Source organism: Amaranthus tricolor, chromosome 1 (assembly GCF_026212465.1).
Source record: "Amaranthus tricolor cultivar Red isolate AtriRed21 chromosome 1, ASM2621246v1, whole genome shotgun sequence".
Taxonomy (NCBI): domain Eukaryota; kingdom Viridiplantae; phylum Streptophyta; class Magnoliopsida; order Caryophyllales; family Amaranthaceae; genus Amaranthus; species Amaranthus tricolor.
In genome coordinates this window covers 4,185,056-4,329,234 of record NC_080047.1, presented here as the reverse complement: position 1 = coordinate 4,329,234, position 144,179 = coordinate 4,185,056, and the positions used below count along the sequence as shown (strand labels likewise).

The 144,179-nt window shown below is 33.2% G+C and overlaps 12 protein-coding genes, 1 non-coding gene and 2 pseudogenes across 21 annotated transcripts in view; 9 read left to right on the top strand and 6 right to left on the bottom strand.

The window, feature by feature from the left end:
• Positions 1-3,730, bottom strand: part of LOC130821046 (transcription factor bHLH68-like) — a 13,303-nt gene extending 9,573 nt beyond the window's left edge. The window contains exons 1-4 of one of the 2 annotated variants that reach the window (XM_057686648.1): positions 3,126-3,730; positions 1,641-2,046; positions 1,464-1,547; positions 545-610 (exon numbers count right to left, since the gene is read on the bottom strand). In XM_057686648.1, coding sequence (XP_057542631.1) covers positions 545-610; positions 1,464-1,547; positions 1,641-2,046; positions 3,126-3,394 — 825 coding nt within the window. In that variant the 5' untranslated portion in view covers positions 3,395-3,730. The remainder of the gene's footprint in view (positions 1-544; positions 611-1,463; positions 1,548-1,640; positions 2,047-3,125) is intronic. The other variant, XM_057686656.1, reaches the window with a different exon arrangement.
• Positions 3,731-15,774: 12,044 nt separating this feature from the next.
• LOC130800778 (peroxisome biogenesis protein 2) lies at positions 15,775-33,440 on the bottom strand. 2 transcript variants are annotated; one of them, XM_057664447.1, is made up of 8 exons: positions 33,186-33,440; positions 24,547-24,657; positions 24,276-24,429; positions 22,090-22,226; positions 21,877-21,977; positions 21,478-21,595; positions 20,868-21,034; positions 15,775-16,274 (listed from the first exon to the last, which is right to left on the bottom strand). In XM_057664447.1, exons 1-8 carry the CDS (start codon positions 33,312-33,314, stop codon positions 16,145-16,147), a joined length of 1,047 nt encoding a protein of 348 aa, XP_057520430.1. In that variant the 5' UTR covers positions 33,315-33,440; the 3' UTR covers positions 15,775-16,144. The 2 variants fall into 2 exon arrangements, with proteins under 2 accessions (XP_057520430.1, XP_057520437.1); XM_057664454.1 differs by having other exon boundaries at positions 24,547-24,614; positions 33,186-33,416.
• A 1,811-nt stretch (positions 33,441-35,251) lies between these two features.
• Positions 35,252-35,333, bottom strand: TRNAS-CGA (transfer RNA serine (anticodon CGA)). Its single transcript has one exon. It is a non-coding gene; the product is annotated as a tRNA-Ser (tRNA).
• Positions 35,334-40,109: 4,776 nt separating this feature from the next.
• On the top strand, positions 40,110-40,867 carry LOC130821674 (uncharacterized). Its single transcript, XM_057687465.1, has one exon. It carries the CDS (start codon positions 40,347-40,349, stop codon positions 40,791-40,793), a length of 447 nt encoding a protein of 148 aa, XP_057543448.1. The 5' UTR covers positions 40,110-40,346; the 3' UTR covers positions 40,794-40,867.
• A 14,053-nt stretch (positions 40,868-54,920) lies between these two features.
• On the top strand, positions 54,921-59,733 carry LOC130819305 (auxin-responsive protein IAA27-like). Its single transcript, XM_057685311.1, has 5 exons — positions 54,921-55,812; positions 56,839-57,068; positions 58,072-58,210; positions 59,277-59,338; positions 59,422-59,733. Exons 1-5 carry the CDS (start codon positions 55,289-55,291, stop codon positions 59,457-59,459), a joined length of 993 nt encoding a protein of 330 aa, XP_057541294.1. The 5' UTR covers positions 54,921-55,288; the 3' UTR covers positions 59,460-59,733.
• Positions 59,734-60,132: 399 nt separating this feature from the next.
• On the bottom strand, positions 60,133-64,102 carry LOC130819289 (uncharacterized). The gene is made up of 4 exons (XM_057685309.1): positions 63,629-64,102; positions 61,323-61,767; positions 61,100-61,215; positions 60,133-60,771 (listed from the first exon to the last, which is right to left on the bottom strand). The coding sequence occupies exons 1-4, from the start codon at positions 63,954-63,956 to the stop codon at positions 60,350-60,352; spliced, it is 1,311 nt and encodes a 436-aa protein (XP_057541292.1). The 5' UTR covers positions 63,957-64,102; the 3' UTR covers positions 60,133-60,349.
• A 4,266-nt stretch (positions 64,103-68,368) lies between these two features.
• Positions 68,369-69,654, top strand: LOC130799920 (uncharacterized; annotated as a pseudogene).
• A 7,783-nt stretch (positions 69,655-77,437) lies between these two features.
• LOC130799901 (N-(5'-phosphoribosyl)anthranilate isomerase 1, chloroplastic-like) lies at positions 77,438-85,010 on the top strand. 3 transcript variants are annotated; one of them, XM_057663209.1, is made up of 6 exons: positions 77,460-77,634; positions 80,113-80,174; positions 80,919-81,283; positions 81,364-81,527; positions 84,203-84,450; positions 84,542-85,010. In XM_057663209.1, the coding sequence occupies exons 2-5, from the start codon at positions 80,120-80,122 to the stop codon at positions 84,426-84,428; spliced, it is 810 nt and encodes a 269-aa protein (XP_057519192.1). In that variant the 5' UTR covers positions 77,460-77,634; positions 80,113-80,119; the 3' UTR covers positions 84,429-84,450; positions 84,542-85,010. The 3 variants fall into 3 exon arrangements, with proteins under 3 accessions (XP_057519184.1, XP_057519192.1, XP_057519176.1); XM_057663193.1 differs by having other exon boundaries at positions 84,535-85,010; XM_057663201.1 differs by having other exon boundaries at positions 77,438-77,634; positions 84,203-85,010.
• A 6,799-nt stretch (positions 85,011-91,809) lies between these two features.
• Positions 91,810-94,963, top strand: LOC130799881 (aquaporin TIP2-1). The gene is made up of 3 exons (XM_057663161.1): positions 91,810-92,034; positions 92,808-93,058; positions 94,416-94,963. Exons 1-3 carry the CDS (start codon positions 91,911-91,913, stop codon positions 94,782-94,784), a joined length of 744 nt encoding a protein of 247 aa, XP_057519144.1. The 5' UTR covers positions 91,810-91,910; the 3' UTR covers positions 94,785-94,963.
• Positions 94,964-96,096: 1,133 nt separating this feature from the next.
• On the bottom strand, positions 96,097-99,541 carry LOC130799890 (photosynthetic NDH subunit of subcomplex B 3, chloroplastic). Of its 2 annotated transcripts, XM_057663172.1 has the most exons (6): positions 99,073-99,541; positions 98,421-98,531; positions 98,158-98,214; positions 97,825-97,887; positions 96,383-96,445; positions 96,097-96,258 (listed from the first exon to the last, which is right to left on the bottom strand). In XM_057663172.1, exons 1-6 carry the CDS (start codon positions 99,316-99,318, stop codon positions 96,181-96,183), a joined length of 618 nt encoding a protein of 205 aa, XP_057519155.1. In that variant the 5' UTR covers positions 99,319-99,541; the 3' UTR covers positions 96,097-96,180. The 2 variants fall into 2 exon arrangements, with proteins under 2 accessions (XP_057519155.1, XP_057519165.1); XM_057663182.1 differs by lacking the exons at positions 96,097-96,258; positions 96,383-96,445 and adding an exon at positions 96,478-97,449.
• A 3,689-nt stretch (positions 99,542-103,230) lies between these two features.
• Positions 103,231-108,217, top strand: LOC130816053 (subtilisin-like protease SBT1.5; annotated as a pseudogene).
• A 1,709-nt stretch (positions 108,218-109,926) lies between these two features.
• LOC130799847 (tRNase Z TRZ3, mitochondrial) lies at positions 109,927-118,628 on the top strand. The gene is made up of 12 exons (XM_057663112.1): positions 109,927-110,552; positions 112,959-113,048; positions 114,013-114,057; positions 114,230-114,284; positions 114,388-114,431; positions 114,755-115,177; positions 115,250-115,518; positions 115,638-115,785; positions 115,884-115,922; positions 116,167-116,564; positions 116,655-117,291; positions 117,513-118,628. Exons 1-12 carry the CDS (start codon positions 110,184-110,186, stop codon positions 117,831-117,833), a joined length of 2,838 nt encoding a protein of 945 aa, XP_057519095.1. The 5' UTR covers positions 109,927-110,183; the 3' UTR covers positions 117,834-118,628.
• On the bottom strand, positions 118,169-125,206 carry LOC130799857 (uncharacterized). 4 transcript variants are annotated; one of them, XM_057663133.1, is made up of 9 exons: positions 125,087-125,206; positions 124,790-124,936; positions 123,970-124,121; positions 123,255-123,340; positions 123,034-123,158; positions 122,833-122,929; positions 121,478-121,587; positions 119,698-119,772; positions 118,169-118,615 (listed from the first exon to the last, which is right to left on the bottom strand). In XM_057663133.1, the coding sequence occupies exons 4-9, from the start codon at positions 123,322-123,324 to the stop codon at positions 118,565-118,567; spliced, it is 528 nt and encodes a 175-aa protein (XP_057519116.1). In that variant the 5' UTR covers positions 123,325-123,340; positions 123,970-124,121; positions 124,790-124,936; positions 125,087-125,206; the 3' UTR covers positions 118,169-118,564. The 4 variants fall into 4 exon arrangements, with proteins under 4 accessions (XP_057519116.1, XP_057519132.1, XP_057519107.1 ...); XM_057663149.1 differs by having other exon boundaries at positions 123,995-124,121; XM_057663124.1 differs by having other exon boundaries at positions 124,056-124,121.
• A 904-nt stretch (positions 125,207-126,110) lies between these two features.
• Positions 126,111-131,995, top strand: LOC130799842 (protein MODIFIED TRANSPORT TO THE VACUOLE 1-like). The gene is made up of 5 exons (XM_057663100.1): positions 126,111-126,815; positions 127,774-128,520; positions 129,038-129,193; positions 129,971-130,915; positions 131,644-131,995. The coding sequence occupies exons 1-5, from the start codon at positions 126,609-126,611 to the stop codon at positions 131,683-131,685; spliced, it is 2,097 nt and encodes a 698-aa protein (XP_057519083.1). The 5' UTR covers positions 126,111-126,608; the 3' UTR covers positions 131,686-131,995.
• A 4,156-nt stretch (positions 131,996-136,151) lies between these two features.
• LOC130799832 (protein CutA, chloroplastic) overlaps positions 136,152-144,179 on the top strand; it is an 11,866-nt gene continuing 3,838 nt past the window's right edge. Inside the window, exons 1-3 of the mRNA XM_057663088.1 lie at positions 136,152-136,461; positions 136,584-136,693; positions 137,801-137,863. Of these exons, the coding sequence (XP_057519071.1) occupies positions 136,265-136,461; positions 136,584-136,693; positions 137,801-137,863 (370 nt within the window). The 5' untranslated portion in view covers positions 136,152-136,264. The remainder of the gene's footprint in view (positions 136,462-136,583; positions 136,694-137,800; positions 137,864-144,179) is intronic.

The following is a 144,179-nucleotide window of genomic DNA, read 5'->3' as shown; positions in this document are numbered from 1 at the left end:
GGTTATGCGCTTTATATACTCCCTTTGTTGCTTAAAGAAGTTTTCATTTGCCATTTTGCGGTTTTTCATTTATTATTTCTATAAAGAATCTTTTCATTTATATCGTAAATTTTTTTAAAAATAACCTTATTCATACTTACTTTAATATTTTTATAATGTTTATGGACCCCACATATCTTCCATTAACTTCAATTTAACATTTTAATATTTCTTATGGTCCCCACATGTTTCCCACTAACTTTATAAAACTATTTTTTTATTAGTTGTGGTCTCATATTTTTTCACTGACTTTCTTTTAATATTTTTTTAATGCTTATAGTCCCTATTTATCTCCAATCAAATTTATTATTAAATTATATAATATATTTATTATCTAAAATATTTTATTATTCTTAATTCCTGTGAAAATTTCTTTTGAAAACTTCATTAGGAAACAGAGGGAGTATATTTTAAAAAGAAAAGAATTTTTAAAATTTTATAGGAGTATGTATGAATGTATCTATAATAGAAAAACTAAGATGATCTTATAAATATTAAGTATTACCTTTCCAAATGGAGAAACAAGTTGGTGAAGGGCAGTTATTCTATCTCCTAGTTTCTCCTTCCTCACCTGTTGCACACAATAACATCATTTTTTAACCAAAATAAACTTGATCAGATTGGGTTCTCTTACATGCATTTGTTAAATGTAGCGCAAAGTCATATGAAGGGAGTGTAGTATTATTTTATTTAAAAAGGATCTGTAAGTTCTTACACTTTATTGAAGGCTAAAGTTAATATAAGACTGATCAAGGTGAAAATTTACTGGCCAATAACAAGCAAAAAAAAAAAAAAAAAAAAAAAAAAGGATAAAGTAAATAAGGGTAGGAATTATTGTGGCTTGAACAGGTTCAAATCTAATAATGATGCTCTTCTCAAATTGTTGCGGTAGATAATATATATAATAAGGCTTTAAATTGAAAGTTTAAGTTTATAACAGAGGCTTTAGGATATGTTTTACACTTTAACATAAAATATTATCTTTTTTTTCGAATTTGCTCCTCTAATTAGGTGCATAAACAAACTCTCTGACATCATAGGAGAAAACTTTTGGGCTATAAGTGTGAACACAACATTACATTCCTTGTACTTGAAAATTAATATGACGCTTTGATCGAGTTAAATTCTTGACATGATATATCCAAAGTCAACATGATAAAAAAAATCATAATAAATTCGAATTTTATACCTCGTATAAAATTTGAGATGTGTATTTTCACTTGGGTTGGTTTCTAGCTCATTCATCCCTCATTCTAAATATAAGCTTATGGTTGAGTCAGTTTCTTATACGATGAGATTCAAACTTTAATTTAACTACTAAAGTGTTTTTTTTTTTTTTTTTTTTTTTGACCTAAAATTTACTATTATTATTGAGTAGTCATGACAAGAGAAAGAGAAATAAGGTAGAGTATGTAGCGAATTACCTTCAAAGGAGGTGTAGAAGAGGATTGGACTCTAGGCTTCTTAGGTAGTGGTACACCTCCATTAGTTGTACTACTACTATTACACTGCCAATTACACCATTAAACACCATAACTTCCATATAAAACATCATAAAATTATTTTACAAAACAAAAAAATATATAAAAATATATATGTACCTCAGAATTAACGGTATGGTCTGCATGTTGATGATTCTGAGCTTGTAATGACCGTTTATTAGTAGAAAAGTCCAACATATTACTATTATTGGTATTATTATTATTAGTTGTATTATTATTATTAGTAGTATTTAAGGTGGTTATACAAGATTTAGGGGATGAAACTGGGATGATTTGTGTCCAATTAGCAGAAGCAGCCCTATTATTAGTATTACTAACACCTACTTGATGATCTTGCTGCTCCTCATTATTAAATTGATTTCCATACAATTCTAAGTTGTTGTTATTTTGATTACTAACTTCTTGCTTAATATCAAGTTGTACACCTTCATTTAACACCCTTCTTCCTTCATATTCATTTATTGGATCACTATACCTTTCTTCTTCTTCACTTCCCATTCCTCCCCTGCAACAATCACCAAATATAATCCAATTTTTATTTTCAAAATTATTGAAATTGTTATTACAAACTGTTTTTAGTCAATAATCATGTAAATATTTTATACAAGATTCCATTCAATTCTGCCTAAATGTCTTATTTGTTTATGAACATTTATCAATGTTCTAATTCAATTCTTTATAACTCGGCATCTGCGTGATTAATGATTTTAGAAGACTAATATTAATAAAATTTACATTGAAATGAATTATATAAGTTTGTACTGTCTCCATATTAAAAAGTAATTGATGAATATTTAAAAAAATAGAACATTTGGATTAAAATAGAGACAGTAATTAAAACTGTTTTAAGACAAAAAAATTTATAAGCCTTACCAAGATGTTTCCTTATGTAGTGTTTGGGAACAAATATTTCATTTTAAATTATAAATTTTAATTGTGAAATTATAAATGAAGAATTTGAGAATGACAAGGTTTGGATAGTCATTTTTAAATCCTCAATTTTAACTACTTTGAAAACAATGATTGAATTTGATTCAAATTCAAATTTGAAAATTTTTAATTTGTCAAATAATAGATTTGAGCCAATTCTAAATTTTTAAATGAAATCATTATTTCTAAACATAGCATTAAGGAACTCCTGAAACTAGCTAGTAGACAAATTAAAGCACAAACTCCTAAAAACAAGGGATGGAATTAATCCTTATTTTTAGTGTCTTGAGATGATTGAGAAATTATTTGAGTATTATGATATAGTGCCAATTAACACCAATAATGATGTTCGTTATCATGATATACGGTATATCCTTTTTATAAAAGTTATATTAGGGTTCAGAGAGGTTTGAATGACCACATGCAGACTATATACATATCAAAAGATATAAGGAGGTTGAAATTATGTCAGAATTTAATTTATAGGAAAATTTGAATAACGCCAGACCATACCCTTATCAAAAGAGATAAGGAGGTTACAGCCCATGAGACTATCAACTCGAGAATGACATACAAATGAAAATAGAAGACCCAAACACCATTATTATAGATTATATTAGTTTAAAAAATAAAAGGCTAATATTAATTACTTACATAAGAAGTTGGCTCCATGAATGAGGAAAATGATCTTGAGTATGGGGTTCAGCTGATGAAAGAAAAGGAAGCAAAGAAGATGAAGAAGAAGATCCACCATGTAAAAACTGAAGAGGGGGCAAGAGAGAATTATTAAGATGTGTTTGGGAGATTAACAAATTAATTGTAGGATTAACTTCTGTCTCATGTTGTTGATGATCACTTGTTGAAGATGACCTTATGTTATTATGCTGCATATTCCACCAATTATTAGGGTTTCTAGCCATCATTCTTTGCCCTTAATTCCTTAGCTTAACTTAATTCTCCAAACAAACACAACTTAATTATGCATAACCTTCAAAAACTAATTAAGCTTTAATAATAATAATAATAAAAGAAAAACTTTTTTATTCCCTTTTTTTCACCCTTTTTAGAAGGAGTTTTCTCTTCCTAGTTAATCTCCTTGTTTTAGTTTCCTCTTGGCTTTCCTTGAATAAAGAGAAATCCTTTGCACTCAAACTGTTTTGTAGCTTTCTTTCTTTCAAATATAGTTTTAGAAGAAACCCAAGTTATATACTCCCACTATCCCATTTTAAATTTTAATAAAAAAATGACACTAGAAGAGTAGAAAAAGAAAAATATTTGAACTTTGTAATTGATATAAATAAAAGAGAAAGAAATAGAGAATCGTGGACTAGTCTGATGTTTAACGTCTTTTTCTTTTATTTTTGTGATGGAAAAATTTTAATTTTACTGTGATAGTTCGTCACATGATTATCCTATAGGCTCACTTGTGTGGACACACCCACAAGGCACCTGTAGGCTCGGACCCACAAATCCATGAGTAATAAGCGTTAGCTTGCATACAACACTAACGATTTTCACTCTTTCTCAAAATCATATGGTACTATGAGGATTTTTTCATCAATCATTATATACATGTACTACAAACTACTATTTTAGCGATATAAAATCTTTTTCACACATAAATTATTTCCAACATACTGCTTATATAAATAATTAATTCTTAAGTATGAAAATTTAAAAGGATTGAGTGAATAATTTCTATTAAAAAACTAATTAATTTTATGATGAAAGGGGTTGTTATTTGTGTTTGTGGGGCTAAGGAAAGGAAGCTACTTTTGTATTTTTACTTGCTATCTTTCTTTCTCTATCTCTCCTTTTATTTAGTTTATCTATTTGCCTAAGTCTTTTATTCTTACTTTTGCTTTATGAAAAAAAAAAGAAAGTGGGGGCAAGAAAAGGTGGTGGTCTGAGCTTTAAGACAAAAAACTAGTGGTGCTTTGGGACTACTCAATAATCCTAATTTAATCCAAGGGTTTGTGATTGATTAAGTTTTTGATTAGGAGAGTTAATCAAGTTATAATACTACAATTAGGGTTACACATGGTATTTTGTGCCTCACTCTATGTGTACTCTATAGTATACACTCAATAATTCAGTGTAAACAAACAAAAGTAGAGAATCCAAGTAATCTAACAACTTTGATGTGAAATGTTAATTTTTTATGATTTTTTAAAATTAATTTTCAAATTATTCATTTGGAGAATATTACATGATAGTAGTTTCTATAGTCTATCCTTCTATTTATTTTGCAACATTTTTAGTTAATTTTTTGAAATATTTCTTATCAGCATCTTTATAATATTTTTTTTAATTTTTAAATAGTTTTTTTTTTATATGTTTTTCTCTATGTATGTTGTCTATTTGATGTTTTAGCTACAAGTGCTATGTTTGACAAATGATTGATATTTTTTGTTTCTCGTTTTGCTTAACTGGTTTAATTAACTAATTTTAGCGCGCTATTAATCATTTGGTTGTGTATATTAAAATATTTGGTAGTTTGACTTATTTTCACTTATAAATATATAAATGTATTCACCCTAAATACAAACACCGATCATAAATAGCTTTGTTTTCAAAGGCTAACTAAGGATATATTTATCATACCAGTAGAATAAGTTTTTTTTGGAAAGAAATACTAGTACATTAATTAAGCAACTAGAAGTTTCAAACTTAAAAATGTGACGCTCCCTAATTTTAGGTGTATAAATATTTTACTTTTAAAGACAAACCTACATAGTTTCAGGACAACTATAAATTCTATTTTTATAATACTTTTAATTACTCCCACTCCCTAAAATTGCATTATATATGACTTAAAATTAAAAAGCTATTATATATTTAAGCTACATAATTTTTGTCATGGAGATAGATAAAGTATAAAAGAAAATATATATTGATCTAAATTTTTAAAAAGAGGTGTTTAAAATAGATCCAACGATTTAATATTTATCTTAATCTTGTAACCGAACCCGATTTGAACTAACTGACTTCAAAAAGAATTTAAAATTATATAAAATCAATATGAATACAAAAGCTGGTTTTAAACTAACCTAAAACACCGAATCTAAAATCGACCTGATGAACCGAATAAACACCTCTGCTTTTCAAGAAGAAGGCAGTGGAAGTGGCACTCCTAGCAATATGACACAATTACTTTCGTCACGCCAATTATAAATATCATACGTTTTAAGAAAAAGTTCAAATTGGATTAAAGTGAATTGTTTGGTATATGAGTATATGACAAAGTCCTACTTAGTGGACTCTACAATTATTAATCAATCAAGTACTCTATTAAATAAAATTTGATGCAATGACTAATAAGATTTTCTGTATACTTAATTATATATGTTATTAGAAGGAAAAAGCGAAAATCATTGGTTGAATTAAAATTGGATGAGAAGAGAATGTATAACAAATCTAATGATGACCAAGTTTAGTGAATGTTTTAGACGTTACTTTTGTGTGATATTGGTCGTCTATCTTTTGAAATGCATATTATTTACGGTTTTTACAAATAAATGGTGTCATATACATTATTTTTTTTGCGTAGTTTGCTACTTTAAGGGTTCTTCAAGCTAAAGTGTTGTTCAATCTAGCTGTGATTTGCTGTTGAGTGGTTGGTTTGATTTTAATTGAATTAGTTGTTCTCTTAAATGAAGATCTTTTTTTGAATTATTTTTTTTTTTGGGGATTCGCCCATTTCTTGAACGACAAAGAAATAAATAGTTCCTACTCATTGGATCAGTTAGCAAATACTTTTACCTAGTCTCCAAATTATCGTCGATTCATGTTTATTCTCGATAAATTGAACAATTGTAACCTACTTGCTCCAAAATGAAAGGTTATTGTGAAAATTTGAAACCATTAAGCGAAAAAATTAAAAAAAAAAAGAACAAATAATCTAACTTTTAAAAATACTCCAAAAGTAAGCGTGAAAATTCCAAATTTGAGGTTTGGAGCTGTTCGCAGTTACTAACTACGAACAGACCTGCTGCACAAAAACACGCATCAGTTTCTTTTTTTCCCATTTTTTCCCATTTCTCAATACCCTACCTTCACACTCAACATTCTCCCTCTAAAACCATTGATTCAATCCATCAATTCTTGCATTTCTCTTTCAATTTGGCACTTTAAAATTAGTGTGGGATACTTTAGCTTGCTCAAAGGTAAACTTGTTTGTGTTTTTTTGGTGTATATGTAGTTTCTTAGGGTTATAATCAAATTTGCTTATTTTTTCAAATGTAGGTTACAAGTTGTTAAATCAAGACTATTCTTAATCATTTATAAGTATTGAAGGTAATTTTTAATTGTTTTTATAGCTTTATGTTGTTTTTTGAAGTAATGTTGTTGAATTCAATGTTGATAATATTATTAGAAATGACGTAATATTATTAGTAATAATTTTTAGACCAAAAAAGATTATAATTAAATGAATATAATGTACTTGTATGGGCATGAAGTTGATGATGATGTTGATTTTCTTTGTATTAATGTAGAAAATGGCATCATTTCGCGTGACTATAGTATGTTATTGGAATGGTTGTATTCGAGAAAGTAGTGGCAAAGTTCATTATGTTGGGGGAAGATGTAAGTTGTTTGCTTGCAATTCGAACATGGATTTTAACCACTTTAAACGTTTTATATGTTCAAAGATTGGATTGGACCCTATTAGAAGTACCGTAAATATAAGCTTTAAATATGACATGAGTGGAGAATTGCTTGCCTTTCCTGTTGAGGATGATGAGGCTATAGATGCTATGTGGGAGCATTCAAAGTCCACCTAAATTCCCTCTTGGAGTTATACATAGAAGAAGTACCATTAGGAAATGTAGTTGCTTCTAATCCTACTCCTACCCCTATGCCTATATTAACTCAGGAAACTGTAAATCCCGTTGTTTCTTCCGCATCTTGTACTTTTTCTCAACCCCCTACGAATCAAGTTCCAATTGATTCAATGGTTAACTTAGGAGAAACTGCTGAGATGGGACCTTGGGATGATGGAAATGAGAGTAATGAGCTCATTGACAATCCTTCTGAGGACGATGTGAATGTCGATGAGGATGTGCTAGCAAATGACATGACCCTATACAACATTCCTATAATCATTCCGCCTACACCTTATGCCCTCTGTCCACCTTTAGACGAGTATGAGGAGGACAACTCATGGAGGACTTGGGCTTGTGATACCACATACACCAAAGATGGAGAGTTTGAGAAGGGTATGGTGTTTGATAGTAAGGAATCGTTGTTGGAAGCTATTAGAGTGTATCATATTTGCAGAAATGTAGAGTACATAACGGAGACCTCGAACCAAACAGTCCTTACATTGAAGTGCAAGCGGGGTTGTTCGTGGAGACTTTTGCTACGTTTGATTCTTATTTATCTTCATAGCATATTGTTACCTATAAGGGTAAGCATGGTTCTTGTGTATTGGGTAGTGACACTGTTTCGGCTGGACGCATCCACCTGACATCTTCTGTCATTAACAATGTCATTAGAAATTGTGTTGCTAAAGACCCATCCATTAAGGTATCTGTCGTACGGCAGATGGTTAAAGATGGTTTTGGTGTGGATGTAAATTATAAGCGAGCGTGGTGTGCAAAGTAACAAGCCTTGTTGTCCATTTACGAGATCTGGGAAGGTTCTTACTCACTCCTTCCACGCTTTTTAGAAGCTTTGCAACATTCCAACCCGGGGTTAGTACACTTGAGTGGTATTTTAAGGAGGACAATGACACGGGTGTATATGTAAGACCTAATATTAGGACCTTCCTACATGTCTTTTGGGCCTTTAAATCTTGCATTGAAGGCTTCAATTATTGTAAACCTCTTATCGCCATTGACGACACACACTTGTATGGTAAATATCGTCATACCTTATTGACTGCCATTGGTAGAGAAGGAGAATATAAGTGCATGGTCGTGGTTTATGGCTTGTATTCGTAAGCATGTCATTGAGAGGATGGGTTTGTCCGTTATTTCTGATAGATATGCTGGTATTTTAGCAACCGTGGAAGAGTCGGAGTGGCAACCACCTAATGCTTATCATAGGTTTTGCTTACGCCATTTGCTTAGCAACTTCAATCGTGCTATGGGTAATGTTCAGTTGAAGAATTTTTTTGGTAAAACAGTTGAGCAAAGACAACAAGTAAAGGTAATGAATGATTTAAAGGCAATTGCGACTGCAAAACGAGAGGCAATTTTCTGGATTGATGACGTGGGTGATATGTCTAAGTGGTCATTGTGTCATGATGGAGGTCATAGGTATGGCGTTACTAACACGAACTTAGCTGAAGTTTTCAACTATGCGATGAAGGGTGTACGTTTCTTACCTTTGACAACACTTGTTGAATTCACCTTCTATCGGGTAAACGACTACTTTGTTCAAAGACGTGAACGTGCTAGCGCATAGTTACTTGGAGGACACATGTACACAGCGCATGCCACTAGGATTATCTATAGAAATACTGAGAAGGAAAATTTCCATGACATAATCGCATTTGATTATAGAAGTGGTGTATTCGAAGTTAAGACTGGGAGGGGAACTAGAGCATCGTCCAAGGGGGGTAAGATTCAACATGTAGACTTGAATCAAATGAAGTGCACATGTAACAAACTTGAGATATACCATCTTCTTTGTTCACATATACTTGCTGTTTGCATCAAACGACACCTTTTATATGAGAGGTTCATGGATCCGTGCTATACATCTCAAAGTTATGCAAATACATATGAACATTACTTTATGCCAATGATCGATAAGAGGTCATGGCCACAATACACGGGCTTTGAACTTAGACATGATCCCGATCAAATTCGGGGTAAAGGGAGGCCTAAGTCTAGGAGAATTGCCAACGAAATGGATGAGGGTAGAAAGAAACGATCTAATTGTCGTCGTTGTGGGAGTGAAGGTCACAACACTAGAACCTGTAACTCAAGGTAATATGTTATATATATTATACTAGCATGATAATCTGTAACTCAAGGTAATATGTTATATATATTATACATAATTACATAATTGTAATATTAACTAAAGCTACTGCGAACAAAGCAGTAGAGGAGATGGATCCAGCAGCTCCAGGACCCCTAGATCCTAGTGTCTTAACTATGCAGCATGAGCACAGGAGTACTCCTCTTTGGGATGCCCAGGTTAGGTGTACGATATTTGTGATTTGCATTTTACTGATGCTAACATACAAGTAACTTATTTATATATCAATATTCATAGGTGTCCGATGCAGAAACGCTAGGTACCACGCATCTAGATTCTGTTCCATGGGTGATCGATGATAGAATCATCCCGTACTTAGAGCTAGCGAGGTTATACGACTTTCACCTCGTTGCATATGGCATAGTTGACCGTGCCATTATCACAGCATTGGTCGAGAGATGGCGTCAGGAGACGCATACATTTCATCTACCTCTAGTTGAGGCTACCATCATATTGCTTGATGTAGCCTTACTAACGCGGCTTCCCATCGAGGGACGTGCCGTGTGTACAGCCGAACGCCAGCTATCAGGCTGGCGTGACATGGTGCATCGCAAATTGGGAGAGCGCCCTCCATCGGAAGTGATCAGGGGGAGCGGTTTGCGCTGCACGTGGTTAGTTTAGACTTTCTCGCATCTCCTCAAAGATGCTGATGAAGGCACCATTTTGAGGTACGCCAAGGCGTACCTCTTATACTTGATAGGAGCTGTGTTGTTTGCCGATAAAACAAACAACCAAATACAACTCCTTTATTTAACTTTACTTGATGACCCGTGGGAGCGCATCGCCGAGTAAAGCTGGGGCTCCGCAGCCCTTGGATATCTATATAGGAGGCTATGTGGCGCTGCTCAAAAGAACTTCAAGGAGATTGCGGGGCCAATATTCATATTACAAGTGATAAAATTAACATTTAACTCTAACTCTAATAAAATTAACATTTCCAATGTTCAGCTGTGGGCGTGGAAGCATATTCTTATCGACCAACCTTACAGAACCGTTGGTCGTGGTGATACTGCTCCTCCACCACAACCCGCACCAGATTGCGTACGGTTCAAGGTGGAATTTCGCACGCCGGACGCGCAAGCACACCGGCACCGGTCTTGGATTCTACCGAGATCAGTTAGACCTGCTACGACCCAACCAGGTAAATATTTCAGTACTCATTAAGATTAGTACAATTTAATTAACATATCACTTACATTTTCATGACATGTATTTTAGTTTTTGTGGGACCCATACCCTGCGGAAGCCTACGCAACTGTACCCAAACACTCGGGGATTCATTCAGGTGCGTGGAGGGCTTCTGTACCACTCATATGCTTCGACATTGTCGAAGTACATCCAAAGCGCGTACTGCGCCAATATGAGTTGCTACAGGGAATTCCACCGCCTTGTGACACTGAACCCAGCTGCACCAGATTTCGCGTAAAAGTCAGGGTGCGGCATATTGGATGGACATCAACTGGCATCACATCGCTCGTTGGGATGGTAGACTGGAGCTGCTAGCACAAGGTGCGCCGATCGATGTTCATGGCGTACCTACTACACCCGACTACAAGCCGTGGTTCCTCTCCATCACGCGCCGATAGACGACACGACGTGTCATCTTCGCAGCAGCACATTACGCACCTGCTGCGCCTACGATGACCCAATTTGTAAGTCTTCATTTGCATTTATATGATTAAGTTGCCGATTAAATAATATAATGTTACATTAACTAAATATTAATTGCAGGCACAAGGTGCGGCAACAGTGATGCGGTACAGCCACGAGGAGCCGGTGAGGGGGATTGTGCATGGCATGCTCGTCGGTTCGCAGTTCCAGCTCTTCATACCGAAAGTCGCTGCAGAGTCCTCACTGGCTACCGCCCATACGCACGTCTCATCTCCTGCTTATGACTATCATTTGGAAGAGATGGACCATTCATACCCCGTTGACATTGCAGGGACCTCGCAGGCTGGGCCATCACAGTACCAGTCCCCTCCACTGCCAGAGCGACACCCGAACGCCTCTTACTATCGTAGGAGGCGTAGGAGACCAACTCAGTTGGATAGAATAGATGAGGGTCGTGATCGTTAACGTTTAACTTTTGTGTATTTGGATCGACTATATATATATATATATATATATATATATATATATATATATATATATATATATATATATATATATATATATATATATATATATATATATATATATATATATATATTTTATTAAGTTGTATATTTCAAACATTTATATATATTGTATTGTATATATATGTTTAATTACTTTATCATAGCCTTCAAGCTTTCACTTACAAATGATCGGAGTTTTGGTGATGAATCATGCCGCTTGAAACATTTGTTTATATTTTATTATTATTATTATTATTATTATTATTATTATTATTATTATTATATATATATATATATATATATATAATCGTTTTCTTTTGGCACATTGTCTTAAAGACTAGTTAAGTTTTAAGTATACTTATGTACTCCTTTTGTTTTCTAAAGTTTGTCCACATTACTAATATAAGTAATTTCAATTTAGAATAATTTGCGAACTACAGTGTAAAAGTTTAACACTTTTACGAATTATTGTTTCAATATTTATTTTTTGCGAATTACAGCCACCAAAACATCAAAGTTTATATGTTTAAGCCAAAATACAGAATTTTTACAATTTTAGTGGTTGGATTTTAAGTTAAGTGGTTGAAATTATGTATTCAAGCCAAATCATATTTTCTTTGCAATTAATGGTTTATCGTAATTCACTAGAATAATGATTGCATTTATGTTTTCTACAATTAAAAATATCCACTAAAATAAAATATTCTTTTCTCTATGTTTTACCACATTTTTACCTTATAGAAAAACATTTAGAAATTCGTATAAAATGAAAGACGATAAATTCCACCATGTAGCAATATGATTGGAAATTAAAAGTACTACTCCCAAAACTCACACTCTCACCTTATATCATCAAAAACATAGATTGATTTTAAGGAATGCGTAGTACATTCCATCAAAAACACACAGCACACTTTATGTCATCGACAATTCTAGTAAATTCCACATGTAGCATGAGTTTGGAGGATATAGAATACATTTCATACTCATACCCTCTTCAAAGAGAAAGCATATAAAGGTGAAAAAAAACCGCTAAAATAGTACGCTTCACATTAATCATCTTGATTAAGCTCTCAAGATTATAAATCCAATTGAATATAGTACATAACCTAGCTAGTAGCTACAATCGTAGGCATTGACGGAGTTAAGAACTTCAAAGTAAAAATAGCATATAAAAAGAAAAATATGACAATTTCAAAGAAACAGAATATCAATCAATTGTCCCTAACAGATTTACAAGAGGAAGAAAGTGAGAGTGGTCCTCACCTCATATACTCCATTTTTCACCCCAAAAAGAATGAAAGAAGAATCAAATGGTGTATGTAGTATCCTTAAAAAGATGGTAAAATAAAAAGAAAAAAATGACACAAAACTCAAGGAAAATTACAAACATATTTTAAATGGGACATCAAATAGGGACATGAAACGCAGCAGAAACGCATAAAGTTTATAGCAATTGAAATATACATAGGGATCATTAAACAAAAAAATAAAATAAAAAATAAAGTAGCATATCCACAAAATCCATTTTTTAAAGATTTGACAAAAGCAATGATAAAGAATTGATCGATCAAGCATGATTGCTTCCACTTATTGATCTTTTTCAACCATGTGTTCTTTTCTAAATTGACTCAACCCAATTTACAAGAAAAAACTATTTTGGTATCATTTGATGGCTGTGTGCATGTTGTTTATAAGCAATCTTCTAGTACTTTCAAACACATCATCATCATTAACGCACTATCCCGCCCGAAAATATGGTATGAATAGAAATGGTGACAAACAATTCATACATATAATCCATTTAAAGAGAGGACTAGAGGAATGTAATAAATTACTTTCAAATACTATACATCTAAAAAAAAAAAATTTAAAAAACATGACGTGGAGTTGATTTTTGTTGGTAACTTTTCTAACACGCACATGGTATAACTCATCGCATTCGACATTTTTTATAGGTTTCTCTATTTTTAAGGTCTTTTTTATCACACTTCTAATTCCCTCTTTTCTAAGGGATATAGATATGACTTGTCTGTCATCTACCCTGTACCCTATCAATTTACTATGCATAATGGTATAATATGTGGAATTGGCAATGTTATGTTCCTATAACAACTTTTCATGCCACAACTCTTTATAATTATCTCCATGCGCACGCACACACTCTTAGAGATGGAATTTTGTTCACAATAAATGAAAGAATTTGAGGACACACTCACAACAGCCTACAATTGGTTTCTCTTTCTATTTTATTCCTTAATGTCATTTTTCTATTGAATTATTTTCCTAAACTAGCCATGGAAAAATGACTCACCACACGTCTCCTAACATTCCCATTCAATTTCCTTTATTAAATAAAGTGATTTTAAAACTCCACACTAGAATAGAATCATGTCTCATTTGAAGCAAGTAACACTCTCCGTCTTCAGTTGGATTCTCACTCCTCTTCTTTCGGTCCTCCCTCTAATCCAAAAATGCACATCAAAAATTTCTACATTTTTTTAGATTTATACAAAGTCAGAAAATACTTATTTGTTGTAAAATTGATTAACCAAGCTCCTACCTTGATAGTTAATACTACCCGAATTTCATTATCTTAGTTTTCAAGTGAATAATTTTCGGCAACTAGATCTTTCTTTGATGGCTTTCATAATTGGCCTTATAACCCTTTTGTTCTGTTTTATCAACTACTACTATATATAAGAGGCACATTTTCTTCGAAATAAGTGATATCAGATAATCCCATCCACCGAATGAATATATATATACAAAGTAATGTCAAAGTTTTGATTCTAGAAGATTAAGGTCAGCTACAAGAATTGAGAGATCATTTCTAATGGTGGTTCTCGTGATTCTTCTCCATTTAATTCAAATTTCTACCATCTCAACATGTAAATCCAAATCTGTCATATCCCTTTTCGCTCATATCCTTCAGATCATTTTCAATCTTTTTCTCCTTTTATAAGTCTTTTGAAGTCTAATGTTCTATCTTACTAACCGGTTTACTAATATCACGTGCCTTTGCACATGTCCAAGCCGTCTTAAACCCTTTCGTATATCTTCATTTCACCTATCTTTTAAGGTATGTCTATTAATCCATCAAATATGCATTTCCACTAGAACGGATGAAAGTAATGTTTCACAAAGAGTCCAAATGTAACAAAAAAAATTAAGTAAAAATTGCGCAGAATAATCCAACTTTTGTCTGATTTCCCCACAATAATCCCAAGTATTGATTAATCATGAATAATCTCATCTATTGATACTTGTTTTCAGCGGCATCCAAGCAGGTTAAAAAACCAGTTGCCGCAAGTCATTTGTTGACTGTTACTTTGCAATCTTCCCTTCAGTTGAAGAAGAAGATACAAATGAAGAGAAGATTGCAAAGCAATGATCAACAAATGACCTGTTGCAGCCGGTTTTTTAACCTGCTTGGATGCCATTGAAAACAAATATCAATAGACGGGATTATTCATGATTAATTAATACTTGGGATTATTGTAGAGAAATCAGATAAAAATTGGATTATTCTGAGCAATTTTTCCAAAAATGAAATCAAATATATAAAAATAAAAGATAAAAATAAAACTTTAAGCAAGCCGCCAACACTCTAGCAGCTTTGGATGCCCCCTATATAGAGATATACCTTTTCAAGATAGAAACTAAACAACTAAATATTTCTATGATCACTGTTCCATGATAGAAACTAGACAACTTAATATTATCCAAATAAAACCGAGGTGGAATAAAACAATCCCAGCTTATTGACCCAGCGTATCACCATGTACAGCGTAACAATTAAGTAAAGGCAAATAATATTAATTACTTGACCTAATCAATAATCACAATCAAACATAATCCTAAGTCAAAAATTAGGACACATAAATCAACATCAGTCAATTACAATCATCATTTTAGTCTATGACGTGTAAACGGTAGCTTGTATACTAAATTCAACTTTGGTTTTAACTCCCTGTCCCTACATTCAAGACCTTACACATTATTGGACAAGGGAGGAGTTTCTTTAACCTCTTGAATCTGACAAGAATATACCATACTTGCGGACGGGGTCCAAAAATACAAACATGATGCATGAGTTTTTTTGTTGATGTAGAATGGGTGGATAAAATAAACATAGACCAAATTAAAAAAAAAAAAAAAAACAAATGCAAGTCACGAACTAATACAATAGATGAAAACCGCCACTGAATTTTGTAATCCGATTTTATAAAGTAGGAAAGTTTAAGACTTTCTTTCAATGTGAACTTGAATCTTATTTCTAATTTGCGTATTTTTTTCAATTTTATCAATTAAGTATTTCTAGTATTACACCCCCGGTTTGAAAATTATAGGTCGGCCACCGATATACAACAAGAGGACAATTAATCTGCCAAGAATAAGATGTGAAAATGCTGCCAAATAATGAGATAGTATACAGTTGATCAAATTCACAGAAAAACTTGCCTCCTGGCGTATATAATATACATGGGGTGCTCCGATTGCCAATTTCTGGAATGCTGATGTCCAATATTCTTTAGTTTCCGTTCTTTGAAATTTAACATGCTACTTTTTGGAAGACTTCTCATTTACAGAGCTGCCAAGCCGTTGCATAGCTGTAACTGGCTCGCTGCACCGCACACATCTGAAAGATGGAGTAGCAGAACACCGTGTTCTAAGGCAGTAATAACAGTATCTGCAAGAGAAATTCAGATCAGACTATGGTTTATAAAGCATACACTTGCCTATAACAGTTTCTAAACTTCATGCAAGGGAAAAAAATCTATTTGATCAACTTCAAAATTCAAGTACAGTTACTGGATGGGACGGGAATGGAGACAGGAAAATGAGGATAATAATGGGTTGAAAATAGAGTCAATAAAATAAACTTTTGAGGGAAGGTTAAAATAAGGAACTTGCATAATTGAAGTCAAGGATCACAGATAAGAGTTCACAAAATCTTCGTGAGATGGTGGTTTGCCTAGCAAGTAGGTCGAGGTGATGTCTAGCAATTGTGAGGGAACGGAAGGTAAATATTGATCTTGAGATTCATATCACACAACTCATAAGAACAATAAGCATAAATCAACTAAAAAAGGAGGTATGAAGATAAAACTATTCATATACAAAGTTTCCCAGAAAGAGTGATGGGAAAGACAAAAAATAATTGAAATCGAGTTTTAATCAGGAATTGTCTATTGATTTAAGGCGCTATAGACGATGCAGCAACGCCATGACCCATACTTTTTTTCAGCTGCAAAGATGGGCCTGGAATGCGCTAGCGGAGTCATGATTCCAGCAGTGAGCATTTCTAATGAGTCTCTATGTCTAATCCTTCTGTGATCGGGGGTGGTAATAGGGATGCACATTCACGGTACACTACCCTCTTTGAAATTCATGCAATGTGCCTTACGCCATTTGTTAGAGGTAATCCTCAAGACATATCAAACACTGAGAGAATATCTCGCAAGAAATCAAGGGTCTTTCTACTCTTCTCTGTCCAAGGGCCCTTGTCTTCTACCCTCACTTCTGTTGAGCTTCACCAATACACCACCACTTTTAGTCCTCCTCTTCATGGCCTTATGTGGCATCAAAAATCTCTTAAGTGACGAGTCTCCCCTCAATTGTACGCTTGCACCTGAATTCTAAAATAACATAGGTTTGAGCTTTCCATTTTATCATCACTGCCCCAATTTTCTCAAGCTATTGAATTCCTAGTATAACATTTGTTTACTCTATTCAAGTGAGAAAAATTCCAAATGTTAAGACGATGCACTAAAGTCAATATACCTCAGCATTCCCCTACCCCTTGAACAGTTTATCCAGTGCCCAAGGCCCAAGGGAACCTCTAATGCTTTGGAGTTAAAACCGGGCAAGTTAAGTTTTAGGACACTGAAGTAGATAGAAACTTATGGGTGGCTCCCAAATCTACCATGATCAACCACTTCTTGCCCTGTGATCTACCCCTTTATTTTCATGGTTTTAAGGTTTCTAATACCTAAACTGAGTATTGCAATGTCTCTGCCATATTTTCGTGTAAATCTCACCCCATTTCTTCTAAGTCCAACATTCCATGCCCACCACTCCATTGCCCTTTGATTTCCCCTCCATTTCTATGGGTTACGGAGTTGTAATTTCCCTCAAAGTATAATGAAATCTCTGCCATTTTCACCAGAGAAAATCACACATTTTCCTTTAAGGCTGGCATTCAGAATTTCAATCTTTGCTTCCACTTTCTGTCTTCAACTTGTGATGGAAATTAATAAAGTACATGGTTAGTTCCAACGTCAATGGCCCAAAAACACACTCTGCTCCTCCATATACCTCCTCTGTTAACCTGTTAATGTAATTTCCCATCATTAATGCTCTGAAATTCCATCCATTTGAACCATCAAATCGATGAAACTCCTCATCCCACTTTGTGATAGGCCAACCGCTGCTAATAGATAGAACCACTGAACAAAAACCCTGAACAAGTCTCCATTTCGTAGCCCTTCACCATCAAAGAGATCCCTGACCAACCCTTCACCACTGATCAACAACCCTGAAAAATATCCAATTACACCAAATTCTCAATTGCTGATTTTCCTCTTATTCCCACTTCTCCAATAGGTGATGAGTACATGAGGCCTAGCTCTATGCATCATATATTCTTAGGGAGGAACATACCAAAAAAGAGATCTCTTGAGCAAGAGCATCTTGATCCATAAAAAGAGATCTCTATGCATCACAAAAGAAAAGTGATTCGAGGCCAATTAGAAATATGCAAAGTAAAACTATTTAATCACCCAAGCTTTAATTAAATAAAATATGGTACATGAAAAGACTTCTGAGATGTGACCACGATTTCCAAATAAACCTGGTAATTCCAATGGAATTCTTCCCCCCAAAATGACTGTCATGACGTGTTAAAATAGTACAGAAGATAAAACCTTTATCCACATGGTTATTGTCAATTTCTATAACTAAGAAATATAATTTACTTCCCAACAAAAAAAGGGAAACACTAACTAATAAACCTTTGAAATCGAAATTGCAACTTGTTAGCAAATTACATGTTATCGTATTGGTTCATTGGATTTTACGCTTGTTTTGTTGTTTTGGTATTTTATTTCATTTCAGGATCTAATCATCAACACAGAGCATAAACTAGCCCCTTTGGTTGCATACATTGCTCACCTAAACACCGAGGGCTCAAAGAAGTGAAACATCATGAGCCAAGCCACAAAAAGAAGCGAAAATAGATCCACTCAACCAGAATAAGCACGAGCCAAGGTGGCTCGAGCCAGAAGCTGAGTATTACATATCTGAAGCTCACTCGCCGGTCGAGCAAAGTTGGCTCGGATCGAGCGAAGTGCATTCAAACTTCCAGAGCTTCTGACCATCAGCAAGATTTAATCCAGGTTACAGTACATCCGCTCGACTGGTCGAGCAAGATGGCTCGGATCAAGCGGAGCTAAATTTCACATTCTGTCCAATTTTTGAAGTTTCTAATGTTGGACCTGATGGTGGCTCAACTGGTCGAGCGGGATTCGCTCGAGTCGAGCAAAATGGGCGGCAGCAGCATGTGCAATCTTTTTAAAGCATCATCCGAGGTCCAATTTTGCTTCTAAATTGCTGCTGCCAAGACTGCCAGCCACCCTATCCTATCCACTAGGGGTGGCACCCCCCTCCTACAACCTAGGAGGGAGCTACCATCTGAGTTTTCACCTTTCATTTTGAGTATTTTTCATAGCTTTGCTTTCATTTCAATTAAGAATTAATGTTAGCATAATTTCCCTTTCAATTCAATTAAGTATTTTCACTTTCCAAATACAATCTTAACTTCATCCTTTATTGTACTATTTTGCAACTTGGAATTCTTCAACCATTGATGTACTATTATTGAAGCTTTTGGAAGGTATTACTTTGAATCATCAATTCATCTTGTTCATCCTTAGATTGAGCTTAAAAGAGTAACTTCTATACTTGCTTATGTTGTTTTCAATTCATGTCACTTAGTTATCTTTGATTGTTTGCCTTTAGTTTCATATATTCATGCTTGTAGTTCTTCAACTTATATTGCACTCATCTCTTTAGGATACTCTAGCTTAATTTATTCATCTATGATTCTTGGCTTGTTTGCAATCTACAATTTCAATATGAGTATGAGTGAGTAGTTTGTTTTGGCTTAGGCTAGGCATCATCACCATGTATGTAGTTTGAATTGCTTGCTTTACCTTTGGCTTGGTTGTGTTGTTTATGGTTTAAGATGGATTTTGCAATCATGTTGTAGTGTCGTTGAATTGAGGGCGAGAGTCAATTTTTAACGATAATCTATGCTTAAAAGTTAAGACATCTCCATGAGAATAGGTAGATGCTTTGATTGGAAATGTTGAATGTGTGCTTCATGTCTTGAATTATGTTTAGCTCCATGAGAATAGGTAGTTGAGTATGTTTAAGAAGCTTTTGTTGCTCGAGAGAGAACATTAGTACTTATGATACGTTCTTCCCCATAAAATATCCATGACCTTAGGTTAATGTTTAGTAAAGACTACTTTGGTGAGAAAGCCTAGCCTATGCCTCTTAGTTTATTGATCATTTTATCCTTACTTTTAGTTCATTGTATCCTTATTTACTTTTATGATTTATTTTCATTAAGTACTTTTAATTGCTTGTTTTAATTATGTCTATCTCCAAACATCATATTATACGTTTTCGAACACACTAATCGATCGAAAAACTATTAACTTAACCCCCACTCCTTGTGGATTCGACCCGTACTTGCCGACGTACTACGCTTCGCGGTGCACTTGCAGTATTACTATTGAAGGACGTAAAGTCCCGATCACAACTCAGAAATCTTTTCACCTCTAGAAGTAAGTCTATAGTCCAGACATATACATTAATTAGTAACCAAGACATTTTAATTGCACTCATCAACTATACTTTCATCAACCAATACTCAACACCTCCAAGCTCTTAAGAGCAACAAACTGTTTCCCCATTCCCCGCTCTTAGGCAAATGCATTCTTCCTTTTCTCATTCTTTTGGAGAAGGTAAATCATCTACTAACGAAGTACAAAAAAGCTAATATTTTGCATTGTTAAGGATTAAACCACAGCATTGGAATCATGATGGTCGACTACTCCAGAATTATCAAGTGAATTTTTAAAGCAAAGTTCTAGTTTGTATATAATAAGCCATTCACCTGTCCCCTCCATATAATTTCTTGATAACTAAAGTACAAGTAACCAAATCATTAAATTTAAACCGTAATCTGAAGGGTACAAAAAGTGCAGGAACTAACCTGTGTCTACAAGGTAATGCAATAAATGGAATGCTTGGGCTACCTCGACAAATGGGACAGGAATTTTCATCTGCTGTAGAATCAGAGGATTTATCCTTGGAGAAAGAACGAAATAAGTTCTTAAATGATGAAGAGTTCAAAAGTGGAAGAAGCAACAATAGCATCTCCTGCATGAAGATGGAAAATAGATCAATATCACATAAGGAGGTAAATTTCGAACATATAAATGAATAAAATGAAAAAAAAAGGTCATCATATTTCAAAAGACGCTTTGACTAAGAATCTAAGTGACATCTTCAAATTCAGCATTGACCCAAGAATAGCATGTTTTATAATAAATCCAAATATAGCATGAACACAAGGAGTTTCCAATGTGACATCTCAAAATGGCACCCTGTGCAAGCAGCAAAATACACTTTGTTCAGAGTAATATTCCAGTGAAACAATGAAAGCTATGCTTCCCCTGGTCATAAACGTCGCAATAGTACTGAACCGTAAGGTGACCATTTCTAGCAATATTACTGCCAAGACCGACAAATAGTAATTTCCATCTAAAGATCAATCATCAAATGAAAGACCTCAAAAATAGAAAAGCACTGCAAAAATTTACCGAGAACTCATTCCACACCAACTGTCGATTCATGTACTCAAAGCTAACAGAGCGATTCATATTAGGGCTTCCATACACAAGCCTAGCTCTCAGAACTCTCTCAATCAGATTCCGATACCTGTAGCATGACATAAAGTAGTAATTTTATTAACACTCAACCAAAACTAAATGCAATACTAAATTAAGTATTTACCTCACCCAAAAATCCAAAAAGTCCAACACAACTTTTAAAATAAATATATAATTGCAATTGCATCGTGTGTCTCTCCCATCTACTATTTCTAGGCATGACCACCCCTTTTGCAGGTGAGATGCAAGATATATATCCAAAATTTAATTTTAACTAGAATACGAGAGCTAACTAAAGAGAGCATGTATAAATTGGAGCATAAAACTTACTTTCCAACAAAGAGAAATACAAGCAGGTTACTAAAAGATGCAGCTTTATAGAATCCTTCTATATGCTGCAAAAAAAGCCATGCACGTTGCCCCAATGTCCTCTGGGATGAAAAAAATACAAACATCAATCAATATCCATAAAAACATCATGCAAGACAGAAGTCAAAATCAACTACAATTAACAATGAAAATGTGGCAGTTTAGAACAAATACTTGCTCCGAGTCTCCCCATCTACGAAAAGCAGAAAAAGATTGTAAGCGTGTCCAGATGTACTGACCCCCTACAGTAGCAATACAGTACCACAACTTTTGGGCTGCCGTAAGCCCAGGACCCTCCAAGCCCGTTCTCACTGCAGGTACACATACTAGTATAAGACATGACTTCGATAGTGTTTTAAAATTCATTCAAAGGGTTATCCCATTTGAGTGGCAGATGAATCAAAATAAGAACATATAGTTAAAACCGTGTCATGGCCGTCATGCAAAATGCAAATACATTAATTTCACACTGCATAATTTGGAGACTAAATAACTGGTAGTTTCAATGAAGGCTACTTGGTTGCAGGCTTCAGAAAAATTTAAACTATCCATATTCCTAAAAGATATTGTAGCTCCGCATCTTCATTTCAAAGGTGAAGACTACAAAGGCCAAAAGGTTAAATTTTCACAAATTCTTAATATCATCACACCGTATGAAACAGGGAAATGTTTAATCGAATACAGAATTATACACATAAAAGAAAAAATAAAGAAATTTGATAGCAGACGTACTGCTTCCAACACCAATCTACTATATTTGCATATTATAATGGCTGATTCGGTGGTAAAGTTAATGTTTTGGAGAAGGAAAAATTATGTAGACAGCTAATAGGACTGGTTTATTGGTTCATATTGCCGACCTTAATCTTTTGGGATGAAGGATTTGCATCGTTATTGTTGATTTGCAAATTTAACACTAAAATAAAATCATGTACCATCTGGACAGCAATTATGTAACCAATACTCGAGCCATGAGCCAACCCACAGACAACTGCAATAATGTTCAAGGCAGAAACAATATATTCTAACTGCTATGACCAGGTAATAATACCAAAAATGTTTTAAAATGAATCACCATAAGGTCTAATATTCATCGTCAAGAACCAAACAAGTTGCCTAATAATTTCCCAAACTAATGGATAAAAGTAAAACTTATAAGGAACATGGAACTATGGAAGTTTGAAAATTGCTTCATGCTATACTAGTTCTTAAATGTGAAGCAACTTCTACTCCAGTCTCAAGCACTCCTACAGAGATCACTGATCACGTAAATGTCATCATTCATAGCATGTTTTGACCAAGAAATTTGTAAAGAGCGAAGGTAAAGGAGAATGAGATATATTTTTTCCCAAGTTTGTTTATAATTGCTAGTATGGACTATGAAGAGAGAAGAAGGAAAGAAATTGGAAGTATCTTTTTTGCCTTAACTTCAAATAAATCAAACATTTCCTCTATTGAAAGTAACATTCAAATCCACGCTTCCCTCTCATCAACTACCCCCTCCCCCCCCCCCCCCAATCCCCACCCTCCACATTGTTTTCTTTCCTTCCTCCTCCATTGCCTCCGTGATATATAAACAAATACATATTTGCGGGTTATGACAATGATCGTTGTCTTGATGAGACTCATCACCAATATTCATCTAAGGGAGGGTCTGGTTAGGAGTATGAAAGAAAGAGAGAAAATTGAGGACCTTCAATTCCTCTAAAAGTGTGTGTTTCATCACAATTAAATCCACTTTGCCAGAATCAAATTACCCCATATACCTTCTTGGTGATTATCTCACCATTTCCACCCCCAAATACACTAACTTCAATGGGGCCAAAAATATCAGTTCCTTCTGATACTACTTCAATGGGCCAAAAACCATAAAGAAACAACCAGATGTAGATAAACATAAGAAAAGTATCAAGATAACAAACTTTCAAGTCATAAATATCAGTTCCTTCCAATACTACTTCAATGGGCCAAAATTGTCAAGTGTCAACTATAAAGAAGTTCTTACCTCAAAAAATTATCAGTCATCAATCTTTCTAACTTTGTTCACAAAAACCAAGAATGAAAAGATTCTAATCATGGTGCAAAAAGGTGGTAATTGTCACAATCGCAGTAGCGAAAGTGATGCGGTTATAATAATGCCAAATAAGGACTGAAAGCATGAATGCCAAAATGCAACTTTTTTACGCTTTTACAACGCAAGAAATATCGATTCATTTTTAGGAAAACATGCGGACATTATGATACAATGCATCTTGTTTTTACACTATACAGGTAGAGTGTGTTCACCAAACTTTATATCTACTTGCAAATTGCAAATTTTTCGCAACAAAAAAAATCATCAACAAAAAACAAACCCATACCTTTCCCTCTCTCTTCCATAACACGTTCATCCCTATATCTCAGGTTCATGAGCGCATTGCCTGGAGTTGGCTTGTCTACCCATATTGAGAACCGCCAAATAAGAAACTCAAGAAATGCATCGAGTTCTGGTTCATATTGAAATAAAACCCCTGGCTAATTCCAAAAAGTATGCAAAATTACAGATAGACTGTCAAAGCAAGAATTTAGACGATGACAATTCAATCACATATTCTAAACATGTATTCAAAGAAATAGAGTCAAAGTAACTACCTTTATCAAAGAGAATACTCTCACCAACTGCTCTTTTAACATGGCCGACATCTCAACATCCAGTCTTGCTGCATCAAATTGATTTACTCGAGATACTGTAATTGGTAAAATCTACCACAAGGTTCACAAAACAACATTCATAATTATCAAAATCCTTAACAATGTTCATTCTTAAAGAGAAGATCACAACCACTATAAAGAAAATCTCCCATTTTCCCAAAATATTTAAATTTGAAGTGTCTCAAAACAATCATGACATTTCCTTTTTGATTTGATATCATTATGTTCCTCCATCATACCAACCCTTTCACCGATTCTCTATCCGCTCAAACCTTTTATGTTGCTCATTTATTATCTATCTACAATAAGTCATTTTATAATATCGACCGTCACCCAAATTACACATGGGACGACCCTAATTTTTTGGGATTAAGGCTACGGCATTGTTGTTGTTGTGTAGCCAATTTACACATGAGAATATAAACAACTTATAGGATGCATAACACTTGAATATAGAATCCTAGGCCTTAAGTGAGACACTTAAGTGTTATAAACACCATCAATCAAACAGTACTATATAACAAATACTTTTTAAGGTCTAACTATGACATTTCAAATACATTCCTCTTTACGAAAACGTATAGTTCATATTGATTAAAATTCAAAAAATCCTATTGAGCTTATATAATTAATATAATTAATAATAGGAAAGAGCATCCGGGTTCACAAGCATCCCTACATAGTGAGCCCTAAAGGGTCCCACTGATCTTACGACTCGAACTCGACCTTTAAGTCCCACAACGACACCTAAACCCAGTGCGCCTAGACTCTCCTTCGTCCTAGTAAGCTTATACTATCAGAAAAACAATTACTATGCTACTAAAAAAGTATAAGCATAATTCAAGAGAAATTGTCATCCACCGTCAAGACTTGAAATTGGAGTTTGTCTAAGTAAATCATGGTTATTTGTCAACTTAATAAATCACCCTTATGTGGCATGATTTGATAGGGGAGGAATTTTGGAATTTTATTTGATCTTTTTATAATTTATTTATTTTGGTGATTTACAAATCATAACGGAATTTCTACTTGAACTTGTGTGTACGCTATATTGAAAAACAGAAGAAGTAAGCCTCGAAGCACAATTCAAATAAAAACCCGCAAATGATCTATTTATTCTTTAAGTGATACAAAGCAACATCAATTAAATAACCAAGTAAATGCACAAAATTCCCCCAATTATACGTCAAAACCCTAAAACGACATTCACATTTAACATCAATCAGTTTTAGGGGGTGTTTGGTATGGAAATATAAAATGTAATGGAAAGGAAAATGATAAAGAGGAATATGGGTAAGGGTATGATAGGCTATGCTTGTAATCAAAAGTACAGTCCTATAGAAATGAAGAACTGAACATTCAATTCCCAGTTTCTTTGATACCAAAACCCAAACAAATGAATAGATAAATAAGAGAAAGAAGAGAGAATAAGAAAAAGGAGAGATTATGTATATTTATTCAACGAGAAAAATCATACAATAGCAAAGGCAGCTTATATAGACTAAGAGGAAGAATTAACTAACTTTCCCGCCAAAGCCTAATAACTAACTGCCTAACTAATTTTTAACAAACATAACAGAATTACAATTAAGAAAAGGCTAAAATACCCTTGCTACCCTTAATACTACATTACTCCCCCCTTTAAGAACTTGTCCTCAAGTTTCAAAATCAAAATCAAGGAAATGTTGTTCAAAGATAGGAGCAGCTATCCAAGTAGACTCTTCTAGTGGCATATCAACCCATTTGACAAGATATTGAGTTTCTGCATTGTTGTTAACTTTTATAATGCTTTTGTCCATAATGCATTCAGGTACCTTGCTAGAGTTAGACATAGGGTCACATCCTTGGAGACAAGATGGAATATGAGTGACTTGAGGGAGTTCCATGGAAAGGTTTTAACTGAGAGACATGAAAGACATTATGTATTTTTGCATTATCTGGAAGTCTCAGTTAGTAGGCCACTGTACCAACCACATCAATCACCTGGAATGGACCATAGTACTTATGAGAGAGTTTTTGGTTGTATCTGTGTTGCACTGAGCTCTGTCGATAGGGTTGTAATTTGAGCCAAACCCAATCATTCACTTGAAATGTTCTGTTTGTTCTGTGCTTGTTTGCCTGATTCCTCATCCTATCCTATGCCCTTGTAAGGTGAAGCTTGACCAACTGAATCATGTTTTCTCTCCTTTGAAGGCTTCTATCTACAGCATCATAGCAATGTTGCCTAAGAGATAAGGTAAATGATGTGGAGGTTGCTGATTATAGACCACCTCATAAGGAGTCATTTGAATTGTAGTATGATAGTGCGTATTATACCACCATTCTGCAAGAGGCAACCATTTACACCAATCTCGAGGTTCATTTCCACACATACACCTCAAATACATCTCAAGGCACCTGTTAACCACCTCAGTCTGACCATCACTTTGGGGATGGTAAGCAGATGAAAAACAAATTTGAGTTCCCTGGATTGAAAACAGAGCTTGCCAAAAGTTACTTATAAACACAGCATCCCTGTCACTAACAATGCTTCTTGGCCAACCATGAAGCTTAAACACATTGTCTAAGTAGCCTTGAGCCACTTGCACAGCAGTAAAAGGATGAGCAAAGGGAATAAAATGAGCATATTTACTCAACCTGTCTACTACTACTAGTATAGTGTCCATATGCACAGATTTTGGTAACCCAGTAATAAAATCCATGGAAACATCCTTCCAAACTTCATCAGGGATAGCTAGAGGTTGGAGTAAATCAGGTGAGGCAATAGGTTCATATTTAGCAGGTTGGCAAACCACACCGTCCCTTACAAATTAATTAATATCTTTGATCACTCCTTTCCAATAGTACAACCTCTTCACCCTTACTGTTGTTCCATCTCTGCCTGGATGCCCTGCTTCAGAACTTAAATGGTGCCAATCAATGATGGCTTTCCTCAAGGTAATGACAGGTCTTATAACCAACCTATTTTTTCTTCTTAACAATCCATTGAGCAGAGAGTAATGTTGAACAATTTCACCAATGCTAATCTTTTGTAAAGTAGCAAGTAGGTGAGCATCTAAATGGTAACTAGCTTTAATTTGGGCCTCCAAATCAGTAGTAACTAAAGATAAGGCCAAGAGTAAAATTTCTGAACCTTGCACCCTAGATAAGGCATCAGCTGCTTTATTTTCAGATCCACATTTGTATTGTATTTCATAGTCAAACACCATGAGTTTGGAAAGCCAAAATTGCTGGAATGGAGTGGATATCTTCTGTTTTAACAACCACTTTAGGCGTGAGCCCCTAAAAGATATTGTTCTCATTTCTGAACAGCAAAAACTAAAGCAAGCAACTCCTTTTCATATACAGACAAGAGTTGCCATTTAGGGCCCAAAGACCTACTGATATATGCTATAGGATGAGAGTCTTGCATAAGCACTGCTCCAACGCCATTCTTGGAAGCATCTGTTTCTACCACAAACTACTGAAAAAAATCAGGAATGGCTAGGACATGTGCTGATACTAAGGCATGCTTGAAGTCTGAGAAGGCCTGTGCAGCTAAATAAATCCCTCTTAAAAGCCCCCTTCTTAAGTAAATCATTGAGGGTCTACTAATCACAGCATATCCCCTAACAAACCTCCTATAAAAACCAACAAGTCCCAAAAAACTCCTCAAATCTTTAATGAATTTAGGAATAGGCCATTGAACCACAAATTCAATCTTCTTTGGGTCTGTCTCAACCCCCTTTCCAGATATAAAATGGCCTAGATACTCAATCTTTGTGATCTCAAACACACACTTACTCTCCTTAACATACATTTGATTAGCTGTCATAAGTTCAAATACTTGCTTCAAATGTAGCCAATGCTCATGTAAGGATTTGCTATATATCAATATATCATCAAAGAAAATCAATACACACTTCCTTAAGAGAGGCTTGAATACTTGGTTCATCCAATGTTGGAAAGATGCAAAGGCATTCGTGAGGCCAAAAGGCATTACCAAGAACTCAAAATGACCATTGTGTGTTCTGAAAGCAGTCTTGTAAATGTCCTCTACATGCATTCTTAGTTGGTGGTATCCAAATCGTAGATCAATTTTACAGAAAATCTTTGCTCCAAACAACTCATCAATGAGCTCATCATGGACAAGAATAGGAAATTTATTTTTGATGGTTTGCTCATTCAACTTCCTATAGTCAACACATAATCTCCAAGTGCCATCCTTCTTCCCAACAAGCACTACGGGTAAAGCATAGGGACTATTACTTTCTTGGATTACCCCCTATCTAACATTTCTTGAATAAGAGTTTCAATCACATCTCTTTGTTTGAGAGGATACCTATATGGCCTGATATTCACTGGTCTAGCATGGGGTTTAGTAGGTATTCTGTGATCAAATAGCCCTCGAGGGGGTGGTAAGACAGTAGGCTCTCGAAACACATCCTTAAAGCGTTCCTTAAGTTGGGTCAACTCCAATGATTATGTTCCCATGAATGGCTCTGCTAATTGATGCATTAAAACAGAAGGTGTGCCATCTCAACTGTCAGTAACCTGTAGCAAGCATAATTGGATGGTGTCACATGAGCTCTTGACTGAAATCTCCCTTACTACATGCATTCTAGTGTTGTTGGTAATTCCTTTCAAGCAAACTGATTGTCCTGCTATTTCAAACCTCATAACCATATTGTGAAACCCAATTGACTTCCCCTAATTGTTTCAACCACTGTATCCCCAAAACCATGTCACAGCTCCCAATTTGTATAAGAAGAACACCATTAAGAAATTGTACACCATTTATAAACCACACAAAGTTCTTGCACATATATTGACTTGACAAGAAATCTTATTACCATCAGCTACTGTCACTGACTGTTGGGAAATGGGTTCCAAGGTACAACCCATGGTTCTTGCATACTCCAAATCTAAAAAGTTGTGTGTACTACCCGTATCAATCAAAATATGGATTGCCTTCTTCTCTGCTAGTCCCACAACTCTCATGGTCTAAAATGTTTGACTACCAGTAAGGGCTTGGACTGAAATACAGGCTACAAACTGCTCTTCACCTATTGAACATCCTTCTTCATTATGTTCTTCCAACTCTTCGTCATCATAATCCATGATCTCTACTGTGAACAATTGAGGTTCTTTGAACCCACATTTATGCCCCTTCTCAAAAGGCTTGTCACAAAAATAGCACAAGCCTTTTGCTATTTTTTCTGCTCTCACCCTAGCAGGAACAAACCTATAGTTTCTATTAGGGTTTGCTGGAAATTTTGGTGGAGTTTTGGCTTCATTGGGTTAGGAAGAAGTGGGGGTTTGGCTTGTAATTGGGGTGAAAAATTAGGTTGATAGGATGGATTCTTATAAGCTTGGGGTATGGTATGGGGTTGAGAGGCTTTGACGAAAGGTTTGATATTATCTTTGAGACCACTTACAAAGCTTTCTAAGACAAATTTAGAGGAAAGATCATAGGAATGCATTTCAAGAAGTGATCTACAACATTCAAAAGAATCTATGTATTCTTCCAAGCATCCACTCTGGGTTAGTTTATTGAAATTCTTGACTGCCTTATCCACAGTTTCATCCAAGAATCTAGCCCTTAGTGCAATCGTAACTGCAATTACCCCACCTTGGGTTTTAATGCCAAATAACTTGCTACCCATACAGTTGCCTTACCAATCATATACAAAGAGGCTAAGTCTACCATCTGATCATCTTGAATCTTGCACAACTCAAAATACTTACCACATTTTCTAATCCATTCATTAGGATCTGTGTTATCAAACTTAGGAAAGTCCATCTTTGGAGCAAAAGAAAAAGGTCTAACTGCATCTTCAGTCTGCTGTCTTGAAGGGGTCTCAATGACTTGTGGTTTCTCACTCATTTTAGCCAACAACATTTCATATTTGTTGTGTATATCTTCCTTCAAAGCCTCCATTTGAGCTTGCACTTCAAGAACTTTACCCTCCATTGTGGCAATACGTTTGGCGTGCGTTGTAGGCGCCAGCTGTATGTTTGTTCACCAATTGTATAAAGAATACCCAAAAGAAACAGACCGCTTTGATACCAATGATAGGCTATGCTTGTAATCACAAGTACACTCCTATAGAAATGAAGAACTGAACATTCAATTCCCAGTTTCTTTGATACCAAAACCCAAACAAATGAAAAGATTAATAAGAGAAAGAAGAGACAATAAGAAACAGGAGAGATTCTGTATTTTTATTCAATGAAAAAAATCATACAATAGCAAAGACAACTTATATAGACTACGAGGAAGAATTAACTAACTTCCCGCCAAAGCCTAATAACTAACTGCCTAACTAATCTTTAACAAACATAACAGAATTACAATTAAGAAAAGGCTAAACTACCCTTGCTACCCTTAATGCTACAACAGGGTATGGGTTGTAGTTATATGCTAGGAAACACGGACACGGCACTGAACTGGCGTGTCGCGTGTCGGATACGTGTCGAACACGGATACGCGACGAACACGCGAAAATCAGTGTCCGACACGCCAAATGAAGTGTCCAATATTTTAATATTTTTCAGGACACGTGGACACGGCAAGGACACGCGACGGACACGGCAAGGACACGTGTGTTCTTTTTAAAAAAAATAGAAAACAGAGTCACAGGCTTCAGGATTCAGAAACACTCGAATTCCATTTCCCTCTCAATTCCCTCTCTTGCTTTTACTCCTCTCAGTGAAAGAACTCTAACCCTAAAAACTCTACACACCTCTTCCTCCACCTCCACCACGCCACCGCCACCGATGGCTGCTCCTCCATCACAAACAAACACTCGAACTCGGTGCTGCACTGCTGGCTGCTGCTTCCCTGTGGGATGTGGGCTGTGGGTTGTTCGAATCGAATCATAGAATCCCTAAAAATCGAAATTTTTGATTTTGTTTAAGGTATTTTCACTCTTTATCCTAAATCCTAATATTAATCTTGTTCTAATCTTTAATCTTGGTGTTAATCTTAAATTCTTAATCTTGTTGACTTGTTGTTTTAACATTTATTTTTAAATCTTAATTGTGGGTTCTTTTTGATTTTCAAGTATAGTTTTTGTGGTGCTCACTTCAGAACTGTATTCAATATTCATGTCTTACAATGAACAAACAAAACGGTTGAATTTGAAACTGAACAAAGAAAACGCATTCAATAAATAATAGTCTTGGATTGTAAATCTGTGCATTCAAGAAATGATTCACTATATTTGATTTCAATTCAAAAAGTTACTTGACTTTGTTGAAAAAATCATGTGGTTTGCTTTGTTCTATCATTCATGAAATTTGAAATTTAGGATAGTGTTTGTCATTTAGTTATGAAACGTAGTTTAAAATCATGAAATTTAGAAGTGTATTCAATATTATGATTTTGATCTAAGAGGTTGTACTTGCTGATTATGCAGCTAGAAATGCATAGCAACTGTTTGTTCATATGCATCTTCATTTTTTGCTTTTTTTTTAATGTGTTTGTAATTTGAATTTTGAAAAGTTGAAATGTTGTTCTTGATTTTTTTGTATATCCTCTTTGAAGCTCACAAGTTCCGATGCTTCAAGCATTAGCATTCAAGTTGTTAGGACAACCATCATCTTCCTCTTGTTGTAGGAGGAATTGGAGCACATATAAATTCATTCATTCATGTACTAGAAACAAACTTGCACCAAAACATGCTCAAGATTTGGTGTACATTCATAACAATCCTCGTTTGCTTTCAAGGAGAGGTGAGGCTTATAACAAGGGAAGAACAAGGTTGTGGGATGTTGGAGGAGATGACTTTGGAAATCTAGAAGATTCTATTTGTCTTAGGATGGCGGATCTTTCTCTTGATGAGCCCGAGTTGGAAACTACTTTTGTAGCGGAGGATGATGATGGATGTCATGGATGATGTGTGATGTCAAACTTAAATTTACCTATTTATTTGGTTTTTTATGATTTGGTTTGTATGACTATTTTTAAATACTCATGTTGTTTATTTGATACTTATTTGTATTTTATGTGAGTTTTATGTTTTTAAAGTGTTTATTTACAAATATCAAATGAAAGATTGTAAAATTATCTTTAATTTGATATATTTATTATATTACCATTTTCGTGTCCCCGTATCCGCCATTTTTAAGTTGGCGTTTTCCCGTACCCGTGTCGTGTCCGTGTACGTGTACGTGTGCAACCTAGGTTATATGTTGTTTGGTATGAAAATATAAGGGAAATACTTAATTGATCATAGTAAGGGAATATGTTACTTGACATAAATGGGTGATAACAAAGTAAGGGTATCCATTATCCTCAACAAAGGAATTGGGTTAACCTAATATCATACCAAACAAAATATGTGGAGTAATGGTAATTGAATCCCTTACTTAGTAAAAGTTCATACCAAACACCACTTAGATAACTACACGATACTAAATCAAACAAACAACAAAATCGTCATTTCTAACTTCAAATGCGAAAATCAATCAAACAGAAAACCAGCTACTATTTTGAGGCTTAAATTCGTGAAAATATCATCAACACTTATGAGAAACCAAAAAATAAAACAAAATAAAAATAAAGAGAGAAGTGCTTAAAGGAGTATAGAGAATACGAGGTGAGAGGAAGGGAAGGATTTCCATTGAGGCAGTAATCTGTGATATGTAGTAATCCATGCGTCTGGTGAAGGAACTTCAGATGACGAAGAAGAAGAAGATGATGAAGCTAGGGTTTCTCTGTCCATGAATTTCTATGACATGAGGATTGGGGGGAAAATGTGATAGCTATTGAAGAAGATGATTGGAGAAATTGGTACAACTGAAATGATATTGGAAGTTTTTGCGGTTGAATTGAAATCATTTGAGATTTTAGGTCAATTTGAAGAAAAATATTACATATGATAAATTGTTTTTTAATTTAATTTTACTAAAATAATATATGAATATTTTATGTGTTAAAATGATCAATTATTATTTTTAAGTGATCATTTAGAAAAAATAGTTTGCTTATAAAGATAATTTGATATAGAGACAATTTCGTACGAGACGAGTTGAATAATAATAAGCTTCATATTAAATGAAAATTTGAAGTAAATGGTTAGATGGGTCGTTATTACCAAGAAAAATGGACTTTTTATTGTAGTGAAGTATAAGTTTGGAGAAAACTTTATTAAAAAGTTCGGTTCGTAATTATTCTAACTGACATGAGAGATAATTTGAGTGAAATGTCAATAAATAATAGATACTTTTGTGAGAGTTCGTCTCTTAGAGACGACCTCAAAACAACAAGCTTATATTCTTTTTTTTTTCTTTAATTTGTATTAATTAAGCTATTTAATTCATATATTTAACATGTCTTTCACGACAATTTGAAAATAATTAATTTGTGATGAACCATTTGAGGAAGATATGTTTGTTTGAACGTTCTTAGAACAAAATGTGGTTGAATGGAATTTGACTTAAATTCACTTCTACTAAAAGTGGCAAAAATAGAGAAATTTGCAAAGAAACACCTTTTAAAACCACTTTTTTGTAAAAAAACATCTTTTATAATTTTTTTTGTAAAAAAACACCTTTTAAGAGACTTTTTTTTAAAAAAAACACCTTAAATCAGTTTCCGGTGACTTTTGTCAACTTTCCGGCGTTGACTATGCCAGTCAACGCCGGAAAGTTGACCAAAGTCACCGGAAACTGATTTAAGGTGTTTTTTTAAAAAAAAAAGTCTCTTAAAAGGTGTTTTTTTACAAAAAAAATTATAAATGGTGTTTTTTTACAAAAAAGGGTTTTAAAAGGTGTTTCTTTGCAAATTTCCCTAATTATTATTATTATTAATTTTTTAAAAATTTTTTTTTTTTAAATTTTTTTTTATATTAAGAATAAAAATAAATTTTTTTAAAAAAAATAATATTAATAATAAAAATAAAAATAAAAATAAAAACAAAAATTTTAAAAAAAGTTAAAAAAAATTTTAAAAAATTAATAATAATAATAATAATAATAAATATTATTATTCTTATTTTTTTTAAAAAAAATATTTTTTTAATTTAATTTTTATTTTTAATTTTATTATTATTATTATTATTTTTAATTATTATTATTGTTATTTTATATTTTTTTATACTTTTTATTTTTTTTATTATTATTAAATTTTTAAAATTTTTTTTAACTTTTTTTAAAATTTTTGTTTTTATTTTTATTTTTATTTTTATTATTAATATTATTTTTTTTAAAAAAATTTATTTTTATTATTATATAAAAAAAAATAAAAAAAAATTTTAAGAAAATTAATAATAATAATAAGGGAAATTTGCAAAGAAACACCTTTAAAAACCCTTTTTTGTAAAGAAACACCTTTTATAATTTTTTTTGTAAAAAAACACCTTTTAAGAGACTTTTTTTTTAAAAAAACACCTTAAATCAGTTTCCGGTGACTTTGGTCAACTTTCCGACGTTGACTGGCATAGTCAACGCCGGAAAGTTGACCAAAGTCACCGGAAACTGATTTAAGGTGTTTTTTTTTTAAAAAAAGTCTCTTAAAAGGTGTTTTTTTTACAAAAAAAATTATAAAAGGTGTTTCTTTGCAAAAAAAGGGTTTTAAAAGGTGTTTTTTTGCAAATTTCCCGCAAAAATATGAAACGTTTTAATAATAAAAAAGGTACCAGCTAGGGAACAAATAAAAAAGCGTCGACAGCAGGATTCGAACCTGCGCAGGCAAAGCCCAACAGATTTCGAGTCTGTCTCCTTAACCACTCGGACATATCGACTTCTTATTGTGATGTTACTAATACATTATATAAAATAATAATACTACTGCAATACTCTTCCACCTTGATCTAGTGTTTTGGTGCAACACTACTCATTGTTTTACCAAATTTGCACCAATGATATTTGGTGGAAAAAATTTAAAATGCGAGTACAATGATATTTTTATAGAAAGCTGAGACATTTATGAGAATGATATAAAAAAAATTAAATGTATAAATGAGAATTAAATAAAACGTTTGAGTGATAACAAAATAATATTTTAATTTACTTTTTGGCAAAAATAGTGGTTAATTTTGAGGTTTTTTCATATTAGAGTCGTAAAATTTGTAGAAAATCTTAATGCGGAAATAAAACTAATTTGAGTTTTGAATACTTAGCTTGTATTAAATAATAATAAGAGGTACTACCTCTATCTATACAAGAGATCAATGACTTAAACATAGAAATTAGAATAACAAGATATTTTAAATTCCTAAAATAAAGAGAAAAATATTTTAACATAATATTTCCTAAAATAAGAAGATAAAATAATATCAAAGCTTATTTTGTTCTTTATTTTCCTACACTCCCCCCTCATGCTTGATATTGGGATCACCGAGACCAAACTTGCAAAAACTATTCTTCAACGCTTTTGAACCGATTGCCTTAAATAGAAAATATGTTAGTTGATCTTTTGATTTGACATATGAAAGTCTGATGATATTTTCAGCAAGTTTATCATAATTAATTTCAAATATGTTATGTTTGGGTAAAAACTCAAAAAATAAGTTGAGTTGGTTAATTTCATCATTTGGGCCAAATTTATGGAATTTGAATTGTTAGGTTAAGGGGTTCACGGGTAGTTTAAGAGTTGAGGGAAAATAAGAGGCAACAACCTCAATGTATAAGGTAATTTTTAGAAAAATTTTCCCATTTACTTGCTCTTTCCCTTTTTTGATTCTCTCTCTCCCTCTCTTTTCTGCTGTTTTGCTGCCATTGCCATCGTGGTTACCACCACGCTCACCGCCTTTACCGACTTCCCCGACGTCTTCTCTCTCATCGGTGCCTTTACTTTCTCTCTCTTCCCTCTCTTTCTTTTTCTCCTCTTCTTTTCCTTCAAAATAGTTGATGACTGCTCCTCTCGCCGACGTCTTTCATTTTGAAACTGGGATTAGGTTTGAATTTGGGGTTCTTTGGTTTGGTTTTGGGGTATAATTTTGGGTGTGTCGGTTTGAATCTTGGTTTCGGTTTGTTTTTTTTGGTTTTTGATTTGGTTCATTTGGTTTTGTTTTTACATCTGGTTTTTGATTTTCTACCATACTTCTCCCCCTCACGACCTCACGTTGTACTGTCTCATCAATGGGAGATAACGAAACGGGTCCGAGCTTTTCCCGATCTTGGTCGATATTGTTGATGATCCATGAGATCACCATATAATCATTTTGAACCCATTGTGGATTTATGGTGGATGGAGGGATGACGGTTATATGGTTGAGCTTTTCCCGATCACCAGTTTCTGTTTTATTTGCTTACAACATGTAGTGTAATTTTGTTAGTTTAGTTTTTCAATTTGGATTGGTTGTTCAAGTTTTTGGGTCATTTTTTTGAAAAAGTTAGAACATTTGTTCCATTTGTTCTATGGATATCATGGTTTTGTTTGTTTTGGTTTGGTTTGATTGGTTTTGGTTTTTGTTTGAATCGATTTTGGTCGATTATGATTAATGATAAATAGCCGATTGAGTTTTTCCGTCTAGGAAAACCTTACGGCTCTGATACCATGTAGAAAATCTTAATGCGGAAATAAGACTGATTTGAGTTTTGAATACTTGGCTTGTATTAAATAATAATGAGAGGCTACCTCTATCTATATAAGAGATCAATGACTTAAACATAGAAATTAGAATAACAAGATATCTTAAATTCCTGAAATAAAGAGAAAAATATTCTAATATAATATTTTCTAAAATAAGAAGATAAAATAATATCAAAATTTATTTTGTTCTTTAATTTCCTTCAAAGTTATGTTATTGAGAATAACAACTATGAAAAATCAACAGTGAGGATTACGGCCAATTACTAGCCGGATTTTGATAAACTCTCATGATTTAGTACCTTATATATGTTGAGGTGTGGTTAGATGTAGGTGTTAAAAAACGACCTCAACCATCAGCTTAAACTTCTGGTTGAGTTGGTTTCTTGACATGGTATCAAAAGCCAACATGATAAGAGATCACGTGTTCAAATCTCAACCACCCTTCATTTAAAGTGGCATATTCAGTGTCTATGCGCATCCACCCTTCTAGCTCAATGGGCTCACGTGTGAGGGGGCGTGTTAGAGTATATAACATATCATGGGTCCTTAATCATCAACTTAAACTTTTAGTTGAGTTGGTTCCTTGATAACCATCAACTTGCTAATGCTTGAGGCCCTATAATATATTACATATTCTAACAGTAGGTCCTACTTGAATCAATGACATCTTAGTTTTCTGACATTTCTTCTTGATGGAAGTATACTTAGATCACCTTTCATTTAAAAAAAATAAGATGAAAAGATGGCTTAGACTAACTACGTTAAATTAAAGTTAACAGTAATTTGGCAAGTTAAAGATGAATGAAAAAGTTAATACGTCAAAAAATATGGCAGATCCAGAACACAAATTCAGTAAAAGCACAATTTTGACAAAAACTATTTAATAAAAATATTATAAAATTATAAATATATATGTTAAAAATTATTGTTTACAATTCAACCTAAAAAAAATAATATTCTCTAATCAATTTCGACGAGATTTCAAATTGTCTGATTAATTTTCCACATTGTGAATTGAAATGTATATATACTTGTACTTTATGGTAGATTAAGCAATAAGAATATCAAGAGACAAGAGTTACATAGTAAGTGTGTAGCTTAATTGGTCATGAGCATTCCCGTAAAGGCTTTAATACGAAAGGTCTTAGGTATTCCTACAAACTACAAATTTTTTTACAAAATTTCAGTGTGCTCATATGCAAATCGCAGGATCCAATTGGATCCACCTATGAGGTCATGTAATTTTAAGTTCACCAAAATTAAGCAATTTGGCTGCAATCTTTACGCTTTTTGATTATTTTTCGCTATAATTTGCAAAAACAACTTCATGACTACAATTATAAAAACCTCAAACTTGCCAACCATTTAACTAAATATTACTCTATCTGTTTTCATGGTTATTCTTAAATAGAATTTTCGAATTTTTAGTGTCAAATTTAACTATGAATTCTTATAAAAAAGTTCCATAAAATAGCAATGTATTTTTGGAATTCAAGTTGTCGTAATATTATAAACCAAAAAACGTTTGATTTTTCATTTTCTTGGGGAATTTATTTTTTGTCGTTGTCTTCTACTTCATCCATCTTCTTTCATTCATCTTCTTTCATCCACCTTCTTCTTCCCACATATGTCCTTCTTCCATCCTATTATATCACCTTTGTCCTTTATATTTTGTCAAATCTTCTTCCTTCACCCAATTAAAGAAAGAGCAAGTTTTACATTTGTATTTTATAGTATAGCCTCATTATTGGTGGCCTTAAAAAACTTTTTGAGTATGCAGAATTTGAAAACATGGTTGAAGAAATAACACAAGGAGTTACTGTATTTTAAGTAAATAACACAAGGGCAAAAAGGACATTTATCAAGTCAATGAAAAATCAAACCTTTTTTATTCATAATGCTATGATAGCTTGAACTCCAAAAGTACAATGTTATTTTGTGAAATTTTTTTAAGATTTGCTACCATTAGTCTTTTACAAAAGTTCGTACCTACCATATAAAATATTCCTTAAAAATAGCCAATGAAAACAAAGAGTATAATAAGTCTTAAGAGTAATACTATTTTAATAAGTAGTATTGCTATGAAATTGTTGACAATGTTAGTAATGATATGCCTTATAACTCCATCAGCCATTACTTTCAGCAAAATTTCATTAATTAACTACCTCTTCTACATACTACTACTACTTTGTTATAGCCATCTTTTTGAAGTTTGGTTGTTATCATAATTGTATCAGAAGCATGATATACATTAATCATTATCATTATGCTGTTACATCATAAATTATAAATTATGATATAAATTGCGTGACTAAATGAGTGCATGGCTACGTGCCAACCTTACACTCTCTCACTCCTTAAATTTTATATAAAGATTAAAAAATAATTAAAATTATTTTAAATTGTATCGATGATATTAATGAAAATTAAAATGTGCGGATATGAATGAATAAATGGTAAAAAAAGTTTATATAAAATAAATAATAGCAAAGTAAAAAAGACAAACTAAAATTAAATAGTCTAACAATCTCTTAAAAATAATATGAGTATTCATTTAAAATTACTCTTTATAAGAATGATATAAAAATTAAGAAAAAATAAGTATTTTGTTGAGATATTATAAATGAAGTTATATCCAAAAATAATATTAAGCAAATAAATGAATAAAATAATATATGGGCAAAAATTAACACATATAGAGTATACTTTTTATTTTTAAATTTATTTAACCTAATTACATTTAATTACATACAACACAAACACAAAGAAAAAACAAATTACACAAAAACATAGTTATTACACATTAATTATGACAAATCATAGCACAAGCTACTTTATCAAGAAAGTAGCAACATACTGCAATCATAATAGTAAGTCTCAATTTTCTTATGGATGGTTCTAATCCATATACATATATCTTCACTTGCAATCTAAGCCTAATTTTCCATTTATAAATTTTCTTCTTTCGTTCCATCCACTTATTTCTTCATTTAAATCATATTTTATTGTACTCTTTCACCACAAATTAAGATCAAATTTTTTTAAAAAAAAACAAATTTGTAAATACTAATCATCATCATCATACCCTGTGTATCCCGCTTATAGAAACTATGATCAGAATCTAAAGAAGTTAAAAAGGCGACAACTCATACCCATAAAGACATATTATATTATATATAATCTAAAGTTAGAGAGAAGGAAAGGAAAAAGAGAGATCAAAATGAGCTCAATATGCATTTCAAATTGTATAGAAGACACTAGGGTTCCTACAAGAGTACGCGCCACGTATGTAAACCTCTACAAATGGCCGGAATCCGACGCCGAATTCGTCAGATCGGTAAGTTTTCGAGGCCCCGGTCACCCGAGGCCGAAAGTAGTGGAGAGTGTATCGTGTAGGCAAATTTACTTAAAAAGTTACACTTTTACAAGGAAAGAAAGTGTGAATGAAAAGACTAAGAAATGTATTGGACGAGTCAAGGAACGAGTTGTGAATGGAAGTAGTAGTAAGAAGAGATCAAGCAATGAGTCAAAGAACGAGTTAAACAAGGAGAAGAAATCAATTAAGAATGTTAAAGAAGTATCATGTTCAACTCTTAAATCTATTTTTAGAAAGTTGTTGTTTTGTTCGGCAAGTGTGGATGTTGTGGATGGGAATGAATATGCATAATTCACTTGTAAGTTGAGGTTGGATTTAATTAATTAGGTTTATGGGTTTTTATCAATTTTATATTACATTTTTTAGCTAGCTTTATATATATATATATATATATATATATATATATATATATATATATATATATATATATATATATATATATATATATATATATATATATATGGATGTTTGTTTTATATATATTTGCTTTTATCTTATTGTAGATAAATTAGTATTATCTGATATATATACATAGTCTGTAATTTAATTTATTTTGTTGATATAGTATTTAATATTTTTAACTGAGATATAAATTAAATATTTTCAATTTAAGTATGTATATATTCAAAGATATTGACACTAACTTTTAACCTAAATTGTATATTTTCACTTTAATTATGTATACATTTAAAGGTATTGACACCAACTTTCAGCCTTTTCTTTTTTTAATGTATTTTTATGATTTTCGATTTTAAAGAGAAAATTATTATGACCATTATTGATGATCTGTTTTTGAGAGGGTGGCTTGAAATTAGATGCATGCTAGCTAAGTGCTAAGGCATTTTTTTGTAGACCAAAATATTTGGGTTAGTTTCGCTTCTTTCTACTTGTTTTCTTGTTGAACCTTGGAACGGATTTTGTTTTAGTTTGAGTAGTTAAAGGCCACTTTTTTATAAAATCTTGAATTTAATTTTCATCTAACTCTTTCATTCTCTTATATTATATGATTTCCTTTCAAAATTACAATAACAACAAACAATAAAATAATAAGAAGACAAGCATGTAGGCCGTTAGATTTCTAAATCTCAAGATCTAGATCGTTAGATGAAAAAAGCACGTCCAATCAGCTTTAATGTTGCAGCATAATTAGTAGATACGAGCGTGGGTTACTGGAGATCAACCTGTCCACCGCAGTGGTGAACACTGGTGATTGGTGACTTCACAGCAAATACAAAAGCATTTATTGACAAATAGTTTTTGTCACTTATTTTGTCACAAAAGGGGTTTAGCAACAAAATAGGCGACAAAACCTTTAGTTGCTAAAAAATTTGTCGCTAAAAAAGTATTTTGTCGCCTATTTTATAGCTAATTTATTTCCAAGTTATAAAAAAAGAATATTTGTCTTTATTATTAAATAGTAATAGTAATTTTTACTATTATTATTTAACAATAATAACAAATATTCACATATTTTTTTATAAATGATACTCAAAAACTATACATAATCAACAAAAATAATTAAATTAAAATTATATGATTAAATTGATTATTAATTAAAAGTTAGATATATATTACAAAAATAATTGTTTACATCAATGTATATACAAAAATCAATGTCTAAATAAAAAAATTAGTAATAACCACTATGACTAGAGTGACTATCACCGCTGCGGAAATCATGCGATCCACAAGATCCACCAGATCTACCAGGGCTGGACAAAATTTTGAAAAAAATAACATCAAAATCAACATAAAAAAATAATTTGACAGAAAATGAAAAGAAAAACAACAACATCATGAACTAAATTGAGACAAAAAAAATTGGACAAAAATCGACATAAAACAAAAGAATTGAATCAAATTCGACATAAAACAAAAACATAAACAATGCATGTTAAAAGTCTGTAAGAACAATGAAAAAATAGTTAAAGAGTAAGATTACCTATGGCAAGGCAAGACTTTTCGCCTGAAAAACACCAAAAAGTTGCTGAATTTGAGTGGTGAGAAGTAGAGAGGAGGAGAAAAGTTATTAAGTAGAGAGAAGTTGGAGAAGAAAGAGAATAAGTTTAAAGAAGGAAATGAGAAAGGGATTAAAGTACGTATTTAAAGTCCGAGAAAAATGTTAGCGACAAAAGCTTTGTCGCTAAAATTTGCCCATTTTGAATTTTGAATTTAGAAAATAGTTAAGCGACAAACACTTTGTCGCTAAACGTTTTTTACTATTCAATTTCACCTTTTCCCGCCCATTTCTCTAAAATTTAAATTCATTATATTAGAAAATAATTTAGCGACAAATTTGGCTACAAAAAATCTTTGTCACTAATTGGTGACAAAGCACTTTTGTCACTAAACTTCTCTCCTCAAAAATGGTTTTTGTCTCCAAATTCAATTCTTTTTGTAGTGCTTGGTGATGACCGAAACTACAATAATTCTTAATTAATAGCTGTTATTTGTAAATCATTATAAAAAGACAAAAAATTAATAATAAAATAAATGAAATTAAAAAAGGTACAAATTAAAATCATAAAATAATGAGAAGACAAATCACTGTTATTTACTAATCCTCACGGGAATTAGCTTAAAAATAATACTCTCTCCGTCTAATTGAGTTTATATAATAGGACTAAAAAACTCTTCATATACTTTTATTAGAGCATTCTTAATGGTGTGGGAAAAAATTCATCACCATTCTCTCTCTATATTTTTCTTCTTATCCACAGTTTTTTGTGTGAAAATTTTTGATATAAAAATTTCATCCCATCAATGAGAAAATAAAAAAGTTTTCTCACCACTTCTTAAATACTAATTTATGTAGAATTAGAAGAAAAATAAAATATTTAGAGCATATTAAAATACAGCAAAATAGATTTCTAATTATAAAACATAAAATTTTATGACAATTAGTATATTTATATATATATTTTAATATATGTATAAATAAAAAAAAGGTTATTTAAAAAATATAAATATTATTTGGACAAGTGTCAACTTCTTATTTTTTTGGTGAACAAAGTTGTTCTCTAAAAAATTTTCCACTCCATAGAGTGTAAAAAAATGTTTGTGAGGTTTTTGGTTTTGCTCACTAATCGGGATATTTTGAGCAAAAAAACTTCACATTTTAAGTATTTCTTCACCATTGAGAATGATCTTAGAAATTTATATTGCAAATTCAAATGGACAAATAAAATATATAATTAATGCGTATTTAAGTAAAATATATGAAGTAATCAATTTATATATAAAACCACTGGTACTATATATTAGCAATAATATATATACTATATAGAATTCCTAACATTATCGGGTGTGTATATATATATATATATATATATATATATATATATATATATATATATATATATATATATATATATATATATATATATATATATATATATATATATATATATATATATATATATATATATATATATATATATATATATATATATATCACTACAAAAAAATAATAAAATGGCGACAAACCATTTCATCGCCATTTGATAGCTAAACGGTCAAGGTTTGGCGACGGGCTGGCGACGAGATACGAGATGGTCGCTATTCCTTTCGTCGCTAATCTCAAAATGGACGCCATTTCCTCGCCTTTTCTTAGCGACCAATTTGCGACCCGAATCCCGTCGCCAAACTGGCGACCACCATCTTCTAGCTATTTAGTCGCCACCGGGCGACCACCATGTCGTAGCTGTGTCGTCGCCGGCCTATCAGCCTGCTTAGCGACCCGCTTTCCGTCGCCAACTGTCGCCTATTATATTTACTAGTATACATATATATATATATATATATATATATATTTGTTGTAATATTAAAATAAATATATATATACACATAAAACAAGTAAATAAAAATAAAGAGCTGGAAATATATATATATATATAATTAAAGTTTATGTACAAAGTCACAAAAAGTACATATATTTAATCATTCATTTGGAAGAGAGGGTTGTTACAAATTGAGATGGGATTGAATGAATTTTAAAAAAGAGTTCTCGTTCTCTTTGAATTTGTTCAGTCAGCCTTTGGTGAGTCTCATAGACAGTCTGAACATTTTGCATTTGCACTGCTTTCCTTAATTGATTATTGAACTTCATTTACCATTTGCACCGCTTCCCATAATTGATTATTGAACTCCATAGGCTGTGGCTCTTTGACCTTTCGATTGTTCTTCAAATATTAAAAAAAACGATTTAAAACTAAATATGAATATAAGAAAAAACTGGAAAATATTAGCACTAAACATGTTTCAAAAATGCCATTATTCGAAAATATTAAAAAAAACATAAAAATATGTCGAAAATAACATAAAATAAAATCTAGGAAAAAAAATAACATTAAACATGCTCAAGTTATACCATAATTCGAAATTGATAAAAAAAAAAAGGCATCATGAAACAAAATATTATCATAATCATCAAGATCATTGAAAAAATACAAAAAAATACTCCCTCCTATTCAGCTGAACTGTCCCATTTGACTTTTCACACTTGCCGAGGCAACATTTTAACTCTTAATATCTCAAATTATGCTTAATTAAAAATTATAAAAAGTTGATATTAATAATCCTTGTATTGAGACGAATCAAACAAGATCCCATATGACTATGTTTTAACTTATAGATTAAGAGTAAAATACAAATTAAGAGATTGAAAATAACAAGATGAGAATTTTAGAGTTGAAAATAAGTTGTAACCCCAAGATGATGAGGATGAGATTAAGAAAGAAAAGAAAATAAATAGAGATTGAGAATAATGAATGAAAAGAAAAAATGGAGTTGGAAAGATAATAACGTGTATAAGGAATGAAGAAGTATAAGGTAAGTGAAGATAGAGTCGTAGGAAATGAGAAATGAGAGCAGAATACACGGCTTTTATAATCAATATTTAGCGACCGCCAGTGTGGTCGCTGGTTGGTCGCTAAGCATTGACATGATAGGAGGTTTGACTCTCTGATGTTAGCGACCAGCACGCTGGTCGCTAGTTGGTCGCTGGGCCTTGGAAATGAAAAAAATTTGCGTGCTGCAGTAAGGAAAAGATCGGCTTGCAGTATTTTTTTTAAATTATTATTATTATTATTATTATTGTTGTTGTTGTTGTTATTTTCATTATTATTATTATTATTGTTGTTGTTATTATTATTATTATTATTATTATTATTATTATTATTATTATTATTATTATTAGTATTATTATTATTGTTATTATTAGTATTATTACAACGTTGTTGTTATTATTATTATTATTATTATTATTATTATTATTATTATTATTATTATTATTATTATTGTTGTTATTATTATTATTATTATTATTATTATTATTATTATTATTATTATTACTACTTATTTTTATGTGTTATTATTATTATTGTTGTTGTTGTTATTATTATTATTACTGCAAAATATTAATAATTCGGAGGAATATAATAAAATTGTATTAAATATTACAAAATATTAAATAATTACATATAAATAATTACATATAAATAATTAAACTACTCTTCATCACTAAAATACTCGTTGTTCTCAACATCTTCATCTTCGGATTCTTCGTTTTCTGAGAGTATAAGATCCACATCTTTTAAATTTTGTCTTGTACTCGGATATGGAAGATAATATAATTGACGTGTTTGACTTGCCAACACAAATGGATCATATAAACAATACGAGCGACCCTGATGTATGTCAACTTATTTCTATCGTTTATGAATGTTTGTTCCGTGGCTATTTCTAGTAGTAGTTGGGTCATACTATTGACATTTGAACAACGTTACTCGTTTGATAGGTTACTCGTTTTTCGTTTCTACCCTTGATGTGATCCTTTGTTTTACTTGGCACACACAACAAAGTGTTTGTTTTCCAATATGGCAAATTCCAAGATATGCTCCTCTTCTTCCATCCTGCAGAGTACTTACTAACCTCTTTATTATGTTCCGATGCATCTTCTTCAAGCAATTCATCAAGCAATTCATGTCCAGTCCGAATAATAGGTGGATCTCTTTTCTCAATATGGCCTGATCTGAAATTTGTTATATTTCTCCTATAGGGATGACTTCTATCTAAATTCCTTCTATGACAGTCAAACCAACACATCTTCATGTTATGAGTAAGGTACAAGGCTTGTGAATCATCCATGCAGTAAGGGCAAGCATATCGGCCCGCCGTACTCCACCCGGACAACATCGAATAAGCTGGAAAGTCATTGATTGTCCACATTAAAGCTGCTCGCAGTTGAAAATTCTCCTTTCTTGACACATCTAATGTACAAATCCCCTCCTTCCACAACATATTCAGCTCTTGTATTAGTGGTTGAAGATATAAGTCAATGTTGTGCTTTGGATTACCGCGAAACCTTATCACCCTTACTGTTTCTTCTCCATCTAGAAGTTTCACAAATATAACAGCAAGTTGCATTCGCATTATTCCCCCAATATATCAAACATCCGTTAGAACAACAATCTATCTTCCCAACAGGTAATCCAAAGGCAACTATTTGTTTTTTCGTTTCGTAGAAGTTGTTTACCATCGTATTCTCTTCTGATAACCCTTCGTTCACAATAGCACAAATATCATGCACCATCTGGAAACACACTAAAATTCATTTTTAACACCTAAATATAATATAATAATATAATTATTCAACTGATTAGTAAGTTAATGACAATAAAAATATATAAAACAATTCATGAAAGTAACAATATATGATAATAATATAATTATTCTAATAACAATTATTAAGGAAAATTAATGACAATTAAAATAAAATATAAAACAATAAAAGAATATAAAAAACTCAAGTAAATAACAAACGAAATAAAATATGTACTAATTAAATAAAAAACCTCTTCTAATTCTTTAGTTACCGAAATATACGATACACAATAATTCTGCGTGTTATTTATAGAAAATATGGCGACAACACGACCATGAGAAACCCATCGCCATGTTTTCAAATTCAAATTGAAAAAGTGGCGGCGACCATATGGCTTCCAAACCACTGTCGCCTATGTTTATTAAAAAAAAAATTGCGGTCTACTTGGCGACTAAATCGCGACCACAACTTGAATGTCGCAAAGAATTATTTTAAAAAAAAACAAAAAAAAAATTGGCGATCATAGGGGTCGACCACATAGCTTGTCGCCAGATAATAAAAAAAAAAAAAAAAAAAAAAAAAAAAAAAAAAAAAAAAAAAAAAAAAAAAAATAATAATAATAATAATAATAATAATAATAATAACGTTGTAATAATACTAATAATAACAATAATAATAATACTAATACTAATAATAAAATAATAATGTTGGACCTCTTGAGTTTTGATGATGACTACACTTAAGCAAATATGTGTTTAGAGATTGTGTGCAGGTCGATATCCGATTAATTGTGATCGTTGATAGTACCTATGGCTTAGTTCATGGAAATGTACGTGTCAAAAGGATCCGAAAGATGTTAGAAGAAGTATATCACTTGGGATGTAAAATGGAGACAGCAGGTCTACTGTTCCTAAGTTAGATGTTCTAACAAAACTGGATTCTGGAAACAGCGCACTGTTCCTGAACTGGAGTCAGCCTACGTTAACTGGAAATTCTGGTTATTTATTTATAATTATTATTTTTAGTTAATGTATTAAATAAAGTTAATTTGTTGCATTTATTAATTATTATAATTAATTGGCAAAAAGTTTTCTTAAAATTACTTTACGTATGAGCCTCTAAATAAAGATCCTTTATTTTAGGATCTATTTTTAGTAAATATTGGATTTGCTAAAAATAGAAATAGCGGTTGTTGAATGGGTCTTAGCTATCATTCTTAATCGGTCTTTATACCTATAAGTTAGCAAATAACCATTCCTAAGTATAACCGTTTCTATAAATAGCAAAAACGTTCCAGTAGTTATTACTGGAACAGGAACTGCTGTTTGTGAAACTGCTGCTTAAAGGGAACATAACCTATTATTAGGGAACAGCGGTTATTGCTAAATAACCGTGGGCTTGAATTGGTCAACTTTAAATGCCTATTTTTAGATTAACCGTAGGAAGACTTGGTTATTAAAATCCACATTACTCCCATGATCTTTTGATAGGGAATAATGGATTGGAATATTCCTTATTCTTAGGGATTTTAGCTCTATAAATAGTGGGCTCGGTTATTCTTCAAAACTCGCCTTAGTATGAGCCATTAAATCATACGTAATTATGGAAGAATTTTTACAAGAAAATTTTGTTTTAAAAATGCCAATTAATTTATAATATTTTCTTGTGCAACTCATTGATTTTATTTTTAGAGAATTTTTATCCTTTGTAAGGGTTTTTGAGAGAATTTGTAATTAGACTCGGGTGAGTCTAAGGGGGAAATTAGATAATTTTTAATGAAGCTAGAGAAGAGATTAGCTTTGAGTAAAGCTAAGGAGAAAGCTTCTAGTGAAGCTAGTGGTGAGAATTAGCTTTTAGTGAAGCTAAGTTTGTTGCTTTGAGTGAAGCAATTTAAGAGAGAAGAGTTGGCCTAGTTGATGCGCTTCGAGTGAAGTAAGATGTTTAATGTAATTGTAACGAGTTGCCTTAAACATAGTGGAGAATTTAGAAATCTCGAGGGGTCGTGGTTTTTCCTTCTATTTAGGCCTAGAAGGTTTCCACGTAAAAATCGTTTGTCTCTTTTAATTATTTCGCTCTAAGTTTAAGCTTTATTTATTTTATTCAATTCCGCAAAAACAGGGCAAAAACGCTTAAACTAGTAACAACAACAATTCACCCCCCTCTTGTTGCTGTTCCTGTTCCTAATTGAGTCTACAAATAATAATAATAATAATAATAATAATAATAATTTTAAAAAAAATACTGCAAGCCGATTTTTTCCATACTGCAGCACCAAACTTTTTTCATTTCCAAGGACCAGCGACCAGTTAGCGACCAGAGTCCTCATATTTATTGATCGTAAACCACTAATTTTTGTTTTCGTGTTTCAAATGCAATGTATGTTTTCAAAAGGATCAAACCATAAAAAGAGCTAAAAATGGTAAATTAAATTATTTAAACCTTTTATTTCATTGCACATAATTACATGTTATAACTTATTACAAAAGTGTTAGACTTAGAAATGCACAACATTACCCCGATGCGAATTATCCATATTCAAGAGAGAGTAGAGACTAGAGAGTCATCCTACTCTATAAACTTGAGGAGTCATAACTTATACTATTATGATGTTATCAACTGGTTTTTAATAGTATATTTCTTTTAAATTTATAAGTAATTAATTTAAACTGTTAACCCATTTTTTAAATTCTATCAAAAATTGATAAATCATTTTCTTTAATTAAGAGTAAGCTTATGAAATGTGATGGTATATGAGCTTCAATGATACGTAACCTTCGGAATAGGGAATCTGTATATGCTTCTCTTCCATTCATGCAAACACCAAAAATCAATGCTTTTTTCAATAAAAACGTACAATTTAATTAATAGTTTAATCATCTGTTATTTTCTCCCTATCTTCCAAGCCCCAGAATCACTGAACCATTTTTACACAACTAATGCTTAATCTACTCAGACGATATTCAGAGACCAAGACAGCAAAACGACATTGTTATCAAATCTAGAAAACACATGAAACCATATCAAATATTTAAATATAATCTATTTGTTTCTATTTTATGTTCTTATATATAATATTCACATGGATTACATATAAAGTAATATTTTAATAAGCATTAAAGAAATATTAAAATAAAGTCAGTGAAAGAAATATAAAGACCACATATATTTAAAAATATTAAAATAAAGTTAATAAGAACATATGAGATTCCATATATGCATTATGAAAATGTTAAAATAAGATTAGTATAAAGAAATACCATATATAAACATAAAAAATATAAAACTAAAATAATTAAGGTTAAATATCCAAAAATTTTATAAATAAAAAACTATTTATTAATAAAACAAACTTAATACAAAAAATACTCCGAATGGAAGGAATAAAAAATAAAAAATAAAAAACAAAAAACAAAAATAGAAAAAGTGCCGTATTAATGTACCTTTGAAATCAGGATTCAGGATTAAAAAACATTTTTGTGTTCTTTCTGCTTGTAATTTCGTAATCTATGCTATAAATATCATATACCTTATATTTGTCAATTTCAAGAGTCATAAATTTAAATTTTGTGTTCTTGAAGCAAAGTTTTTAATATATAATTTTGGAATTTTTTATAGCGCGTAGTTAATGCTCGTATTATTTAACAGTGGCGGATCCATAGTTCAAAGTTCCTGGGTACCAACGAAGAGACGAAATTTCGACATAGTTTCATTTGTATAATGAACAACAAAATATTTTTTTACTTCGGCAAAATGAGTTGTAGAAGCGCCAATAAACCCAAGACAAAGCCAAAACGCAATAATCCTAAGCCAAAGCCAAAATTTTTTAAAAATTTACCAATACCATTAAAACTCGCAAATCCATGATTTTTTTTCAAATTACCCAACAAAACCAAAATTCTAAATTCAGTTTTTTTGTAAATTTTGGAGTTTCATTTGCAATGGAGCTAGTATTATGATAGGGATTTGCTTATCCCTCAGCCTATTTTTCTATTTCATGAAGTCAGTGGAACAACATTCTAAAAAAATCAAGAAACAACATTCTAAAAAAAATTAAGAAACAAGATTAGAACAACAAGATTGAATTATTTTCATACAAGCTACAAATTAAAGTAGGAGTATTTTTTTTATAGGTTAATACACTTCTTGAATTATTGTTTTTCACCAATTAAAAACAAAAATTTTAAATTATAACTTGTATTTGTATAATTATTTTGCTATTGTATTAGTAATTCGAATATAATTGTTTTGCTAGTATATTGGGTATTTGCTCCCTTAGATTAAATTTCTAACTTTGGTTTGCTCTCTAGTCTTCAGTCCACTAGCATTTTAATATATTAAAGTTGATACATCTTATTTTAATTTGCTTTAAATCTACACAAAAATTTCTTATTTTTATTTTCGCATATTAACCTATTTTTTTTTATAAATGCTTACAACTACAAGCGTGTGTTTTTGCTGTCTAAGTCTGTGACATTTGTTTGTATTGTAAGAAAAATAATAAAGGAAAAAATTCTTAAGATCTTACTTGGCAGTTGGTACTATTATAATTTCATTTTTCGCAACGTTATGATTTATTATTAGTTATTTTTTAATTTAAAGTAAAATAAAGTGTACTACTCTGCATTTCAGAGCTTGTAAATTTTGTGTAGTTTATTGAGGTCCAATTCTGAGTAATATTTTATAATGATTTGTTTGAAAATTTATTTTATTTTTGAAGAAACATAATTTTACAATAAATTTTATCTTGAATTATTTTTCTTAAAATAAAAAATTTTTTATTTATTAATAAAATAAAGAAAAAAACATCGCAAAAATAAATAAAAGCTTCAAAATTTTTACTCTGCCCCAATAAGGAGTACATGAGCTGTTGTTTTCTATGCGTGTGGAAAAGCAAGTAAAGGCGATACTCTGATGTTCATGCTTGTATGAATTTTTTTTGGCTTTGTTACAGGTGTACTGGTGTTCCAACAAAATGTGTGCGTTAAAACTGTCCTTGTGTGATGTGCAAATTCAAAGTTACAATCAGATTTGCAATTGATTTTCACCTGGTCTTGTATGAGCATTCTCAATTGTGAGTAAAAAATTGTGAGTAAAAAAGAATTTTCTCAACAATTTCTCTCTACATTTCTCTTTTCTATCGTATTAAATTTTTATTTACTAATATAATTTATTTTATAAAACAAAAAAAAATTTCTCATTAGTTTTTTCCTCCTACTTTTTTTACTCTACCTTTTTTTTATTCTCTTAATTTTTATTTTAAAATTTATTTTAAATGGTGGAGCCCTTGTGAGGAAGTCTCAAAAATCTCCACTCACTTAGAGTTTTTTTTAGAAACATTTGTATTATTTTTATTTTTACTAATAACAGTAAAAACCTCACAAAAAAATTTCCATTCAAAGGAAATTTCTTCACTAATGAGAGTAGTCTATGAGACTGTTTCACCACGAGATAAATTCATACAATTAGTCCATTTATCTAATTGTTCACTTCAAAATTATAAGTGATCAATTTAACACAATAAATGTGCTCAAGTCATCCTAATAGTGATGATCTCACTATAAAACGGTATCATTTAAAAATTTGTGATTGATTTTTATTTGGAGATTGTTTTTGTTAGTTCTAGATTTTGTGGAACATGATTAGATTGTTACAAAAACTTAGAATTTATAAATTGTATGTATATAAAATTATTTTGCATTTACATCGATCATAAATATAATTATTTTGTTGTTATTGTTGGCCAAAACAAAACATATGGAAGAAAAGAACAATGCTCACACCAACAAAGCTTAAAGTTGACACACTACACGAGTGTTTATGACTATCTTAGACATTTTGATCCTCAAGAAATTATTTTATACTTCTATTTCTTTATGTAAATTCAACAAATTGCAACAAATTAAAACTTTCTCAAACGCTTTCTGATTGTTTGTTCTCAGAAATTCAAGCACTTCAATGGTTTTTGCACTCAAATTTCTCACCAATCGTTATAATGAGTTGCATAACTTTTTATGTTTTTCCTCACTTACAATTTACAAAGCCTTCTTTATAGACTGAATAAGTAAAACGAAAACAAAACTCAAACTTCCTAAGATCTTTATGGATTTCATTGCATTTTGCTCGAGCAAAAAGTTGCTTGTTTGAGCGCATAACTAGCTTGTCCAAGCGACCTTATATTCATTCAAAAAGCATTCCATTGAAGTATCTAGCCATACTTGTGGTGTACATGTTAGATTTTCTTTGATAATTTTGAGCATTCATTCAAAAACCCAAACATAATTTGTTGTTGATCAACTTTTTTTATATATATATATATAGTAGTATTTTCAAGTATCCTAATTTTCTTTTGGATAAGATTGGAAAATAACTTATTGGCTATAGGTAAAAAGGAGAGGAGGATTTTTTTTGATTCGTGGATATGCTAGAGAATACTAAATCTTTGGAAGAGAAGGTATGAATCCTTCATATATGTAGTAAGAATCAAACCCATATCACACGGGTGAAGAAAAAATCCTCAACTACTAGGCACACTTATGAATTCCAAGAGTAAGTGGTAAAATCGAACTCATATCACCAAAAAATAAATAGCAAAATCTTCACCCAATGGCCACTAAGTAAACCTATAAATTCTTGTCATGTATACTTGATTACCCGTTTGGTTGTCGATATTAAATGATGTGAATGTTAATGGTCATGCTTCATCTACTTCAATCATCATTTTTTTTTCCAAATTTTTTTCCAATATATTGCCACATTATCAATTGAAAATGTGGTATCAGATAATGAAGAATTGTGAACAAGAAAACTTTGATATCAAAATTTCACTATACTGTAATGAGAATGACATGGTATATTCATAAAAATTTTGCATAAAAATCATTTTTATTACCAACTTGCAACTAAGGGTCAATCGGAAAACAACATCTTTGTTGATTTTATCATTAAAAAGAGTAAAATTGAGTAATTCAATCTTCTCAAACCACACTTTCAAATGAGAGTTATTTAACGACATTTGATTAATAAAATATTAGTTTTTGGTTGCCTCTTGATTCCCTAGCTAGTAAAGGAATTTATAATTCATATTAAATACTTTTTAAAAAGTTTGGTTGGCATATATTGAGCAAATATATAAGGCGCATGAAGTAAAAATTTCTTATGAGTTCAAATTCCCACAAAAAGTTTGATTTGAGTAATCCCCAGAGTTAAACAAATCTTAATTTTTAAATCAATTGTAATTTTTTTTTTATTTTTTATGTTCAACCATATAAAAAAATCAATTCCTATGAATTCATAAAGAAATTAACTTCCTTAAACTTAAAAATTCTCTTTGAAATTTAATGCCTTTATCAACTAAACTACACCTTAGTACGAATGATTAAACTAATTGTGTGATAGTTTCCAAATGAACAAAAATTAATAAGATAAATATGTAAGAATTTTTTGAGTTGCAAATTTAAAGAGATAAAAGTAGTATAATTTTAAAATTTCAAATAATTACCGAAATTTATAAATTACTAAAAATACAAAATAAATACCAATAAAATAAACAAAATATAAAAAGATATATTAAAATCCTAAAAATCCCATCCTATAAAATATAAAATAAAAATAATTTATTATTATTTACTTACTATTTCGAGAGAATACTAAAATAGTAATAATAAGATCAAAAAAACACGAACCAAAATACGGATAAAAAGGTTTTAATGCCGGAATTTCTGCTGTAACTTGTCGGTTTTAATTGTCTGCTAAATACTCATTAAAAGGTTAGACAAAGAATTTAAAAAACGCAATGGTCCAAAACCCAGCTATATAAACAATGCAAAAGAATATGCTAAATCATTACGAACCTACATTTGCTGTTCAGGCTCTTCCCCTTTTCTCACATTTTCTATTTTTTAATCATTTTTCCTTTTATTTAACTTTTTTTGCAAAGAATTTTGGCTTTTAATTTTACTTATCATCATTATAATAACTTTGTTCAGGGGGCAAAGAGCTACAGAAAAGCCAAGGAAGGTTCTTTTCTGCATCAAATCCTATTCTTTAATAAGTGCATATCAAGTTTTCAACTTTCTGCTCTTTTTCTTTCTTCTTTACTCTATTTTCTACCAATTTCCACTTGTTTAAAGGTTTTCTGTATTGGGTTTTTTGTGTTAGTATTGAAAGTGTGTTTAAGAGTTTAATGTCTAGACCATTAGAGCATGATTACATTGGGTTTTCAGAGGTTTCTTCAATGGAAAACTCTGTTTCCATCCTTTCTTCTAAGCCAAAATCATCTAAAAATGGCTTGAAGACTGAGTTGAGTCTTGGGTTACCAGGTTCTGAGTCACCAGAAAGGAAACCTAGTTATGGGGTTACTATTTTTGGTAAGGATTTTGATGGAAAAACCCAAAATGGGTATTCAAGTGGATCACTAAAGAACACTTCTTCTGGTGCAAAAAGGGGTTTTTCTGTTGCTATTGATGGTTGTGAGAAATGGGTTTTCTCCATTAATGGAGATTCTGACACTAATTTGAGTATAGATGGTGGTTTGTACTCTCCTAGGGGTGGGCAAGGTGGTAAGAATTTTACTAGTGTGGGGAATAACAGTTCTCAGAAATCGGTTCACCGGAAAGAATTGACTGTCCCTACTATTCCTAAACCTGTTCAAGAAAAGCAGAAACAAGAATCTGCTTCTAATGAACATGGTAATGACCATGCAGCTAAGTGAGTATTCTCTATGTTTTATTTAAGTTCTTAAATGAATTGAGTTCTTTTGCATAGGCTTATTATACTTCCTCTGTTGTGAAATACCATCTACATAACGATGTTTGACACTATGAATCGTTTAAGCTTATTTTTATTTTATATATTGCGGCGAATGGGTAAGGGAATGGGTAAGGAAGAATATAGTCAAGTGGGGGATATTGCTTGAATTGTCTAATTGCATAAAGTTTGTAATTTTTAGATGTGCATAGTTCAATATATAAATGATCAAAATAACACATTGGACCGAAACGAATAGTAAAATTGATCTATTGGTTCATATGGCAGATCCCAATTTTTTCGGGATTAAGACTTTGGCATTTGTTGTTGTATGCTTGTTGCCTGCTTTCTTCACAATTTTTAGTGTATTGTTAACTGAAATGTGATGTTCTACTGTTCTTGTTTTGATGGATGATCCATTAGTTTTTACATAGTTTTCTCCATTGAACCAATTGTTATACATTTAGTGTTCTGCATCCTTAGACCCTAAAAGTAGAAGGATCCATGTTGCTTTTGAACTTGTCTGTTTGCTTGGACTTCGAAGTATCCAACAACAGGTAAGATCTATGCTGCATGGCCTTTTATATTGGCATGCATACTTAACCACATCAATTTTGGGTGAGAAGTTTGTCACATGATTCACTAATCTTCTTGCGAATGTCGAATCAAATAAGTGAATTATGGTTGGTTTTGGGCTATTTTAGGATCATTTTGAGCGAATCGCGAATTCAAAAGCCGAATTAACTGGCGAATTATGTTATACAAACACAATATTTCAACCTAGGCCTGAAAAATAGGTAATCCTGTAAACTGGAGTCCATGTAATGCAAAATTTGAGAAAATTTGAGGATATCACAACAAACTAAAAATATTGAATTCAATGCATTATGTAGAAATAGAAAGCTATTCTTTCTGATTCTTTCACTTTTGGTGCTTTTTTTTATGTGTATGTGGGCTTGTGGAGTACTGAAACATTGTTTGCAACAGAGCACAGGTTGTGGGATGGCCACCAATTCGATCTTTTCGTAAGAATACTCTGGCTTCTACTTCTGTGAAGAACAATGAGCAGACGGAGGAGAAATCAACAGCTTCATGCCTATATGTCAAGGTTAGTATGGATGGTGCTCCATACTTGAGGAAGGTTGACCTCCAAACCTATAGGAATTATATGGAACTGTCTTCTGCGCTGGAGAAGATGTTCAGCTGCTTTATATCAGGTGACTTGTCTCATTGGTTTTGGTTTGGTCATCTAGATTGCGATAATTGCCTCATCGGGACTGATAAACATTGCGATTTTCGACCACCATAGCCTGAAAGGGCAGTGACTTTCCTGTAATTTTATCTTGAAGAGAAATTGTAAACCCAAAAGAAATTGTAAAAACAAGTAACAAAGAATAGTCTGAATTGCACCAACTGAATGTTTAGTAGGTGATAAGTCCTATGTTACTCGGACTCTGCATTTCGCTTCACGTACCTGTGTCCGATCCTTGATGCTCGGACATTGGTATGACACTTAGATACTTCATCTTAGGCGTAAAGTTGAATATTTAGACGTATCCAACACTTGGACACATACCAGTATCCAGCATCCGACATCAGTACCCGAGTCCTAGGTGATTACATATAAATTTCGCAGACTGTGGTAATGTAGTAGTAAAGTATGTTTCTACTGTCTTCCGTTTCTTTTTATCAACTGTCCTCAAGAGTCGCTGACTTTGTAGATGCTGTTGTATAGTAAAGGAATTTTATAAAAAACAAATAGGGGTAGATGGAGAAGGAACACCTTAAGTCCATGACCATTGCCTGGAGGCTGTCGTTTAAAATCATAAGCTTTACTTTCGTTCATTACTGTCTACCAAATGAGCCTTAATGCACATACTAATGGTGATGATAGTTCACATGAATATACCAAGAGTACACGAGTTTGCTGCAAAACAAAGTGAATATAGTGGCAACTATTACCATAAATCTCGGTTCAAATCTGAGCATCAGTAATTGCTAGTCCCCATGGGATGCGAACCTCATGTTGTCTGTCAACTGTCAAGTGCACGCATGCGTAGTTTTGCGATATTCTGGTGAATATGTGGAGCTTGAAAGCGTTCATATCTCAAGAAGAGTCGACGATGATATGAAATAACGAGCTTCCACATCATGCATTAACTTTTTGACATTGTCTGAGTCAACTTGAAGCTGACCAATTTGGTGATGACTATTGTTCAGGTCAGTATGGTTCCAAAGGCCAGGGAAAGCAAGATGGATTGAGCGAGAGTCAATCAACAGATCTCCAAAATGCCGAGTATGTTCTGACATACGAAGACAAGGATGGTGATTGGATGCTAGTTGGTGATGTCCCTTGGAGGTAAGTGTTCATGGTTTTGCCTTCAGCTCTGTTCATTTTAGACTTACACCGAAGAAAATGCCTTTATTCAAAGGTTTTGGGCCTCAGGGGTCACAAATTTCTGCTTGATTGTCTGGTTTTCAGATCAGTGTCACATGATTCACTAATCTCTTTGCGAATTGCGAATTGAAAAAAGCTAATTATGGTCGGTTTTGAGCTATTCTTGTGCAACTTAAGCAAATCGCGAAATCAAAAACCGAATTAGCTAACGATCATGTTACACTGTTTCAGATATATACATTACCCAGTGTAGTTTATTGGTTCCGACCTGGGCATAGTTTGGGGGGCCGAATGTATGCAACATTTCTTTGTAAAAGCTAAGAGGGTATTAAAACATCTATATTAGTATATCATTGTATATATCTACTTATGTTTTTGTAAATTGTTCAGTTGCTAATACTTACTACCTTTACAAAAGGTATCAAACCATTAGAGAAAATTGACATTTGACAGTTGACATGTCTGATGGCATCAAATTGCTAATCTGATCTGTTCAATTTGATGATGTTTTCCACTTATTCCCCAGCTCTTTTTTTCCCTCTTTAGTGGGTTGAAAGTGTACCTTCAAAAGTTGAGGGAATAATATCACTTCCAAATCTATGGACTAAATGGTCTCAAGCTTGTGATTCTTGACAATTTCAAGTCATCTTGACATATCTAACCCCACCTTAATAATGTTCACAACCTGGAGAAATTATGTTCTAACAATCCTTGTTATCTTTTTATCAATCATGATTAGGAAATAGCTATTGACGGGTTTTTCTAACCTTGCTGAGAGAGTATATAACATATCTTAGAGCTTCAACCATCAAATCTCGTCCACCATCATTTTAACATCTTGCATCCACAATTCTATCCCACAAGACTCTCGTGTGTGGGGGCATGATAGATATATGACATAGGGTCAGAGCTTCAACCGTCAGTTTAAGCTTTTGGTTGAGTTGGTTCCTTGACACTTAGTTGAATGCTTGAATCACGAAGTTACGGTTTGTGATGATGGTTTTTGTGAACTGTTTTGGTGTAACAGGATGTTCACGGAGAACTGCAGGAAACTTCGGATCATGAAAGGATCAGAAGCTATCGGACTAGGTATAACAATTGTAAGAATAATGAAATAAGTTTTTGCTCAATGAAAAATATTCTTCAAATTAACCTTATATTCTTGTTGAAAGCTCCAAATGCAGCTGAAAAGTTAAAGACTGAAGCCTGAGAAAAGCGAAGACAGCATCAAAGGTATTAAAGCAAGGAGGCATCTAGTGGAACACAAGGAGCCTTCATGAGGTTTTGAGTTTAGGAGTGTTTTGGTCTTTATCTAGATTTGATGTCTCTAAGAATGGTGTGTACTAGAAAAAAAATACATTATTGTAGACATATTTCAAGGTTTTATATTAAATATCAGTTTGAGTGTGCATAGATTACTACTATCTTGAGTTTTTTACATTGAAAATGGAAAAAAAAGGCACCCAAAGAATAAATTCTTAAGTATGAATGTCATGGTCATTACTAGTCGAGGTCTGATCATATCCATACCCCGGGTTAAACTTCGAGGACTAGCACCAAAAAAGTGAATGCGCGATAAGATTGGATACCCTCTATTTGTTTCGTCGTAATTATTTTTTATCCCGAGAGAATTCTGTAAGGAAGATGTAAAATTAATCCTTCCTATAGGTGATGAGAATCAAACCCGAACTACTAGATCTACCAACCCAACCCATGATTCTCCATTGTAATGAAGTATTAATTACTGCATACCGACTAAAATCTTGCAAAATCTAAAAAAGTGGAGAAAAAATCAAGTGGTACCTACAGATAGCATTCAAGATGAACAAGTAGACATTCAGAAGACACAGTGTCCAGCAAATATTGCCTAACCAAAGAAAGTCAAAAAGTAAAAGATAGAAAGCTTATAATAAACATCATAACAATCAACAAAAGAAATCAATTAGACTAACTCAATAATTATGTAGGTTAGGGAAAGGAAAATTATGAGCTATGATTACAAAACTCGAACGTTGAGGAACACTTGAGGTAAAAAAAGGAAATATCGATGCTGAAGATCGACTACAAACGATGTTTACTGCCTATATATCTCTGACAATACTAAGATTCAGGTTCGGAAATTTGAACATAAACCATCTGAGTGTATCCATTAAATACAGATGTTTCAAGTCTACCAAGACCGAGCCTTTGGAAGAGGCCGTATCGACCATCTTCAACAATAGGTGGTACAGAACGTGCGGGATCATATCTTGTTTGGTGAGTTAGAGATGGACCGGCTACAGGTGGAACTTCCCAATATACCTCTAGAATTGATTCCACAAATCTACTGTTCTGGAAGTGTTCTGAGTATGTGATTAACTTGTTGCTGTGGTTAAAGTCGTCTCGCATGTACCCTCTGACACCCCACCACGATTCACCAGGCCCACAGAGTTCATCGATATCCATGGCTTTTTCCCAGAAAGGTTTCCTTTTAGCTCTTATTCTAGCTTCATCACCGTCTTTAAAACAACTGTGGCCACCACCTAAAGTAAAATAAATACAGAAAAACGGAAAATCTGGTTTAAGAATGAGCAAGAGGTGAATCGTGACTTGTAAGACTATAAGGATTAGCAACACCAGTAATTATGTTTTTTGAATAAATAGACTTTTTAACTGTAACAAACAAGCGAGATTCTGAGCAAAATCCGTTTCGAATAAACACCAGTAATCACTTGAATTAAAGATATGAATAGAGGGAGAAGGGACTGGAAGGGCCCAAAGGGGGTTAGGAAATTCTAAATAAATTTCGAGTTTTGAAAGGGAATAAGCTACGACAGATGAAAATTGGTGCAACAGCACACTGAACTTTACCTCTTATATAGGTTTGATCACAGATTTGTCTCAAGGAGTAATGATCTCCGGTTCCTGTGTCGTAATTATCTTCAAAAATAATATGTCTGAAACCGGCTTTTAGAGCTTGCTGCAATCTACCAACCGATATGTCAAGAGAAGAGCGAGCACTTCGTTACTGACTTGGATGAAAAAATAAAGGGAAATAATAAACACTGCCAAGGTGAACACAGTCAATTAATACCTTTTTAATTCACTCTGATGGTCATCAAAGAAGATAAGAACTCGACTTAGATCGGTAACACCATGTTTCTTCATAACACTTTTCCAATCAATGTTTCCGAAATCTACGAAGCCTTTTCCTGCAAAGTATGTGCAATTTCGATCAACATATGCTGGACCCTTGACTAGATACTTCTCGGGATGACGTGGTGTAACTGATATGATTCTAGTTCCTGGCAAAGCCTGACGGAGTACCCAGGTGGAATGCCCTTTAAAAGCACCGCTTTCTATCATAAGGTCCGGTTTCAGCCATCGAGCAACAAACCAGAGTCCAAAGCTATGGTCAAATCCCATGCCATACATGTTATTTTTTATTGGTCGAGTTTCGTATATAGGCACAAACTCTTCTAAAGCACTTTGCAGATCCTTGGACGTCCATTCCACTGTTTTTCCATGTTTCGATCTGCCTTTTGCCAACAAGAACAATTAAATTGGTGCATACAGTAAGGCATTGGTGAATTTCTGGTACATAATCATACACCATAAGTCTCAAACAAAAAGGATATTGACATTTCGCATAGAAAATATCAACGTGAAAAGGCATATAAGACAAACAAATTGAAATAGCAAACCTAAGAAACCTAAAAAACATTCAAGCTACTAAAAGGTTACCGTAACTAAGTTCATTGTGCTTCATCAAGCATGGTGGAAGTCCTTAAGACCATAATTAGACGGGAAGAGTGGACGAAAAAAGGAGAGAGAAGCATACGGATGAGGTTTCCCTCATCTGGAAAGCAAATGGGGAGAGGAGGGAACTGGAGGGCCCATACAGTTTGTTGGCAACGAATATTTCTAACAAAGGAAAGAATTGGAAGAAAACTCATCATTTTGCCCTTTCTTCCCCTTCATCACTTTGTACTCTCCTCCCCTTCCGTACTCTTCTCTTCCTTCCTAATAGTGTATCCTAATGCAGTATAATAGTTAAAACTCACTCCACAAACCATCAACTTGTTTAGATCAAAACCTAATAAAAGATTTACAAATAACATACATTGTGGGTTTCACTGCAAAGTAATCTCAAACTCATTAACATCAGCCCCTCATAAGGTGAAGTGATGATATCAAAATATTGTTACATACAGATGGTTCAATTAATCTACCAAGCAAAAACCAGATGCTTATCCTCATACAAGAGTGCAAATAAAAAAATACTTGATTAGTCAGGTTCAAAAATAAATTTACGAAAGTGACTTTAAGTACGAGTTTGTCAAATCGACACAACCTAGTTAGTTATTACTCATTGGAACAGACTAGTCTCTCTCCCTAATCTGTCAGATATGCTAAAAACTGGACTGTTTATGGAACTTTAACATCAAAATTTCTAAGAAACCACAAAAGTATTAACATCCTATAACTGTTTACATCGAGCAATATCTATGAGCAATACCCAATTCTTGCTTCTAAATTTCTCTCCCTTAAATAAAATGGAACACACTAAACCAACACAAATTTAGAGCTAAGGCCCCAATACTTCATATGTAGCCTAAGGGCTATATAATCATTGATTATATAACCAAAATTAGCATTAAATTGAGAATTTATCAACAAATTATGCGTCAATGGGTATAATTTTATCAATTTTTAGCTCCTTATATTTTCCAATTAAAACAATATTTGACACGTTTAACTAAGTTTAATTTCTCAAGAATTACATAAATACGCAATCATCTTACCCAATTGTTATTCAATTGGACTTGTAACGGAAGCAACTTAACCAAAAGCTTAAGTTGATGGTTGAGGCCCCGGGCCATGTTATATACTCTAATACGCCCCCTCATACGAGAACCCTAGTGTAAATCAGCACAAGCCTTCACGCTGACTTTATACCATGTCAAGAAACCAACTCCGCTTAAATTGATGGTTGAAGGCCCAGTTAATTGTTATATACTCTAACAGGATTCGCACCGGCAACAGAAGCACACACATTGATAGAGAGATCATAACGTTAAACACCTCATCTAAGAAAATACCAAAAATAAGCTATATATACCCCGATTTAAAAAAGGAAAACCCAGGTAGAAAGCATCAAAAAGAGATAAAAATCTTTAACAAAAACTATCACCCACATTGAGATCCAGCTTCATTCATTCACTGATTCTATCAAAAATAAGTTATCCCAGATTCAAAAAGGTAAACCCATACATAACACATCAACAAAAAACACAAATCTTCAACAAAAATTATCACCCACACTCAGATCCACCTTAATTTATTCATACAAAAACCATTCAACAAAACAAAAAGATATAAAGAGATAGAGTAGCTTACACCAAGGAACACCAAGAGATCCAAAATCCGATTCAAGTCCATCAAACCCAAAAAAAGCGAACCGAGAATGAGTAGCCGAAGAAGAAACGCAAACAAGAGAACGAGAATAGAAAACGATGGTAGAAGTGATTAGAACGAGTATAAAAGCGAAAGCAAGACAAGGCCAAATAAGGGTATAACGAGTAACAAAATTGATAAAACGAGTGGAAAATGGGATAAACTTTTTGGTTTTAGACTCATCATCGGATTCATCGTTTTCGTTACCGTCATCTGAAACTGCAGCTCGTCGAGAAGAATGCATTCGTTCTTGAACTCCTTCTCTCTCCATTGTTTAAGGGTTGTTGTGGAAGTGTGAAGAGTGTGATGAAGTGGGAAAGACTGAAGAAGAAGCTACCTGAATGGGTTTGGTTTGTTTGGAGTTGGGGTAGATTTTGGGAGATGAGAAGTGAGAATGTAGATTTTGTTATATTAATGAATTATATTAAGTATCAATTAATTAATTAAGTAATTATGATAACTAATGATGTAGATTTTTTATGTGATATATACTTTGGATTTTTTGGAATTTTATTTGGGAGTTAGATTTTTTTTTTTACTTTTGAAAAATTGGAAATGGAATTCTCATTTTTAAGTGATTTGCTATTAATTCTTAAATAATTGGGTTTTATTTAGATTTCTAACCATCTAGTACCTAAGTGAAAATTGTGAATGTGATATATGGTTTAAATTTTATTTAATCATGGGTTATTAATTTATATGGATTAATTAGCACAACAAAATTAACTAAAATAATACATAAATTGTTGTACGAGATGGTCTCACCGAAAGACACGTCTCATTGATGAGTTAAATAATTCATCTTATATATATTATGAGAATATAAACTTCTTTAGATTGTTTTATCGAGATAATCTCTTAAAAGAATTGCTCAAAATATCATTTAAGAAGGTCTCAACGTTGTATTGTACTAAATTGGATTAAATAGTGCAATTAAACTAATTTAGAAAAATTAATTTTATACTTGGATTGTTTCTATTTTTTAGTTTAAATAATTGCTTCTCCAAAATAAACAAGTTTAATCCAACTTTTTTAAAAAAAAAAAACTAAATCCAATACAAGTTTTGTTGGAATTTCTAAAATTGATTTTTACACAAATTTTATGGTCTCAATATGTTTTAAATTGTTAAACTAATTATCATTTAAAGTAATTAAAATATTTACTTTATAATTTAAAATATTCACCTATAAATGTTTTATTTTAACATGTTTTGAAATTTAAACATTACACAATTACTCTTTAATATTAAGACCCTAAGGGGTGTTTCCTGTTTGTTATGTGAGGGTAAAAAGGTGGAAATGAGAATTGTTAAGTAAAGTAATTTAATTCTGTAGAATATAATGCAATAATGCATGTTTAGGTGTTTTTGGTCTCGGTTACTTTTGTACAATTAAAATTTTAAGGTTTAGTTGTATTTTGATTGGATTATATTTGATTTGAAAATGGGATTATTGTTATTGTTGATTTGTTTAGACTGTCGCCTCCTCTTCATTATTTGCGCTTGTCAGTCGGGCTACTCGTCTGGTGGCCGGCAGCGGTGGTTGCTTCTGTCAATTTGCTGCGCTGCCAGCCTACCACCTTGCTCACTCTTTATTCACTGTTTTGGACTGTTGCTCCCTTTGATCTTTCATTCTTCCCAATAATCATATGGTAAGGGAACAAGAGTTATTATAAGGGATATAATATTCCTTTAAGAGTAATTGTTGATTAGAATAAGTAATATGATTATTGTTGCTTGAAATCATAAAAAGAAGTAAAGGGATTTAATAAAAAGAGGAAACAGTTGTAATGAGGAAAAATGTATTAATGAAAGAATCAAGTATTTAGGAGGTTAACACTATAAAATGTGATGACTTATAGTAAAATGTGTTAGACAAATAAGATTATTTTTGTCCCAAAAATATCCTGAAATAGAAAGATTAATAATAGGAAGACTTTGTAAATTTTCATTTGGGAAAAAAAGAGAAGAATAGATAAAAAAGGAGGGAATAGATATCCCGCTGCTCCCTGTCCCCTGATTTTGTTACATTTATTATTTTGATCGGTATCAACTCTCAACGTGGTTTGCCGGTTTCTACATTACCTCATTTAGACATGACCCCACTAGTATACCCCTTTAAAACCTATATTTGTTTTTTTCTCCAAAAATAAGGCCTGGTTAGTGTGGAAAGACAATGGACTAGTGAAGTATTGTGTTTATTTTGTTGCTTTTATTGCTACTCTGTTACTGTCTGGATTTGAAATCATAAATGGATGGTGTTTAAGTGTTCTTGTTATAACTGATGTAAGAAAGAAAGCGTAAAAATTGACAAAATCAAAACACACAAAATTTACGTGGTTCACCGACAATCTCAATTCATAACAGACCTATCCCAAAAACTTGCCCAACCAAATGATCGAAAGTACACTGATGAGATCTGAGTTAATGTTCAAAAACATGCAGGAACAATACAAAAATAACAGATAGTACTCCATATAAAATTTCCTTCAGAGTTCCGATTATGTTGCCTTATACAATATCATATATAGAAAATGGATATATAGAAGCTCAAACATCAAGATCATAGATATCCTCCATCAAACTGTCCCTATTAGTCAAAAAGTTCAGCATGCCAGAATCAACCACTTTGCTCTCCTTCTTGAGCTCTCATATAAGCCTTATGCTTATTAAGTAGCTCTGTGACCGTGCGATTATTGCTTGCAGTGGTCGATTGGTAATTCTCAGCTGGATCACTTATACCTTTGTAGCAAGTCTGCGCAACAGCAAGTAAAGTAGCAAATTTGTTTCTGACCAGCAACTTGTTAGCTTCGGCGGGGTACAGTATTTTGTAAAATTGGGGATAATCAACTCGAGTTATTGCGGCATAAGCCCTGGCCAGAGCGACAATCTCAGAAGCCACCCTGCTATCAGTTAAAACTGGAGATTCCGTTGAGATTAAAGTATCCATAATGAAAATTAATGCCGACATCTCCGTCCATGCAAGGATGTCCATAAGATAATTGCACACTCGACCGATTGGGTTCAGTGTTTTTTCGTTTGCGATGACAACCTCCAGCATAGCCCTTCGTATAGTGTCATTAGCTCCAATCATCCTCCGAATTATGGTAGCAGAGTCTAAAGTTAAGACAATCTTAAAGTCAGGACTATCTTCCATTATGTCTGCTCGGGCACTGATTTCTTTGCCTCTACGACTCATGAAAGCTGTATAACTTTGAGCAGATATATTCTTGTAGAGCACAACCACCAGCTGACCGAAATACATTGCTACTGATGACATGTCCATCCATGCCGATAGGGTTGTGCCTGCTTCTGCCCTGACTGCATCATCAATCTCATTTATCAAATACCCCAGTTGAGTGAAATGCTCTTCAAAGATAGGCTTCATACCCGGCAATATTGCAATTACGGCAGAGGCATACATAGCACATCTCTCCATTTCAGACAAAGTTACATTGTTGATTTCGTTGGTGCAGGTCTTAACAATCTTTGAAAAGTTCACAGGTTCTTTAGTGACCCATATGTCCACAGAAGCATTCGTTGAAAAGTAATTTATTGTGTAATTTGCGCCGGCTACCTGAATGGCTGGGTACTTAGCTATCATTCCTCCTAAGACACTTCTTCTGGGTCTCGTACCTCCTCTATTAAGCCTGGTTTCCTCCATGGTAATTTCTCGTGTAGGTTCAGCCATCTCTTTTCACTCAAATGTGTGGATTTTGACTTTAATTAATATTTTGTAAAGAGAACTTGAACTAAAACAACAAGGTTGGAATTTCTGGTTATTATTGTAAAATTGAGTTTTCGTTTGTTTCTCAGGTGATGACCAGATTCTATACCCTTTAACCCCTTCCATGCCAATAGGGTTGTGCCTGCTTAGAGTAATCTGCGGGCTTACCAGACCAAACTTCATAAGGAGTTTTCAGATGAATACCAGTGTGAGGTCAACGTTCTGCTACACTGTTTTGCTGCGGTGTATTTGATCTGCTATAAACTGAAACTATTCCTCCCCGTGAATTTGTCAATCTTCACATTCATCACAGACATCTTTCTTACCAAAAAATATATTTAGCTTTGATGTAAGAAAGAAAGCATAAAAATTGACAAAATCAAAACACACAAAATTTACATGGTTCATCAACAATTTTATTACTAGAGAAAACCCAAAATACAAAAATTGGCTAGGTTATAGAAAATAGGAGTTCATAAATTACTCCAATATAAAAAACCTTAACCAAAATAGATTTTTGGGATAATGTAAAACTAATGCCCAAGACTCCTTTTATAAGGAGAAGAATAACAAGCCTTTGTTATTCTTCCAATGTGGGATAATGAGAAACATTAATCTTCCAATGTGGGATAATAAAAAACATCAATCTTTCAATGTGGGATAATGACAAACATCAATCTTCCAATGTGGGATTCAAGACATAACCTTACAGTTCTATTGATATCTTGTTGGCTCATTAGTCACTAGTCATAGCTAGGAAGTTAAAGCATGCTCCTTTTGTAATGTTTGTAGGTCATTTAAGAATGTTTGTGTTGCTATCTAAGTTAATTAAGTAGCTTTAAGTTGATACAAGTAGGCTTAAAGTTCTACTTTATTTATTGTAGGCTCCTAGTGTTAAAGAGGTGTGTAGACCTGTTCATGGTAATTGTTTGTGACTTGTAATTGGTACAAGCAGCCATGAAGTTGGATGTTGATGTCCTTAGATATCTTTCCAAAGATGATTTTCGGGTACTCACTGCTGTTGAGATGGGCATGCGCAATGTAAGCGATATTTCTCTCATTCATCCTCTCTATGTGGTCTTTGAAATACCATTTTGCCTTCCTTTTCTAAATTTTATTGTTTTGACTGTCGCAGCATGAAATTATCCCATCTGAGCTCATTGATCGCATTGCTTCCCTCAAGTAATTAATTCTTGTTCAATTTCTCAATCTCATTAGCGAGTGTTTTGATGTTTATCATGGTACTGTAACTAAATTGGTGTAAGGAACTAAAAATCTTATTCATGTTGGCATGGAGGTATTTATAAGGTGATGAAGAATTTGCTTAAGCACAAGCTGCTGCATCATGATTCTTCTAAGTGTTAGTTACTGCCTTGCTCTTTTTTGCTATCAGCACTGTGTATGTGGTGTATAACCCCTTGTTTTTGTAATTTGATAATGTGGGCTTTTTTCTGTAGATGATGGTTTCAGATTAACATACCTTGGGTATGATTTCCTTGCGTTTAAGACATTAGTCAATCGTGGTGTGTTCAGTTCCGTTGGTCGTCAAATTGGAGTTGGAAAGGAGTCTGGTAAATGTTTTTGTTAGGTTATTTAGAGAATTCCACTCCTTTTGTTTCTCCCAGTGTTACCTAGTTGCTAGTTGCTACTTAATTTGCTGTAGTAATTCACAGTTTGCCTTTTTGGGCTAAACTTCACTTATTTGCAATTTGCATTTTGCATTGGCTTGGAGATCTATGAATTAGGTGACACTGGTTTCTACTGTTGTATAATGAAGTATTTTGACTTGAACAACATTTTTTCGGTGGGATTTAGATATTTTTGAGGTAGCCAATGAGGATGGTACAATTATGGCGATGAAGCTCCACAGACTAGGAAGAGTTTCCTTTAGAGCTGTCAAATCTAAACGTGACTACTTGAAGCACAGGAGTAGTTATAACTGGCTCTAATCTCGTCTGGCTGCTTTGAAAGAGTTTGCATTTAGGAAGGTTTGTCTTAATTGATCTCGCATTGATGTTGTTTGTTAGGTTAACTGTTATCTTGATATTTGCCACTTGCTTTGATAGGCATTAGAAGACCATGACTTTCCTGTACCAAAAGCAGTTGACTGCAACCGTCATTGTGTGATTATGTCCCTTGTCCAAGGCTATCCACTGTAAGTGTCGTTCGTTTATTAGTATCTTAATAAGAAATCAATCAGTATTTTGTATCAGAAACATCCTCCACTAACGGCAATGGGATAATAGAATGACTTATGGTTGTGAATGTGGAATAAACTGAACATTTGTATTGCTTTTTTACTTCTCAGTAATTGATGCTAATTTTGTTAAGTAATAACTATTTTGTATTGTTATTCTTTATATGCTCACTTTTCCTTTTCCATTTGTCCTTCAATAGCTTTCTTTCTTTCTTCTGTCTTTCTCTCCCCCCCTTTTTCTCATTGTTTTAAATTGATGCTTATGGTGTAGAGGTAAGTTAAGTGCATTGTATCGCCCTTGTTCTTCGGATGGGATTTCTGCGATTAATTTGCTAATGACAAGTCGTGGATTAAGCTAAGCTAGTAAAGCCTTTGCTTTAGATAGAGATACATTACAAATGAGCAATGCATTTAATTCATAATCAGTGATTTTTGGATGAACTGTAAAAACTAAGCTTGAATATGATATTTGAATCAAATAAAAGAAATAGTGCATTGAAAGATTATGAAAAAGAAAACCAAGAAACTAAAAGCCTTTGCTAATGTTCTTTTCAATGTTCTTTCAAGACTGAGTTTCTGCGCCGAAGGATATGCTGTTGGACGTAGCTATTTTTACTTATATTGATTGGACATGACTGTTAATAAGCAAGTGATCTTGATTTTTAAATATGAGACTTAGAATTGGAATATTGCCTCGATTGGTCAAGAACTCAACAATGACTTGCCTGGATATGGTTCCACATGTAAGCATGATAATTGATAACAGGATTTATTTGTTATGCAGTTTTGTTCATATATTTTTGAGTGGTTCGTGGATTACAAATTTAGAGTGTTTATTAGAAATCAATGGTAGCATGGGGTAGTTTTTTCATGGGATAGTATTTTTACATTTTCGGATTGATATTATTTAGTTTTGAATCATAATAGACTAGAGCAAAATAACTAATTAAATCATTTGCACTCGTATTTCAGTGGGGCCTCTTGTGGTTTTTACGATCAAGGGTCAATTGGGAGCAAACTCTTTACAAGGGTATGGATACGTGTCCGCGTGTCTAAAATCTAAATTAAGAACAATACAATATTTTTAGTCCAAAATAAAGTGTCCAAGGGTCGTGCCCATGTCGTGAGTGCCAAAGATCCAATACGGGTGCTTAGTTAACATGAAGAGCCCGGGTAACAAAAAATCCAACTTCCTACTCTTGTGAGATGGAAGCTATTTCTTTGCCACTGGGGCAATGTATTGGTGTTATATTAGTTGGAACATACACCTTGTGACCTGTTGCTTTCCATTACTTCTAGTGTAGTTGGAAATTTGGGAACTCTTGAAGGTAAAGCAAGTACCAAAGCTACTATTTGTGGGTTTTTTTAGATCCTATTATATCATTGAGGCTTTGAAGGGGTTTGAAGTTTGATTCTGGTCACTGTAGGTTTGAAACAAGGTCAGAGTTATCATCATAAGGCTCTATGCTTTATGACTGTATTATCTCACTACTTTTCAAATGCTTCATTCTGCTTGGCTGTATTAAGGTTTTTGCTTTTGTTTTTCACTCTTTCTATTATCCCCGCCCCCCCCCCCCCATAAGGCTTTTGTTATTGCAATGGCTTGATGTCTATGTTAAAGAAATCATAAATACTGATGTTTATAAAAGATTGGAAGACGGAATACACTCCCAACAGCTAATATTTATGCTGAACCATTTCAACAATTTCAATGATGTCTATGTTAAACAATTTCAACACTTTCAACAATTAGCAGATTTAAGCTCACTTTTGAACTGCAGTCAAATGAGGCTGATGGTATAGAATATACAGACAACAGCAGGCCATGCTTCTCTATTTTAAAAGTTGCTGATTCATTAGATAAGGAGCTTTCTGCTAGTGGATTTGGCCAAAAGGACATTCTTTTCTTCTATAATCCCTGTTTCTGACAAACACACATGAGAAAAAAGGGATATACATGATTTTTTTGGCTTGGGATAGAGGAGAGTTAAAAAAACTATATTCATGAATCATGACTCAATGAAGCTCGTAACAACACTGCAGGGTATTCCATCATAACCTCATTAGTCTCTTTCTTGTCTGTCACTTGCTATTTCTTCTCTCGCAATTCGTATGCAGATGCTCCATCTATGATCCTCACCCTTTCAGATAGCCATAGACACAACTGAATGAGTAATTTTTTCACCTTGTGCATTTGATGAAATCATGAAATAATCGTTTCTGTGCTTTGGTATGAAACTCTTGAAATTTGAGTCTCTAGAGTTGCTTTTAGTCCTTTTTGTTGTTAAATGGAGACTCAAACTTGCTAGCACCATTGGACGAAGATGAATACGAGTCGAAGGGAGCTCATAGGTGGTGGTGTGCACAACCTCAAGGTGGAGCTTGCCTCGTGTACTCGTGATGCAGATGGAAACGAGTGTACTCGTGATGCAGATGGAAGTGAACTTGTGATGCTAGTTGAGCGTTATGATTGTTATACTTGGAAACGAGTATGTGATGGGTCTTAGTTGAAGACTTATCGGGATGGGTCTTGGTTGGAGATTTGTCGGGATGTATGGCTTATGCTTGAGCTTTGCATCGGGTTTTGACTTGAGAATGGTTTCGCTTCACTATGGTTTGATGAGGTAGTGGTTGACTACGTGTTTTCGTCAAGGTGGAGATTGTTGTTAAATGGTGACTCAAACTTGCTAGCACCATTGGAAGAAGATGAATACGAGTCGAAGAAGACCTCCGCGGGGCGCGTAGAAGACCGCGGGGCGCGGTTTCCATACTGCTTTGATCCGCGGGGCGCGGAGTTGCTTCTGATCTCACTCTGCGGCTCGCGTAGTTTTTATACGGGTCACGTAATTAAAGTTTCTTTTCACGGAAAACGTCTATTGGGACATATTTTAAACCACAAAATTTCCAGCTGAAATGTATATTCTGTATGATTGTTTCAGTAGTTGAGTCTTATTATCCGGCACATATTTTAAAAATTCCTTGGCTTGTAAGGAGACTCCGTCCACTTTTGAAACGAATAACAGAACTGCCTTTTCTTTGGAACAGATTATTCAGAATTTCTAGTGTACTAGTCGATAGGTTTCCTGGGATTACACATTGTCTTAATACATATCAATATCTTTGCAGGATACAAATAGTGAAGGCGATGCTGAGCTAACAAGACGCTTAAGCAAGCAAAGGCGCAGAGCTATAGCTTCTGCTCATCGAAGGCAAAACGTAACGTCTCGAAATTCCTACAAAGACAAAGGTCGCAAGTCATCACAACTCCAAAATGCATAAGTTATCATATAATGGTACATAATTTGTCCAATTTTGTCCTGAATTGTTTCTTTTTACGTGAACACCCAACTCAAATTTTTAATTTTTAATTTGATTACTTAATTATTTTTTCACACATGCTCTCTTTATACATATTTTGACCCATGCAATTAGTGTTGCATCAATGCCTCCCATTAGTTTCAGCAATAAATGTAGTATTTACTTGCGCGTATCTTTTTTTTGGCAATTTTTGAATAACTTGTTTGAAGCTATCTTTTGATGAGACAAGTTCATATAAGGCTGAGGGCACCTTAAACATATTTATAACCACCTCTTGTATTAAGGTTAGTTGTATACTTGTATGAAATCGGTTTTTCTTGATGATATATTACTATGTATAGCATTCCATGAATGTAAGATTTCATAAGTTGAAGTATCACATAAGTGATGAAAATTTTATATCTACAAAGAAAAAGTCATCCAGTAGAAACTATTACTTCATGGATAAGTAGGATAGTAGATTAAAGTTTACAAGGTATATAAATTACAACAAATGCAAAAAAAAAATATAAATTTGTACTTCTATGTATGATTCTCACCTATAAACTTTTATCTAAGCGAAATTAAATTTGATGGATTGAATTTATGCAATTTTACTTTAAAAAAATTGTCAAATGATTTAATTGGGTTGTCTCCAACAGAAGTGAACTTCTATTGTCATTAAAGAAGTCTTCTTCCTTAATTTGGTTGTTTGTAGTTCCATTCTCTTCGAGGAAAATTTGAAATAAATGAGATTATTTATCTATTTAATTCCAAATATAAGATTTGGAAAAACTTATGTCCCAAAATAAGCTTCCGTACGTCCAAGCCTAGCCTCGGGTAAGTCGCTGTTACTAACAGCGAATAAGGGGAAATAAAATAAAAATGAAAAAGTTGAAAGTCGCTCTTACTAACAGCGACTATAAAGTTTAAAAAAAAAAAATTCCAAATATTTTTCCTGGGCCAAGACTCACATAAAGCCCATTCACTTTAACAATTAAACAGTTATATAATATCAGATGAACTAACTATATAAACTTATTATTGTTTGATTAATCTTCCGATGTGGGACTGTGGGTTTTTCCTTTCAATTCCCTACCCTCCCTTCCGATGTGGGACTTGTACATGCAGGCACCTCCAGTGCTCGACGAGATGAATTGACCAAATCTCTCCCAACCACTCATTGACTTGATGGGTAATATTCCTTGTATTTTCTCTTCCAACGGTCAACATCAGGGACTCCTCTCCAGCAACTTCTTGGGCAAGATCATGTATTCGGTCATGCATTTTACAGAAAAGAACTTCACCATGACTCCCATCCACATCTTCAAAAAAACATCTTTGCAATAAAATCGAAAAATATTCCTCACCGACATCTTCCAAGCTTTCACCATCATGAGTTGCTACAAGACAGCCTTGTGCCAACCATAGCTGGATCAAGACTTCTTTTTCTAAGATATAATCCTAAGGGAAGAGTGAGCAAATTCCGAAACAACTCTTTAACTCAGGAGTAAGATTATAATCATCAAAGTTGATATTATTTGGTCTTTATCATCTTCTTTCCTCATTTTCTCCAAATAAATTCTTTGAAATGACACCCACATGCTTTTATTCTGCCCATACAATAAGCAACCTATCACGTTTAGGGAGAGAGGAACATTACCACATTTTTTTGTTATCTCTCTGCCTATATCAACAAGATCGGTATCTTCTAGCTCTTCCCCTCCCCTTAAATGCCATTGACTTGAACAATTCCCAGGATTCTTCCTCGGACAGAACTTTCAACCGATAAATCAGATCATCTCGAGTTCCTGAAACATTTGCAACTTCCCTAGAGCGGCTAGTTACTAAGATTTTACTTCCCTTCTCACCTACAGCAAAAAAGTTAATCAAGCCAACCCATTGTTCACGCGTGTCACACCATACATCATCGAGAACAAGCAAATACTTTTTTCTATCTAACTTACTTCGAGCTTGTGTTTGCAACTCTTTCAAGTCAAGCCCATAAGTTCGAAGCATCTTACTAAGGAGTTGACATTTTTGCCACTATCAGACAATAACATATCCACAATAACCTCCTTGTCTATCTCTCTTCCAATAATGCTGTGTTCTTTAACATAAGAACAAGTTATCTCTCTTGATCTCTTAAAGTGTTTATAATGATCACTGGACCCAAATTCTTTACGGCTTTTGGCAATACAATCCAACTACTCTCTAATCTTCTTAATCTCCCTAGACTTGTTAAAACCAAAAAGAAACTGATTGTTACCATAGAAGAATTGACGTACCTTCTTCGAGATCTTACCACCAGGCATCCCTTTCAGCTGCTAAGCAGTGGTTTTGTACTCATCAAGCAAATCATCAACATCATACACAGCATCCTTGAGCTTCTTGAACCAGTCTTGGCCTACAAGTTTAAATTCTGGTCGAGCACTGGAGGTGCCTGCATGTACAAGTCCCACATCGGAAGGGAGGGTAGGGAATTAAAAGGAAAAACCCACAGTCCCACATCGGAAGATTAATCAAACAATAACAAGTTTATATAGTTAGTTTATCTAATATTAGATAATTGTTTAAATGTTAAAGTGAATGGGCTTTAGACTTACTATTATGTGAGTAATAGCGACTTTCACCTTTTATATATTTTTTTTTTCCCCCTAATTCGCTGTTACTAACAGCGACTTACCCGAGGCTAGGCTTGGACGTACGGAAGCTTATTTTGGGACATAAGTTTTTCCGAATCTTATATTTGGAATTAAGTAGATAAATAATCTTAATTATTTCAATCTTTCCTCTTCAAGAGCAATTTTGGCCCTCATACTAAAGAAGCTAGTCCAATAATACTAGGTCATTACACTTCGCCATTGATCTCTAGCTTGTTGAGTATGTCAAATGAATTAGGACATATCAATAGCATTTTTACGCCTTACTTATATAGAGAGACATGTATAAATTTAATTATCTATTCAACGGTCCTAATAAATTAGCCTAATTTGCTTTTGACACGAAAATTGAAAAGTTAGGTATAATGGGTTCGAATAGTGAGATATTTAAAAAAAAACTCATTCGTTCTAACCATATTGTCCCGTTTACTTTTGGCACAAAGATTAAGAAGTTGAATTATAATAAGTTAAAAGAAGTGGTGGCATATCAAAATAGAATTGAGACAAATTCATTTGAATAAACCAAAATGAAAAATGAGGCAAATTAAGTGGAACATAAAAGTAAGAGAGAAAATAGAATTCAAATAGTTGGTCATATTTAAAAATAGAAATTTGACAAACTCATATGACACTAAAATAAAAAATGAAATAAATTCATTTAGAGGGATGAATAACTTATAAGCATAGATGAATAACTTATAAGCATAGTCACTAAGGGCACTTCTGATATATACTAGAACACTAGAGTCTAGTACTTAGTAATAAATTGTTGATCTTACGGTCTGTTTGGTTAGTGTTATTAAATGGTGGTAACGAGAATGATTTAAAGTGTAAAATTTCATCAAAAGTTCCATATCATTCCCATGGTAATGAAACTTTGATCACAAAATAGTTTTTTTATTTATAAATTTCCATTACCACCTAATACCACCTCTTTCAATGGTAATGCCTTGGAATAAATTTGATGAAAAAAAATGAGATAATTGAAGTTGGACAAGCATGACCATCAAGGTAGCAAAGATATTTTTCAACCAAAATTACACTAGTTTTTCATTTCTATTATCACCGTTTATTACCACCTACCAAACGGACCGTTAGGAGTATACTTAGTTTAAACTCATTAACAATCTAAGTTAGGTTAAGTTGTCAATGATTTAATGGCAAATACGGTATCTTTGTGATGTTAATTTGCTTGCTAATGCTTAGTAGGATTGCATGAAAGCTTTGGAGCAAATAAAAAGGTTAAATGTAGTTTTTAGTGAAATGCAGAATTTTTACCCTCTCTCACTATAAAAAAAGCCAAATCTAATAATTAGCACAAATATTAATAAAATGGTAGAGAATAGAGAATATTAATTATATGAATATGATTAAAAGTTTGAGAAAATGAGATGTATGAGTAAATAAAAATTAAAATTGTGGTGAAAACATTACCTATAATAGAAATATTACAAAGCTAATAGACATATTAAAATAGGATAAAAAAGTATTTGAATTTAAACTCTATTGTAAATCTAATTTGATAATCTAAGTCTTATTTCAATTTAAGCAAACATTGCTTGATTTCGAATTCGATTCACATCCTACTTTTTCTCCTTCCCTTGGTTTAATGTATAAAAAATATTAAAATTTTGAAACAATTACCTAGAATAATCTAATCTTTTATTGATTTATCTACAATAATCCTAACTTTCAGAGTCACTTACACTAAAATATTGTTACCTAGATGGTGACTTTGTTTGCATTTTTACTAAGCAGTCGTTATAGTTGTGATTATTGATGTTTAATCAAAAGTTAAAATTATTGTAGGAAAATAAGTAAAATATTAGAGTATTGTGAGTAATTTTTTTTTCGAGTAGAAACCTTATTTTGAGATTGGTTTATCTTCATCTCGAGTAGAGTGATATTGAAGGCCAAAAGTCTTGACTCTTGAGTCTTGACCATTACGCACGCAAGCAAGGACCGGTGAACACCTGAGTCACTGAACACCCAGCGTTTTTCGACTGGCTGTTTGCTGTTTAGCTTCCCTTCTTATTCCCGTCTTTTCTCTTCTCTTCTCTTCTCTGGTAAATGATTTCTCAACTATATGCCTAAAGCCTATTCGTTTTGTCTTTAGTTGATTTTAGAAAATACATTTGTATTATTTGCTTGATTTTCTAACTTTTCTACCCTAAATTCTTGAAAATCTAGTACCTTGTCCAAACTTAGCCCAATAATTTGAGCATTTATTGACATCTAATATGGTTTTTTCTTGTTTAACTTCATGTTAACATGTCATCCAATATAAACTGCTAATTATTAATTTACTGTTATTATTATATTTAGTGAATCATCTATAATTTGCTGTCGGAAATAATTGAATTTCGGGAGTAATAGTAAATGTGATTTTCTGAATTTTAGATCATATTAGAGATTAGGGTTATTGCCGATTTGTGAATTCGATTATTAAATTTGTGACTTGAGTACACTAGCTGATGTAAAATTTGGGATTGATTAGGAACTTTGGACTCTTGGTGTTTGTAAATTCCGATCACTTTTGGTATTTGGATCAGAGTAAGATATTATGGTTGTTGAATCTAAAACAATCATGGGAAATAGAAAAAAGAGGGAGAAAAGAAGAATTATAGCGGAGAAGAAGAAGATTGTTAAATTTCATTTTGTTTGATAAATTCTAATACAACATTATTCTTTTTTATGCTACTAAGAATATCACAAACATTCACTTATAACTAATTACAATTTACTACTAAATGTACCTATAATATATTTTCCCCTTCAAAAGACTTGTCCTCAAGTCTATGTTAAGAAATCTAAACAAAAATACAAGACAACTTTAAAATATAACTAAACACCGACAAAAATTGCCCAAAATAGTGAGAAATGAAATAAGATCAATATCTTGCATCTATGCATCTATTTACCATAAGACCCTGTCAACATAAAAACCACATACGTCGATAATTTTTGATTTCATGACAAATGTGTTCGAACACCGGAGTTGAAACTCATTATTAGTTGAATCTTCTTTGCCAATAATTGAGCAAGCAACATCATTTGCATTGAAAATTGTGCTACAGTACTTCCATTTGCCTTAATACTTGCTTGAATTTTAAGAGTAACATAGTGATTTTGAAACTCGGATTGTTGATAAAGGTCAAGTAACAAGGCATCTTTATTATACTTCACTTCATGAATAAAACTAAAAACATGCATAGAAATCTTCCGTTTCTTGATTTTTAACAACCAAGGTGGGTCAAGCACTACTTTAGTATATTCTGCCAAAATTTTCTTTTTTTCTTGTACATCTCATATCTTCTTTTAACTTTCTTGGAGCTTGATTGCACTCTTGATAAAGTACCCCATTGATGAGTTTCTCTTAGTAGATTCTTAGATTGGAGAATAGCACTTTCAATTGAATGAACTTTAAGAATTTCCCCATACGTTGAAAATAAATTTTCAGGTTCAATTGCCACAAAATATTCATGATTTTTAACTAAATCATGTTCACTCATGTCATCAATCACACAATTAACCAAATTACCATCCATATAAACAAAGCCTTTAGAATCCAACTTACTTTTTGCTCATGAATTCATATGATCAACATTTAAAGATTCTTGAGTATCAATTTTTAAATCACATGTTGCAAATTCTTGAATGATATTTATTTCAAGTATGCTATCGAACATCTCTAATGCAATCACATAATCATTTCCTTCGTCATATACTACAACAAATCCCCAATTATCACTATTATGTTGGCAATTATGATCAAGAATTGGTTCATTACACCATTCACACAATCCTTTATCCCAACTATCAAAACATTCATCTTTCAAAAGTTTTTTAAAAGATTTGATTTCCTTCTTTTGTTTGGCTTCTTCAAGTTGTGGGATAATTGGTTCTTCATATTGTATGGTTTTGCAAAACTCATCACTCCTCATCTTTGCAACCACTAAAAGAAATCTCTAATTTGGTGAAAAACTCCAAGAACTCAAATGACCATGGCAATGCCTTTTCACAAATAGGTTGTATGCAATTTGATTGTAGTATTTAATGTCAAGGAATGAATGTTTCAAGGATAAAGAAAGAAAAAGATTGGAAGAGAAATGTTTGTGCCAAGGAAAGAATGGCTTTGATACCAATATTATGGTTGTTGAATCTCAAGCAACTATGTGAATAGAAAAGAGAGGGAGAAGAGAAGAATTTTAGAGGAGGAGAAGAAGATTGTTTTATTTCATTTTGTTTGATAAATTCTAATACAACATTATGTCCCTTTTATATTACTAAGAATATCACAAATACTCACTTATAACTAATTACAAGTTTACTACTAAATGTACCTATAACATAAGATGAATGACAGCCTGACTTGTTAGGAGCTTCTGGAATTTTAGTCGAAAAATCGTATGCTTACACTTGGAGCTTGTTCTCTCTAACTTATTTTTCATGTCACTCGCGTCAATTGCGTTCAATTCATTGAGTTCCATTTGATTTACATTGTTTCTGTCGTCGAACTTTTATGACATCATCTCCCATTTCAGCGTTATCATGGAAGTTCAAAGTTATCTTCGAATTACAAATACCGTGAATATGCTGATTTCTGGTAATGCGTACTTCTTTGCTACAATATATCCTTGTTCTTTTTGCAACGGTTGTAAACTTGGAATTATTTTGTGTTATTTGATGTAGCTATGCTGTTATCATAATATCACTACATTGTGTCTTACGCTGTGTTTCCATGCAATGATATGTCTTTTAGCATAATAGTTTTTACTGCATAAACTTGCTACCAAGTAGCTGGACAGGATGTGTAAGATTGCATTTCCATTGTATGATTAGAATATAAAGGTCACATGCATGTAGTTAATTGAATAATGATTTGCTAAGAGGATATATTGCCTTAACTCTTTGTGCATGATTCATGAAAATCAATCTTGTGTCAAGTTAACTTGTGCTATGTTTGGGAATGATGATTTCATTTGAAAATATAGATTTGAGTCAAATTTAGCGTTTGGCAAATACAAAAAAATTCAAATTTGGATTTGAGTCAAATCCACCATTATTAAAAAAGTGGTTAAAGACGAGGATTTGAGAATGACTTTCCAAACCTTGTCATTCTCAGATTCTTCATCAATGATTTCATTTTTGAAATCTATATATTTAAATGAAATGCTTGTTTCCAAAAGGCAACCTTGATTAATTCAAACGTCTAACTTTACTCCTAGCCCCTTGGTCATTTTGACTTGTAAAATAACACCATTGTTTTATTAGACTTCGTATATTACTAGATGGAAAAACTTTAGCTGAAACTGATTAATCCATGGCATTGTATTTTCATTATTTGCAGGTATGCATAAGAGAGATCTACATTTATTAAGACTACCGTTCAAGTCTAGGAATACAAAAGTGATGGCTATTTCTGACACATTACAAATGTCTACTGCACCAAACAAGTATTTAAAAGATCGTCCTTTAGTGAAGATGTGTGGAATTACATCAGCTAAAGATGCTTCTATTGCAGCAGAAGCTGGTGCTGATTTTATTGGGATGATCATGTGGCCAAAATCAAAACGTTCTGTTTCTCTATCAACTGCAAAGGAAATTTCAGAGGTTGCTAGGAAGCATGGGGCGGAGCCAGTGGGGGTATTTGTTGATGATGATGCCGACACTATTTTAAAAGCTGCTGCTGCATCGAACATAGAATATGTCCAGGTATGTTATTTCAAAGCATAGTTTACTTTGCCCACAACTTTCTTCAGCATCTTAATTTTGTGCAAATTATTGCAATGCAGCTTCATGGAAATGGTTCACGGAGTACTTTCCCACTTTTGGTGAAGGAGAATCGTGTTATATATGTTCTTCACTCCGATAAAGATGGAATCCTCCTAAATAACATTTCTGAAGAAGAATGTTCTCTTGTAGATTGGGTCCTAGTAGATAGTGCAACTGGTGGGAGGTATGTCTATCTTTTTGACGCTATGCATTCTTTAGCTGTCATAAAGTGATGGAAAGGTCTTAAATAATAGTACACACCAAATCAAATTATGTTAACAGCAAGACCATCAAGTAGTTTGACGCATAATATAGAGTTAAAATAATTTGTGGGCCAAATACACCATATAAACTATACTTTTAGTGATTTTTGATGGTGGGATGTGGTCGACCTTTGCCCTAACATAGCTCCACCTATGAGTTCAATCAAAGAAATTGACATACAAGGCAAAACCTGGGAATTCGATGTAATAGGGTTATGGGTACTGGTAAACTGGATGGTACCTATGCTGGTTGGGTACAATGGATTGAATACCTTTGCTTATTAACTACAAGGTAAATCATAAAACATTTGATAAAAATTGAATGAGTAAATTAGAACTAAACTACTCACCCCAAATTGCTCAAAACAAGCTCATGTAATCACATTGCTTAATTGCATATGCAGTGGCAACCGTCCTATATGCACAAAGTCCAAAGCAAACAATGAATTACTGTCGACTGAAATTTAGAAAAGAAAAATAGAAAGAAAAGAAATACATGAGCATACAAATGAAGGGTCAATTTGTTTTTTTTCCAACCTCTTTGGACCTAGAGCTAAAGAAACCTTTACGTTTTACATGACAGAATTGCTCCATCTTGTTTCCACCTTAAACTTGTAGATTCCTTTAAAGACTTCTCAGATTCAATATTCCTTTGTTATAAGAGACTTTTTTGTAGCTGCATGCTTAGCATTCTGGTGGGCAGGCTGCTTCCCTTTAATTTTGTGAATACATAGATAAAGCTCGGTACCCTCTATGCCAAAGAGGAAATAATTTTATGTGATAGTACTTAAATTGCATTTTTCCACAATTTTAGAGTTTGACTTGTAGGTGTACTTCCATTAGATCAGACTGATTGTTGGAACATTAATCCTTACAACAAGTGACCCGAATATCCTTTTTTGTCTTGAAATCTTGCCAATTCCTTGCACAATAGTTTTTTTTTCACCCAATTTCTTGAACGGTTTGGATATTTACAAAATGCCTTCTTTATCACAATTTGGCTATGAATCACCTGGCGCAATAAATTTCAGATAGTTCTGACTTTTGAATCATATATGAGGATTAAGGGCTAATCGTAAACAACACAAGGTTCTTTTGCCCCCCATTTAGATTTTGTAAATTTCATCCATCTTATCAATTACAGTGAAGTGTTTTTGTACTTTGTAATGTCACTAATCATGCAAATGCAATCCATTTTTTTCCCACACTTCTCTTACTTTCGATCCTCTGCTTTCTGAATTTAGTCATTGAATAAATTTGCTTAGTCTCAGACTCAGCTTTTTCAGATGTTAGGAAAACATTTTCTACTGCCAATGTACATTAGTCTTTTAATGTGCATCCCAAGTCCCACATGGAAAAAATAAGAAAGAGTTGATAAAATATATATGTGATCGAACTCCAAATTAATACGCTTCTTTTTTTTAAGATGTCCAAAAACAAATCTGTGGTGACTCAGCCCCAAGCGAACAATATCATACCAATACAGATCAAAGCTAGGGCCCAACACTCTCTGTATATGGGTAGAACTCTACATACCAATGTTGTATAATATCCTATTTGATAATCCTGATAAGAATCTACTACAAATGGTCAGTATTTTTTGTTGCTCATTTGGTGTAATTGCCTTGGTTATACCTACCTTCATAACAGACTTGTACGTACACGGTAATCCTCCTTCCAGGAATGAATACAATGTTCTGTGAATCTGGATTTCAGAAGAAAAGGAAGCAAAACAACTTAAATAGCTAATATCTTAAGCTATCAATATTACAATCTTTTAATTAATAAACGTGGATTTTCTCTCCAGTTATCTAGTGACACATCTTTGTTGCTGACAACACTTAAAAAATGTTAAAAAATCAAATAACCCTGCAATGAGTAAAAATGAACTTGGTTGAATTGGTTGGGTAGTCACCTTCCACACGCGTTGCCAGAAATCCTACCATCCCACTTTTTTTTTTTGAGTTATTAGTGACATCACTTTTTTTTTTTGATCCGCCTCTGATGCACGTCGTTTTTGATTTTTCCCAGCAGCACTGTCCTTATTAAATATTTGAATTTAATACCTTTCTCATGCCAATATAAATCAATTTTTAAATGATGTATCAACTTGATTTTTCATTCTCATGCCAGTGAAATTGCTCATCAAATGGGTGTTAACAGTTAACAATCAGATAACTTCTTCTGTTTTTGAATCCCAATTCTCATAGATGTTTGTACCATTATGTAATGAGTGTCATTGCTCAACACTGATCCCACCATACAGTGAAGTTGGATAAGTATTTTGTCTTTTGGGATGTAAGAAGTTAATTTCCTCTTTGTTGGTGACAGTTTATAGACTGTTCTTGACTTTTTCTGTATGATTATCATATACCAAATATTTCGATTAGCACTCCATGTGCTACACTACTATAAGCCGATGAGTCAGTAAGTTCCTTGTGTGTTTCATAAATCATGATGCATGTTTTTTCTTCTTGTTAAGTGCTGCGGAAGTGTACTTATCTATCACTATTCTCTCTTCCCCTGCCCTCCACTCCTACCCTACTGTTTCTAATAGAAATTCTTAGTCATGTTATGTTTTCACCTATGTTTGCAGTGGGGAAGGATTCGATTGGACCCAGTTTAAATTGCCGTCTATTAAAAGCAAATATGGTTGGTTATTAGCAGGAGGAATCAAACCTGATAATGTTGAGGAAGCCCTTGTTACTCTTCACCCTAACGGAGTCGATGTTAGCAGCGGTATTTGTGGTCCCGATGGCATCCAAAAGGATGAATCAAGAATTTCAGCTTTCATGAGCGCAGTAAATTCTATGCGGTACTGATTTGTTTTTCTCAACCATAAAGGTGTGATAACTTACATCTGGACCTTTCTTAAACCTTTATTGAATAAATGTACAGAAAATGAGACTAAACAGAATTGTGTTGTAGGAAGCAGGATTAGGTTCCTCCCCCAGTGTATTTATTGACCTAGATGAGAAAACTAGGTTAATAAATATGAGCTCAGAGATCGCTGTTCATGAAACTTTTTTGCTAGAGTAGAGAAGGCCTTCGTGTGGGTGATGTTACTAAATGAAGTATTGCATTTAGAAATGCAAAGTTTGAGAACATTGGAGATTTTTTGTATGAATTGCATTAGGTATTAGCAATTTGATTTACTTGATCTCTTGGGTAAACAAGGTGTTTTTGAAGTGCTCGTTCAGCTCACTAGTAAATTGTAATAGGTTCTTGAACGTTGTGAAATGTCAATTTTAGGATAATCTTGCACATGTAAGAAGGGGAGGGGAATTTGATTTTCTGTTAGCTAGTGAGAATTAAACCCAATTACAAGGGTAGAAAGAAATCCTTCAAGGCCAAGCTTGAAATGTCATATTTAAATTTAAGAATAAGTTGGCAAATTGTTGCAAGTTATTTGTAACGGCTGTTTTTTTTTTTTTTTTTTTTTTTTTTTTTTTTTTAAAAAAAAAAAAAAGATTAGAGCAAGATATTTGTGAGTTTATGTGTGATACGTTTAGGTTTTGATTCAACTTTCGAGTTTGGTATTTGAGGCAACCAACAATTTGCTCACATGGTATCATGGTAGTTGGAGTTGCTCCCCTTACAATTTACGTTACTTATAGATTCACCTGAACATATAAGATATACTCCTCTGCCCCTTGAGATTGCTCCTTAGGGCGACGTCATTACTCACAAAAGCAAAAAAAATAGTAAGTGAGTATATTAAGTATTAACAGGTTTTTGTAGGTGGGGATATGTTCTTTAGTGAAGTAATTATGGGTTTTATACTTGCAGTGTAGGGAAGAGAAACAAATTGTACTCCCTATGTCCCCTAAGAAAATCCACCACTTTTTCCATGTAGATGTAGTTTATCTCGCATACTTTGCACCATTTTCTTATTATGTCAGTGGTCTGAGTCCTTTTATTTTAAACTCATTTATAAATTTATTTTCTCTCTCTATGTTATTCATTCACTTCTCCCATCTATTTTTATTTTATCTTATTCGTCAACTACAACTAATATACTAAAAAAAAGGTGCGAGGAGAGAGGAGGTAGATTTTAGCGAAATAGTACAAACTTTAAATGAAAGAAGATTAGGGCTTGGAGTTACCATTTACCTCTCCATAAATCACCCAATTAACAATGGTAGGAAGGTAGTTGATCAAACAATTACTCTAGCAATGAAGGTAGTTGAAGAAAATATAGTATGTAATATTTCTTACATGCAAATTTAACCTCTTAGAACCCATCCAAATTACAATTAGAATACTAATGATTAAGTAAACCAAACTTATAAACAATTGATGTGGTTAATATTCACAATCTACATAACTTTGATTTTAGAGGAAAGATATAAATTAATCAATGTTGACCGTTGTTGAGTTATGCCCTAAATTCTTGCTCCATCTATCCCATTTCATTTGTATTAAATTTTTATTTAGGTTGTTTTAGTCCTTAATTTTTTTTTTTCTAATTTCACCCTTAAAGTTATTTTCTTATTACATCTCATCCACTCTACCCACTGCTATTCTTAATCATCTAACTATAAATATTTACTTTAAACCTTTATCAAGAGGTACAAATTAAATGGACGGAGAGTATGGTAATCTCTTCTTACCCCACCACTTTGATACATTTCTCTTTTTATATTACAAATCTATGTTATCCATCCTCTTTTATCTATATCTGACTTAGATACGTGTTTAAGTGTTCGACTTGGCTATTTTATAAAAAAATTTCTATATTTTGACCTAAAGTTGAAGTGTCCAAATGTCATACTCTTGTCCGAATTAATATTAAGTGTACGAGACAGATACTTTTATCTAAAGTGAAGAGTTAAATAACAAAGCTAAAAACTCTACTAATCACCTCACCATTGTCATAATCTCATTATTCCATACCAAACACCAAGTGATGAAACAGTTGATGACTTCATTTGACGTCAAATTAAAGGCATTAATCCAAGTTTGAGAATGATGTTACAATCTATTCTAAAAATTTCACTAGTATTTTCGCTAGAGATGTAACATTCGATTTGAATATGTGAGAGCTATAGAACGTAGTATCTTATATATCATTTGCTTTATCAAGAATTTTATAGTCAAAGGGTAAAATTTCTAGATCTAGAAGTATACAATTCTTCATCTATGCATAATTTTATATTCTAAAGTGGAGGATTAAGATTTTAATCAAGTGATATACACCACTAATTAAAATAGTTATCAGTAGGTGCTGGCTTACAAACAAGTATTTATTAGGTTATCTCTTACTAAGAACATCTTGCGAACTAGTTTTTATTCCTTTTGTTTTGTCCACTTAGAGGAAATTTTAAATAATTTTTTTAAGGATTATATTGAAGATAAAAATACTCTTATTATGTAAGATTTTATTAAATTCGTCTTTATGTATAATATTTAATTATACATTTTTTTATAATCTATATGAGATGTATTTAGAAATATTAAAATTTAAAATTTGCTTTGAAAACTGTGCTAAAAATTAAAGTGGACAAAATAAAAAAATTAAGTGAGTAATATTAATTTCACTATATTAATTTAATCAAAGACATAACTACTCCATCACTTGATCCCATAAGACAAATAATGTACTCTCTTCCGCCTGCCTTTTAGGGAAAGAACATGCAAATATGTTTAATATATTTGGCAAAGGACAACATACAATTGAACTTCATCATTAAGTATTTGTTAATAACTAGTAATTTGGATGATAACATTTATCCAATTTATTGCATATCTAAAAATAAATTTACGTTTTATAAAAATGTTCCATATCTAAATGATTCATCTTCTATTAAGCATCATGTAGCTTCATCCTTATTTCATAAATTTTCATCCTTAAACACAATTTCTCACCCACCAAATACCATTTTCATTTAGGTTGGATATGTTCAGTGAAAACATGCACTAGATGCATTATTTATAGATAATCGAAAGTTAATTTTATTAGGAGATTTACTAGGTAAATAATCGTAATTTATATTAATGGTAAATCACTTGTATGTGGCGCTATGTCTTAGGTTTATCATTTTTAATGTTTTGTTTTTCTTTTTTCCTTTGATTATTTTATTGATTTTAATTTTTTTTATGGTTTTTTACAAATAATTGTTGTTGACTAATATTTTCTATTTTAATTTATTCTCTTTGTTGCTGCCGCTCTATTTAGTTTCTAATTCACTATTTTGCCCTTTAATATTTCTTCTCCATTCTCACGCACTCTATCCAAGTTTTTTGAGCTAACCATTGTACATTTAACTAGATCAAAGTAAATCAAGTAACTAATTAAAAAGTAAAATTGTACTCACATAGAGAATTATAGCTAGGTTGAGTTAGTAGATGAAGGGAGTCATGGGCTTAACCAAGTAATTAAAGATTTTCTATGCTTTTGGTAGAAATTAAATATAATTCTCACCATTTATGAAACTAGATAAAATTATCCTACCTAAAAAAAAAACATCCTCAAACTAAAAAGATTAAAACATTACTATCAACCAAGCAAACAAATTTGAGGGGCCAAATTAAAAGTAAAGAAAGCTTCCTCGAGATTCCTCCTTACCTAATCATCTACTCCTTTTGCATAAATAAATTTTTCCCTATTTGCAAATAACACCAAAAAAAAAAAGACAATATTGAGTAAACAAAATAAAAATAAAATAAATTTAGTAGGACAGATTAAAATAAAAAAATACAAATTAATTAATTGGAAAAGACTAGGAAGTATATACCAGAATACACCCTTTCACTTTCACATTAGCAATTTCTACTTAGTAGAGCGTAGCAAAAGGAATAATCTTTAATCTCTCATTAATACAAACATTATTATAAGAAAAAGATAAATTATTAAATAGCCTCCAAATTAATCACCACCACTCACTTCCCCTTAAGTTGATGGATGTACAGCCTCTTTGTTTCGATGATGATGATGGACGGTGCATTATGTGGTCTTAAATGGTTAGAAAAAAATATCATGTTTCTCCATTTCCATACTTATGACTTTACCATAATGCCTTTCACACAAAAAAATAAAAAGATAGATCTTTTATGTGATTGTGTAGGCAGTAGGGTAGCTCCACAGTACTGGATTTTCAATTTTTCTCATTATTACCCTCTTGGATTAGAGCTTATTAATTAATGGTTAAACTATTTTAAAAAGTTAATATTAATAAAATTTATATTGAAATAAATCAATTTAAATGTTACTTAGTTAATTTTAAATTTGTAAATTGAATATAAAATACAAATTAAAGGTAATTATTAATAATAAAAAAAATTGATTATGTGATCGGAAGAGGAGTAAGTATTTTCTGAGTTTAAAACTATTAGATCTATGAGGTATGTAATCTAGAAATGTCGAATAGACCGATGATTTTTTTGATATTTAGTTTTAACACCATGTCAAAAGATTGCTTAATTAAAAATTAGTTAACGATTAACACTTTTTAAATATAGTTAATTTATACCCTATCATAAACCTTGACTACATTATAGTAAACATTTTAGAATTATTGTGTGTATTCAAAACTTGCCTATTTACATAAAACACAAATATTTTCATTCTAATCGAAATTTACCTATTTTATATTATCTTCATCCATGTGAAAATTTTTAGAAACAACAGAATGGGTGTGTTTGGTAAATGGATTTTTTATAGGCTTTTTGAATGGCTTTTGTCGTTAGAGTATATATTATATTGTGAGGGTTTAACTATTGGCTTAAATTTTTAGTTGATTTAGCTTCTTGATATTTTTATTTTTTAGATTTTTAAGTTGGTAAAAGAGCTAAAATGAAGTGTTTGGTAATAATTTACTGACTTTTAAGCTTTTGTTTTTAAATTTTTTACCTACTTTTTTACTACGCAATTTTATAACGTCTGGCTTAAACAATTAGTTTAAATATATCAGTCAATACTTTTAATTGGTCAAATTATTTAATAATAATTCAAGCTAACATTCATTTGCCAAACAATCCAATAAATAAAAATCTAGTAGTAGTGGTGGCTAGACCGATTAGTTGGTGAAATAGTTGCTAATAAGTGGGAAAACATTCTACCCTTATGAGAACAACTTTAAATTTAAGGGCCATAGAATAGTCCCTTAGAAAAAGGTTTGTCACATGCCATGTAGGCTAGAAAATAGTCTAAGATAGAGTTGTTTTGAAAAATGTGAAGATTCTGTATAAAATTTTTATTTTGCATCTTATTTATAATAAATATATTTATTTTATTAATAAATTAATACATTTTTTTAATTAACTTTTTTATATATATGAGAAAGAGGAGACTCTGTGCGATCGATCACCTTGCACGTCCTTAAAAACCGCTCTGCTCGAAGAATGATGATAGTAATTGTGTAAGATAAGGTTCGAGACATTTCCACCATATCATTTTGGTGGACAGGTTGGAATGCTTGGAAAAGTTGTTTGTTTTAACATGTACTCTCTCTTTCATTTCAAAATTCTTCTCTTAGCTTAGCTTTAGTCCTTACTCCTGTCCTTATCTATACACCCCCATACATACATGCACAATCTTTATGTTATTGGATAATTTACATCACATGGATATCATGCATGTGACTTGTGAGGATGTTCATGCCCATATGATCATGAGAGATGCGTGGAAAATAAATTTTAATTTGAATGGATTTTTAATAAAACTCTAACTCTTGCCTTTAAATCTGAAGCGGATCTAATAAGTAGTTTTTTAAATAGGCAAATAATAACACTTAAAAATGTAAAAAATTTACTACAATATAAAATAAAATAAACTTAATTATATTGGTTGAGTAGTTACATAAAGCTAGAAATCAAACCCTACCATCTATAAGTAAAAATGCTCATCCCACTTGTAATTTTTTTTTTAAGTTTTTAATGACATTACTTATTTTTTCCCTCAATCCTCCGCTGCACCAAGCGACATAATCTATATTAATATGAGCAAATTTGCTAATTAATTAGATAGTTTTGGTAACATTTACATAAGTAATTCTGGCAACAATATAATGAATCCATCACATGCTATGTTTGTTCATAAACACATTATTAGAATAAACTAAGCAAATAAAAATAGCTCCTCATCCCTTTCTTTTTATTTACAATATATTCTCTATCTATATAGCCCTAAGGGCTATATATAAGAAAGAATAATCATGTATCTTATTTATGTAATTTAATATTATTTTTATTTTGAAAATATAAAAATTATGTTATACTTTATTTATTTATCATTTATTCTTTCCCATTTCTAAAATATTATAACTGTTTTCCCATTTCTAAATTAGATTATTTTGAAAAGTTAAAATTATTGATAAAAAGAAAGTTTATTAATTTTTATGTAGTCCTTTTATCATTACCCTTATTATATTACTCTGATTCAAAATATTTTAAATTATACGTAATATTTTAAATTATACGTAAGTATAAATGTAAATTAAAAGGTTAATATATGAGTGTGAATTATTTTTATACGCATAATAAATCAATTATAATTAATTTCAATGATGGTTACTAAAACTATCTAGTCGTTATCAATTGTTCTTCCTGTTGGTCTATTGGCTGCAAAAATATATAGTGCATTAATGAGCTTAAAATTTGAATAAATACTTGTTAACAAGTTAAAACTACTAATAATATAAAGGTGATAAAATGTTCAAGAAGTATATCTACTTCTAGGACTTTCTACATTGCCTAGTTGAAATACATACTGGAATTATTGGTCTTAAATGTGCCCAAAAAGAAAGGGAACTGTGTGACTGTTTCCTTTTTTAAAAAAGGAAAATATTATAATAATTAACTATCTTATTATGAGATGGACTTATATAATTAGTCTATTTTTCTGTTTAATCACTTTAACACACTCCATATACATCGAAAAATCCAATAAAAATGATTCCACCATAAAACCGTTTTGTTTAAGAATTTGTGTTTTACAATAGAAATAAGGTGTAGATTAGGCATAAGGCTGAGTTTCAAGTATGATATCTTGGATCCGATATTAATTAGACTAGTTTTAGACTGTATACAAACATATTCTTAACAATTTAATTTAATTTTTTATATAGTTATTTTTGATCAAGTCGAGTCAAACTCAATAATGAGATCAATTTTAAATAACAATTCACTATGCAACTACAAAATGATAAATTGGACTATAATTATATTAGACCATGCTTTCTATATAAAGAAGTGATGTAGATAGGCTTTTTCACAATCTAAAAGCTATTTTTAGTGTTTCTCTCTCATCTTTCAAGATTTCTTTCATAAAATATAATTAGAGTTTAATTAAGTAATAAACAGTAATGGCAATTGCTTTTGGAAGATTTGATGATTCATTCAGTTGGGCTTCAATTAAGGCTTACATTGCTGAATTCATCTCTACTTTGCTTTTTGTCTTTGCTGGAGTTGGATCTTGCATTGCTTACAGTTAATACACTTTTTTTTTCTCATGTTTTGGAAATTTTAGCTTATAGTTTTACTACATTTTGCTAATCATAGTATTACATCTATCTATTTTATTAAATGTGGCAAAATACTATAGCTTAGGCTTAGCTTGCATATATTTCATACAAGTATATAATTAAATACAATGTCATCAACTTTTTATTACTCTATTCTATGTCTAGCGGTATATGCAACGACCTTACCCTAGTTGAAATGATAAAAAAATGTGGTTTTTGATTGACCATATTTATTGACAACTAAATATTGACTGGTTTGAAAAAAAATAATTATTAAATGTTGGCAATTTATTAGAAATAAAACAAGTTAAAATTTAAAAATAAATAAAACTGCTACTCGTGATACAGAGGTTTTTTAGTTTTGATTTCAAACATAACTTTTCGTCCTAACTTGAAAGCCATTTACAATTTCTTTTTTAGGAAAATTTAATTCTAAAGCTCTTATTTTTAATTGTTTATCTTTTAAAAGTCTGATCTTTTATTTATTCTACAAAGAATTGACTTTTCTATAATATTTTTCTTTTAAAAATTTAAATAATTTATTACGTGGTAAAATACTGTCTTTTTTTGAATAAAAGATTAGACCATGAAAAGAAAAACATCTAAAAGATAGGACGATCTTTATAATTAAATATTCCATTTCCTACTTTATGTAATATTCAATTTTGACATTGTGTATTAATAAGTAAAATTCCATATATAAATTTTGACAATAGAGTTAAAATTATGAAAATTCAGACAAGTTGACAGCAGATGCAGCCCTAAGCCCAGGAGGGTTAATAGCAGTAGCAGTATGCCATGGATTTGCCCTATTTGTAGCAGTGGCAGTTGGTGCTAACATCTCCGGCGGTCACGTCAACCCAGCTGTCACCTTCGGATTGGCTGTTGGTGGACAGATCACCATTCTTACTGGTATTTTCTACTGGGTCGCCCAGCTTGCTGGTTCTGTTGTTGGTTGTTTCCTCCTTAAGGCTGCCACTGGTGGTTTGGTTAGTATTTCCTAACTAATTCTTTAAATGTGCATTTATAATAATCTCTCCTATTCGTGTGAGTTTGCTCCATTTTTTCAAAATTCCGATCACATATTTGCATGGATCAAACTTAGAAACTATTTCAAAAATATTGATAAAATACGGTAACGGTCACGATCGCGATAACAGAATGTTAATGGGGTAACATAAGTGATGCAATTATCGTAACACCAAAATATCGATCAAAATCATAAGTTATCACCTTTAAAACATAGAAAATATCAATTCGTTTATTTTGAAAACCTTTACTATACAACTAATGCAACACGATGCAGTCTTGAATGATAAAACTTAGCAAACTTTTACTTGTTCGAAAACAACCTAAGAATTTACATGGAAATTTCGTACTTAGCTTAGGTTCATTAGATAATAGTATGTCAATGTCTTTGTCTATGTCTAGACATAATAATTACATAATAATCGTAAATAGTTTGTAGTATATACTAGTATACTCATTAAATATTCTTTCCCTTTGGAATATTTCACTTTAAAAGAGAAAGAAATTTAATTAATATTTTTGACACATATTTAGAAGATAAAATATATTCATATGAGATCTCGTTAGATTCGTTAATGTATATTTTTTGTTATGTATTTTTTATAATTTTTTATTATGTATATTTAGAGATATTGATGTTTAAAATTTATATTGAAAACTGTACAAAAAGTAAATGGAAAGAAAAAAAAAAATAGAAAAAGTATTAAAGTAACTATTAAGTTTGCTTTTTTGTCGAGGATGTACTAAAGTTTTAATCGTGTATGTTAAATTTTAGCCCATTTTCTAAATCTCACAAGGCTATATGGTTCGATTTGATGGCGGACCTTTGTTGAGACCGACAAAGGCCCAATCCCCTCAAATCTATTTAGTTATTGTTACTAATTAAATGTTAGCAATGAGAATGATTTATAATGTAAATTTTTAAGAATTGTATCTTGTTATTTCTATTGTAGCAAAATTTTTATGATGAAAAATTTTTTGTTTAAAAATTTAAATTTTTATTACCACCTATTATCATCTTTTTAAATGATAATACATTGTGGATTGAATCTATTGGAGAAAATGAAATGATTGATGTATAGCAAGCGTGACCATTAAATTTATCAAGATATATCAAAATTACACTAACTTTTCATTATCATTTCATCATTTATTACCGATTGTCAACAACAAAACAGATCACTAGTTCAACAATTAAATTTTTTTTGTTAAACGACAATATATGTTTAATTTATTCATTTAAATTTTATATATTTATTAAGATTTGATTTGAATAAAATAACAAAAAAAAATGGGGTGTAAAAATGTTGGTTGCAGACAACTCCAATACACAGCGTCGCAGTAGGGTTAGGAGCAGTAGAAGCAGTAGTAATGGAAATAGTTGTAACCTTTGCTTTGGTATACACCGTCTATGCAACTGCAGTTGATCCTAAGAAGGGCTCTGTTGGAATTGTTGCCCCAATTGCTATTGGATTCATTGTTGGAGCCAATATTCTTGCTGCCGGCCCATTCTCTGGTGGGTCCATGAACCCAGCCCGATCTTTCGGCCCTGCTGTTGCCTCTGGTGATTTCCAGGACCACTGGGTCTACTGGGTTGGGCCCCTTGTTGGTGGTGGTCTTGCTGGGCTTATCTATGGCAATGTCTTTATGCAACAAGACCATGCCCCTCTTTCTAGTGAATACTAAATTTGAATTTATTTTTCCTCGTTATCATTTTTTATTTATTTATGTGTTTTGTTTTCCTTGAATTAATTAAAAATTGTATTTGTATCTTTATTTTAATTTCTGGTTGGTTTTTGTAAAGTCATGTTCTATCCGATGCATGATTTGTTGAATTCATCGGCAATAAATCCTTTTTTATTTTACATATTTTCTTTGTCTTTTTTTATTTGTTTTGTTGGTGTGTTACTATATCGCAATGGTGATATAAAAAAAAATTGATTGATTGATATATTCACTTGAAAAACCAGCGAAATCAATTTGATGGAGCAATATAGTGTTTTTTTTATTTAAAATTAAATAACTATAAGTAAATAAGAAGTGTTACAATCATATTAAATTGCAAGATATTTTAAATACATGGCGCAGATATGATCAAGGATCTAGCAATTGAAGAAATCCCATTAAATTTTGACCAACATATAATATATCGCCTTTTATTATCGTAATTATAACGCAATTATAAAGTATAATCTATAATAGGCCGAATAATTATAAGATATATGTTTTATCAAAAGTAGGTTAAAAAAATATTATATATGAGGAGAGAAATTTAATGATGTGAATAAAACCTTTATTATAAGGATTAACCGTAAAATAGTAGATTAAACCAAAATTATCCTAAAGTAGTTTCATTTTTTAAAATATAGGGTTAAGCTAGCCTTTTCTATTGGGACAAACCATAGGCTTTCAATGAATCACTTCCTATTAAGCTTTGTAGTTATGATCAATTGATCATACCGCTCACCCATCCCATTAATACCTTTTCATTTCTATTTTTTTTTTGGCTGTTCACTAAAATCTTTTCAATTTTTTTCTATATAAAAAATACCTAATATATGCACATAAAATCACTTTTTAAGTGGTTTTCAATTATTTTTGAAATGAGGAGTATTAGTAAATTTCATTTTTCAAAGTGAGGCATTGCTATGCTAAACGGGCTAAATCCGTGTTTGGCAATTGTCTGTTAGTTGTTGGCTTTTTTAGTTGACTTGTTTGACCCACTGTAAATGTTGGTTGTTTTTGCTGGATTTTATGCTAACTGAAAAAATCAGTTGTTTGTGCAGATGTTTGGTAAATTTGAGTATTGGATGTTGGCTATTCATTAGAGAAAAAGTGGGCCAACAAGCCAAAAGCCAAAAGCCAACCAAAAAAAGCTAACTGGAGCAATTTTTCATTCTGGCTTAAAAGCCAGCTTTTTAGCTGCTTTAAAAGTCATTTACCAAATACTTGTTTTGACTGTTTGACCAAATCAAAAGCCAAAAGCCGACAAAAAAGCTAACTAAAAAGTCATGAACTAAAGATTTTGGTTTAATTTACAAAAAATTGTAGCACAAGAAGGTGACTTTAAAATGTTGTTTAGTTATTCAGATACATAAGGGACATCCTTTTCATACTTCCATTCATGTGCTTTCCATTCTGGTAATTGCTGGATAACAACCTGCAATAATATTACAAGAATTTTTTAAATATACATAAATAAATAAACTTATTTTTAAAAAGTAATGTGTAATTAAAATTATATGTTGTAATGCATTAATTATTAAGCAAAGAAATATACAGACCATCCCTCTAGAATCAGGTGTACCAACTGTGGTTTGACAAGCAAGTCTCCAATTCTTTGGCTTCTGTTCAAATTTCACAATTAAACATTCTCATCAGCTAAACTTCATATACTAATGACTCTTAAACAAAATCTATCATGGAACAAACTTGTTGTGAATGGCATATGATAATGGTGAATAGATGCAAAAAAAAACATGCAAAAACAGAGCACAAGCAACCATGGACCAACACACAAGAAATATGAGGTATCTAAGGATACCTCCCCCTCAAACAAAGCTTACTTTCATTAATATACTCAACAATACATTAATGACAACCCACACAAGCTTTAAAAACAATATCCCAAAGCAAATACCTCATCTTTAATGGTGGCCTCACTCAAACAACCCAATACAATGAAGAGAGAACTCTAATGGTAATAACCCTAGTTGTCTCACTTGTATTGGTCTCTCATCTAATTTCTCAAGCCTATTTAAGCCTTTATATAGCCCACAATATCATAAGGAAACCCTAGGACTAAACCTTAAAGCCCACAAAAGATCCCGCATAAAACAGAAAGTTTTTGACTTCGCGTGTTGAATTTCGCTCCACCCCAGCGAGCAAGCTTGACCCAGTCGAGCGATGCTGCAGTGGATTCTGATCTTCATCTTGGAAGCTGCTCGATCGAGCCAAGAGGCTCCGCCCGGTCGAGCATGCACCTCAGTAGCCTGCTGCCTTCAAAATCCCCTGCTTCCATGCTTGACCATTCCTTCCATGAACCTCATCACGTCATCATCATTGAGCACTTGATCAAGAGACCCAAACCTTAGCATTCTATTTTCCGTGGCACATTCCACACCACTCTCAAGTGTGCAAGACATGGCATGAGCTACCAGGTGCTCAAAGTCATCATCAATATTGTGGGATTTGGCTCTTGATTCAACAAAACTCAACCAAAAGATTTAGTTTATAGTTGAGGCCTCACATGAGAGCTCTTTCGGTTAGAAGTGTGGATGCAAGACCTACCACTATCAAATGTGACTAAGGTGGTTGAGATTTGAACTCGTGACCTCTTGCCAACTGAATTCTGATACAATGTCATGAAACCATTTCAACTAAAAATTTAAGCTGATGGTTAGAGCCCATGATATATTATATATTCTAACCAAACTGAATTATGTACCTTCATAATTCATTGTTGTTATACTCTAGTTATTCTTTATCGGATTAAGGCTAAATCTAAAAAAATCTTACAAATTAAAGAAGAACGAAAATTGATTATTTGATTATATAGGGCCTATAAATAATAAGAATGGAATTTTTCTATAAAGGTGAAAAAAAAAATCTTAAACCACTAGAGTATCCCAAACTCACCAGGAACATTAACAACCCTCTTAAATAAAACTTATTTTCTAAATTGCTGGGCCTTTTCGCTTCAAGGATGTCGAAGAATTATAAATACCTTCTTAAGAAGTTCTTTCTCTCGTTCAGTCTTGGGACTTAGAAGCTCCTTGCCATCAATTACCTACCATAACACACCAATTCCAATGACACTTTTTTTAGTGCAAAAAATTTAAGTCCACGCTAATTATTAAATTGATGACTATAACAAAAAGTGTATATATTGCATACATAACTACATATATATAATACAGTTGTATGATCGATTAACACACAATTCAAATGGGGACGTATAGTTTTATTATGTAATAGAGGAAGTACTATATTGCATTGGTTTTATCCGCTATTGAAACTTTAACTGATAAAATAATTTATCTATAAGTTTAGGAAATACCTCCACCATGCATGATCCACAAGTTCCTCCACCAGCACAGTTTAGTAGTGGCCTTGCCTGAAAATAATAATTAATTCCAATTTTAAATTCTTAATTATAGATAAATTTCATATAATTAGAAGTATAAAACAATGTTCATTTTAATTATAAACTAATAATACTCTATATTCTATTATAAATTAATATATATATTATATATATATATATATATATATATATATATATATATATATATATATATATATAGCTTATATATAGCTTACATATGGACCATAAAGGTCAATATCATTATCCAACATTATATCCCGAAGCTTCTGCCCACCAGTTGCTGCTCGTAATTGCATATCAGGCGTTCCATCAGGAAGCAAAACTGACTGATTAATCAAATAATACACCATTACACTAAATTCAAGATGGTATTTCACAAAACACACCAAGAAAAAATCAAATTTCAAACAAATTACGTGTTTAGTGAGTAATTTTTTTAATTTTAATTTTTTAGTTGAACAGTCAATCACTAGTTTTTACCAAACATTTCTATAAATTTTCAATTGGTCGGCTAACAAGTAGAATTAACAATCATTTATTAACTTTTAACTTATCGACTTTTTTGCTGATAAACAACCAACTACTGATTTTCACTAAACATTTCTATAAAATTTCAATTGGTCAACTAATAGATATAACTAATAATTATTTATCAAACATACTCAATAACATCAGACTAGTGAATGTACCGTCTAAAACTAATAGGCATTAATAACATCGACTAATGTATATGCCTATAACTAACGGATATTTGCCAAACAGATCACTGTATAACATCGACCAATGAATGTGCCTACACCAAATTAACAATTATTTGTCAAACAGACCAAAAAAGGTAGTGGGTAAGTAAGAGGTGAATGTGCCTACACTGACAAATCCAAAGCCAACATAAGGTGGTTCGAGTTCTTCCTCAGATTGAGTTGCTGCTTCATTAACTTGATCTTTCTCAGGAACAGTTCCAATAGCTCTTATTTTCCTTTTATTCATATAATTAAAACTAATTACGTTTCTTCTGCTGGTTGTTTGTTTTGTAGTAATGTAGTGTTTGAACCTGTTAGAACTTGAGAAATTTGAAGATAAACAGTAAGGAGAGCTCAAATGAAGAGCACCCATTTCTCTTTATTTTCGGCCTTTTGATTGAGTTTGGATAATAATAATATATATATATATATATATATGTTTATGAATATATATTTAATAAAGATGGAGTTTTTATTGTTGTTTTAGTTTGTGTGAGCCAAGCTAATGGATCAAGTAGGGAGAATGTAGTTCATGTGTATTTGGTTCATTGTATTGTAAATGGTTGGTTCATATTTATCTTATCTTTGGTCTCAATGGTAATGACAAATTGGGCTTTTTTTATGATCTTACAACTTGATCACATAATATACTTTTCAGCAACTCTTGTATGAGATTATTTTACCGTGAGACAAGTCCATACAAATAGTTCATTATTAAAGAAAACACAAAAAAAAAAAAAAATCTGAATTTCATACTTGTATAAGAAGTAATTTTTTTAAAGAGTTTTGGCTAACCCATTTGAGGCCGTCTCACGGTGAGACGGCCTCAACAAAGAATTAGTGATACTTTTAATACATATTCTCGTGTGAAACGATCTGATAATCGTAAGAATTTTAATAAACGGATTAAATAGCCCAACTAATATAATTATTAGTATATATACTCCTTGTTTGAAGTCGAATCACCGAGAATGGTCTCTTATAAGAGTAATTTTATTTATAAATAGGTTTTTAAATATTTTGATTTAAAAAGAAAATGATTAATTTAACTAACTAATTAGACAACTTAATATTTAAATTACAATTATACAACTACAACTTACAACTACAGCGGCTTAACAGGTATCTTCGACAAATTTATACTATGATATCATCTCTACATTGCATTAGATTAATCAATGAGGAAATGTGGAAAAAAGGTCTTTCAAACCTTATTAGTGCTAGCATTTGAAATGAAATTTATGTGAATATGAAGTATATAGGTAGAATAACGTATATTAACTAATCACGTTGGGATGATTTATCCTACATCGACAAATTGAATATGGTGTGCATATTTTATATGTTATTGGAGTCCTTCTTCCCATGGACATATGGTTTTGGGATAATATCTATCTCATTGACTTATGAAGTTTATGCACCTTGTGTTTCCCCGTTAATATGTTGGCATTCACAATAAGTCCAACCTAATTTAACATGGTATTCGAGCCGATGGTTCGATCAAAAAATAAAAATGATAGATCCGAAAAGAATGGCGTTCCTACCTTAATTGAACTCCCACATGCGAATTTGACGGAAGTTCACATGTGAGGGGGGTGTTGGGATGATTTATCCCATATCGACAAATTGAATATGATGTGTACACTTTATAAATTATTGGAGTCCTTCTTCCCATTGCCATATGGTTTTGGGATAATATATATCTCCTTGACTTATGAAGTGTGTGCACCTCGTGTTTTCCCGTTAATATGTTGGCATTCATAATAAGTCCAGCCCAATTTAATAAATGAAAATTGAACTTTATATCGGTTGAAGTATATACACTTTTTTTCAAAGTATAATATCGAATTCAATTCTCACTCCCCTTTGATGGAATTTATAACATATCAACCTCAGATCATTATTTCAAGTGAACTATTTAACATCATGTATGAGGATGTATGTATTGCATCTCATTAGAGAGGGCGTGATAAAATATATAACCTACCTAAATTTTTAATTGAGTTGATTTATTAACACATTATAAGTGCAAATTCCTACAAATTAATATTTTATCACCAAAGGGGATGATTGATATATCTAACCCCTGTGTCAATTGTAATTTCCTACGTTATACCAGATAAAAATTTAAAAAAAAAAAAAAAAGCAAAGGAAAAAACTTTCAATATAATAAAATTTTTATCAACATTTAATTCTTATGTTAACCAAATGACCACTAAATTTATCATCACTTAAATAAAATGAAACAAAGAGTAAGCTCACTAATTAAGTAGCATTAATATATGATAGATCACAAAAATCTGGATGAGACGATTTTATTATGAGACAGTCAATTTGGGTGGGCCCAATTCACGCATGTAATAACATCATACATATTTCCTCGTTTTTTCTATTCTGGGCCTTTATCAATTTTAACCTTAAAGGTATCAATTTTAAAGTAAAACTTATACAAATCAATTAAAATAAAAAATTTCAATTTGGACCTATAAGTGATCAATTTTGACGTTAAACTGATTCATTTCTACCTAAATATGGTTCTGTTTTCACAATTTTAGAACGAAGTTTAATAAAATGGTATTAGTATATCATGATAGATATTCAAACAACAAATGAATGGCCAATAAAACTATCAATAATTGAGTTAAAACATTGCATAATACAAATACTTTTATTCAATACATACATGATGATTCTAATGGAACATAAGAGTACTTGTACTCTTTAATCATCGATCAATAATAACGATATTGCTTTCCTCAAAAGTTTCTGTTATTGACTTAAAAATAAAGTTGTAAGTGTAATGTTTGCTTACCCTAAATGTGAAGGTAGAGAGTTTCGATTCGAATTACGTTTGTCAATTGATTCAATGAATACTCTTCGAAATGACCGAGAGTTCAAGGCTTATTTGTTATAAAAAATTTTCAATTTTAATCTAAGAATGATCAACTCATACCTTAAAGTGATTAATTATGATAAGTTATAATTTAAAAAAAATTCAATTTTAACCTTAAATGTATTAATTATGACCTTAAATAGATCAAATACTAAACGCATACTGAAAAAAATTATAATTAGACTGATTAGACTATCAGTCTCATATAGACTATTTCGTCCAACACCAGCTGTTGATAGATTCTTCGAAATTCATGATTTTTGCAATTGAACAAAATTATACGTATGGCCTTTGTGTTTGCGAAATGGTAAGTAACCCACTAAATATAACCACCGCATTAACCAATAAATCCTTGATTTCAGAAGATTATTATTATGCTTATAAACTTCTCCAATGATATCTTTTCACCGAGATGTATACCATTTATTTTTCCCTTTATAAGTTATTTAAGCGTGCGATTTTTGCCCTCCTTATGGTGGAATATGGATATAATATGTCTATTATATCCTTTTTTTATAACTTGGGATTCGATTTATATGGAATATTGAATTGATAACTATGACTATAATTATGCTTATTAGCTATTAAGGAATGTCGCGCCATGTCTAGTCAACTTAATTTCAAAAGGCAAGCATTATTGAAAATAATAATATTGTTAAAAAAATAAAAAATAAATATAATATAAAATATATGCAATCATTTAATGTATGATTTAATGATAAATTTTAAATGTATTCCTAAGTTAGGTAATATAATTTATTCTTATATGATTTATATATATTTATTTAATTTATATCCTCATTAAAAGAAATTCCAAATATATTTTAGATTATTACATCAACATATTAATGTATTTTTTGTGTCAAAATGTCTTGAACAACTCAAAAAGTGTTCAAAAATTACAACAAACTCTACTTTATGTGTAATGTGTTGTGCCATCCGATTGAGTACTTACATAAGTCCATATATTAAGCTACTTTAGCCGTGAAGTGTGCATGAAAAAAAGACCCGCGTTAGTTTATTAAGACACGCTACGTATTAAATCGTCCTAGTTAATTTTTATTTTCTTTTAAAAATACTACGTGAATAATTGTTAGGTGGAAGTCAATTAATTTAATAAGCAATCTCATGTGGGGTCATAAATATAAAAAAAAATAACATAATATATTTTGATGCATAATTTGGTGATAAATTTTAAATTTTATTTTATATTAGGTAATACAATTAATGCTTATATAAATTAAAAATTTAAAAATATTCTTATTTACTATTTAAAATTAATTTTATCATTATTAATAAATATCCCTAAGACGTTTTATTAATATAAATCCACAAAAGATAAATACTAAACCATTCTTTTGATCATTTCACTCCCACACCAAACACCCCACCATGCCTCATTTATCTTCAATCATTTTAGTAGCTCTCTTCATTTCTATATCACACATGACATCAGGTGATATTTTTCTTGATAACAACCAAGAACCTACACAAACTTACATAGTTCAAGTAAAAAACAACCTTAAACCCTATGATTTTTCTAATGTTGAGGATTGGTACAAGTTTATTCTCAATAAAACAATTTCTAATAATCCCAATACTTCTTTGATTTATGTTTATAAAACAGTCTTTCATGGCTTTTCAACTCGACTTACACATGATCAAGCCAACGTATTAAAAACTCGAAACGAAATTAATAAGATCTTTTTGGAAAAAATCTACCAATTACACACCACAAGATCACCCCACTTCCTTGGGCTTGATACATACCATTTCCCAATGGGCTTGCTAAAGGAGAGTGACTTGGGCTCTAACATTGTTGTTGGAGTACTTGATTCGGGTATTTGGCCCGAAAGCCTTAGCTTTAGTGATGATGGGCTTGGCCCAATCCCAGCCCATTTCAAGGGAGAGTGTGTAGGAGGGGAGGACTTCCCACCTACACTTTGCAACAAGAAGATAGTTGGTGTAAGATACTTTAGTTCAGTAGGGATTTCAAACAATGAAGCTAAATCAGCTAGAGATACAATTGGGCATGGGACTCATACTGCCTCTACAATTGCGGGTCGAATTCGAGGAAATGTATCGTTTTTGGGTATGCTAAGGGTGAAGCTAAAGGAATTGCACCTAAAGCAAGATTAGCCATCTACAGAGTGTGTTGGTATAACGGATGTTTCGAATCGGATGTTCTAGCTGCCCTCGACAAAGCTGTTGAGGATGGCGTAGATATCATCTCTATGTCCCTAGGTGGAAGTTCTCGTAGGTGCGTAATCAATTCTATATCCTATTAATAAAGTTAATAAAAATACATATTTTAAGATGTTTGGCAAACAGTTGATAGTTGGTAGCTGATAGCCGATTATATTGTTTGATTTGACTAGTTGATTTTAAACTCGCTACTATGAGCAGTTTGTTCAAAAATAATTTATTATTCATAATAATAAGTTATTTTAATAAACTAATTTATCAAACACTATCAAACAATCCAGTCAATATATATGTTAAAATAAGTTAAAATTATCTTATAAATTATTTTACCAAATACCACCTTATATATAAGGTTATTGACATTTACTTATAAATAATTTTTAACTCAAATAATTTATTTCCATTTTAATCATTTTTATACTTAAAGGAAAATTTCATATGGTGATTCCGAGCTTTTGACTTTTTCACATGATGAATAAATATTTTTCTTATCCGCATAGTAATCCTATGCTTCTAGCTTTTTCACTTGGTAGACAAAAATTTAAAATTTTTGTTAAATTTAAATCATTATTATCCATCATAACGATTTTTTTTCATTAAAAACTAATGTCCCAATCACTCTTCACTCTTAAGGGATTCTTTTTCAAAAATATATTTAAAATGACTATTTAATTTAACAAAAAACTTAATATTTGATCTAACACATAGAAAAGTCAAAATCTCATTTTCATCGTACAAATTGATAGTAAAAATTTTCATCTGCCATTAGAAAAAATTTAAAAATTATTATTACCGCATATTAATAAGATATCCCTTATTTAAAATTTAATCACCATCGAATGACTACTCTGTCCTGTGCCAGGTATAGTGAAGACCCGATTTCCATAGGTACATTTGGAGCATTCCAAAATGGAGTATTTGTTTCAGCATCAGCAGGTAATTCCGGACCAAGCCCGAATTCCTTATCAAATACCGCTCCATGGATCACAACAGTGGGAGCAAGTACCATCGACAGAACATTTCCAGCCGATATTCTACTTGATAATGGCCAAATTTTAACTGGAACTTCTCTTTACACAGCTACAAGCAACGATCCATTACCTGAAAACAAAACATTCCCATTAATCTATTTTTCATCAGATTTCTCAAAGAGACTTTGCTTGCCGGATTCTCTACAACAAAAAGACGTTAATGGAAAAATCGTGATTTGCGACCCGCATATATATACCGGACCCGAGAAAGGATGGGCGGTAATGAAAGCGGGCGGAAAAGGTATTATAATTGCTATGAATGACCCGACAATAAATGATACTGACACTGAAAAAAGCGACCCGTTTATGATTCCTGGGGTTACCATTCCTTTAATTGCTGCAACAAAACTTATTGATTATGTTAGTAAAGGAGAAGTTAAGGGAACAATTTTGTTTCGAGGAACTCAAATAGGGAAAGAATTAGCTCCAATGGTGGCTTCGTTTTCGTCGAGAGGGCCGAATCATGAGTCTATTTATGTTCTTAAACCAGATGTGATTGCACCAGGGGTGGATATACTTGCTGCTTGGCCGAGCAACATTCCGCCTTCTAGGATATATGAAGATCCCACAAGATCTGAATTCAATTTTATTACAGGTGAAAGAAATATTATCTGTCCTGCTATTTTGAGTTTGAGTCAGAAGCGTAGTATCGGACTACGGTCTCTATGGTTAGTCATAGACCTGGGAAAACGGTTGGTCGATCGGGTTTTGGGTCGGATCAATTTCGGTCGGGTCATTTTCGGGTCGGGTCAGTTTCGGATCAGGTCAGTTTCAGGTCGGATCACTCTGGGTTTCGGGTAGATTCGGATTGACCCAACGGGTTACCATAAAACATTAGAATATCCAATCGACTAATTCAACATAAAAAAAATCATTAAAATGTCTAAAAAAAATCATTAGAGAAATTACATGTACGATTTTCAAAAAATAGTTGGTATGTCAGGTTCATTTAAGTGCAAGAAAAATAGGGGAATTAATACTTATTTTGAAAGACTTGTAAGATACGCGCTTTATAAAAGTTATTTTGTTTATTATAATTGTAACGTTAGATAAAAATGACGTTAAAATTATCTTCACAATTTTCATGTTGGAAAGATATACAACTAACTAAGTACTTATTTCGTCTTATAAGATACGCGTTTTATAATTTAGGGTAGCGACATTCGTTTTTTGAAAAGCTCATTCAAACGTGCGAAACGTTCGTATAAATTATATTGATTTGCTTACTAAAATGTAGAAGAATTAAAAAACTCATTTGACTGATTTAACAAGATACATGTATTCAATTAAGATGATTATAACGTCCTGTTTTTAAAGAAAAATAATTACGATGGCTAAAAAGACGTTAAATACGTGTTTTTTGAGATCTATTGATGAGTTTTAGGGTTCAAGTGATATACTCAATATGTTGAGATACTTTGAAAACTAAAATTTTATTTGAAATGAATTCTAACATTGAAATTACTCTAAAAATTGATATTAAATCGGTCAAAACGGGTCGGTTTCCGGTCGGGTCATTTTCAGTCGGGTAATTATCGGGTCGGTCATGTTCCGGATTAAGTCGCTTTCGGGTCGGTCGGGTTCGGGTTTTGTCGGGTCGGGTCCCGGATTCATTTTCGGGTCGGATCAAATTTTCCCAGGTCTAGTTAGTCATCATTGATCTGATGACTCTGGGGTGTTACACAAATATAATATACATAATCATCTTTTTGTTATAACAGAAATTATTTTCTTATAAAAAAATTGAAAAAATTCAACGTGGTAACTCTGAAGTTTTGGGTTTTTCACGTGGTAATTAAAAATTTTAAAAATTCATATGGTAACCCTGAGGTTTACCAAATTATTCCACCGTGAACTTTTTGCACATGAAACGTTAAGAAACATTAATTTCGAAGCTTTAAGGTTGTTGTACGTCTATCTATGCGACTCACCATTTTAAATGCCATCAGTTTCAACTTTTTCCCCCAAAATATAAACCCAAACTCTACTATCTTTGAATTTGTGGAAAATATAATTTGGATGAAAGATGGTAGAGTTGGGGTTTATATTTTGGGGAAAAAGATTGAAACTGATGGCATTTGAAATAATGAGTCACATAAATAGGCATACAACAGCCACACAGCTTCAAAATTAATGTTTGCTAACGTTTTTATGTGCAAAAAGGTCACGGTGGAACAATTATGTAAATCTTAAGGTTACCGCGTGAATTTTTTAAAAGTTTTAGTTACCCACGTGAAAAACCCAAAACCTCAGAGTAACCCGTGGAATTTCCCTAAAAAAATTCAAGACTACAGTAAGTAAATGCTAACTTAAAATACAAAAACCAACTATAAGTTTGATATCCAACTAAAATTGTTGATGAAAAACTGAAAAGTCGACAAATTAAGAAAACTAGTTAAAACTGTCATTTTGATAATCCACTATTTTCCGGATTCCATATCAATTTGGGGTTAGGTTAAAGTTTGACAAGTCGAATTTGCACCAAAGAGACTAATTTATGTATTCTATGAACAGGAACCTCAATGGCTTGCCCTCATGTAACTGGTGTATCCGCTTTGCTTAAAGCAGCCCATCCGGATTGGACACCTGCAATGATCCGATCAGCCTTAATGACCACTGCATATAAAGGATACCATGAAGAGACAATGCAAATCAGTTCTCCACCAACAATTTGGGACACAGGTGCAGGACATATTGATCCAGAAAAGGCCAATAATCCTGGATTAGTATATAACATCAGTGAGGATGATTACATAGAATTTTTATGTGCATCTGGTTATAATGAAAGCGAGATATTAACACTCGTAAGGAGATCGATTCGTTGCGAAAAAAAGAATGTGAAGCCATGGGATTTGAATTACCCGGCTATAATTGTGACACCGAATTTGCAAGGTAAAGTTATTGTAAGGACTTTGACAAATGTAGATGAGTCGAGGGAATGTGAGTATACTGTTTCAGTTGAGCAACCCTTAGGAGGGAAGTTAGTTGTTAATCCTTTAAAGTTGAAGTTTAAAACGAAAGGGGATAAGCAAAGTTTTTCCATTCAAGTTTGGGGGAAGAAAGATGAAGGAAGTCAGGCTGTTGGTACAATTACTTGGATCGATGGTATGCGTAATGTAACCATACCTGTTATGGTCATGTAAAAATTAAATTTATAAAAAATACGCAACACAGTTGTATCAGTGCACCGTGTAGTGTAGTGTGTACTCCCATCGATTCCAAGTACAAAATTACTATGGATAACTCATCATAAATGAACGGTAACTCTTATGTGACTTTGAGACACGACTCCTGGAAGGCCAAGTCCAACAAAATGAATTAATTTAAAAATACTATCTAATTGTTTTTTATAAATTATTGTTTTCATTCAGTTACAATTACTTAGAAAAGTATTTTTTATTACCATTTATAAAAATTAAACATAATAAAAACAAGAAAAGAAATCAAATATGATTATAAGAAAAGAAATAATGAATGAATTTAATAATATTACATTTCAAAATCAATACAAAAAAATACATAGTAGATCTTTTGATGAGTAGGTATTTTATACATATATAAGTAACTATTATAATGAATATAGTAGCATTTTTATTAGTAGAAGTATATAGTTTAATGAGTTATAATAGTTGTTTTTACCAGTAGAAATGGTATTATAATTGTTCACCAGTAGGTTATTTATATGTACACGTAGCTATGTAGGTACCACATATTGTTATTGTAGATGCTTTTATCAACAAATTAGGTATTTTAATGCACCATAAGAGGTATTAAATTAGTAGAAATCAATATCTTTATGATCATATATTGCATCGTGACCTTGTATCTTAAAACACCTACTTATTTATTTCAAGTATCTTTATATCTTTTAACATCTACTTTTATATTTTAAACTCTTATTTTAATACTATAACACACCTAATATAAGTAGTTTAAATGCCTACCTATTATCTTGTAAAATTAATAAATTGAAAACGCATAGTAAAATACCTACTATAAGTAATTAAAATGTCTACTTATTATTTTGCAAAATAAAAATACTAAAAACGCATACTAAAATGCCTACTTATTATGTTGCAAAATGAAAAGACTGAAAACTCTTACTTTAATGCAGTAAAACACATACTATAAGAATTTTAAATGCCTACTTATTACCTTGTAAAGAAAAAAAAAATTATAACACCCGACCCCATTGACCGACAGTAACTATCTATGGAGGCTATAGATTGCCCCAAAGACCAACACAAGTCCTTTCAGCGCAAGTTGATCTCACTTATACGCACACGAAAAAACTTTCTATGAGGTCATCCATTTTAATATTAATCCCCACCAAACATGTTTAACTGTAGAATTTTTAGCAAATGGACTCTAAAATCCTCCCTCAATTGACCTAAATAATTCCATTTTTTATTTTGAAACACTATAACCTTCAAAATCCCCCCTCAATTGACATGAAGAATTATCTCCAAAATTAGTAATATTAGTAAAAAAAATATACTCACTATGTTTCTTTTTATTTATCCACTTTACCTTTTGCAAGTATTTTTTAACAAATTTTAAATTTTAATATCTCTAAATACGCATCATAAAAAATTATAAAAATTATATATTAAAAAACTTTATAAATCTAACAAGATCTCATATGAACATATTTTATCGTCAATATATATTTTAAAAATCTAATTTAAATTTCTTTATTTTAAAGTGAACAAAATTAATTTGAAGAAAGTATTAAGTTATCAATGGAGACACATAATAACACTACAAGTACAATTAATTAATGTCAAGTTAGATTTATTATTACAAAAACGATTGATATTTAGACCTACTTTATAGTGAGTCAGTGAGTATTCTTGATATCAATTTCAAACAATTCTATTATCATCATACGCAATATATCCAATAAACATCAAGTCATTCTTCATTCAATTCGTTTCCATAGTCACAAATCACAAGACAACCCAAATGGCGTTTTTAAGAACGGAAAAGTACATTTACTCGAGTCATGACTCATGACTCCCGACACCTTCCAATATTCCATGAAGAACGAAGTTGAAAGAGCATGAACTTGTAAAGTCTTAAACCCTTTGAAAATAAAAACAAGTACAAATGATTTCTCAACTATCAAATTGCCGCCTCCTAATTAACCATTCTCCTCTAATCTTCTCTCCTTCCTTAATCAAACCCTTAAACATTCAAACCCTCAGACCTTTCTCTTTCTTCACTGTCTTCTCATCTCTACCTAAAAATCAAAGAAATTTACCTTCTTCCCCTGCTAAATCTCTTAAGGTTAAACCCAGGAATAATAGTTCTTTATCAGAGAAAAATAAATCAGAAAAGGGTCCTAAAATGGCGGAAATTGATTCTACTGGATTCAATAAAAGAAGGGCTGAAGGTAAAGATAAGGCTGATAAACCTAAGAATCTTCAACGGAAAGTTAGAAAGCTTAATCCTGTTAATACTATTTGTTATGTTCAGGTATGGAAAGTTTTCGCCTTTGATTTTTTTTTTTTTTTTTTGGGTTTTGTCGATTATACTTTTTAGGTTTCTTTGTATCCTGGAATTTGAATGGTTTCATACGGGTATTGGGATTTTTTTATGATGTTATATTATTGAGCAATTATATAAATATAGGGTGTACTGTAAATAAATGTTGCACTGTTACTTATGGGATACAATTCACCATATTTATCCGTCTAAATGGGGTACATGCTGGAGCGGACTAAGGTGCCCTCTTGCGCCCACATGTTAGGGTATCGAGCTCATAATACATTATAGTTTTTATATTTTTATGTTAATTTTGTATCTTCATATTTTTGTATTGGATTTTTGAGGTTCGTATGTATACAAACTTGACCTTGTATTCACTATGAAAAAATTGCACCAATAGAAAAAAAAGGGTGGAACTTTGAGGAACATAGAAGAGTAACTGGTAGGCCTCTAGATAATAATAGTAGTTATGAACATCGTGAAGAATTGGGATTTAAATGAGCATATGTGATATGACAATGGATAGGAATGAATAGAGGTGGTGAGTAGAATGTATATGTATATACAACAACAATGCAACAATCTTAACCCCAAGAGATTAGGATGAGCCACATGAACTAATCTATTAATTTTGTTGGTCGTCCATATGAAATTTTCTTCTTCATTCTTTGATTTTCTTCCATCTCAATTTGTAAGTTTATACATTTTATATCATTTTCCATTCTTGTCCTCTAACTCATCTTCGGTCTTTTTTCAAGCCTCTCGAGCTCCAACTTCTTATTTATCTTACCAATTCGTTAACAACCCGTCTTTATATATGCGCAAACCATCTTGAAAGATTCTCATTATCTTTATGTTTCACTTAATATTTGCAACTCCTAAACCCTTATATCTTTGTTTTTAATTGTACCTTTTAAGGTGTGCACACTCATCCATCAAAACATTCAAATTTTTGCTACTTCCATCTTCTAACTATGATCCTTTCTAAAAGCCCAGCATTCTGATCCATATAGTGGCTCCGATTTAATGATAGTTCAATAAAACTTGCATTTTAACTCTAAGGGGCACTCCTTGATCACATAATATTTTAGTAGCCGTTTTCTATTTTTGCGACCCACACTTAATTCTACGAGTTTCAATTGAAGCTATTTATTTCTCTTCAAGCTTTATAGTGCCTCTATTTATCTCGTTTGTGCTAAAATTACACTATATTTACTCTGTCTTTCTCCGACTTTATTTGAAACTTCATGACTCTAACTCTTGTTTCAATCGTTCTAATTTGGCTTTTATCCCCTCTCTGGTCTCATCTACCAAAACAATGTCACTAACAAACAACATGCTCTAAGGCACGTCTCCTTGTATCAATTGTCTTATTTATCTAGGATCGATGTGAAAAAATAGAGGCTTAGGGCTGAGGCTTGATGAAAGTCAATTGTGACCAGAGATTTCTATGTTTCCCCTCCACATTTTTTAATATTTGTCTTCACTCTCGATACATATCTTATACTATATTAATGTATTTCTTGAAAATGCCGTTGTTTGTCAATACCCACCAAAGTACTTCTCTTGATATCTTGTCGTATGTCTTTTCAAGTCAATAAAAATCATGTACAAGTCTCTTAATCTCGCCCTATAGTACTCCACTATTTGTTTAATAAGATAAATTGCTTCCATTGTAGATCTCTCTGAAATAAATCGAAATTGGTTCTCTGATATGGAGGTGCACCTTCTCATATGTATTGCTATCGCTCTTTCCCATAACTTCATAGTATGGTTCATGAGTTTTATTACTCGATAGTTAGAGCAATTTTGGACATCTTTTTTGTTCTTGTAAATAAGCACTAGAGTACGTTCGTCCTCCAAATCTTGTTGTATAAATTAGTCAACCGAGTCACCCCAATCATCCCAAGGCATCTCTATATCTCAATAAGCATACCATATGGCCCAACTGCTCTCTTTAGCTTCATTTTATTCAAGCCCCATCCATATTCATTTTTTTTAAAATTAATTATTCGCATAAATTCTCTATTTTCATCTAAGGGGGTGATTGTTGTGTCCCATACAATATTTCTTTGTTCTCCATGAATAGCTTATTAAAATTCTCTCTCTATCGATCCTTGATGTTCTCATTCTGAACTAGAATGTACTTATCCTTATCCTTAAAAAACATTACTACACGTCTACACCTATGTCTTAATTTTTTTTTTGTGATGAAGTTTTACCTAGAAGATTTTTCTTTTTTCTTTTTTGTATGGTGACCATTGCCTGATTAATGTGGTGTTCATTTATACGTGATATGAATAAATAATTAGCCCATATTTAAGGTTTTTAATGGGTTTGAATGTGTAATGCAAATTAATAGAGTTTCTAACGATTGGTTATGTTATTTTGTAGATTTTGGGAACTGGAATGGATACTCAAGATACATCTCCTTCGGTCTTACTTTTCTTTGACAAGCAAAGGTTCATTTTCAATGCTGGAGAGGTACTAACATAATTTTGTAGTTTTGTATTTTCATTGTTATTAGTAGAATATTAAATTAAACGACTTCTGCAGTTTTTTCATGAATTGCAAATTTCAATCTACAGTACTTTTTTGGAATTACCTCAACTATTTATTTCATCTTAAGTACTTTTGTTCGATCCTTGACCTTTGGATATGGCCGTAAAAATGCTTGACATTCATTTGAGCCAACAAAAGTGCAATGCTTATAACAGGTGGGTTCTGAAATTTCTTAATATGTGCGCTGAAACTACAAATCCGAAGATAAGACACACAAAAATATTTGTGATTGATGCAGTTGCTTACTTCTTTGGAATTTGTATTTGGCTCATACAAAATAATTGAGTTTTCCAGTAGACAGCAGCACGCTTTTGCTGATTGACAAACTGCAGAGTACATGAATCTTCTTGACCAACAGCTATTAATGGATGAAGTGTTCTTTTTAGTGCTCCATAGTATCAACACCCTCTGATTTGTCATTGTGATCAATTTGTCATTTTAGTTCTGTAAAAATTAGGATATGGAAGGCAGATGCCCTTATGTTTTTTATTTGCGACTCTCGACAACTGATTGCATCATGCATATGTAGAGTTTATTCACTTGAAATAAGGGATGGGATTTGAAATAGTTACAAAGTATTAACTTATTAAGCGATAAGCTGTTGGTTCAATAGATTCCATTGCTAATATCATTGTATATGACGTAAATGGGGATTGCAGATTTTTCATCTAAAACCAAGTATAATGTGTATGACTGAATATTTTAACAGATGCTGTGAGCTTGTTCTTTTTCTTTTTTTTTTTTCCCTGGGGAATGGGGTGTTGCCGTTTTGGTCACGTGGATTTATTGCGGTTAAATCATTGAGATACATATTACTCCAGGTTAAAGGTATTAACTTTTTTTAGAGGTGGGAATTTTCACTTATTGAACTACTGTATGGTATCAGGGTTTGCAGCGGTTTTGCACTGAGCATAAGATTAAGCTGTCAAAGGTACACTTATCAACCAAATCACTTCTATTCATTTCTTGGCTCACTATAGTCATAGAACTGCTTTGTTTAGTGTTCGGATACTGAGTTTTAAATTGGCTATTACCTTTTTCATCATAGTCAAAGAATGTAACTCCTCACTTAATGCTTGTGCTGACACTGCATGTTTTCTCAGATAGATCACATATTTCTTTCTCGAGTCTGCTCAGAAACTGCTGGGGGGCTTCCAGGTGTCTGCTTGTACTCCTAGTTCTTGATGCATGAATTACAATCTATGCTGTTTCTTGGATGCTTAAAACAATCATAAGAAGAATTTTTCTGTTATGTATGCAGGTCTTTTGTTGACACTAGCTGGAATTGGGGAGGAAGGAATGTGTGTAAGTATCATATCTGCATGTAAATTGTTTCTGTTGATATGAAGTTGTAACTTATATTTTATATTTCCGAGAAAGCCTTTATTTTCAATTCAAAGTTTATTGTGCTTTTGCTTTAAAATTTCTGATTCTATTAGGAAACTTCAAGGACTATGTTGGGTTTTTATCAGGGTATATGTTAGCGTTTTACTCTTTATCTTGTATAAAGGGTCAATTCCTACATTATTCAGTAAGCGAGTTTTTGATAATTTTTTTAGTTGGCTAGTTGCTTGATCTATACAATATTCCCCATTTTAAGTTTATTGGATGTTTTGGGTTTGTGTCAGGTCAACATGTGGGGACCTTCAGACCTCAAGTATTTGGTTGCCGCAATGAAGGCTTTTATTCCAAATGCTGCCATGGTCCACACCCGTAGCTTCGGTCCGTCACAGGACCTTGATGAGATAGCTATACCTGATCTTACAAAACTTTCAGAGCCCATTAACCTCATTGATGACGAAGTCGTTAAAATATCAGCCATTCTCTTGAGACCGAGCGAGAATAATGAGCCATCATCGCGTAGTGCTAGTGATGAATCAGGAGTGATCATAAAACCTGGAGATCTGTCTGTCATTTATGTTTGTGAGTTACCTGAAATTCAAGGGAAATTTGATCCGGAGAAAGCTAAGGCCCTTGGACTGAAAGCCGGGCCTAAATATCGTGAACTGCAGCATGGCAAATCGGTCAAATCAGATTTTCTTGACATCATGGTAAAGCTTTTAACTCGATATTTCCATTTACTTGCTTTATATATTGCCTCTTACACATTCATTCTTTTGCAGGTACATCCTAGTGATGTTATGGATCCTTCTATTCCTGGACCTATTGTGCTTCTCATTGATTGTCCTACTACCTCTCATTTACAAAATTTATTGTCCATGGATTCTCTAAATAAATTTTACATGGATTTTTCTGGCAATCCCTCTGATAATGCCAAGGCAGTTAATTGTGTAATTCATTTAAGTCCATCATCCATCACTTGTAGTTTAGATTACCAAAAATGGATGAAGAGATTTGGTGATGCCCAGCATATCATGGCTGGACATGAACGGTGAGTCAAAATTTATCCTTAGTCATTCTTGTATATGGTCTGTTTCCTTCTAGATTTGCTATAAAAGACATTGAAGGAAAGCTTTCAATTGATTAGGAAATTGATGTTCTTGTCTGCAGGAAAAATGCTGAAATTCCTATTCTACAATCAAGTGCTAGAATTGCTGCAAGATTGAATTACTTGTGTCCTCTGTTCTTCCCTGCTCCAGGGTTTTGGTCTCTTAATAGCACAGACAATTTGTCATTGACCTCAAATTCTGCAACTATGGTTTGTATTTCCTTCTCCAAGACTATGTACCTCAGTTGCTCTTTATCTCAATGTGATGGACTATTAATGTAAGACTAACTGGCTTTTCTTTGTCGCAGGGATCTCAAGCCACTATCTCCGCCGAGAATCTTCTTAAGGTATGGCTGGGACATTGACTAGCTTAGAGGACGACTCGTTATATTCTGTTTCCGTTATCCTTTCTTCTGAAAACCCTTATTGCTATTCGGTATTCAGCCACAGAAGCTGATCACAACTGTTTTTAGGACTCCAGATACATCTAACTGCTAACAGAACTTGTGGTTTGTATGTTGTGTGTGATGTATCTAATTGATGACATTTTTTGCATGTGGAATAATAGCCGTCTTTTTATGTTGTTTACAGTTCAATTTGCGTCCATATGCAAACCTCGGTTTAGACAGATCTTCCATCCCTGCTTCTACTGGTTCGTCTCAAATCTTGGATGAGTTACGCGCAGAAGTTCCAGAAATCGAAGATGCAGTGCGACAAGTTAGTAAGTTGTGGGATTTTCCTGTGAATGCTAATGGAATAATGCATTCACAGAATAACTCTGTTATTGAAGAGCCATGGTTCGATGAGCTTGGTCTGCCTAGTTGTTTGCAAAATATAACCCGGGAAGTTATGGAAATTGTCCTTTTGGGTACGGGATCATCCCAGCCCTCTAAGTACCGTAATGTAACCTCTATTTACATCAATCTTTTCGCTAAAGGAAGCATGCTTCTTGATTGCGGCGAAGGCTCGTTAGGTCAATTGAAGAGAAGGTGATGTATTTTTATTTTATAGTCCGCTATCTCCGTGAAACGTAAATCCTATTATTTTTCTTATCTGATACATATCTCTCCCGCTAGCAGATTTGGCTTAGAAGGCGCTGAAAATGCTGTGAGAAATTTAAAGTGTATATGGATTTCTCATATTCATGCTGATCATCATACTGGTCTAGCAAGAATTCTTGCTCTACGTCGTGATTTACTTAAAGGGGTTCCTCATGAACCTTTGTTAGTTGTGGGCCCTGGCCAGCTGATGAGATTTCTAAATGCATACCAGAGACTTGAAGATCTAGATATGCAGTTTCTAGATTGCAGGCATACAACTAAAGCCTCTTGGGATGCTTTTGAGGCTTCTGTTGATTCAAATAAGGACTCATCGTTTCCTAATATATCTGGAAGTAATGTCGATTCGACGTTATTTGTTAAAGGAAGCCCTATGCAAAGCTATTGGAAGAGACCTAGTAGCCCAGTTGGAAATGCTGCATCTTTGGAAAGACTGGTTCACTTGAAGAGAGTGCTAGAAGATGCTGGGTTAGAGAATTTATTTAGTTTCCCTGTCGTGCATTGCCCACAAGCGTACGGCGTTGCCATAAAGGCAGGTGACCGGATCAATGGTGCTGGTGAAACGATACCGGGGTGGAAGATAGTGTACTCGGGGGACACAAGACCCTGTCAGGAGCTCATAGAAGCATCTCGTGGTGCAACTGTCCTAATACATGAGGTAAATTATCGATCAAATTGTTGTTTGTCTGTGATTATCTTATTATTCATTTGCCCGATGATCTGCTTGATTCTGTCCATCATATAGATAGCAAATGCATCCTGTATTGTGTGGCTGATCCCTTGGAAATTGGTTTTTGAATCTGTTTTAGCAATGATCTCTCGCGTTGAATTATTTTGGTTCATGTTACCGATCCTATTTATTAAGTTTGGTATATGCAGGCAACCTTTGAGGATGCAATGTCCGATGAGGCGGTGGCTAGAAACCATAGCACCACAAAAGAAGCCATTGAAGTAGGTGAAGCAGCTGGTGTATATCGAATCATTCTTACACACTTCAGCCAACGGTACCCAAAAATTCCAGTCTTTGAAGACGTACACATGCATAATACGTGTATAGGTTTCGACATGATGAGCATCAATATGGCAGATTTACCTGTCCTTCCGAAGGTTCTACCTCACCTAAAACTTCTTTTCAAAACCGAAATGGGCATTGATGAATCTGATGATGTTCTTCAGGAAGCATGTAGTGCAGCTTCATAGTCGCATTCTTTTCTTTCATTGATATTTTTGATAATTCGGATGGAAATCCGAGTGATGAGAATAGAAGCCAGGTTTACTTGCTTAAGCTCGGTTCGTAGCTTGTAAATGTTTCCCTACATGTACAGCTTTACGTTTGACGTGAGACATTATTTTATAGATCTTTATTTATTCTTTACTGAAATGGTGGTTAATTTACAACACCATTTTTTACGATTTTTTTTGAGTACTTGCAACCCATGCCCGAGTGGTTCTGGATTTCCAGCATCAATCGGGCACCACAAGAAAGGCATGGTTTAAGTTTTAATGCATATTCGATTTTTAAAACATCGAAGTTATTAGAGCGGTAATACATATGCATTCATCAGAATTAAATCGTCTCCGACTAGTCGAATAAAGGGGAGCAAGTGTATGTATAAAGACACATTGGATGTTCAAAAACCTATCTATCCAACCCAGTGTATGCCCTCAAAATACAACCCAAAGGCATCAATAGATGCTATACAATCATAGAGTAACAGACAGAATCTAGCAGCTCCTCATTGCACAAATAAAATAAGAAAACAGAGCCAGAAATATACGTCCAGTGCAACTGATCAGACGCAAAGATTGATTTTAAAGACGCACAACAAAGTGTCCGCATCCATCTATTGTCGCAATTGCTCCACAAAATATATTCCAGCAACGTCTAATTCTGATGATGAAATTTTAAATATTTTTCTTCGTGAAGTTGCTTAGTCTACAGGGACCTCTACCTCCATTTTTAGTTCAGAATTTGCGAAAATCTGTGAATAGTCAGAAACCATTAATTTGACCATATATAAAACAGCACAAGGCAAAGAAGAAAAGTGATAAAATCCAGCAGAATGCTAGCAAAACTTTGTTTGGACAACAGTTTAGGAGGGAAATGAAAGGAACAGAAGGGAAGGCCGAAGAGGAACATAGAGCTAGAAAGGGAGGGGAGGAAATAATAGGAAAAGTATCCCTTGTTTGTGTAGAAGGAAAAGGAAGGGAGAGGAAGAGAAATAGCATTGTCCTTCCAAATTTGCCCACTCTTAAGAGATTTGGTTTATTAACAAAATTAAGGGATTTAATCCCTTCAAATTAAACTCTCCCCTCCAAAATTGGTATCTAAACAAAGGAAATTATATCCCTCTGAATTCCTCCCCTTCTTTCCCCTCCAAATCGCACAATCCAAACAAAGTGTATATTTGCTTATTCATACAGACCATTAGAGACAACCAAACAGTTCAGCACTTCAGCTTCTAGAGATAGATGCAATAAACTGGGCAAGTCCATAACTGAACCTTCAGCAAATGGCCTCCTGAACTAGTTATGAAGTTAGGTAGTAAGATCCAAATCTTAACTTTTCCCAAATTACCTACAACTTCCAGTTTCCTCTAACTCAAATTCCAACTAGAATACAAGACATTCCTAGCTAATTGGGTTAAAACAATCAAACTTCTTTTTATTTGCAAACTAGCAAACTTTGTTCACTAGTCAAACTTATCCTGAAATGAGCTCCTTGACTTAGGTCCTAAACTAACACATAGTAACATTCAGTCAAACAGCACAACACTCTAGAAGTTTTTCTGCATAATGTAAGGTGGAGAGATGTATATGTTAAGATGGATAAGTAAGGATAGCGTTAGAAAAATGAAGAGATAAAAAAGGGTTTGAGAGTCATAGATATTGAAGACAAAATGAAAGAAAACCATTTTCATGGGTTTGGTCATGTGTCAAGAAAGCCGAAACGCGTATGACAATACATATGAAGGAATAAAGGAAAATATATGTGAATTATCATCGGAATTGATTTTATAAGATAATGTTAATCAAGGTATAATTAATAATCTTTATAGTATACCTTTATAAAATCATCCAAAAGCAAATATGACTCCCTTGCGTAGCCAGCCTCCTCCAACAACTGCGTCAAGACTGCCTATGACACAGAAACAAGACCTCAGAAACAGAAATGAAGTTTGTAATTTACGTACACAAGTAGAGCATTGGAATTCACCCTTGGAATCGCCGACATCATTAGTCATTTCATGTTATAATCAAATAAGTAACAATAGTGTGACAAGTGGCAGCATTGCAGCATATAATAGAGTCAATTTCATTTTGTAAAGATTATTACAGTTTAAAAAGTTCACAGTTTATCCAAAGGCAGCCCACATTTGATGCAATAATCCTGCAGCATTACTTGTAAAAATCCTTAGACAAAAATATAATTGATACCACAGTGAGCATTACAAAACAAGTACTACCACGGAGACCAATTGTGCACTTTGCTTAGATTAGATGGAAGTGGAAAATGACACTACAATCCATAGAGTGAAAGACATCAGGATGATAACATGGGAAGTATAATTCTATAATATAAAGCAACAATAGACATATATTAGGCAGGAGTAGCACCCCAGTCAGCAATCTGAAGCAGAAATATCTCTTTAACAGTATATTTTGTCATGAAGAGTTGAGCTAAACGCCAAAATGTAAAGCAACTTGAAATGAAAGAGATGTAAAGAAACACAGTTAAGTTTAAACAAAACGTGAAAGAATGTGACAGAGGGCACCATGTTTTGAGACTACTAACTGGATAGAACAAAATAAAAAAGTGCAGTTTATACTTCAAAGGATAAATTTGATGGATATCGCCTCTGAAAAATTGAGAGATACTATGTGTATCAAAAGCCACAGCTTAGGAAAACCAACAAAATTGTTACTAAAAATAAATGGTCAACAGACCAATGACATTTTCTTTTATATTTCAATAGAATTTAAGGAGTCACTGTCATACAATCTAATACCAATTCAAATGGCACTAGAAAGTATCACCTACTAATCTGCCGTAAGCCCGTAACTTGTAAAGAAGCAACTCAGGCCTTTCCATTCAAATAAAAGGTTTAGTAAATCCTTTCCGTTCCAAATTAAGTTACTACATGGTCATTTTTGGTTTGTCCTAATTTGGTTGCTACATTTCCTTTCATATAAAAAGTCTTTACTAGTTTATATGAGTAACGCGTTTTACTCAATCCAACCCTACTTTAATGCATTATGCTATCCATTTAATTAAATAACATTTAATTTAATCCATTTGCATTGTTCCACCTTAATCAACCCCAAAAACAAAAATTTAAGTCAGAACCTTTACGTATGAATGAATTTTAGAGTAGCCCTTATGTATCGACAACTTTGAGAGTTTGAGACGAAGAAAGTAAAAAATAAAATTTTCATCAACATTCACCATGCTAAAGCTCTAGAATTTTAATAGCTCATTTGCAAAAAGATTTTTCCATGAACTATTATGTCCATCCCACAATGACAACGTATTTGTCTTTGGTTTTCCTGAACTGCTTCCCAAGATTATCCCTTATCCTATGTGCATTTGCTTACTAATGCCATTCAACAATGAAAGTACATTTATTAATATTCTTAGCATGGGTCTTTTGACTAGCTTTAAATCGTTTATTTTGTGAGACAGAAGTAACAAAAACAGAATAAAGCAGAAAGACAAATTAGGATGCCTAAGCAAACATGTCTTCACTGAAGCTGCTCGAGTTTAGTGTCCCATAAATTTGGACGCTGCCACATACTACAGGTACAAAAAGTATATATGGATTTGGTAGTAAAGCTGTGCATACCTGTCTTTGCTCATTAGACATGAATGACCCTGTCATGTCACTTAGCACTTCTAATATGTCAGTAAAAGTCACTTTTCCATTGCCATCCGAATCATAAACCTTGAAAATAACTGCACCAGGGAGAAGAAAATTAGTTTCTTATAGTCACTTACAGGAAACTTGAAGCTTCAACATGTGTAAATAAATATGAATCATGCTGAAAAATCAATGTATGTAACAAAGATAGTGGAACATCATTCCTACTTCAGCATATATAATAGGGGTCAAAACAAGAGAGATAATATACAAGATAATCACCCGTTGAGTTGTGAATTTCGACAACTAATTAATTGACCAATGACTTCAAATTGTATTTGTAACTGAAAAACTATAAAGTCAAATGTACATCTAGCAACAAACTAAATTTTCAGAACTTACCCAGAAATGTGAAATGAAAAAAGTTCTATTTAATTCCTTTTCTTATAACACTCATGTTTGAAAATTTGCACAGGAGCTAAAGAAACAGCAACATAGGAAATATGTTATACATTCATCCATAATGGCTTCCAACATAAATCATACTTTAGAACTTCATGATTGCTCCAAGCAACATTTTAAAAGGTAAACATACCGCTGAACACTTCTGGAAGTTCAACTCTGTGCAATCAACTATCTCTCAGCCAAAAAAAAAATGGAGATAAGGGCTTGGTTTCAAAAAGCGCTCCTAGAAGCGCACTGTGTACCCATTACGCTTGTTCAAGTCCAGAGGAAAATAGGAGGCATACACAGCACACGAGACGCAAAAATCAAATAAAATTTCAAAATAATCCAGAAAATTGCAATATGAGTGAATCCACACGAGTGACTATGATTGACGAAACCTATAAGAATCAGCGATGCTAGGTAACAGTAATTGTTTTTTATTTGTAGATAACTAATAATTCTATCTTGTAGCTCGAGGACATGAGAAGTTTCATCTTAGCACTCCTTTTGTAGAATCATATTACATATTAACACCCCTTTGATGTCTAAATAAAACCAAAAAAACATCAGTATTAACTAAAATGATCCTATAAAATAATTGGCCAAAAAAGAAAAAGAAAAATAAAATCCATCGCCTAATAAGATAACATATCAATATATAAATCAACAATTCAATATTCAAGCCAAAAGTAAAGTTTAATATAAAAGAAAAATATATAAGAAATGTAGAGTATATTAGGAGTATTCTAAACTATAAAGCTGTTTAAATAGCGATTAGCCATAATATGAAAGACCAGCACTTCATCACAGCTGCAAAGAAATGTTATTGCTATAAACTACTGCAATAATGTTATAAGTAGATCCTAGGAGAAACGCAGAACATGGATACTTACGTCCAGCTTTGTGCTCAATGCTTGCTTTGGCACTAAATGCAGATAAGAACGCAACAAAATCCTTAAAATTTAAACCATCCACCATTTTCAGCAACCTCTGAACATAGTCACACCACAATATCATAAATACTTGTTATCTGTAGAAAGTTTACAAAGCTGAAAACATAAGTACGGAAATAAAATAAAATATAAGTTCAATACCTGAGCTAAGGGATTCATTGCAAACTCTGGCACAGCCATAAACTCATCAGCTGAAATAAAACCATTGGCACTCCGATCAAGTTGACAAAACCTTTGATACAAAGAGACTATCTCTTGCTGGCTAACTGCAAACAAACATTTAACATACAACATTTTTCAATTTGATTTCTTACAAAATTAGCATTCTAGAAAAACCGCCAAAACGGAAAGGAAATCCTCACATAATTTATTGCAATGCTCTTGGACTTCTTCAATATCATATTGGGTAAGCGTCGATGGAGCATTACCCATTTTATTCCTTAGCAAACTATGACAAAAAAATTTGGTCAAAAAATTAAAGCTTTCTTTCCTTGGCTTAAGCAATCAAATTCAGAAAAAATCAAACATTGTTCACTAATTTATTAGTGAATGTATTTGTTGTAGCACTTCAATTGTATAAGAAACTTGATCATCAACAGGGCAAAAAAATAAATTTCAGGGTCTAAAAGTTCGTCGATTGACAACTATGCCCCATTTAGTTAATGATGTGAATACAGTGTAAACAAATCTGAAGAAGAACTTATAAGCAGGGGCAAAAACAGCAATGCGGGGAAATGGGCACCAACATAATAAGCAGTGACGGATAAAGAGCTATCATGATTAAGATGGTAATCAAGAAGATTAAACTCACACTAAGAATCAGTGCTTGCTAATATTGACAATGGATATTGCTATTCCATCACAATCGGTTCATTCGACTTATTTCAAAGTTTTAACTCCTATTATTTTTGGCAAGCAAATAAGTATTGCTCACTACCGGAAGAGGGTTAATGGCCAAAATGTTCAAGTTTTTAATGAGTTTGATCTATTGTGAAGTGTGTAATTTATCCACAACATCAAGAAAAGTCATGTAAATGTCACAAACTAAAACTTGACTCAAACTGTACAAATTGAAACCTGGAGGAGGGGGATGTGTCCTCACAAAATCACATTTCTCTCTTTCAACTGCACTCATGGAACACTCAATTGCATAGAGAACTCACACTTCTGCAAAGCTTATTTCAACCTTCCTTTACAAGCAACGGGGACATCCATGACATGGAATAACTCTGCTCAGCTCAAACAAGGAAAAAGATAAGTGCCAAAGAGAAATAATTAAGAAAAAGACCAATGTCTGTGATAAACAAACTCTTGTGATGCAAACTACAGCAATTTGCAATATTTGTAATCATATAATAATTTATACATGAAGTAATAAATAAATTAGACATATGACCAATTTCAACATTAATTCAGTCAAGAAAGTTACATGTTCAAATCATCAATAATAAGTTTCATTATTTAAAAAAAAACCTCATTACTTTGAAAAAAATAAACCTTACGTCATCATCATCATACCCATTGTATCCCGTTCATTGGAAAGGGTCTGGAGAGGGAAGGAAGCCGGCAACTCATACCCATAAAAGAGAGTGCAAGTCTAAGAGTCTTTCGGCTCGAGTTCCATATTTGAGTTCCATATTTGAAACTCAAGAAGAGATTGAAGGAAACAATTGTCAAGTTCCAGAATCAAACAATTACCCACAAATTATTCCAAATTTATGAATCAAACCATTATCATTTATCCACAAAAACAAATTGAAGGCAGAACGCAAATTGAATCAAATATCAAACAAATACCTACAGTTATTAAACAAGGAGAGATTTAATCAAACAATTACCCACAAATAGAGATTGAATTAAAAAAGTAAAAAAACAAATTGAATGTTGAAACAACTACCAGCAAGTAGTGGGGAAGACTGAAGGCAGAACGCAAAATTAGAAGCCGATGGCGGAGGGCGTAGGTTCGGTGGTCGAGGTCAGGCGTCAGCAAGTTGGACCAGTAATTGGCCCGGTTTCAGTCTGAGTTTTTGGCACGCTGTGATGTCTGTTGAAATGGTTATTGGAGATATCGAACCAATTAAACATTAGAAAGAATTACAATTGAGATTGTAAAACATAAAAACAGTGAAAAGAAGAAATTAGGCACAGAATTCAGATCTAAGAATATATGATTGAGATTTGAGAGAGTACATACCAGAAAAGATGGGCGATCGGTGAACTACAGTCTGGATTCTATTCGTCCCCGAGTTGGCTGGCTGTGTTGGTGACTGGTGTTGCCAGATTGGACGTTTTTATTTTAGCCATAACAAGTACCGATTTTTCGAGGGTAAAAGTAATTTCTCTGTTTTATTTACTTTGCACCAAAACTAAATTTTTCACTATTTATTTTTTAATACTGTTTCTTTTTATTTGTCCACTTTATCTTTTACACGTATTTTTTAGTAAATTTTAAGCTTTAATATCTTTAAGTACGCATCATAAAAAATTATAAACATTATATATTAAAAAACTTTACATCAAGACGAATCTAACAAGATTTCACATGAATATATTTATTTTCAGTATATACTTCAAAAATCAAATTGAAATTTCTCTCTCTTAAAGTGGACAAATTTAAAGTAGACAAATAAAAAAGAACTGAGGGAGTAGTATTTTTTATATTGTGGTTGTCATGCGAGAAAAATATAGTCATGTGAGATTTTGTTTTATTCATCTCGTCGTATAGTTTCTTAATATTAAATTTTTATAAATTTTAAATTTTTATAACTCTAAATATAAACAATAGAGGAACGCATTGAATTGCGCAAAAATGTATTTAAGTGTGAATAAAAAAGAACAGACAAAGTATAACTTACGAACTCTATGTCATTGGAAATTGGGATTATTTAGAACATTTGGAAATTGAAATTAGGGTAAATTGTTAATAATAAACTAATTTTTACTTGATACGCTAAAAATAAACCTACCTATTATTTATTTTTAAATAAACCCATTTATTAAGTATATTTGCTAAAAATAAACTGACCTATTGTTTATAACAATTTTCAAAAATTCTCTGTAAGTTCAGAATTAGGAATGAACTATAAATGAGTTTATTTTCAGCAATTATATCGAATAGGTGAATTTATTTAAAAATAAACAAGTTTATTTTCAGGGGATGAATTAAATTTTAGTTTATTTTTTACCGTTTGCCCTTAGATTATTTTGGACATTTTGATAAAAACATAGAAGAGAGTAGAGAAAGTGCCGATCGCTGGTGGGGTGATTTTGCAAGAACTCAGTTGTGGGAAAAACTAAAACGTCAACCACCTCTCCTCTTTCACCCTTTCCAATTTTTCTTTTAATCTTTTTGATTCCCAGAAAACCCACCTTTCAATCTACACTAGGTTACCGATTGTGGAAGAAACAATCAAACAAACTTTCCCCCTTCATATTCAATCTTCGTTTTGTTCGAATTCCAATTGAGATCACCCAAATCACATCCCCTTTTCCTTCAATTCTCTCATTTTCTGAATTTGGGTCTATCGTAAAAGTTTTTTTTTTAATTTCTTTACCCTTATTTTTGACTACTACCTTTCAGAAAATTAAGATAATTTCCGTCTATTTCAAGCAATTTTAGCTTGTGGGTTGTTTGATTTTGACAAGTTTTAGTCAAAATTTGTGTTGGATTGTTAGAAGTTTTGAACTTTTCTTGGTGTGATTAAAAGGAGAAAAAGATGGATACAAGCAGAAGAGCTGTGGAGTCATACTGGAGGTCTAGGATGATAGATGCAGCCACTTCTGATGAAGACAAGGTCACACCTGTTTACAAATTGGAAGAAATTTGTGAGCTTTTAAGATCTTCTCCAGCTGGTATTGTCAAGGAAGTTTCTGAATTTTTGTTAAAAAGACTTGATCATAAGAGCCCTGTTGTTAAACAGAAGGTAAATTTTAAGTTTTTTTATTGGTTTGTTGTTATTGAGTTAGATCTAGTCATGAGGGTTTTGATTCAAGTTCATAGTCCTTTTAATTGTGGTAAATTTCTTCTGTTATTGAAAAGGTTAGATTATTTGTGTTTTTACGTACATTTTAGAACATTATCAAGATTGAGGTGATTACTTGACAAACAAAGAGCTTTTTCTTATTCATACTTTTGTTTTATTTTAGAAGAATTCCAAAATATAGACAAGCATTAGACTGATCTATTGGTTTATGTAGCCGACTCAAGTCTTTTGGAATAAGGCCTTGGCATCTTTGTTGTTGTCCAAAATTATGTGTTCATTTTTTACCATAGATGCTTTGTTTGGATGGGCGGGAATGGAGAAAAAGAGAAGGGAGGAAAATAGAGGAGTGACATTTCATGTTTGGATAGCAAAAGAGAAGGGTAGAGAAATGAAAGGAAGGGAATTGGATGGAAGAGTTGCTTTATATTTTGTAGTCAACAAATCCTTCCAATATTAGAAACATTTGGAAGGAAAACACTTAATCCTCCTGTCAAGGAACCAACTCAACCAAAAGCTTAAGCTGATGGTTGAAGCCCCAGGATATGTTATATACTCTAACACGCCCCCTCACACGAGAGCCCTTTGGGCTAGAAGTGTGGATACAACACATGTTCTCCTCATACATGGTGCTCAATATTCCACTTTGAATGAGGGGTGGTTGAGATTCGAACCCGTGACCTTTTGTCACATTGGCTCTGATACCATGTCAAGGAACCAACTCAACCAAAAGCCTCCCTTTTTCTTTTGTTCCGTTCCCTTACTTTCCTTCCGATAATATTATCCAAATATATTCTGAAGGGATTCTCGATTCTAGAAGCAAGCTGATATGTAGAGTTAGGCTTGAATAATTTGGGTAGTAGATTGCTTTTCTTGATCTGCTGTTAGTTGTTTGTTATAGGCTTTGAGGGTCATTAAGTATTCAGTCGGGAAGTCAGGTCCAGAGTTCAGAAGAGAAATGCAAAGGAATTCAGTGGCTGTGAAGCAGCTACTTCACTACAAGGGCCAACCTGATCCTTTGAAGGGTGATGCTTTGAACAAAGCGGTGAGGGAAACAGCTCAAGATGCTCTTTCAGCTATATTTTCAACTGATGACGACAAGCCTGCTGCAACCAAGGTAACCCATAAGAGGATGGAAGGTTTTGGAAATACAAATTTTGTGAGGCCACCAGATGAGAAGAAGTCATTTCTCAGCGAGGTAGTTGATATCGGAAGTTCCTCCATAAAACAAGGTTTGAGTAACTTGGCTCAAGCGCATTCACAGTCGTTCAAAAAGAATGATATCGGAAGTTATAGGGGTCCAACACTAAATAAGTCATTGACAAATGACTCAGAAAGGTATGAAAAGATGGGTTATCATGGTGGTAGCCAGGGTAGCTCTTCTAGTTCAAGGAATTCAACTGCTGGACCTTGGGGACAAGATTCGAGGACAGTCACCGCTGAAACTACCGGTGTGGATTCTAACTCAAGTTATACAGAGAGTAAGACACGGGAAGAGAGGCTGTTAGAGACCATTGTGACTTCTGGTGGCATGCGACTGCAGCCTACGCGCGATGCTTTACAAGCTTTCTTAATGGAGGGCTCTAAGATGGATGCATTGGCTTTGAGCCGAGCACTTGAATCAAAACTCCAGTCTCCACATTGGCAGGTAGTGCATCATTTATGCATCTTTTCCTTGTTGGTAGAGGTTGTATGATGATTTAGTCAATTTGTACATGCTATCTAAATTTTGATTTCGAGAGTGATTAATCAATCAACACAGGATAGAAGTCTGCCAGCTAGGACATAAATGTATGCGACCTTATCCAGAAATTGCTGAGCTAGTTTCTGTCTGGTCCTATTTCGATAAAACATCAAGTAGCTGAGAATTTTTTGTGGATTCTGTGCTTGTATCTGGGGTTCCAGTAGTACATTTTTTAAATATGTGACAACTTTTCATCACTTCAACGTCAGTAAGTGGTTCCCATCTAAGCGGGATCTTTTGGAGTTGGGTGTACGCACCACACAATCTCATCCTATTTAATTTTGCAGTTGTCAGGTTTCTCCTCCATTAAAAAAAAGACAACTAGAATATTATAATAAGTTGTGAATGGGAAGGATGTTAAGAATTATGGCTCAATTTTTTGTATTGATCTTATTCTAAATGTTATTACTATCTTTGGCAGGTTCGAGTGAAAGCAGTTTGTGTACTTGAAGCAATTTTGAGAAAAAAAGACGATGAGCATTTTTCTATTATAGCTTCGTACTTTGCTGATCGCATAGATCTGGTGATCAAATGTTCTGAATCTCCTCAATCTTCATTGAGAGAGAAGGCAAACAGAGTAAGTATCTACATTCCAAGTTTTAAGCTGTTTATTGTACTCAAATCAATGCCTTGGTTTATTTATGGTATCATAGTTTGTGGTCTTTTTAACATCAATTTAGAAAAGTATTGGAAAATATTAGGAGATCATTGTTCTTGTCACGTATGCAATGTAAAGCTCCATATACATCAACCTTATTTTAGTTCACCTTATCAAGAGCTCCTCAAAATTGAAGGAGAATGTTGACATGATGCCTTATCGATTTCCTTAATCCTTGTTAGGTATTAGAAGTGAAATTCTTGTAGTCTTTGGTTTTTTAAGCTATATTTACATTTCGGAAGATAGGAAAAAGTTTGTCTTTTTTCAATTTCTGGTGTGTGACACTATAAACTAGCTTGAAACCATGCTTGGAAAAATAGGTTTTATTGGCAACAAGAGATATTTTAGTCCCATTGGTTGATTTCATATTCGTACATGTATTAAGAGAAGCGTTTATGTATCCTTCAATTTTCGGAGTGCTAGTGAGCGGAATGCTGATTGTCATTAGTTAAGAGAATGCCTGAGATGTATTTTGTTTTATTCCATTGTTGAATGATATATGCTTACGATGAGTACTCTCGGGAGCGTTACCGGTTGTTTTCCTCTTCATCTCCTTTATTATATTTGCCAAATTAGTTAAAACAAACACGTTGGAATCAAGGGGAATATTAACGATTTCTGTGATAGTTGATTTGTGAATAGGAAGCTACATACTTTTGATGAGGCTTAGTTTTGATTAAACTCTTGTAATTACAGGTCTTAAGTCTTTTGGGTGGAGATAAAAATGGATATACCTCAGAAAAGGCTACAAAAGTTGAGAAAGTAGAGATGCCTGACTTGATAGATACGGGATATGATGATTTGCTTGGACAAGATCTCAAAAACAATCATAATGACCAACCTTCTTCAAACAATCAATTGCCGTCCTCTCTCCTAATTGATGATTTATTTGGGGATGCTGCAAACAATGATTTGAGTAAGACTGAACTAAGAAATGAGGATGACCCTTTTGCCGATGTCTCTTTTCATACGAGTGAGGACAAAGACCCGAGCAATGACCTCTTTGCTGGTATGACAACTGTTGGAAAAGACTCTGGTTCTGCTGAAGTGCCTAGGAGTGACACTCTTGATCCCTTCGACATTTTCGGATCCTCAGAACCTGTGCAGACACAAGAGATTCACGCAAACGATGTTAACAATGCGATGGCTAGTTTATCCATCGGTGGAAGTGGTTCAATGACAAGTGAGAACAAAACCAACACCACACCAATACCCGGATCAATATTCTCGGATTCAAACTTGAATCCTAGTTCTCAAGACTTGAACAATGTTCTAAGTGGATTCGATACTCAGAAAGCTACCCCTACTACAAACTCCATGTTTCCGATGGGTCCTATACCATACAATATACCCCCCGGAATGTTGTTGAATCAGTATTATCCTGCAGCTACTGCTAATGCAAATCCCATGTTTCCGATGGGCGGGTTGCTCGCTCCGCAACAGTTTATGGCAGCTATGGCTAATTTTCAGACGCTAAGTAACTTGAATTCCCATAACGTTTCCGGTGGTAATGCTGCTGCAACATTGGGCGGAAGTGTTTCCCCAATTCCTGATATATTCAATGCAAACATGCCTGCGCAAACTTCAACTGCCACCATGAACACACCAAAGGAGGATACGAAAGCATTTGATTTTATCACGGTAATCTAATCTCTCGTTCATTTTTGTAACTTGTGTGTTTTGTCAATATATTTTCACTATTTTAAAGCATACTCAATGAGCCATTAAATGTTTTTGTTTAACTTTTTTTAAAGAGCTCAAATGGGAAGTGCAATGGGTGGACCTAGGAGACGGGAGAGTATAAGAGTGGAATGATCATTACCGAAATTTCTTCATTACTGCCGAAAACCAAAAGAAATATCATGCAATGCGACTTTCCATGTAAACCCTCGATTTCTTCCGTCATATTGATTAAGTGGTCCTTCTAAAATGGGGTTGTATAGTATCATTAGACATTGCTGTTGAATTGGTTGCCAAAATGTGGAATACGTTGGGAAACAATAAATGTGATGATGACAGTTACCAAGATATTGTATAAATAGACCTCCTTGTTCTTCGGTTCACCATTGATAAATGCCGTCATCCATTAGAACCAGTGTTACATGATTCACTAATATAATCTTGAATCGTGAATCGAGAAAAATGAATCATGGTCAATTTTGGGCTATTCTTGAGCATTGAACAAATCGCGATTTTGAAAAGCGAATTAGCCAAATAGAACAAGTATGAATGTCAATAGTTGGTGAAAGAATCCCCTCATTTGATTAGTTCCTTAGGCCCTGTTTTTTCTACAAGCCTAACTTTGATGTGTTAATGTGGTGTTTTCTGTTGTATGAAATTGATCAGCATGTTGCTTAATACTTTGGCAGGATCATTTGGCACAAGCGCGCGATACTAAAAGAGTGATTTAGTTTCGTCAATTCAGAGCGAAGATTTTTACTGGTGTTCAGGCAATCAAATTTCTTATAATAGATTGGGGACCGATAATTTTTTCACAATAAATTTGCAGTGAGATGAACGCATACGAGCAAGATTTCTCTGTTATGTCGTGTAGTCATAAGAACATGTCTTTACAGCTTGGGAGGAAAAGCTCCCATGGTTTTGTGCAGAATGTGTAAAATTAGGAAGGATGAGAGCTATTGTGCAGTTATTGTTTTTGTTTTATCAATGAACAGTTTTGTTGCAAGCTTATCAAAATAGATTATTACGTTTTCATTTTTAGTCTGTCTATTTTTCATTGCTGCATTTCTTATTATATTGAAAATGTTTTCATCACTTTTTTTTTATTTTCATCTACATAATTCAACACTTATTTTTTATTTTCATCTACATAATTCAACTCTCTTTTAATATCATTCATTCGTAAAAATATTTCTTAATCGTTGTGGAACTCTCATTGGTGCAATATCTCAGGGATGGAGGGACCATCCATAAAATAACATGTATTTTTCTATCTAATTAGAAAATAATTATCCTTTTTATATCAAGTCAAAAACAACTTTCAAGTCATAAATGAGGAGTATTGACTCAAATAATAAAAATTAGACAAAAAAAAAATAGTGGGTTTTTTGAATATATTGATGTAGAACTTAATTTCGCCAACTTTTGGAAAAATGATTTGAATCAATCAGTTAATAAGGTCACTGCATTAGGATAAGCTTGTGGTGTGATTTTTAGATTGTTTTGTTATTGAGGATAAGCTTAATACTCAAAAAACCAGAATAAATTCAAAATTTACAATTTTTCCAAGAGATTGTTATTCATTTCAATTCGTCTCTAGCATCCATATACTTCGATATACTATCAAGAATTTGCACTATTTTACATAAGCTATTGTACCTGTTTCCAAAACCTAAAGACCCAAATTAAATTTAACAAAAAATAAGTAGACCTAGTAAGCATCAAAGCAAAAGCAATTAGTTTTTGAAAAATCAGTAGACCTAATCTAACACTTTTTATGAAAATTCATAAGTATAGTTTCAAGTAAATAGACAAATCAACATCACAAAAAAGAATTTTGGCTACAATGCATAAATAACATTCATTGTTTCAGTTTGGAACAGAGAACAGAAACACGAAATGCAACCTAGATTAACTCGAAAACGATTGGGTACAAGATGCATGATGTATAAAAGGTCTTCTACCAAAAATTAAGCGATTGGGGTCGTGCTTCGTGGTGATTAAAGACGAACGTTCCCCGCTTGCTGAATGTGGCTACGTTCCGCGTTCCATGTAAGTATGATTCCATTTCATCAAAAATTTCAACTAATCTATCAAAAACCTAAAAATTACGTCAATTTTATGCCTACCATTGTGGAGATCTTTCTCATTCTTTTGATGCATCCGTAACTTCATGACAACACCTTCAATATCACAACCCTAAATCATTAATTCTCCCGAAATATACTGAAAATTTGAAATTAAAGAAACAAGCAATTAAGATGAGGAATACATATTGACCTGACATTTCATCCAAGAACCAAACGACAATATTGTATCCTAAATTTTCACTCAAAAATAAAACAAAAGCCTTGCTTTTCATCCGGAAAATAAACAAAAATCCCTATTTTTTCATGCCGAAAACCAAATGTAAATCCCAAAAAAAACTGATTTTTCATTCAAAAATAAACCAAAACCCTAACAAACCCTAAATTTCCATTCAAATGGAAAACAAGAACTTAATGGAAAACAAACGTATTGGATTGCATAAAAATGTGTCTGGTACAAGTATTTTGGAACGATGAAAGTATAAAAATAGTGTGTATGCTCCAGTTTTAAATTGGAGCAGCAACTAAAGTAATCTAATGTTATTATAGGTGCTTAGGGACTAAACAGTAACATATAAGACCCGAGGTTTTTTTCCACAATAATTATCAAATTAAATTAATTTTATTAAATATCGTGATCTTTTCTTTTGCGTCCTCACTTAATTTTATTTTTTTGCTCTTGGTTTTTTCTCTCAACTTTTCTTAAAAATAAATTATATTTACTCAAACTCACACTAAAGTAATATGGATGGTGAATTCAAACTCCGAAAATCTTAAGGTAGGTAAAGATATTTAAGATTTACGTCAAATTTCATAATTTTTAAAAAATTGCCAGATGCACAAAATCTCAAGGTGTGCGGTTGTCCGTGTATGGTTATTGAATATTGTCGTAAACCTGGAAATTGGTCATGAAAAGTGAGGGTGTCTTCTTATGATAATACATGATCCTCATTGTGAGAGCGAAGACATGGATTTTGTTCTTCATTAAGAGGACGATCAGCTCAATCATCAATTGGATTTAATTTTAAGGTCAATTTATATGGTAAGTTCATTTTTCATTTCGTTGATGATGTCATTGTCAATTAATTCTAATATTTCTTATGACGAGAACTTTTATTTATAGATGGGACCAAGTTAAATTTTCTCACGTTTTCCATGGTCAAAAGCTATTCTGTATATTCACCTTTATTTCATTATTTAATTTTTTATCTTTTTGAATATTTACTTAAAATCCAAGTGATACCTAAGAATTAAGTTAATATTTTTCCATTTTATTATACTTGCAATTGATAGATTAATAATGATATTTTTTGACATAACGCAACACAGTCAACTGCAAGTATTTTAGGATGGAGATAATATTTGGTAAAGCTAGCTAAGTCACTTATTAAAAATAGATTATATTCAGATTTTTCTCAAAATAATTTATTTATTTTGCAGTAACAATTTCTGGTACAGGATAATATTTCATTAATTAGTCAATGTTCTTATACTCTTTTTTACTCCTACAATATCCCTATTTTTTTAGGGTATTTGAGAAACAAATTATAAAATTAGCTGATATGGGATTGTATGGAGTACTCCTATTTAATTTGACACATAATTTGGTATAATATTTTTTTTATAGGGTGGGTTTAGGGAAGTAGGAACTCGGAAGGAGAATATTGGGCATAAAAGCGAATTCAAGATTAAATTGAAAGAATGGTATATATAATATATTACTACTGAGACAACATTCGATTATCAATAATTTATTACCTAACTATATAATAATAATAATAATAATAATAATAATAATAATAATAATAATAATATATACGTTTTTAATTTTAACAAAGTTATAAATTTTTTTTTACTTTTCAACATAACTAGACCGATAAATTAGATAAAAGGTAGATTATGTTTGAATGCTTCACACATTTTCTATTTAATTACGGTTAAAAAGTATAGGAATTTCCTATAATAATTCTAGCTATTAATTAATTATAAATAATCTCAACTTTAAGGGGTATTTACCTGAATACACTCAGGTAATCCCAACTCTACGAATATATCCTTCAGAGTTAAGATTATTTATGGTTAATCAATTGATGAGATTATTATAAGAAAATCATGAAAAGATTGAATTATTCTAGGTAATTTTTTCCTAATTTTTTTAGACAAAGTTAATTAATTTTTTTACTTTTCAATGATAACTAGACCAATAAATTAGATAAAAGATAGATTATGTTTGAATGCTTTTCACATTTTCTATTTAATTTTAGATAAAAAACATATTGACAAAACATAAGCAGTGAGAATATGCGATATAGCCTCAATCGAGAAAAAAGTGAACATACCAAAGAAATATTAGAACTAATTGACATTATCAAAGAAATGGAAAGTGAACATACCAAATAAATTGATATTGAAGTCAAATCCAACTAATGATTGAGTTGATCGTCCTCTTGATGAAGAATGAGATCCATGTCTTCATTCTTTCAAAGAGAATCTTGTATCACCACAAGGATACACTCTCATCTTTCATGACTCTCATCTTTCATGACCAATCTCCAAGTTTAAGTTAATATCCAACAGTCATACACGAACAAACACACATTTTGAAATTTTGAACTTCTGGCAATTTTTTAAAATTACAAAATTTAACGTAAATCTTAAATATGTTTACTTACTTAAGATTTTCGAAGTTGAATTCACCATCCTAAATCCTATTACTTCAACGTTGATTGTTGAGTTGGAGTTGATAGAGTTCATTTTAGAGAGGATGTAGAGAAAAACTAACTAAGAGAAAAAAATAAAAATAAGTGAAAACACGATAAAAAATAACGATATTTAATAATATTCATTTAATTTGATAAACTCTATTGTTATATGGACTAAATTGATACATAATCTACTAAAAAAAATTTGTCATTGCATCGCAAACTAGAGGTGTCTAAAGCAGATTCAATGACTCAATATTCACCTGATTTTATAACCGAATTCAATTTAATCCAACTTAAAAATGAATTTACAATTATGCAATAACCAATATAGACACAACACGCAATTTTAAATTGACTAAAAACCTTTAATCCGAAATAAACATAATGACCCAATGAACACTCTCCTTCCACCTGACCCGACACCCGACCGATTAGCCATCCGTATCTCCACCTGGTACAACAAACAACTAAAGAAAATTCACAATTAAAAACTTTCCATAACTAAAAAACAGAGAAAAATGGTATCTCCACCTTTATGCTCTTCAACTTCCAAACCTTTCTTCTCATTCTCCTCAGTGGTGCGATCCTCTACAGTCGGGCGTAGAATTCCCATAGTAGGCGCCATTTGTGTGCTTACTTTAGGCCTCTCTAATTTCTACTCTTCTCCTTTCAAGACCGGCTTTACTCATTCTCTGTCCTCTTTCCCTCTTCTTCGGTACTGTATCTCTCTGCTTTTTTAAGTCTTCATTAGGGTTTTCGATTTTGTAATTTCGAAAAATTGTATTAGTATGATTTTAGTTTTTTCTGGTTTGATTTTGTTGTGTGATGTTGTTTCAGATCAAAACAACAATCTCGAAGCTTTCGCTCTACTACAGCAATGGCGGCAGCGAGTAGCACTACTGTTCCGAGTATTGTTGTTTATGTCACTGTTCCTAATAAAGAAGCAGGTTTTTTCTTGATTACTGAACTTGTTTAGAATATTTCGTAACAGCTTTATTGTTGAAATTCAAGTTTTTTTTTTCCTTCTAATTTTATTGTGTTTACAATAGTCTAGGTTTTTGCATTTGTTTTTATTGAATTGGTTTGTTGAATTAATTTTGACATATAACGTGGATTTAGAGTTGGGATGGCGAATTTATGACACGTCAATACTCCTATTTCTTAGTATTATGTATTTATGTTAATGATGCGAGTATTGAAGAATTGATGATTTCCAAAATCCTCTAAATAGGTAAATACAAGTACTAGTAGGAGTATTGTATTTGGGTTGAAGGAAATGGGAGTGAGGAAAACTTTTAGAGAGTGTTTGGTTTGGCCAAAAACATTAATGGGTTCCAATAGAAAGTGATGATAATACTACCATGTAATGATGCCCATGTAAACTGCAATATGCACCGCCCTTTGCTTTCCCCTCAATTTTACTAAAGTCCCTTTCAAATATTTTGTTTTAAAGCTTATTTCTGATACATTTATGTAGTGGGAAGAAATCAAGAGAGGTGTATTGAGTTGGAGGTGTAAAAAGAGCAATGGGTAGGTTGAAATTAGTGAACTTTCAAACGATTAGGGGCCAACTGGGGTTTAAAACTTTAGGGGAGAAACATTTGTTTGAAATTTCAATGAAATTTATCAAGTGGTAATGATAATTATACATTTGTTATTCTTTTAATCTGAAGAAACTTTAGATAAGGTCATTTCGTTTCATATTTGGTTTAAGAAAGATAATTAATACCAAATAATCCTCTTTATCAAGCAATCTTTATTAAAAAAATTTGAGTTGATTAATGTTTGATGTTTCTTCTTATTATTTGTTAGCTTATCTGCTTTGTTGCCCTTGGAAATGATTTACAGTCTTTGTATATTTGAAAGTTATGGTTGTTAAACTGAGCAGGGCTTGTAATGTCTTGATTTAGTACAGTGTTGTTCTATTTCAATCTATAGATTCTGTTTTTGGTGTTTCGTAATTTAAGGAAGCTATTTTTGCGGTGCAAATTGCAATGATGGCTGGGCTTCCTTTGTTTATAGAAATGGTAATGCAATCCCAAATTTGCATGCAGGAAAGAAGCTTGCAGAAAGCATAGTTAAAGAGAGACTCGCAGCTTGTGTAAATCGTGTTCCAGGTACATTTCGTGTATTCTTGGGCCTTTCTTCAGGCTCTTAGCAATAAACATAGCTACGATATCCATCTCTTTGCTTGATCATGTTTGCGAAGTAATGTAAATGGTACAATATTTTTTTCTTTTGTCCCTTGTGAAAGGTTTAGTTTTTCTTTTATGTATTCATCAATCTTATGTGAGTTATAATTTACAATTATTGGGTATGAACATGGCCTTGTAAGAGCATACTCTTATCAAGGAGTAACTGAAAATGGAAGGTCTCTTAAACTTTATCAAATTTTCAAATTAAAGAAACTTCATTTTCTGTGGGAGAGAGTTTAATGTTGGGAACCAATGACCTGCAAAGACTATTGAAGAATTAAGAGAAAGGTTGAAGAGACTAACAGTGGGGCACTCTGTGGAACATTGACGGTGCCATACTGCCATTGTTTTGCTATGCAAATAGTTAGGGAAGGGGGAGGGGAGGAGAGCGAGATTTAGAGGCTTTGCATCTACAACCGAACGTTCTAACTAAACTGGGCTCTCTGAATGTGAAAATAACCCTGTGCTACCGCACAAAGTGCACCAGCTTATGCCTGTGTCTTGCCTGTAATGTTGTGACCCCTTGAGTTTGTGATATGTATGTATGGAGTTTTCTGCATGTGCTATGTTTGAGTGCATGTATTTTTTTATAGTTACGCTTTTATCTATTATTATGATGGTTTATTGCAGTGGATAATTTTCTTGAGCTCCACTAAGAATGTTGCAGATGCTTAATCCTCATGCCCAGCTAAGCATTAAGGAGGTTTTTTGGGTAGAGCTAACTGTCACGCATGGCTCGTAGCCCTCACACATCTTACATCAAAAGGAGGTTATAGAGACTTCCAGAATCATCAAGAAGGTTCCGGAGAACACTAGAAGGTTCCGGAGAACTCTAGAAGGTTTCGGAGAACTCTAGAAGGTTACAGAGAACTCTTGAAGGAGCCTTGTAAATATCTAGTGTCTAGAATTCTCTAGGCAACTCTTGTACATACTTTAGAGTACCTTAACACTTGTAATTGTGTAGAACTCTCTAGAAAGATGTAATCTAGATCCCTCCATTTGAGGAGGTTAGAATGTTCTAGAATTAGGACAAGTAGTAAGGGGGATTGCCTATAAATACCCCAAGGCATTCATTTGTACATAACAACTTGAGAGTTCACTTGTAAAGCTTTCCTTGTGCAATACATAAACCTCACTTACATTTCCCAATTCTTGTGTTCCTACTTCACATCTTCTTAAAGTCTTAGCCAAATCCACACAAACACACCAACTACATCATTTAGCAATACATCTTTGGGGGTTTGCCTGACTTGTCTTACGACGGGAGTGTAAACAAGTGGCACACGTAAGACTAGGGAAAGAGTCGACACGTGACAAGTGGTATCAGAGCCAAGTTGGCCGTATTGCTGTCGGGTTGAGTAGTTGTTCTAACGTTTGTGTGATAATGGCATCAAAGGACAAGGAGAGTGTTGTTCTCTTAGGAGAGGAGTCACAAACCACTAGGAAGACCTCAAAGAAGGATCTTGAGGCAAGAGTGGCTAAGTTGGAGATGAGCCTCGGGGATGCCCTCGACGACATCACTAAGCTTGAAGAGCAGGTCGGGGCTTTAGAGGACAAAGAAGATGAGGTAGCCCAAAGCCTTGTGAATCAAATGGCCGAGGTGCTACGCTCGGAGATGGGAGCCATTCGTGACTCCTTTGGTGGGGAGCTCCAAGCTGTGAAGGAGCTCGTTGAGTCCCTCAAGGGGGACATCACCTTGTGCAAGGCGGCGGTGGCCGGGGGTGCCATCGTTCGGGAAGGCCCTAAGATGAAGATTCCCGAGCCGCCTAAGTACTATGGGAAGCGCGATGCTAGGGAGCTCGACAACTTCTTATGGAGCATCGAAAGGTACTTCGATGCAATGCGGGTGAACGATGATTCATCCAAGATAAACACCGCCACAATGTATTTAGGGGACGATGCCATCCTATGGTGGAGAAGACGCGAGTCAGATATTAAAAAGGGGACTTTTACCATCAACACATGGGAAGAGTTTAAGGCCGACTTCAAGAGGCAATTCTATCCAGAGAATGCGGAGGAGGTGGCCATGAAGAAGCTTCGGGGGTTGAAGCATACAAGTACTATTAAAGAGTACATAAAGCAATTTTCATCCCTTATGTTGGAGGTGACGGAGTTACCCGAGAAGGCACAACTTCTCTACTTTATGGATGGTCTACAACGATGGGCCGAGCAAGAGTTAAAGAGGCGTAATGTACAAACGCTTGCTGAGGCCATCGCAGCAGCCGAGTCCTTAATTGAGTACAAGCAAGACTCAAAGAAGGATAAAAGCAACAAGCAGAGCGGTGACAAGGGGAAAGGTGGGGGAGCAAAACCCACCAAAGACCGCGGGAATGGGGGAGGCAAGCCATTTGAAAAGAAGGACAAAGGGAAATTCGATTCCGATGGCAAGTCTAAAAACCGCGATTGCTTCTTGTGTGGAGGACCACACTTTGCAAGGGAATGTCCACAGCGGCAAAAACTCAATGCCATGGTAGCAGCACATGAGCAACACTCCGGGAAGGAGGCGCAAATGGGGACGTTGCGTCTTCTTAACAGTGTCAAGGCTACGATGGAGGAGCCCAAGGGGGGAGGCAACGTAGTAAAGGTGAGCACCCTACCCCGCTCTAAGAAGTCTCCTCTTATATTTGTTGAAGCCATGGTGAATGATAAGGCTTCTAGGGCACTCGTAGACACGGGTGCTACCCATAACTTTGTGGCCGAGGGAGAAGCCACAAGGTTAGGATTGCGCTACACCAAGGAGCCGGGCAAGCTGAAGACCGTCAACACATCACCGACGCCCATTCATGGTGTTGCAAGAAGTGTCCCCATTCGTTTGGGAGAATGGAAGGGGACTGTTGATCTCACCGTCGTCACTATGGACGACTTTTCATTAGTACTTGGCATGGAGTTCATGGATATGGTAAAGCCATGGACCTTGGAGAAGGATGGAACGATGACCATCTCAAAGGGTTGTGTGGCCTGTTCCATCCCAATCAATCGGGAAGAGGTGGAGGCCAAGATACTATCAGCTATACAACTTAAGAAAGGAGTTCAAAAGGGACAAGCAACATTCTTGGCCACACTCGTTGAGAAAGAATCTCATGGGTCCGAGATTCCTAGTGAAGTTTCGGAGGTCTTAAAGGAGTTCAAAGACGTTATGCCTCCGGAACTGCCAAAGAGGCTTCCCCCTCGAAGGGAAGTTGATCATGTGATCGAGTTAGAGCCGGGGGCAAGGCCTCCAGCCATGGCACCTTATCGGATGGCCCCTCCAGAGCTTGAAGAGTTGCGGAAGCAGTTGAAGGAGTTATTGGAGGTGGGATTTATTCGACCCTCCAAGGCACCATTCGGGGCTCCAGTGTTATTCCAGCGCAAGCATGATGGGTCATTACGTATGTTCATCGATTACCGGGCATTGAACAAGGTAACCATCAAAAACAAGTATCCAATTCCTTTGGTTGCCGATCTATTTGATAGGCTCGGTAAAGCAAGATATTTCTCCAAACTCGATCTTCGCTCGGGGTATTGGCAAGTGCGCATCGCCGAAGGGGACGAACAAAAGACGGCATGCGTCACTCGCTATGGGTCCTTCGAGTTTTTGGTGATGCCTTTCGGACTCACTAATGCCCCAGCAACATTTTGCACTTTGATGAACAAGATCTTTCATCCATTCCTTGATAAGTTTGTAGTCGTCTATCTCGACGATATAGTCGTGTATAGCGACAATTTGCAAGACCATGTGGAGCATTTGCGAACGGTGTTCGAGGTCTTGCGGGAAAATGATCTCTATGTGAAGAAGGAAAAATGCTCGTTTGCTCAAAAGGAGGTGTCTTTCCTTGGGCACCACATCAAGGACGTGAGGATCATGATGGAGAGGGACAAAGTGCAAGCCATCAATGAGTGGGAGCCACCCAAGAATACCTCGGAGCTTCGTTCTTTTCTCGGGTTGGCTAACTATTATCGAAGATTCATTAAAAGCTATTCGGCAAGGACGGCGCCATTAACCGATTTGCTCAAGAAGAAGGTTCAGTGGCATTGGGGGCCGGAATGTCAAGGGGCATTCAATGATTTGAAGAAAGCAGTCACCGAAGAACCCGTCTTAGCATTGCCCGATTATTCAAAGCCCTTCGAACTCCATACCGATGCATCCGATTTTGCCATTGGTGGGGTGTTCATGCAAGAGGGGCATCCCATTGCATACGAGTCGCGCAAGTTGAATGATACGGAAAGGCGTTATCCCGTTCATGATAAGGAGATGACCGCTATCATTCATTGCTTGCGGATATGGAGGCACTACTTGCTTGGGAGTCGGTTCACCATCATGACCGACAATGTCGCAACAAGTTATTTCCAAAATCAAAAGAAGCTTAGCCCCAAGCAAGCTCGTTGGCAAGACTTTTTAGCGGAGTTCGACTATGTTATGGAGTACAAGCCGGGCAAAGCCAATGTCGTTGCCGATGCTCTAAGCCGCAAGGCTATGCTAGCTAGCGTAAGTAGTGTGGCTAGCAACCTTCTTGAACGGGTCAAGGAGGGACTTCTTCAAGATCCTATGGCCAAGGGACTTATGGAGTTGGCCAAGGAAGGGAAGACACGGCGATTTTGGGTAGAGGATGATCTTCTCTACACTACGGGGCGCCGCATGTATGTGCCTAAGTGGGGCAACCTTAGGCGCGACATCGTGAAGGAGTGCCACGACTCTAAGTGGGCCGGGCATCCGGGGATGCAACGCACTTTGGCACTCTTGGAGGAGTTATATTATTGGCCTCATATGAGGAGTGATATTGAGGCCTACGTAAAGACTTGTCTTGTGTGCCAACAAGACAAGATCGAGCAGCAAGTGCCGGCGGGACTTCTACAACCTTTGCCTATACCAGAGAGGCCATGGGGAAGTGTTTCGATGGATTTCATTTCCGCCCTACCCAAGTCAGATGGGTGTGGCTCTATCATGGTGGTGATCGATCGCTTTTCCAAATATGGGACATTCATACCGGCACTACGGGATTGCACAGCCGAGCAAGCCGCCAAGCTATTCTTTAAACATGTTGTCAAGTATTGGGGACTTCCTCGGAGCATTGTCAGTGACCGCGACCCCCGATTCACCGCAAAGTTTTGGACGGAGCTATTCAAGTTGATGGGGTTAGGTCTCCATTTCTCTACAAGCTTTCATCCCCAAACCGATGGGCAAACGGAGAGGGTGAATGCCTTGTTGGAGCTATACTTGAGGCACTTTGTGAGTGCCAACCAACGAGATTGGGCAAAGTTGATGGATGTAGCCCAATTCTCTTACAACTTGCAGCGGTCTGAGTCGACGCAACAAAGTCCTTTCGAGATAGTCATGGGGCAACAACCTTTGACACCACAAGCGATTGCGTCAGGCTATACGGGAAGTAGCCCCGCTGCATATCAACTTGCCAAGGGGTGGCATGAGCAACTAGACATTACCAAGGCATACTTGGATAAAGCGGCAAAGAAAATGAAGAAATGGGCGGACAAGCATAGGAGGCCGGTCGAGTTCCAAGTGGGGGACTTGGTCATGGTCAAGTTGCTACCACAACAATTCAAGGTATTCCGATCAGTGCACAAGGGGCTTGTGCGCAAATATGAGGGACCGTTCCCGATACTACGTAAAGTCGGGAAGGTATCGTATCAAGTTGAGTTACCATCAAAGCTCAAGATTCATCCGGTGTTCCATGTGAGTATGCTCAAGCCCTATCATGGAGATAACGAGGATCCAACAAGGGGCGTGTCACAACGTGCGCCTACGGCAGTTGTGACGTCATTTGACCGGGACATCGAGGAAATCGAGGCTAAACGGCTCATCCGACGAAGGGGTGTGCCAAGTTATAATGAATATCTAATCCGTTGGAAGGGACTCCCGGATAGCGAAGCAACATGGGAAAAAGAGGACGACTTGTGGCAATTCCGGGACAAGATCGAGGCATTTGAATCTCGGCCTTGACGGGGTCGTCAAGGACTTTGGTGGGGGAGCATGTCATGCATGGCTCGTAGCCCTCACACATCTTACATCAAAAGGAGGTTATAGAGACTTCCAGAATCATCAAGAAGGTTCCGGAGAACACTAGAAGGTTCCGGAGAACTCTAGAAGGTTCCGGAGAACTCTAGAAGGTTACAGAGAACTCTTGAAGAAGCCTTGTAAATATCTAGTGTCTAGAATTCTCTAGGCAACTCTTGTACATACTTTAGAGTACCTTAACACTTGTAATTGTGTAGAACTCTCTAGAAAGATGTAATCTAGATCCCT

Coding starts and splice junctions, on each gene's coding strand:
- LOC130819305 (XM_057685311.1), top strand. CDS start 55,289: ATGTCTAGACCATTAGAGCATGATTACATTGGGTTTTCAGAGGTTTCT. Junction 55,813..56,838: donor GGTAATGACCATGCAGCTAA/GTGAGTATTCTC, acceptor TGTTTGCAACAG/AGCACAGGTTGTGGGATGGC. Junction 57,069..58,071: donor GTTCAGCTGCTTTATATCAG/GTGACTTGTCTC, acceptor ACTATTGTTCAG/GTCAGTATGGTTCCAAAGGC.
- LOC130799901 (XM_057663201.1), top strand. CDS start 80,120: ATGGAAGTTCAAAGTTATCTTCGAATTACAAATACCGTGAATATGCTG. Junction 81,284..81,363: donor CGAACATAGAATATGTCCAG/GTATGTTATTTC, acceptor ATTGCAATGCAG/CTTCATGGAAATGGTTCACG. Junction 81,528..84,202: donor GATAGTGCAACTGGTGGGAG/GTATGTCTATCT, acceptor CTATGTTTGCAG/TGGGGAAGGATTCGATTGGA.
- LOC130799881 (XM_057663161.1), top strand. CDS start 91,911: ATGGCAATTGCTTTTGGAAGATTTGATGATTCATTCAGTTGGGCTTCA. Junction 92,035..92,807: donor TGGATCTTGCATTGCTTACA/GTTAATACACTT, acceptor ATGAAAATTCAG/ACAAGTTGACAGCAGATGCA. Junction 93,059..94,415: donor AGGCTGCCACTGGTGGTTTG/GTTAGTATTTCC, acceptor TGTTGGTTGCAG/ACAACTCCAATACACAGCGT.
- LOC130799890 (XM_057663172.1), bottom strand. CDS start 99,318: ATGGGTGCTCTTCATTTGAGCTCTCCTTACTGTTTATCTTCAAATTTC. Junction 97,888..98,157: donor GTGGATCATGCATGGTGGAG/GTATTTCCTAAA, acceptor GTGTTATGGTAG/GTAATTGATGGCAAGGAGCT. Junction 96,259..96,382: donor CACCTGATTCTAGAGGGATG/GTCTGTATATTT, acceptor ATATTATTGCAG/GTTGTTATCCAGCAATTACC.
- LOC130819289 (XM_057685309.1), bottom strand. CDS start 63,956: ATGGAGAGAGAAGGAGTTCAAGAACGAATGCATTCTTCTCGACGAGCT. Junction 61,768..63,628: donor ATCTCTTGGTGTTCCTTGGT/GTAAGCTACTCT, acceptor TGTTGGCAAAAG/GCAGATCGAAACATGGAAAA. Junction 60,772..61,099: donor TGATCAAACCTATATAAGAG/GTAAAGTTCAGT, acceptor ATTTTACTTTAG/GTGGTGGCCACAGTTGTTTT.
- LOC130821674 (XM_057687465.1), top strand. CDS start 40,347: ATGAGCTCAATATGCATTTCAAATTGTATAGAAGACACTAGGGTTCCT.
- LOC130799857 (XM_057663133.1), bottom strand. CDS start 123,324: ATGGGTAATGCTCCATCGACGCTTACCCAATATGATATTGAAGAAGTC. Junction 123,159..123,254: donor AGAGCATTGCAATAAATTAT/GTGAGGATTTCC, acceptor GTTTGTTTGCAG/TTAGCCAGCAAGAGATAGTC. Junction 118,616..119,697: donor TTTTGGATGATTTTATAAAG/GTATACTATAAA, acceptor GACTATTCACAG/ATTTTCGCAAATTCTGAACT.
- LOC130800778 (XM_057664447.1), bottom strand. CDS start 33,314: ATGGACAGAGAAACCCTAGCTTCATCATCTTCTTCTTCTTCGTCATCT. Junction 21,596..21,876: donor GTATTTCTCTTTGTTGGAAA/GTAAGTTTTATG, acceptor GTCATGCTACAG/GTATCGGAATCTGATTGAGA. Junction 21,035..21,477: donor TGGTGTGGAATGAGTTCTCG/GTAAATTTTTGC, acceptor ATCTTCATGCAG/GAGATGCTATTGTTGCTTCT.
- LOC130799842 (XM_057663100.1), top strand. CDS start 126,609: ATGGATACAAGCAGAAGAGCTGTGGAGTCATACTGGAGGTCTAGGATG. Junction 126,816..127,773: donor GCCCTGTTGTTAAACAGAAG/GTAAATTTTAAG, acceptor TGTTTGTTATAG/GCTTTGAGGGTCATTAAGTA. Junction 128,521..129,037: donor TCCAGTCTCCACATTGGCAG/GTAGTGCATCAT, acceptor TATCTTTGGCAG/GTTCGAGTGAAAGCAGTTTG.
- LOC130799847 (XM_057663112.1), top strand. CDS start 110,184: ATGATTTCTCAACTATCAAATTGCCGCCTCCTAATTAACCATTCTCCT. Junction 114,432..114,754: donor TTGGGGAGGAAGGAATGTGT/GTAAGTATCATA, acceptor GGTTTGTGTCAG/GTCAACATGTGGGGACCTTC. Junction 115,923..116,166: donor CCGCCGAGAATCTTCTTAAG/GTATGGCTGGGA, acceptor TGTTGTTTACAG/TTCAATTTGCGTCCATATGC.